Source organism: Rhinopithecus roxellana, chromosome 11 (genome assembly GCF_007565055.1).
Source record: "Rhinopithecus roxellana isolate Shanxi Qingling chromosome 11, ASM756505v1, whole genome shotgun sequence".
Classification (NCBI taxonomy): domain Eukaryota; kingdom Metazoa; phylum Chordata; class Mammalia; order Primates; family Cercopithecidae; genus Rhinopithecus; species Rhinopithecus roxellana.
The window spans coordinates 138,355,341-138,480,244 of NC_044559.1; the positions used below are offsets into that span (position 1 = coordinate 138,355,341).

At 51.8% G+C, this 124,904-nt stretch overlaps 1 protein-coding gene across 2 annotated transcripts; it reads left to right on the top strand.

Moving 5' to 3' along the window:
• The first annotated feature begins 68,474 nt into the window (after positions 1–68,474).
• Positions 68,475–121,390, top strand: RET (ret proto-oncogene). Of its 2 annotated transcripts, XM_030940798.1 has the most exons (20): positions 68,517–68,763; positions 91,604–91,867; positions 93,503–93,790; positions 96,118–96,359; positions 97,591–97,786; positions 100,231–100,430; positions 102,338–102,596; positions 103,240–103,365; positions 103,993–104,103; positions 104,695–104,814; positions 105,626–105,882; positions 107,733–107,880; positions 109,545–109,652; positions 110,696–110,910; positions 111,210–111,332; positions 113,067–113,137; positions 114,715–114,852; positions 115,967–116,066; positions 117,642–117,789; positions 119,179–121,390. In XM_030940798.1, exons 1-20 carry the CDS (start codon positions 68,688–68,690, stop codon positions 119,334–119,336), a joined length of 3,348 nt encoding a protein of 1,115 aa, XP_030796658.1. In that variant the 5' UTR covers positions 68,517–68,687; the 3' UTR covers positions 119,337–121,390. The 2 variants fall into 2 exon arrangements, with proteins under 2 accessions (XP_030796659.1, XP_030796658.1); XM_030940799.1 differs by lacking the exon at positions 119,179–121,390 and having other exon boundaries at positions 68,475–68,763; positions 117,642–118,572.
• Positions 121,391–124,904: the final 3,514 nt, after the last annotated feature.

Sequence of the window (124,904 nt, forward strand, 5' to 3'; positions counted from 1 at the left end):
GCTGCTCACCTCCTGATGTGCAGCCTAGTTCCTGACAGGCCTTGGACCAGTCCACAGCCCAGTTCCTGTCAGGCTGTGGACTGGTTCACAGCCCAGGGGATGGGGACCACTGGTTTAGACCATTTACATTTAAAATGATTATTGATGTATTTGGATTATTATTATTCATAGCTGTAACTATTTTCTGTTCATTACCAGTGGCTTCTTTTTCTGCCTGGTCTGGCTTTCATTGATCATTTTTTTGTGATTCTATCTTATCTCCTTAGGGTATCAATTAAACTTCTTTTCAAAATTTACTTAGTGATTTCCCTAGAATTGACAGTGATCATTTTTAACTAATCTAAGTCCATCTTCAAATAACACTATCCTGTTTCACATGTAGTGTGTGTATTTTATGATACAATATTTCCATTCCTCCCCTCTGTCCCTATGATATTGTTGTCTTTCATTTCACTTATCTGTAAGCTGTAATCACCAATACAGTGTTACCACTATTACTTTAAAAGTTATCTTTTAGATCTACTAAGAATTTTAAAAAGATCTTACATTGCTTTTTCTTTATTTTTGTGGATCCAAGTTTATGACCTATTTCAATGTTTTCCTGCTTAAATAAAATTTTTGAACATATCTTGCAGGGAAGATATTATAATATGAATGTTTATGTCCCCTCAAAATTCATATGTTGAAATTCTAACCTCAAAGGTGATGATATTAGGAGGTGAGGCCTTTGGGAGGTGTTTAGGTCACGAAGGTACGACTTAGTACTCAGAAGTGGAGGGGGCTGCCATAATAAATATGTAAAATGTGGATGTAGCTTTGGAGCTGAGTAATGGGGAGAGGATGGTAGAATTTTAAGGCACGTGCTAGAAAAAGCCTACACTGCTGTGAATGGTTCATAAAGGGAAATTCTGGGGAGGAATCTCAGAAGGAGAAGAGGAGTGCTATAGAGGAAGACTCAGTCTTCTGAGAATATCTAAGTTGTTGTGAGCTGAATGTTGGTAGAAATACGGACAATAAAAGCCATTCTGATGAGTCTCAGACAGAAATGAGGAACATGTTATTGTTGGTAATGGAGGAAAGGCCATTTTATCATAAAGCAGCAAAGAATCTAGTTGAATTGTGCTCATGTCCTAGTGTTTTGTGGAAAGTTGAACTTGCAAGCAATGAAACTGAATATTTGGCTGAGGAAATTGCTAAGCAAATAGTGAAAAGGTAGGCTGGTTCCTCTCAGTTGCTTAAAGTAAACTTCAACAAGAAGAAATAACTTAAAAGATAAAATTGTTTGTCAAAAGGGGAAGCAGAACTTAAAGATTTGGAAAATTCTCAGCCAATCCACATTGGAAATAATGAAAAAGCCTGTTCAGGACACCTTATGATAAAGAGATTACTATGGATCAGCCATCTCACCAGAAGCCTCATGCTATACATCAAAATAACGGGGAGATTCGTCAGTCATCTAAACAGAAGACAGGACCTAAAATCTAAGACAATGGATGAATACCCGCAAAGGCATTTCAGAGATCATCAGGGCTGCCCCTCCCATCACAGGACTTCAGAGGAGGGGCCATCACTATCCAGTAGCCTCACATTGCAGGCTGTGCTCTCTACTCTCCATCACCACACTCTCCAGTAATCCCACATAAGCACTGCACCAAGCAAAGCTACAGGGGGCAGAGCTGGATTTCAAAGGATGCCCTAGAGAGCATTGGGGCCCAGGCAGTGAACCACCACAGGGGCAGGGCCACTGCAGAGAGCTCCCAACTAGGAAAATATCCAGAGAGCAATGAAGGCTTGACCTCAGACTGGTAGAGCCACTACCATGCAATTCCAGGCCCAGGAGAGCCACAGGTCCACAATTCCAACCCATGAGAACTGTGGCATGGGCTATACACAGCAAAGTCATGGAGGTGGGGCTCTCCAAAGCCATGAGGGCAGGCAAAGCTGAGGAGGAGAGATCACCATCCCAGTAGGTCCAGAAGGCTGTCTTCCACCCCAGTGGGTGGTGTCAGGTCAAGGAATATTGCTCTTGAGGCTTAAGGGTTTGGACTTATTGAGACCTGTCACACCTTTCTTTATTCCTATTTCTCCCTTTTGGGATGGGACTGTCTGTCCTATAACTGTCCCACCATTGTATTTTAGAAGCAAGTAGCATGTTTGATTTTAAATATTCAATTTGGAGAGCTGGAGAGCAATGCCTTAAAATGAATCATACCCTGAATCTCATCCATATCTTATTTAGATGACATTTAGATAAAACTTTGGTCTTGAGACTTTCGAGTTGATGCTGGAATGAGTTAAGACTTCCAGTCTGTAAACCAGGAAGAAGTTGAATCCCTGAATAGAACATTAACAGGCTCTGAAATTGAGGCAATAATTAACAGCCTACCAACCAAAAAAAAGTCCAGGACCAGATGGATTCACAGCCGAATTCTACCAGAGGCACAAGGAGGAGCTGGTACCATTCCTTCTGAAACTATTCCAATCAATAGAAAAAGAGGGAATCCTTCCTAACTCATTTTATGAAGCCAACATCATCCTGATACCAAAGCCTGGCAGAGAAACACACACACACAAAAAGAATTTTAGACCAATATCCCTGGTGAACATCAGTGCAAAAATCCTCAGTAAAATACTAGCAAACCAAATCCAGCAGCACATCAAAAAGCTTATCCACCATGATCAAGTGGGTTTCATCCCTGGGATGCAAGGCTGGTTCAATATAAGCAAATCAATAAATGTAATCCAGCATATAAACAGAACCAAAGACAAAAACCACATGATTATCTCAATAGATGCAGGAAAGGCCTTTGACAAAATTCAACAGCCCTTCATGCTAAAAACTCTCAATAAATTCAGTATTGATGGAACGTATCTCAAAATAATAAGAGCTATTTATGACAAATCCACAGCCAATACCATACTGAATAGGCAAAAACTGGAAGCATTCCCCTTGAAAACTGGCACAAGACAGGGATGCCCTCTCTCACCACTCCTATTCAACATAGTGTTGGAAGTTCTGGCCAGGGCAATCAGGCAAGAGAAGGAAATTAAGGGTATTCAATTAGGAAAAGAAGAAGTCAAATTGTCCCTGTTTGCAGATGACATGACTGTATATTTAGAAAATCCCATCGTCTCAGCCCAAAATCTCCTTAAGCTGATAAGCAACTTCAGCAAAGTCTCAGGATACAAAATTAATGTGCAAAAATCACAAGCATTCTTATACACCAATAACAGACAGAGAACCAAATCATAAATGAACTCCCATTCACAACTGCTTCAAAGAGAATAAAATACCTAGGAATCCAACTTATAAGGGATGTAAAGGACCTCTTCAAGGAGAGCTACAAACTACTGCTCAACGAAATAAAAAAGGACACAAACAAATGGAAGAACATTCCATGCTCATGGATAGGAAGAATCAATATCGTGAAAATGGCCATACTGCCCAAAGTAATTTATAGATTCAATGTCATCCCCATCAAGCTACCAATGACTTTCTTCACAGAATTGGAAAAAACTACTTTAAAGTTCATATGGAACCAAAAAAGAGCTCGCATTGCCAAGACAATCCTAAGCCAAAAGAACAAAGCTGGAGGCATCATGCTACCTGACTTCAAACTATGCTACAAGGCTACAGTAACCAAAACAGCGTGGTACTGGTACCAAAACAGAGATATAGAGCAATGGAACAGAACAGAGCTCTCAGAAATAATACCACACATCTACAACCATCTGATCTTTGACAAACCTGACAAAAACAAGAAATGGGGAAAGGATTCCCTATTTAATAAATGGAGCTGGGAAAACTGGCTAGCCATATGTAGAAAGCTGAAACTGGATGCCTTCCTTACACCTTATATGAAAATTAATTCAAGACGGATTAGAGACTTAAATGTTAGACCTAAAACCATAAAAACCCTAGAAGAAAACCTAGGTAATACCATTCAGGACATAGGCATGGGCAAGGACTTCATGTCTAAAACACCAAAAGCAATGGCAACAAAAGCCAAAATTGACAAATGGGATCTAATTACACTAAAGAGCTTCTGCACAGCCAAAGAAACTACCATCAGAGTGAACAGGAAACCTACAGAATGGGAGAAAATTTTTGCAATCTACTCATCTGACAAAGGGCTAATATCCAGAATCTACAAAGAACTCAAACAAATTTACAAGATAAAAACAAACAACCCTATCAAAAAGTGGGCAAAGGATACGAACAGACGCTTCTCAAAAGAAGACATTTATGCAGCCAACAGACACATGAAAAAAAATGCTTATCATCACTAGCCATCAGAGAAATGCAAATCGAAACCACAATGAGATACCATCTCATACCAGTTAGAATGGCAATCATTAAAAAGTCAGGAAACAACAGGTGCTGGAGAGGATGTGGAGAAATAGGAACACTTTTACACTGTTGGTGGGACTGTAAACTAGTTCAACCATTGTGGAAGACAGTGTGGTGATTCCTCAAGGATCTAGAACTAGAAATATCATTTGATCCAGCCATCCCATTACTGGGGATATACCCAAAGGATTATAAGTCATGCTGCTATAAAGACACATGCACATGTATGTTTATTGCGGCACTATTCACAATAGCAAAGACTTGGAATCAACCCAAATGTCCATCAGTGACAGACTGGATTAAGAAAAGTGGGACATATACACCATGGAATACTATGCAGCAATAAAAAAGGATGAGTTCGTGTCCTTTGTAGGGACATGGATGCAGCTGGAAACCATCATTCTCAGCAAACTATTGCAAGAACAGAAAACCAAATACTGCATGTTCTCACTCATAGGTGGGAATTGAACAATGAGATGACTTGGACACAGGAAGGGGAACATCACACACCAGGTCCTATTGTGGGGAGGGGGTAGGGGGGAGGGTTAGCATTAGGAGATATATCTAATGTAAATGACGAGTTAATGGGTGCAGCACACCAACATGGCACATGTATACATATGTAACAAGCCTGCACGTTGTGCACATGTACCCTAGAACTTAAAGTATAAAAAAAAAAAAAATGTGGCACGTATACACTATGGAATACTATGCAGCCATAAAAAAGGATGAGTTCGTGTCCTTTGTAGGGACATGGATGTGGCTGGAAACCTTCATTCTCAGCAAACTATCACAAGAACAGAAAACTAAACAGCACATGTTCTCACTTATAGGTGGGAACTGAACAATGAGAACACTTGGACACAGGAAGGGGAACACCACACACTGGGACCTGTTGTGCGGTGGGGGGAGGGGGGAGGGATAGCATTAGGAGATATACCTAATATAAATGACAAGTTAATGGGTGCAGCACACCAACATGGCACATGTATACATATGTAACAAACCTGCATGTTGTGCACATGTACCCTGGAACATAAAGTATAATAATAATAAATAAAAAGACTTCAAGTCTGTTGGGATGAGATTAATATACTTTATACCTAAGAAGGATATAAATTTTGGAAGACCAGGGTGGAATGTTGTGGTCTGCATACATATTTTGTATACAGGCAATTTATCAGATAAACATTTTGAAAATATTTTCTTCCAGTCTGTCTCTCCCTCAAATTCATATGTTGAAATCCTAACTCCTGAAATGATGGTATTTGGGGGTGGGGTCTTTCAGGGGTGATTAGGTCATGAAAGTGGAGCCCTCATACATGGGATTAATGCCCCTATAAAAGAGGCCTGAGAGAGACCCCCTGCCCCTTCCACCTTGTGAGGACATCACAAGAAGGAACCATCTATGAACCAGAAAAGGGTTCTTCACCTGGCACCAACTCTGCTGGCAACTTGATTTTGGACTTCACAGCCTCCAGAACTGGGAGAAAGAAGTTTATGTTGTTTATAAACTACATAATCTATGGTATTTTGTCAGCAGCTGAAATGAACTAAGACAGCAAGTCTGCTGGTGATCAGGCCCCCCCAGTTTTTATTTTTCTGAGAAAGTCTTTATTTGCCTTTCACTTGAACAATGAGTTCACTGGATATAGAAATCTAGGTTGCTGGACTTTTTTTTCTGTCAATACCTTAAATATTTCACTCTACTACTGACTGGGTGGGTAGAGTGGGTTTTAATCTCCACAAAATGCCCCATCCCAGAGGAATTATCACTATTTGTGTTGTCTGGTAGTTCCCTAAAAAGCTGCATGCTCAAGGCTTGCCTTTATTTGACCTGACTCAGAGCTCACTGTGTATAAACAACTCTATGCCTAAGGTGTTTATTGAAAAAATGAGCAATTTTTCTACACTGTAACTGCCTGAGATAATAATAACAGCTGTGGCTAACAAAGGCTAACCAAAACCTTTTAAAGTGTAAACCAAAGATAAAATCCTAAGCCCCCAACTGACTGAATGAACCCCCTCTCAGCCAAAGGGAACCCAGAGAAACCTGAAAAACTAAATTCCAGGCCATGATGGGAAAGGAGATTGGACTTGCCTCGTTATACTCCTGCCTTTTTGAAGTTTAGGCACAGGTGACCAGCATTAACATTAAAACTGAGATCATAACACTGACTAAACCGACTCTTTGTGACAATAAGATACCAAATGGCAACTCGATTCTGATACAGTATCACATGACAGATAGCAGACCCTGAAGGAAATAAAAATATTTTATCTCAAAATATATTTCTTTGACATATTTTGAAATGGCTGCCACGAACCAGCAGATTGATGTGGAGGAAATTTGCATCCGAGGAGAATCTCCATTAATGCAGCCAGGCCTTCCCTTTCTAGGCCGTTCCTGGATTTAGAAGAGAATGAGAGTCTGACACCTTTAAGTTTAAAAAGAAACCTTTACTATCTAATCTCTCTGAGGGCTGCCACCTAAGAGGCTTCATTTACACAATAAGAACCTTATTGTTCACAACCTCCTTATCTTAACTCAGGCATTCCTTTCTGATTTCAAGCCTTTAGACAATAGCTTAACTCTCTCAACCAACCATCAACTAAAGAATCCTTAAAACCACCTAGGACTCACTTTGAAATGTCCCACCTTTCCAAGCTGAACCAATGGGTACCTTACATGTATTTATTTATGTCTTTACTGTAACTTCTGCATCCCTAAAATGCATAAAACCAAAATGAAACCTGACTGCCTCAGGCACACTTCCCAGAACCTCTTGAGACTGTTCCCTGGGCCATGGTCACTCATATTAGCCCAGAATAAACATCTTTAAATATTTTACAGAGGTTGGTTTATGTTCATCAACAAAAGGAAAAACTGAAAAATGAGATATCCATAATGGGCTTAGGAAAGTGATGACATATTTCTATAAATCTAAACACCATATGCAAGTGCAGGGCTGTGTGCATGCTCAGGAAAAAACCTGAGAAAGATCTAGTCTCTCACTTATAGCTTAATTTGAGGTTCTGCACATGCAGGAAGTGAAAGTTAAGGCAGATGTATAAACTGCAGGCCTGAGCATTGACAGTGTGCTCCAACATATACGCAGAGTTCCCAGCAAAGACTGGGAGACTCATTGGTCCAAGACATTTGAGGAAATGTCTGTCCAATCATTAGCTGACCACTATACCAACTAAGAAGAGACATCAGTGGCTGCACATAACCAAGAATACAGACTTTACAGAATTAACCCAGGAAATTCACCAAACAAGCAGAAGCAACAATAACAACAACAATAAATAAACAAAAAAGCTTGGTTGGAAAGGGGAATCTTATTTTCCATGTTGCCACATTATATCATTTAATATATTCCGTTTTCAACAAGAAAACATAGGAGATAGGCAAAGAAACAGGAAAGTATGGCCCATATACAGGAAAAAAGTCAGTCAATAGAACTGTTCCTAAGGAAGAGCAGATGTTGGACTTACTAGACAAAGACTTTACATCAGCTATTGTAAATATGTGTAAAGAACTAATGAAAATCATGTATAAATAATTCAAAGAAAGCATGACAATGACATCTCACCAAGTAGATATATAACTAAAAACATAGAAACTACAATAAAAACAAATAGAAATTATAGAATTGAAAAGTACGTAATTGAAGTTAAAAATCACTGGAGGGGCTCAACACAAGATTTTCTCTTACAGAAAATAGAATCTGTCAACCAGAAAATAGATAAATTGAAATGATACATTTGTAGAGTAGGTTGAAAAATTAGTGAAATAAATGAACAGAAGCCTCAGAAATCTGTGGAAAAACATCAAGAGTGACAACATACAGGCGATGTGAGTTAAGAAGGATAGGAGAGAGAAAGGGTCAGACAGAATATTTGGAGAAATAATGGCTGAAAATGTGCCAAATTGTATAAAAACATTAATCTATGTATCTAAGAAGCTTAATGAACTCCTAGTAGGATAAACTGAAAGTGATCTACACCTAGACCCATCATAATCAAATTGTCAAAGTGACAAAGGCAAGAAGAATCTTGAAAGTAGCAAGAGAGGCTAGACACAGTGGCTCATGCCTGTAATCTCAGCACTTTGGGAGGCTGAGGCAGGAGGATTACTTGAGCCCAGGAGTTGGAGACCAGCCTAGGCAACATAGTGAGTCTCCATCTCTACAAAAATACAAAAATTAGCCAGGCATGGTGGTACATGCCTGTGAGCCCAGCTATCAGGAGGTTGATGTGGAATAATTGCTTAAGCCCAGGCGATGGAGGCTGCAGTGAGCCATTATCATGCCACCGCACTCCAGCCTGGGCAACAGAGAAAGACCCTGTCTCACAGAAAAGAAGAAAGTAGCAAGAGACAAGCAATTCATCACATGCAAGGAATTCTCAACAGAATTAACAGCTGAGTTCTCATCAAATATCATGGGAGCCAGAAAGCAGTGGAATGACATATTCAAAGTGCTAAAAAAAAAAAAATTACTTTTAACTAAGAATTCTATATTTGGCCAAACTGTTTTTCAAAAAAGAGCCAGAAATTAAGACATTCCTGGATAAACAAAAACTGGCAGAATTCATTATTAGTAGACTTTCACATAATGACTCAAACAAATACTAATGGGAGTGCTTTAGTTGAAATGAAAGGACACTGGACAATAACTAGATTCACATAAGGAAATAAAAGTCACAAGGTATCTACAATGTAAATATGAATGACAATTTGTTTTGTGACACTTTTCTTCTATCTGATTTAAAAGACAACTACACAAAGTAATAATTTAAATGTATAAAGATGTAACTGTATGACAATGGCAGAAAGAAGAGATACGGAATAGATTTATATTGAAGCAAAGTTCTTTGTATAGTATTGAAATAAAATTCATATTAATACCAACTATACTGTTTTAATTAATATGCTATTGTAGTCCTCAGAGGCCCACTAAGAAAATAACCATATAGATGTATATATACATATATGACAGACATAAATCCATTCTTCTCAGGAATTACATTAAATGAATTAAACACTCCAACCAAAAGTCAGAGATTGGTGGAATGGATTTAAAAAGTGTGATTCTACTATACTTCAGCAAGACACATACTTTAGATTCAAATACACAAATAGGTTGAAATGAAAGGACGAGAAAAGATATGCCATGCATATAGCAAACAAAACAGAGCTGGTATGGCTACACCAATATACAAGATAGGCCTTAAGGCAAAAATTGTTACTAGAGACAAAGAAATACTTGTATAATGATAAAAGAGTCTACCTATTAGAAAGACATAACCAAAGTGGTTATGTCTTGCCATCTAACAACAGAGCTACAAGATATATGAAGTTAAAAGTGAAAGAAAGGAGGAAGAAATAGACAGTTCAACATAATAGCAGGAGACTTAAATACTCAACTTTCAATAATGGATAGAACAACTAGACAGAAGACCAATAGGGGACCCGAAGACTTGAACAACACTCTAAACCATTAGACCTAACAAACATCTATAGCACACTCCACCGTACCACAGCAGAATACATATTCTTCTCAAGTGTACATAGGACATTCTCCAGGATAGACTATATGTTAGATAACGAAACAAATTTCAATAAAATTTTAAAGATTAAACTCTATAAAGTATCCTCTCTGACCACAATAGAATTAAACTAGAAATTAATAACAGAAGGAAAACTGGAAAATTCACAAATATGTGGAAAATAAACAATGCGCTTCTAAAAACAACCAACGGGTCAAAGAACAAATCAAGAGAAAAATTAGCAAATACTTTGCAATGAATGAAAATGAAAAAGTACATGATATGGTTTGGCTGTGTCTCCATTCAAATCTCAACTTCTATTTTATCTCCCAGAACTCCCACAGGTTGTGGGAGGGACCCAGGGGGCGGTAATTGAATAACGGGGGCTGGTCTTTCCTGTGTTACTCTTGTGATAGTGAATAAGTCTCATGAGATCTGATGGGTTTGTCAGGGTTTTCCCTTTTGCTTCCTCCCCATTCTCTCTCTTGCTGTCACCATGTAAGAAGAGACTTTTGCCCTCTGCCATGATTACGAGACCTCCCCAGCCATATGGTACTGTAAGTCAAATTAACCTTCCTTATTTTCTCAGTCTTGGATATGTCTTTATCGGTGGCATGAAAACAGACTAATACAGTACAAAAACAAAAAATTGTTTCATTTAAAAGATAATCAGAATTGCAAACCTTTAGCTAGACTGACCAAGAAAAAAGAAGATTCAAATTACTAAAATCAGAAATGAAAGAAGAGACATACACATTCTTTATATTATTATAAAGAATTATTTATATATTATTATAAATAATTATTTATATTCCTTTGGGTATATACCCAGTAATAGGATTGCTGAGTCAAATGGTATTTCTGGTTCTAGGTCGTTGAGGAATCTTCCACAATGGTTGAACTAATTTACATTCCCACCAACAGTGTAAAAAGCATTCCTATTTCTCCACAGCCTTGCCAGCATCTGTTGTTTCTTGACTTTTTAAAAATCACCATTCTGACTGGTGTGAGATGATATCCCATTGTGGTTTTGATTTGCATTTCTGTAATGATCAGTGATGTTGAGCTTTTTTCATATGTTTGTTGGCTGAATAAATGTCTTCTTTTGAGAAGTGTCTGTTCATGTCCTTCACCCACTTTTTAATGAGATTGTTGGTTTTTTCTTGTAAATTTGTTTAAGTTTCTTGTAGATTCTGGATATTAGACCTTTGTCAGATAGATTACAAAAATTTTCTCCCATTCTGTAGAGTGTCTGTTCATTCTGATGACAGTTTCTTTTGCTGTTAGTTCCTTTTTCTTTTAGATCCCATTTGTCAATTTTTGCTTTTGTTGAGATTGCTTTTGACATTTTCTTCATGAAATCTTTGCTCGTACCTATGTCTTGAATGGGACTAGATTTTCTTCTAGAGTTTTTATAGTTTTGAGTTTTACATTTAAGTCTTTAAGCCATCTTGAATTAATTTTCATATGAGGTTTAAAGAAGGTGACCAGTCTCAATTTTCTGCATATGGCCAGCCAGTTTTCCCAGAACCACTTATTAGAGGAAATCCTTTTCCCATTGCTTGTTTTTGTCAGGTTTATCAAAGATCAGATGGTTGTAGATGTGCAGTCTTATTTCTGAGATCTCTATTCTGTTCCATTGGCCTAATGTGTCTGTTTTTGTACCAGTACCATGCTGTTTCAGTTATTGTAGCCTTGTAGTATAGTTTCAAGTTGGGCAGCGTAATGCCTTCATGTTTGTTCTTTATCTTAGGATTGTCTTGGTTATACGGGCTCTTTTTCGGTCCCATATGAATTTTAAAGTAGTTTTTATCTAATTCTGTGAAGAATGTCAATGGTTGTTTAATGGGAATACCATAGAACCTATAAATTACTTTGGGCAGTATGGCCATTTTAACAATATTGATTCTTCCTATCCATAAGCATGGAATGCTTTTCCATTTGTGTCCTCTCTGATTTCCTTAAGCAGTGGTTTGTAGTTCTCCTTGAAGAGGTCCTTCGCTTCCCTTGTTAACTGTATTCCTAGATATTTTATTCTCTTTGTAGCAATTTGTGAATGGGAGTTCATTCATTATTTGACTCTCTGCTTGTCTATCGTTGGTGTACAGGAATGCTTGTTATTTTTGTATGTTTATTTCATATCCTGAGACTTTGCTGAAGCTACTTATCAGCTTAAGAAGCTTTGGGCTGAGACAATGGGATTTTCTAGATATGGGATCATATCAACTGCAAACAGACACAGTTTGACTTCCTCTTTTCCTACTTGAATACCTTTATTTCTTTATCTTGCCTGATTACCCCTAGCCAGAACTTCCAATACTATGTTGAATGGAAATGGTGAGAGAGAGCATCCTTGTCTTGTGCCAGTTTTCAAGGGAATGCTTCCAGCTTTTGCCCATTCAGTATGATATTGGCTGTGGGTTTGTCATAAATGGCTCTTATTATTTTGAGGTATGTCCCATCAATATCTAGTGTGTTGAAGGTTTTTAACATGAAGCGATGTTGAATTTTATCAAAGGCCTACATCTATTTCCTGCATCTATTGAGATAATCATGTGGTTTTTATCTTTAGCTCTGTTTATGTGATGAATTATGTTTATTGATTTGCATATATTGAAATAGCCTTGAATCCCGGGGATGAAGCTGACTTGATTGTTGTTGATAAGCTTTTTGATGTGCTGCTGGATTCAGTTTGCCAGTATTTTATTGATTGAGGATTTTTGCATTGATGTTCATTGGAGACAATATCTTTCATTAAATAGACATAAAAATACTAGCAAACCAAATCAAGCAATGTATCAAAGGGATTATATATTACAAGCAAGTGGATTTATCTAGGAATACAAGGTTGGCATAACATCCAAATATAAATCACTGTGAAATAATATTTTTTTGTAATAGACAAAAAAAGCATCTGACAAAATACAACACCTTTTTCTGTTTAAAAAAAAATCAACAAACTTAAAATAGAAGAGAATTTCCTTAACCTTCTACAGGGCATCCATGAAAAACACAATAATGTAGTAAGAGACTGAATACTTTCCCACTAAGATAAGGAACAAGACAAAGATGTCTGCTTTCACTACTTCTATTTAACACTATACTGGAGGTTCTAGCCGGGGAACTATTAAAAGGCATGCAGACTGGAAAGGCAGAAGTAAAACTATCTCTACAGATGACATAATCTTGTATAAAGAAGATCCTAAGGAATCCACAGGAAAATTATTAGAGTTAATACATGCATTCAACAAGGTTGTGGGATACAAAATCATTAGAGAAAAATTCATAGTATTTCAATGCTTTGAATGAACAATTTGAAAATGAAATTAAAGGCCAACCACAGTGGCTTGTACCTGCAATCCTAGCACTTTGAGAGGCCAAAACAGGGGGATCGCTTGAGCCCATGAGTTCAAGATCAGCCTGGGTAACATAGGGAGACTCAGTCTTCTCTACGAAAAAAAAAAAAAAAAAAAAAGCCGGGCATGATGGTGAACGTCTGTGGTCCCAGCTATTTGGGAGGCTGACGTGGGAGGATCACTTAAGTCCAGGAGATCAAGACTACAGTGAGCTGTGATCACACCACTGCATTGCAGCCTGGGCAACAGAGTGAGACTCTGTCAAAAGAAAGGAAAGGAAAGAGAAAGGGAAAGGGGAAAAAAAGGAAAAGGAAGGAAGGAGGGAAGGAAGGTAGGAAGGAAGAAAGGAAGGAAGGGAGGGAGGGAGGGAGGGAGGGAGGGAGGGAGGGAGGGAGGGAAAAGAAAAGAAAAAGAAAAAATTCCATTTATAATAGCATTAAAAATGTAACGAATGATTTGCAAGACTTGTTCACTGAAACTAAAGCATTTCTGGAAGGAATTAGAGAGCATCTAAATAAATGGGAAGGCATCCCATATTTATAACTTGGAAGATTTAATGTTTCTAAGATGACAATACTCTCTAAATTAATCTACAGATTTGATGTCCTAAAAAATAAAATCAGATTTTTGTCTTTCATTTTTATAATTTGTTTGTTTTTACTTTTTTGCTGATCTGATGGTAAAATTCATATGAAAATACAAGAGACTCGGAATAGCTAAAACAATCTTGAACAAAAAGAACAAAGAGAACTCGTATTTCTTGATTTCAAAACTTACCACATTTGGTTATATTTGGTACAATAATCAAAACATTGTGGTACTGACATGCGGATAAGTCAATATTTCAATAGAATAGAATTGACAGCACAGAAATAAGTGCTTACATTTATAGTCAATAAGTTTTCTACAAGGGTGCCAAGATAATTCAATTAGGAAAAAAAGTAATATTTTAGATCTCTCCCTCACATCAACCATATACAAAATTAACTCAAAACGGATCACGAACTTAAATGTAAGTGCTACAACTATAAAACTCTTTTTTTTTTTTTTTTTTTTTTTCTGAGATGGAGTTTCATTCTTGTTGCCTAACTGGAGTGCAATGGCATGATCTCGGCTCACCGCAACCTCCACCTCCCAGGTTCAAGTGATTCTCCTGCCTCAGCCTCCCGAGTAGCTGGGATTACAGACATGTGCCACTATGCCCTGCTAATCTTTTTTGTATTTTTAGTAGAGACGGGGTTTCTCCATGTTGGTCAGGCTGGTCTTGAACTCCCGACCTTAAGTGATCAGCCCACCTCGGCTTCCCAAAGTGCTGAGATTATAGACGTGAGCCACCGCACACGGCCTATAAAACTCTTTTTTTAAAAACATGGGAGTAAATCTTCATAATCTTGAATTAGGCAAGGTTTTTGTTGTTGTTGTTGTCGTTGTTGTTGTTGCTGTTGTTGAGATAAAGTCTTTCTCTGTTGCCCAGGCTGGAGTGCAGTGGTGCACTCTCGGCTCACTGCAACCTTCACCTACCGTCTCGAGTAGCTAGGATTACAGGCCCATGCCACCACGCTCAGCTAATTTTTGTATTTTTAGTAGAGACGGGGTTTCACCATGTTGACCAGGCTGGTCTCAAACTCCTGACTTCAAGCCATCCACCCGACCCAGCCTCCCAAAGTGCTGGGATTACAGGCATGAGTCATTGCACCCAGCCTTGAATTAGGCAATGGTTTCTTAAATATGACGTCTAAGGCAAAAGTGACAAAAAAAAAAATTGATAATTAGATTTTCTCATTTCCTCAAAATTAGATTTTCAGGGTGTTCAACGGACACCATCAAAAAAGTGAAAAGACAACCCTGCAGGATGGGGACAATATTTGCAAATCATATATCTGATAAAGAACTCTTAAAACTCAATAGTAAAAAGATAATCCAATTTAAAAATGGGCAAAGGACCCATTTTTTTCAAAGAAAATTTTCCAAAGAAGATACACACAATAAGCATGTGAAAAGTCGCTCGCCATCGTTTGTCATCAGGGAAATGCAAAACTAAAGCATAGGAGATACTGCTGCCCATTTATGAAGATGGCTAGAATCAAAAGCAGCCAACAACAAGGCTTGGCAAAGGTGTGGGGGAATCTGAACCCTCTTACTGCCGATGGGAATGGATGATGGGGCCACTGCTTTGGAGAAGAGCATGGCAGTTCCTCAGAAGGTTAGCCTCGGTGCCACGTGATCCAACAATTCCACTCCTAGGTATCTTTTTTTTTTTTTTTGATGGTGGGGGACGGAGTCTCACTCTGTCACCCAGGCTGAAGTGCTGGAGTGCTAGAGTACAGTGGAATGATCTCAGCTCACTGCAATTGCAACCTCCGCCTCCCAGGTTCAAGCAATTCTCCTGCCTCAGCCTCCCAAGTAGCTGGGACTAGAGGCATGCGCCACCACGCCCGGCTACTTTTTGTATTTTTGGTGAAGATGGGGTTTCACCATGTTGGCCAGGCCGGTCTCAAACCCCTGACCTCAAATAATCCGCCCGCCTCAGCCTCTCTAAGTGCTGGGATTACAGGCGTGAGCCACGAAGCCCCACCCTAGGTTTCTATTAATACCTAAGAGAGCTGAAATATATTTTTACAAAAAAACTTGTCCATGAATGTTCATCAGCAACACTGCTCACAATCACCCAAAAGTGGAAACTGCCCAGTGTCCATCCGTTGAGGGCATTTATCTGAGAGGAGTTTTCAGGAGGCGGGAGGTAAGACAGGATAGGAAGAAAGCTCAAGGCCCGGGATGCATTCAGCAGTGGCTGGAAAGCCTGCCGCAGAGCCTGTGTGCTCCCTACTGCACTTCCACCCCTTGCTCCATGGAGAACTGAGACCATGGAGAACTGAGATGAAACCTTGAAGATCCCAAATGCAGTTGATGGAAATGGCAGTTGCTGTGGTTATTATCTACGGAGTGCCTGTGAGAATCTAACAAGATAATGCACTTAGAGAGCCCCATTAGCCATGCTGAACAGGAAGCTTGGGTTCTCTGTTTCCAGTTCCCTCACTGCCCTGTCCTGCCCTGCCCTCCTTCCCACTCACTGGCTACACAGAGTCACCATTGGTATCACAGGAGGTCTTGGAGCTGTGTGTGTGTGAGAGAGACAGACAGACATAGACAGACAGACAGAGTCAGTGGGAGCCAGAGAGAGAGCATGGGAGCTAATTTCTCCCTGGGTCCCAATCAGGAATGAGGACAGGCAAAGTCATGCAGCATCCAGGCTCCTTGGCACAACTGGATCCCAGTTCCCATCCTCCTGCCATCAGCCTTGGTCTGTGCCCACCTTGCCACTGCCCCCAAATTAAACGCTTCCAAGCATTTTCCGAAACTGTTTTTCTCACATCACCCACCCATTCTTATTCCCTTAGTCAAGGCTCTGCCCACCCTTAGCCCACCGGACAGTCAGTTTTCCCAGCTGCTGGTGAGTTTCTGGTTTGCCAAGACCCAGAGGCTGGGGGAAGCCAGAGAGCAGGTGGCGGCTCTCCCGGCTGAGGAGAGGAGAGGGACAAGGCTGGCTCCTCTACATGAAGAGGTGAAGGAGCTGTGCCAGGATCAGGCAGACAGTGTTGCTGGCAGGGGCTGCTGCAAGGGCACAGGCCCTGAGGTGGGGCTGAGCTGAGCTATCCCAACAGTGAATGGCAACCCTTCGGGGGCCTTAGAGGGTAAGAAGGGGTGGAGAGAAGTGGGGTAGGGTCACCAGGGGCCAGGTCACACCAGGCCTCATGGGGTCTGGTGGCAGCTTCAGGTTCTATTTTTGTTGCAGGTTTTAATCCCAAGAGTGGTATACCCTGGTCACACTTGAGAAACGTGGGCAGCTGCTATATTGAATGCAGGTTGAAGAGAAGGGGCATTAGGGGGTTTGCTGTGGTCAAAGTGGGCATGATGACCACATGGGCTAGGCATTGGGGCGACAGGCTGGAGAGACACGGGAAGACTGGATGTGTGAAATGATGTCACCTGCCCAGGACTTGCTGAAGCCACAGCAAGTGCATGAGGAAGTACAGAGTCCAGGGACTCCTGGCCTCCAGCCTGAGCAGCGGGTAGACAGGGTGTGAATCCCGGTGTGGGGACGTATGGGGCTCAGTGGAACCCTTGCTAGGTGGGCCCCTAAGCTCAGGGCCCTCCCAGGCATCATTTTATGTACATCACGGTGCAGGCTGGGTAGTGAGTGCTGTCTTGGGGCAATGTGAATCCATTATTTATTGTGGCACAGCAGTATTGTCATTTGTTTAGTTGCTCAGTTATTGTTTATCCTTTGAATAGAATTAATAGCTTGCTGAAGTATCCTTTGTGCCTAGAACAATGCTGGCACAGGGCAGGGGCTCAACTGATATTTGTTGCATGGGTGGATAAATTGATGAATGGATGGATAATGGATTATTGGTGGATAGATGGTGTATTAGGGTTCTCTAGAGGGACAGAACTAATACATATAAAGGGGAGTTTATTAACTATTAATTCACATGATCACAAGGTCCCACAATAGGCTGTCTGCAAGTTAAGGAGTAAGGAAAGCCAATCTGAGTCCCAAAACTGAAAAAAATTGGAGTCCAATGTTCGAGGGCAGGAAGCATCCAGCACGGGAGAAAGATGTAGGTTGGGAGGCTAGACCTGTTTCCTCTTTTCACAATTTTCTGGCAGCTTTTCATATTCTAGCCATGCTGGCAACTGATCAGATGGTGCCCAACCAGATTAAGGGTGGGCTGCCTTTCCCAGCCCACTGACTCAAATGTTAATCCCCTTTGGCAACACCCTCACAGACACACCTGGGATCAATACTTTGGATCCTTCAATCCAACCAAGCTGGCACTCAGTATTAACCATCACAGATGAATTGATGGATGAATGGATGAATGGATAAATGGATGGGTGATGGATGGGTGGATGGATGGATATAGATGGATGGACGGACAGACAGATGGATGGATGGATAGATGAATGAATAGATACATGGAAGAAAATGCAAATAGATACACAGATGGGCAGATGGATAAATAGAAAAACAGATGGACAGATGGATGATGGTTGGATGAATCATGGATGGATAGATGGTTGGTGTTAAGGACTTAATTGTGTCCCCCCAAATTCATACTGAAGCACTAATACGTAATGTGGCTATATTTGGAGACAAGGCCTTTAGGAAGGCAATTAAGGTTAAAAGAGGTCCTAAGGATAGGGCCCTGATTCAATGGGACTGGTGTCCTTATAAGAAGAGGAAGAGACACAAGAGAGCTCTCTCTCCATGTGTGCACAGAGGAAAGACTCTGTGAGGACACAAGGAGAGGAGCATCCTACAAGCTGGCAAGAGAGGCCTCACCAGAAACCCGCCCTGTTGGCACCTTGATCTCGGATTTCCAGTCTCCAGAAGCGTGAGAAATTCAATGTATATTGTTTAAGCCACCCAGTCTGTGGTATTTTGTGATGATGGCCTGACACGGATGACATAGATGGATGGAGGGACGGATGACTCCCCCAGCCCCTCTGAGTCTTCCCTCTCGGTGCAGGCAACCCTCTGCAGGGACAATATGAGTGCATGGGTGCTGCTGGAAAGACCAGTCTTGGGAACTGTGGTTATGTTTGACTTCCTGGCTCTTCAGTTTGATGCTCTCTAGTCCCAACCTGGGACAGGGCTCCTTTCCTACAAGGTTCAAATTTGCAGAGGGACCCTGGAAACCCTGAAGGCAATGCCTCGGGGCCTTCACACCTGGACCCACTCACACATTTCCAGGTATTGGTGCCTTCCCCAGGAGCTTGCCTGGAGCCCTTGTGGAGGACCTGGGGCAAGGGAACAGGACGGGAAGCTGAGAGCCATTTTCCTCGGAGCTAATGGAACCTCTTCCATCACCACTGGCTTAGCCTTTAATCATCCTCACTTTCAAGTGGAAGGCAGCACTCCCCAGACACCAGACGGGTCAAGGCCATCATCTTCCAACTAGGGGTGCACAGCAGGACTAATGAGTGAAAGGAGGCCACCTCAGGGCTTGGGGAGGGGATTGGGCCAACAGCTGGAAATCAAATCATCTCCCAGAACCACAGCTCAGCAGACCCTGGGGGAGGGGCACCTCCACTCTCTGCATAGCTCTTGGGTGCAGGCTGGCAAGGCTGGGGACAGTCCTGAACTGCTCCACCCAGGCATTGCCCCCTGCACACTTCTTGGCCTCAAAACTTTCATTATATGGAAGCTTGATGAGTAAAAGCTGATCTGGTTGACGGCAGGTAAGGTCTTTCTCCCTTCCTGCCAGGCTGACCCTGGGAGGACACCGAAAGGAACATTGGAATGGTCCACTTCCACCCTCCTCAACCTGCCTACAGTGGCCACAGCTGTGGGCGGCCACCATCCTGCCCAGACCACACCCACGACCCTTCTCACAGCCTCCCCTCTGACCCCTCCTCCTCCACCTGCCCCTGGCACCTGCCGTGGCCCTGCCACCACTCCCACCGCAGTCCCAGCAGAAAGAAGAGCCTCCTTCAGTGTGTGGTTACAAGGAGTGAGGTGCAAAGTTTCCCCTTTCCTTTGCAGTCTCTCTTAAGTGTTGTGGTGGTTATGTTTGCTACTTAATGGCATTCTAGTCAAGAAAAGTTGAAATTTTAAATTATAGAAAAAATTAAAATTCTAATTTTAATGGTAAAATAAAATTTACCATTCATCTTTGTATCATTCAATGCCAATTTTAAACGTAAATGCTGTGTACGAGCATTTAACTCATGCAGAAACACCAAAATTTCTGTAACTCATACATGCATGTGTGTGTTGCCTTTTTCAGAAAAGCACAAACACTTCACTGAACTAACTCACCTGATTGAATTTCACTTCCTAATACAGGCGCATTGTACCAACCTTCTCTACTTCAGCTTACCTGGAGGGAGGAAGGCCACCGTCTTTCCTTCTTCCATGTCATCCTCAGCGTCGGTGCTTGTGCAGTACAGGTAGGTGACAGAGCCAGCAAGGATGCCCAGGGCTGATCCTTTGTGTTTCTTAGGAGCCGCTGCCCCACCGTGCTCAGGCAGGGCAGCACGTGTTGGCCACGCTCACCAGCTGGCTGAGCTCCACCCGGAACCCTGTGCTGGGGCCTTGGGAGGCCTGATGGGGATGGGCTCACACTCATCCACAGGTCCCCTCTGCTCAGAGGGCCCAGGGCTTCACTTAGCACAAGTTCAGACATGAAATCTTTAAAAATTCCAGCGTAGCCGCAACCCAGCATTGAACCCAATGCCTGCTCCTCTGCCTGTCTGCCTTGGCTGATTCCTGTGTCACTGGAACCTCAGGAGGAAGGAACCCCTCCCCCGTCACCATGGTTGTTCAGTTTTGGGGCCTGGCACCATCACCCAACAACTATTTGCTGAATAAACGCATCGATCACCCTCTGAGTATTTGCTAAGCACCTACTGGCAGGGCGCCCTGAGGGCACACAGATACAGCGGAGGACAGTGCAACTTCTAACCTTGCCATCCGTGAGGTGCGTGGAGCCCTCAGGGTGACCCAGCTTGCTGACAAGCAAGGGGAGGCGGAGCAGGTGAGATTGACCTGAGGCAGACCTGTTGCCAGGGCAGACACAGGACAAGGCTGCGTTTTTGCCCCCAGACCTCAGGATCCAGGCCTGGGACACCGAGGGCAGGGGCTCCGGACCCCGCTGGCTCGGCCCCTCCCCCACCGCCTGGGGCTGTCCTGGCAGTAGGGAGCCGCTGCAGCCAACCTGCTCCTCCCGTACCATCGATTTTCAATTGACCTCCGCTTCCCACTTTGCACTTCAGAGCGCTCAGCGGCCTCCACACCTCCGGAGCAAGCGGGAAGGCCAGCGGGCCGCGGGGCTCCTCCTCCCTCCCCAAGGGAGTCCTCGGCCAGGCCACCACCACCAATCTAGCTCCTCTCCCTTTCCTCTCTGTAAATCACACGAATGGTATTGTAAGGACTATAACAGGCACTTGGCCTTTCTAACTTTTTATTTGAAAATAACATCACACCTACAGAAGAGTTGCAAGAACAAGACAATGGATTCCTGTGGGCCCTGTACTTAGATTCGCTCATTGTTAGCAAGACAAGGACTTTCTCTTTCCGGACACAGCAACATAATCAAAATCAGGAAATTTAACCATGATGCAATACTCTTTTCTAATATTCAGTCCATATTCAAATCTCATCATTGTCCCAACCCCGTGTGTCCTTCAGAGCTCTTTTTTTTCCCCTCATGCAGGATCTGACTTCACATCACACATCTCATTTCCTTATCATGTCTCTTCATTAAGAACGGTTCAGAAAGTCACAGCATATGATTGTAACAGGCACGGTGCCCTGCTCTCATGCTTCCCACACGGGTGTGTGTTCATGTATGTACACACACATGCGCGTGCATGTGCACACATATGCACCTATATGTGCACACACGTCCATACACATACCAGCCTACAGTGGTCACTCAAGGTCCCCCGCCATCCTGCAGTCCCTCCCAGCCCTGTGGCCATCACCTTCTCCGCACACAGCACCCCACCAAGCTGCCATGACACCTAACATCCCCTCTGGTGGCTGCATGACGATGCCCATGGTAAACATACTGTGCTTTATTTGTGGATTTTTGCCAGAGAATGGGGTGTATGCCTGCCTCTTGTGATTCCTTGAAATCATAAGGCCTGCTGGTCTGTGTCGGGCTTTCTCTGAGTGGCCTCCCTCTGGGTCAGGGCCCAGTCCTCCAGGCCAAAGGATGCCCATCCAGACTGGCCTTTTGCCCAGTTGGCTTGTCCTGGTCAAACCTGCTCCAGGGGCACCTCTAGAGCTGAGGCCCAGGCCTGGGGGCAGTCCCCCAGACCTATCGGGAGGCACATGAAGCTGCCAGCACAACAGGAAAGTGGCTGAGCTCAGTGACTCCGGGATTCTCAGCTACCTGTGACCTCAGGCAGGTTCGCTGCTCTGTTAGCCACAACTCCATCTGGAGAATGGGAAGAACATTATCTATTACATGAACACTAAATGCTCAGAAAGCCTTTCCTTCCTGGAATAGGTTAGTGATGCAGCACTGCCCTATCCCTTCTTGCCTTTTGAGGAGAAGCACAGAACCCTATGGGTGCTGTCCCCAGGGCACTCAGGCACCCACTGCTCCTTGGTGCCATCTGAGGCCAGGAATCAGCTCAGGCTCTGGCAAAAGGATTCTTGTTTCTCGTTCAAGCACCACCTCTTCCTCTGCAGATGCTCCTCTGTAGTTCTGCATGTACTGCACGCATGCACACATGCATGTGCAGTGGTCCCAGAAGGTAGCCACAAATCTACAGGCTCCACAACCCCAGGGCTCAAAGCCTGGCCTAGCACAGAGCGACTCACAGGCCATCCGGGGCCGTGGAAGGCCAGGACCTGGTGCCCTCCTTGGCAGCAGAAAGGACAGAGAAGTTGCCTGTTGGAGGCATGGCCCAACACAGTGACACTGCCTAGTTCAAGTCACAGGACCTGCAGGAAGAGTGCGGGGCTTGGGTCCACTCACAGTGATGTTCCAATGACCTGTGGGGTCTGAGTGCCCCAGAGGTCTCAGACACCAATGCTTGGGTCTATACATTGAGACAAGCCAGACTCCGTGGGTCTGACCCCCAGGCAGCCTCCCGTGCCACTTTCCCCTGGATCAGGCACACCATCCACACCTTGTCTGGCTTCACTCAGGCCTTTTTCAGTGCTAACCCACATGGCTGTTGGCTTGCTGCTTAGGTGTGTGAGACAGTAGCATGCATCTTCTCCCAGAGCTCACAACCTACTGGCTTTATCTGGTAGCACACCTGCTAGTGCTCCACTGACCTGTCTGTTTTTCCTAACTCATTAGGGCAACATTGTTTTTCTGAAGGTGATTATGACTACTTATAAAATATTATCTGAACTTGAACATACTAACAGATACCTCTCAGGTATATGTCTGAAGATGCTGCTCTGAGATGCGCAGGAGTGTAGACAAGACGCCATCTGAGATCAGAGTTTACTTCTTGCAAGGCCATCAGAGGAGACGATGTCACGGAGGATGTGGTCATGGGTAGTGCCTCTGGCTCCGGACAGGCACAGTGTGCAGAGGACTTTGCAGGAGCATGGGCGTGAAGGGAACAATGAGCAAGGGTGAGCCAAGAAATTTTCTCGGGGACAGAGCCAGGCAGGGCCAAGCTGGGACAGTTGGATACAGCCAGACCGAGCAGGGCCTCCACCCGGGTTGGACTCTGGTAGCATCCGCTGCAGTCTCCATCCAACCACGTGCTGGGGTCACAAGGCATGAACATGATCTCACGGTGAAAGCTGTCTGTCTATGGCTGTGGGAGTGATTGCATTCCCATCCTCTCAAGCTTTCCCCAGCAGGAGCGGCAATGCTGAGCCTTGCTCCCTGGGGCCTACTGTGACAGGCGCCGTGGCCAGCTTCTCAGGGTGGTGGTGAGGGTGAGGGATGCAGACCCCACAAAGTTCAGCCCAGCCTACTCTTCACTGCAGCTCTGACTTGCAGATGTCAATGGGCTCCTTGGAATTCTTCAAATTCAGAGTCACAGCCCATTGAGGGGGCAGCCTGAAGCTGGTTCCCTGGAACCTTTTTCTGCCCACGTTGAGTGCTTGCTAGAAGCTATGAGAGCAGCTCCTTCCTACTGTTGTGGTGGCATAAACTGCAGCCTTAACCCCTGAGCCTGCCTGGGCTGGAGTTGGGTCCTTGACCCCTCCCTCTCCTTCACACTCCATACAATGAGGCCCTATTCACCTTACTCCCATAATCCCTCTAATGTGCAGCCTCTTCACCCACCTCCTGCCCCGACACTGTGCTGCCCAGTTTAAGCCCTCATGAGCCCTCACATTGATTCCCTGCCTCTAGTCTCACCCTCTGCAATTTCCTCCCAACCTAAGTGCAAAACACAAGTGGCATCATGGCAATCTTCAGTCTGAAATATCTAGTGGGCATTCAGGTAAGAGAATACTTGAGCATGGGCATCCAACTGCCCCTCCCAAATGCTGGCCCAAATGATTCCAGAAATAGAAAAGGAAGGAGAAACCTGTATCCATTTTAGAAATTCATCAGGACACCATTTACATGCCACATGCAGAGTCACTTCCATAAGTTACAGTGCAGGCAAAAAACAGCCTGAAGGAAACTTGAACCCTCCTTGCTGAGCAAGTACAGGCATGGCAGTAGAAACTGCAGGGGCCTGAGAAAGGCCCAGGAATAACCCAGCTATAGAGGATGGTGCAGATGATGAAGGCCTGACACACGGAACCTCTTAGCACTGAGGGTCAGCATGTCTCGAAAGCAAACCAGGGCAGGGGGGCCAGGGCAATACTCTTCCTGAGGGTTGGGCAGTAGTCCAGGAAACAGGCTAGACAGACAAGGGATGGACCAGTCCAAGCAGAAAATTATTAAGAAAAATAGGTTCAAGGAAGAAATTCCCCTAGACAGAGACAAAACACCCTGTTGGAACTGACCAGAACCATCTCTTCCATCTTGGGCTTGTGAGACCCTTAGGCCAGTTGATTGTGAGACCTTTAGGCCATGTAACACTCTAAGCAGAGGATTCTGTTGTTATTTGGGTGGACAGCAAGGAGAAGCAATGATGTAAGGAAATACCATACTCGTTTGAGGCAAATGCCAGGCTTTCATAGAGTCCTTACAATTCAATGCTAGGTCAATGGAAACAGCAGATATGAGAAAGAGGCTTTGCAAAGAAAAATAAAAACACACACTTCTCAAAAGATAGATGAAGAGTGATGAAAATGATTTACCAAAGGAAACAGAAATAGTCTTAGTCCATTTGTGCTGCTGTAACAACATCATGGCCTGGGTAATATATAAAGAACAGAATTTTTTCACAGTTCTGGAGGCCGGGAAGTCCAAGCTCAAGGCATCAGCAGGTCTGGCTGTCTGGTAAGGGCTGTTCTCTGCTTCCAAGATGGCTTATTGAGTGCAGTGTCCTCACATGGCAGAAGGCTGAAGAGCAAAAAGGGTGAAATCCTTCCATCAAGCTCTTTTTTTTTAAGTTTTATGGGTACATAATAGGTGTATATACATAGTAGGTATATATATATATATGGGTTCAATGAGATATTTTGATATAGGCATGCAATATATAATAATCATCTCGGGGGTAAATAGGGTATCCACCACCTCAAGCATATATCCTTTGTGTTTTAAACAATCCAATTATACTATTTTAGTTTGTCAAACCCTCTTATAAGACCGCCTAATCCCACTCATGAGGGCAGAGCCCTTATGACTGAATCACCTCCCAATACTATGGCATTGGGGATTAAATTTTAATATGAATTGTGGAGGGGACACAATCATTTAAACCACAGCAAAAATAAATTTCAGAAACCATCCATTTGATATTTCCAGTAAAATATAAATTTTATTGGAAAATAAAATTAAAATAAAAATAGCTCTTAGGAGTAGTGACATTGCCAAAATGGCAGAGTAGGGAGCTCCAAGCCTTCATTCCCCCATAGAAACACCAAAAAAACAGCCAGAAACTAGCTGTCTAAAACTTTATAGGCACTTTGGAGAGCAGTAAAAGGTCCACAGCAGCCATATTCAAAACAGTAGAAAGTTTTCTGGCATTTTTACACACTCTTGCCTCACTCCCTTCTTGGCACAGCACAATCTTGGTCTAGAGGAGGCAGCAGCCCAATTCTCAGTTTCCTCCCTCAAACTGGAGGGACCAGAGCAGATCTTAGTTGTAATGTTCTAACCTGTGTAGGAGCTGTCTGAAGAACTGCTCTCTTCCATGCCTACATCACATCTCAGGCAGGGAAAAGTGGCAAAACTCAGGACTCAAGCAGGGAAAAAACAATGGGCATTTCCCATAAAGGTTTCAGGGGGACTACAGACCCATAGATACCTGGGATAAAAGATTACAGGTGGAGACATACAATAGAACATCTAAGGTCCCAAGGAAAACTAGGGTGAGACTCTTTGGAAAATTAAGACATTCAAAAGCCACTGTGTATATAGAGAAAATTGGGGGTGGGGGTGCAGAAGCACACACACAAGCACAGGCAAGATGCATGCTCAAAAAATACCTGAGAAACTTTCACATCTGGCTGATCTTAAGTCTCAGAGCACACCCAGCCAAGCAGGAAATGATTGCCCCGGTAAAAAGTCAGTCTGAAGAGACAGAAAGAGGTGACTGCGTTCCACGTGCCCAATTTTCAACAACAAAAAATTACAAGGCATACAAAGAAACAAGAAAACATAGCTCATTCAAAGGAACAAAATAAAATGGCAGAAGCTGACTCTGAAGAAACATGGGCATTGGACATACTAGACAAATAACTCAAAACAATTCTATAAATATCCTCAAAGAGTTAAAGAAAACACAGAAAAAGAACTGAAAAGAATCCAGAAATTTATATAGAATCAAAATGATAATATTAACAAAAAGATAGAAATGATAAAGAACCAAACAGAAATTCTAGAGCTGAAAAATGCAATAATGAATTGAAAACTTCACTAGAAGGGTTCAACAGCAAACTTAAACAGGTGGGAACTTGAAGACAGGTCACTTAACACTAGTCTGAGGAGCAAAAAGAAAAAAGAATGAAGAAAAGTAAACAGAGCCTAAGAGATTTATGGGGCACCACAAAGCCGACCAATATATGCATAATAGAAGTCTCAGAATGAGGAGAGAGGAAAAAGGGTAAAAGAGTTTATTTGAAAAAGTAACAGTCAAAAACTTGCCAAACTTTTATATCCAAAGAAATGGATATAAAAATACAAGAAGTTCAACAAACTCCATTAGGATAAGCTCAAACAAGCCCACAGAAAGACACACTATAATCAAGCCACTATAATCACACACTATAATCAAATATTTGAAAGACAATACCAAAGGAAGAGTCTTGAAAGCATCAAGAGAAAAGTGACTCACCAAATACAAGGGAGCCACAGTAAGATTAGCAATGAATTTCCTAGTAGAAGCCCTGAGGACTAGAAAGCAATGCAGTGATGTTTTTAAAGCGCTGAAAGAAAGAAAAAGTTGTCAACTGAGCATTCTATACCTAGCACAACTGTCCTTTTAAAATGAGGGAGAAGAGAGTCTCAGATAAACAAAAGCTGAGGGAGCTTGTTACCACTAGACTTATCCTACAAAAAATATTAAAAGAAATTATTTAAGTTGAAATTAAAGGATGCTAAATAGTAACTCAAAGCCATACAAAAATATAAAGTTATGCAATAAAGGTAAATACATAGACAAATATAAAAACCAGTATTATTATAATTTTGGTTTGTAATGCCACATTTTATTATTTTATAGAGTTTGTAAGACAAAGGCACATAAAATAATTATGAATCTATGTTAATGAGAACATATATAAAGATGTAATTTGTAACATACATCAATAACATAAAATGGGAAGAGCCATTAGGTTGTAGAGTTTTTGTACTCAATTGAAGTTAATTTGTTATCAGTTTAAAGTAGATTGTAATAACTTTAGGAGTTTTATGTAATTCACATAGTAATAGTAAAGAAAATATCTATGGAATACATACAAAAAAATGAGAAGGCAGCCCTGATGTATGGCACATACATATTTATAATTGTTATACCTTTTTGTTGAATTGACTCTTTATCATTATGTAATGTCCATCTTTGTCTCTTGTAACAGTTATAAGCTTAACGTGTATCTTATCTGACATTAATATAACCACCCTTGCTCCTTTTAGTTAATATTTGCATGAAATTTTTCCCCATTCTTTTACTGTCAACCTATGCATGTCCTGTGCCCTTAAATCTAGTGTATTGTAGACAGCATACAGTTGGATCATAGTTTTTGTTGTTGTTGTTGTTGTTGTTGTTGTTGTTGTTGTTGTTGTTGTTTGAGATGGAGTCTCACTCTGTCACCCAGGCTGGAGTGCAGTGGTGCGATCTCAGCTTACTGCAAGCTCCACCTCTCAGTTTCACACCATTCTCCTGCCTCAGCCTCCTGAGTAGCTGGGACTACAGGCACCTGCTACCACACCCAGCTAATTTTTTGTATTTTTAGTACAGGCGGAGTTTCACCGTGTTAGCCAGGATGGTCTCAATCTCCTGATCTCATGATCTGCCCGCCTCAGCCTCCCAAAGTGCTGGGATTACAGGTGTGAGCCACCACACCCGGCTGGATCATAGTTTTTCTTTTAATCCATTCTGCCACTCTAGGTCTTTTAATGGGGGAAGTTAATCCATTTACATTTAATTCATGTAATTAATAATAAAAAAGGACTTACTATTGCTGTTTTGTAGTTTGCTTTCTGTATGTCTTATAGCTTTTTTGTCTTTCATTTCCTCCCTTCCTGTCTTCCTTTGTGCTTAGTTGAGTTTTTGTATTGACATCTTTTGAATACCTTCCTATTTCCTTCTGTATGTATTCTATAGATATTTTATTTGTGGTTACTATGCCCAACACTAATCATTAGGGAAATGCAAATCAAAAACCACAGTGAGATACTATCTCATACCCATTAGGTTGGCTACTATTTATAAAGCAAAAATGAAAATAACAAATGTTTTCAAGAATTTGGAGAAATTAAAACCCATATGAACTGTTAGTTGGGATGCAAAATGGTACAGCTGCTGTGGAAAACAGTACAGCAATTCCCCCCACCTTCTCCAAGAATTACCATATGATCCTGCAATTCCACTTCTGGGTATATACTCAAAAGAATTAAAAACAAGGACTTGATCAGGTTTTTGTACACCTATACTCATGTCAGTGTTATTCCCAATAATCAAAAGGTGAAAGCAACCCAAAGGTTCACTAATAGATGAATTGATACATGAAATGTGGTATATCTGTACGATGGAATATTATTCAGCCTTAAAAAAGAAGTAAATTATGATACATGCCACTACATCGATAAACCTTGAAGACATTATGCTAAGTGAAATAAGCAAGACACAAAAAGACAAATATTGCACAATTCCACTTACATGAGGTGCCTACAGCAGACAAATTCACAGAGAGAAAATAGAATGGTGGTTGCTAGGGACTGGCAGAGGGGAGAATGAGGAGTTGTTGTTTAATGAGTGTAGAGTATCAGTATAGAGTATAGAGTATCACCTTCCTTTCGTCAGAAAGATGAAAAAGTTCAGAGCTGAATGATGGTGATGGTTGTGCAACAATGTAAATAAAGTACTTAATGTGAACTGTACACTTACATATAGTCAAAATGGTTATTTTATATTATGTGTATTTACCACAATTTTTTAAACAGCTTTTGAAGTAAAAGATAAAAATGAATTAGATGACTGACTCCAACGAGGAAACCAGCTGAGCTAAGGAAAAGATGAAATGACTACAGTGAAACAAAAAGAAGACTTTTCTCTACTGAATACCGGGGGCTTAGGGCAGGCACAGCTCCTTCTTAGGCGGGGATCTGCACCCAAGGAGGGAGGTCACACAGTTGAGGTTCACACTTTGGAAAGGATGCAACCCCTGAGGTTACATGGAGAGAAAGAAGAGACAAAAGGCTGAAATTAAACCTGGAACAAAACCAGCAAAATGAAGCTCAAAATAATGAGTTATTGGAGGAAATGGAAACTAAAACCATAAGGAGATGCCGCTACTAGCCACTGTTAGTCATTTAGCCATACAACAGCTAAAACTAAAAACGTTGACAATGCCAAGTGTTAACGGGGACGTGGAGCAGGTGGGACTCTGAGATAGTGCCAGTGGAAGTATAAGTTGGTACAACGATAATGGAAACCCAGTTGACAGGATCTACTAAAGCTGAATATATGCACCCCTATAATCCAGCAATTTCACTTCTAAGTATTTACACAAGAAAAGAGAAAATTTATGATCAAACAGACTTGTACGTGAATATTCATAGTAGTTTTAGTCATAATAGCAAAAAAACTGAAATGAATCCAAAAGTATCACAACAGGAGAATGGGGAAACAAACTGTGATATGCCCACCCAACAGAATACTGCTTAGCAATAGAAAGAACCAAGGTGCTAACACGCACAAGAAGGACGAAGCTCAGAAACATCATGTTGGGCAAGCGAAGCCAGCCAATTATTTGACATTCTAGAAGAATCAAAACTACAGTAACAGGAAGCAAATCAGTGGTTGCCTAGGGATGGGGTGGGAGGCTTGACTGCAAAGGGGTACAAAGCAACTTTCTCGGGTGCTGGAAATATTCCAGATCTTGATGGCAGTGGTTACACAGGTATAGACATTTGTCAAAATGCATCAAACTGTCCACTTAAAATGGGTACATTTTATTATACAAATTATATAATACAGTCGTTGTTTTAAGTGAAGGATTTGAACTTTATATCCAGGACAGATGAGAGTGGGACTGAGACATGGATTGGGGACAGAGAGATGTATAAGAAAGCAAGGAACTCACAGGAACTATAGAGGGCTCTGGGTTGGGATCTGGATCCAGCTTATCAGCTCTCTAGAAGCAAGGAGGTCCAGTCAACACATGGGATATGTCAGGAAGGCTACATCAGAGTTCAATACTAAGCTGCAAGCAGTAATGTGCAGAATCAGTACTTAAGAAAAAGAATGTGGGACATGGAACATTTGCACAGGAAAGAGTTTCAAGACATAAAAGTCATGCAAGAGAAAAGGAGAGTTGTGCAAGAGCAAGAAGAGAGGCCCTTGTGTGGGCCACTGATGTCCCTGGGGTTGAGGCCAGAGGTGGAGCAGTGTGATCTGGAAGGAAAGCAGAGGCGTCAGGTTGCAGGAGAAGCTCTCACTCGAGGCAGCAAGCTGAGCTGTAGGGACCAGGGAGACCATGGCTGTTGGTCGCTGTCTGGAAGCTGAGGACAGAGTTGTTTAGGATGAGCATCCTTCTAGAACATCCACCAGCATTTGCAGCCCGCTCTGGGATAGCTGGAGAAAAGGGCCTGGAGGCTGGTCCAGGGTGAGCAGAGGTCCCTGGCACACGTGGGCTCCTACCAGGAGGGCTGTCTCCTATGGACCCCTGGCCTGAGTCGCTGGAATGGCTCCTGAGCCCCCTACCCCCGGCCCTGTGCTCCTGCCTGATGTCACTCATGCCTGCATGAGCCTGGCTGGGGCCAAGAGCCAAAGTGCTCAGGTGATTGAGTGCTCATGGAGGACCACTGGGCCCTTGGCCAGGAGCAGGGGGCCCTCAAAGACACCTCCAACTTTTACCGCCCCTCACTGACCCACTCCTAGCTCTGCACATATGTGCTGATAGCCTGAAGTCATGCACCTCCTGGTACCTGTCTCCAGGTACCCATGGAAACTGGAGGTGTGGCCCCCTAGAAGGTATGGCCTTGAGAGGGGGGCTTCATGGAGGCTGCAGTTGCCTGGGGTCTGGACGCAAATTACTTTTTGGAGTGGGATGAGCTGGGGTCTGGGCTTCACGCCCTGCCTGGTCTGTGCACCTGCTGCACTCTCACAGCAGTGGGAAGGGGAGCCAGGTGGGAGCTGTGACTGTCCCCGGCCCCTCTGCAGGTCTCCTGCAGTCCGCTCTCACAGAGGGTGGTGGGAACAGTAAATAGAAGATGATGGAGAATGGCCAGCTGAATTCTAAGCATGTGATATCTGTGTGCTGTTATTTTATACCTCTGATGTAAATCTGTCTTCTCATCCAACCCAGACATGGGGTGTGGAGGGTGGCATAGAACTCAGAGCTGGCCTGGGTGCTGGAGTGGGGCATGGGTGGGAGTGGACCAGGCTGACCTCTGGCTGGGCCCAGAGCTGCAAGGTCCCCAGTTTCCTGGACCAGGATGAGCTGGAGACCAGGGTGGGGTTCCCAGAGGCCAGAGGGAAACCCGAGGCAAGGGCCTGAGGGGCCGGAGCAAGTGAGCTCCGGGAAAAGACCAAGGCTAGAATTCAGGACTCCCCACTGGGCTGTCCTCTAGGACAGCGTGGGTTTGTGAATGTGAACCCCAACCTTGGGCCTCATAGGGCCCCACAGCAAGTCCAGGGGCCCACACTGTCCTAATACAGAAAAGACTGCCACGCTCTCCAACTCCACTCATCTTTTTTGTTAAATATTTTTCCCCCCAGCTAATTCCCTTGGTTTTCCTTTGTGAGTTTTTGTTTGTTTGTTTGTTTTTAATGCTTGAAGTTTTAAAACTATAGAAAAGTACAGGGAACAGACACCGGCATATCTACCACCAGCGCCTCATTTCACAGAAAGGGAAACCGAGGCAGCAGTCCACAGCCAAAGGCCTGGGAGTGTCCATGGGCATGGACTGTGGAGCCGCTGCTCACCAGGGAGCAAATTGTTCTGCCTTCTCCTTACTCGGTGACACCGAGCCCAGCCCGAGCCGCAGAACAGGCTGACAGGACGTGGAGGTCAAAATAACCTCCCAAGCTCACTGTGTTTATTGTGTTTAAGGCTTTATCACTTCAGTCCTTTGATACAGCAGTGCCACTGGGACTTCAGTGGCCCCCGGGGCAGGCAGGGCTAAAGCTGCTCCCATGAGCTGCGAGGGTGGAAGGAGGCGGGGTCCTCATCCAAGCATCCACAATCTGAGGAGGCCAGGGACCACTCCCACCCAAGGACCTGCACTCCCCAAGGTGGGAGAGCCTTTCTGGCCACCGATGCTTCCTAAAGGCCCAACCCCACTCTAGGGGCACCTGGAGAGGCTTCAGGTCCTGAGTCCCCTCGGTGTTGCACAGCACAGCCTCCTGGAGAAGGCAGCAAGTGAATTGCAGCCTGTCTGCAGGCACAAGAGGACCATGTATGACCCCAGCTATGCCCCTGGCCAGCCCTCCATGGCCCCACAATGCCCCTCTGCCCTGGATGCAGTGGGATGCAGAGGGCAGGTCCCACGGAGGCTGGTGCGCACTCTCTGCAGCCGTGGGCAAGGCTCTGAAGCCCCTGCTCCTCTCCAGCTTCCAAAGAACCTACAGCATCCCTGGAGGTTGTGCTCTCTGTCACTCAGGGCCAGAAAAGTTTCAGGGTGAAAAGGCAGGTCCCTCAGAGAGGCCCACACCCAGTCGCTCGCTCAGGCCTGAAGAGAGCTCAGACTCAGTCATGGGAGCCACAGTCCCTCTAACTCCTGCCACAGGATAGGCTTCTCAGGCCCAAGTCACATCACAGGAACTGAGGGAGGCGAGAAGGAGTAGGTCAGCTAGGGGAGGTTAGCAGCTTGCCCAAGGTCCCTGGCTGAGTGCACCTCCAGGGCTGGGGGTATTGTGCACTTGGCTGCAGGGAGCTCTCCACCCAGGAGGAAAGCTTTCTCACCACTGTTCTTGCTGGCTTCTCCCTGAACTCCTCTAGGCTCGCTACCCAAGCTGGTGTCCAGCAGCTGGACTCCAGGGTCCCCTGCCACCCATCTAGTGCCCTGTAGTATGTATGCCTCACTCCCACTCTCTCTGGGTGGGGCTGCCCTGAGCATTCACTGTGCATTCTAATTTTCAGAGGCAGCCTGAGAACGTGGAATGATTCCTGTCCCTGTTTTATCGATGAATGTACTGAGACTGCTGAGATCGAGCCACAGGGTAGCGTCATGGAGTTGGACGTCTGAGTTTCCAAAGTGCTTAGGTAGCCCCTGATGCTGTCTTTTTAAAAAGGCAGAGCAAAGCCTGCCTCCTCTCTCTGCACAGACCCCTAGGTCCCAGAGGAGCTGCCACACAGTCACACACAGGCCCACGCACACATACACACACACATGTATACGCACACACACACACACACCTGCAGGAGCCCCCCCACCGCCAGCAGGCCAGCCATTCCCCTGGCTCCGGGGAGCTAATTACATCACAGGAAACTGCGGTGTGAGTCTCATATCATCGTGGTCCCCAGTGGAGCGCCGAGACAGAACACATGTGGTGGAGCTCCGGGCCAGGCCCAGCTGCCTCAGGTGTCCCCGCAGCTGGAGTGCAGCCAGGCTTCCCGTGTAGCTCAGCCAGGGAAGGGCCTCCTTGCTAGGCCAAGAGTGGTTACAGGGTTCTGAGAGAGGCCTCAGGCCCAAGCAGCCTCCTCTGCTTCTCCTCTTGGGTGTCCCGGCCTGGGGCATGTTGTCCTTACAACAGTCCTGTCACCCTCAGGGAGGGTAAGTGAGACCCTGCATAGAAAGGCGGCACACAACATCTGGTGCAGAGGCACAAGGACAGTGTCTGTGACAACAGGAATACTGTCTCTGCCCACAAGGGGCACATTCAGGGACATGAGACCCACGTGCCTGAGGCTCCATCCTCACTCAGGGCCTGGGACACACGGGTGCCTCTCTCTTAGGTGATACACCCAGTGAGCCCATGGCCCATGGGACCAGAATTCTGCTGGGGACTCTGAAATTCCTACAGAGGGTTGGTTGGAGGGCTCAGGCAGGGCACTCCAAAGAGACATGTGAGCTGAGGCTGAGGGGAGAGGGCAAGTCAGATTGGAGGGAGAAAGGGCATGGGGCCGAGAAAACAATAGCAAAGGCCCCTGGCTGCAAGCTCCAGCCAGAGAGGCGGGCAGTGTGGCCCAGGAGGAAACATAGCAGGAGAAGGAAAGGACAGGTCTCAAAGGGCTGGGCCTTCAGAAAGAACACAGGATATCCTGTGCGGGTATCCCACTCACAGCAGGAAGCTACCAAAAGGTGTGCATGACAGTGACATGCACACAAGTCCTTTTGGAAAGTTCATGCTGGCTAGTGTTGGGGAGGGCACAGGATGGTGGTGACTCCAAGGAGCAGGTGATGGTAAAGATGGAGTTGTGAGGGGTCCCAAGGACACAGGACCTGCCGTGCTTTGGGGGCGGGGTGCTGACAGGACCTGCCATGCTGTGGGGGAGGGGCTGACAGGTCCTGCCATGCTGTTGTTGGGGGGACGCTGACAGGACCTGCCATGCTGTTGGGGGATGCAGCTGATAGGACCTACCATGCTGTTGGGTGGTGGGGTGCTGACACGACCTGCCATGCTGTGGGTGGGGGGGTGCTGACAGGACCTGCCATGCTGTGGGTGGGGGGTGCTGACAGGACCTGCCATGCTGTGGGTGGGGGGTGCTGACAGGACCTGCCATGCTGTGGGGTGGAGCTGACAGGACCTGCCATGCTGGGGAGCTGAGAGGACCTGCTCTGCTCAGGAGGGAGAAGGGGGAGAAGACAGAGAGGGTGGAGGTAGTGGTGGGGGGGGGATGAAGTCCAGGCACGAGTGAGGAGGAGGCTGGGTTAGTGCAGGAAGCTGTAAGTAGACATGGAAGGCAAGAGAGGTTCTGGGGTAGAATCAGAATCAAAGAATCTCAGAAAGTTCAGTGGAGAAGGATCCTGTGGTTTTCTATCTCCCGAAGTAAAATGAGAGGCCAGAATTTGCCTCTAACCGCCATTCACTATAACCCATCCCTCTATAACCCCTGAAGCACTCCCTGGTGACCCCGTGGGCTCACGGAACACACGTTGAAAACCCTGGAGTGGGCCAGTGGGTGGCCTAGAGCCACATCATGGGTTAGTGCCGGAGCAGGGCAGTTCCAGGGCATCAGAGGCCGGCCCTGGGCCGGCTCCCTGTCAGGGGCTGAGTCCAACCAGGGGCATCCCTCACCTGAGAGCTGGCCTGAAGTCCCTTCTTCCTTTCCCCGGTCCCTGTTTTAGTGACCACCTGCTCCTCCCTCCTCCGCTGCATGCTCCACTAAGGCGGGAATGCAAAGGCCGGTGGGGAGGCAGCCCCTGGACTTTCCCAGGCAGACAGCAGTCCTGGAAGAGCGTGCTGAGGGAGGAACAGACTGACTGCTGCATCCTGGGTCACCCCCACCCAACTCAGCCCACCTCCCGGTGCTGAAGCCCCTCACAATGTCTCAGCCATCAGAGCCCAAGAGCTGGGCAGCTTCTTGAAGCTCAAAGCTGGCAGGGGCAATGTCAGGCTTTGCTGGCATCAGAGGGACCCTGTGGGTGTAGCACTGGCTTCCCCTGAAGCCAGCTGCTGTGTCCACGCAGCCTGAGGACCTGAGGAGACCTTCTGGCTGTCCCAGCAGGAATCCCCACATGAGCGCTCTTGAGCCAGGCACCCAGCCAGCCTGGAGCTCACCCAAGATCCTCAAAGGTTACAGAGGGAGTTCTGCCTCCTCACTTCCCGGTCCTGCACCCTCCCTGGAGCACCCCAGGAGACTGCCCCCATACCAGACTTGGGGCCATGGGCAGGTTGGAGACCGGCCAGGAATGAGGTCCTCCTCTCTGGGGGCTGCCTCCCCATGGCAGGTCCTTCCCTGTGAGGGAGAGACAGGGGTCTTCACAGCTTTCTGGCTCTGTGTGACTATCCAAGACCACAGTTCTGGGGGGCCTGGGAAGCCCAGGGTCCTTCAACCTTGGGCCAGGCCATGGAGCCATTCCTCAGGGCAGAGCCAGAGTAAGTGCAGGCAGGAAAGTAGGGGTTACCTTTAGAAATGAGACCAATCTGCAGGTATGGCTCCCTGTCCTGGGAGGAGAGGACAGTTACATTTTTTTCTTCCATCTATGCAATACTTAAAGGCCAAGAGGCCATTTGAAGCAGACCTCCCATGTTCACTCCAAGTCACACAGATGGCCTACACCCCCTCATTCATGTCTCTGCTCCCCACTTAGGAGGGGCTGCAGCCAGGGTAGGGGACCCTCACCCATCTCCCAGTGGGCTCTGGGCACGCACCTTTGAGGTCAGGCCCAGCCACCCCTCCCTCTGGGCTTCAGGGAAGTTTGGGGCGAGTAGGCGTAGGGTGCCTCCTGCTGGTGCTCAGAGCCAAGGCTTGGAGGCCCCTCTTTGGACTGGGGCCACGCTGAGGGGGCTGTCATGCCATGAGTCAGCCAGCTGTCAGGGACCTGGCCCCCAATTCTTCCCTCCTGCCCTCCCCACAGCCTGCTTCACACTGGACGGGTGCCCCGACTGGCTGGTCTGGGTGTCTTCAGGGGCCACAGCAGGTACCATTGGCTGCAGCCCCTGGAGGGATGTCATCAAGGCCAGATCAACCGCAATCCCTGGCTCTCACACTTTCACCTTGAGAAGGAGGCAGCATGGCCTGTGCAGTTGCCCCTCCTAATCCACAAACATGTGGCCTTTCCTGCTGAGTGTGATGGTGATTGTCAGCAGTCAATCTCAGCAAGGAGCCTCATGCCAATTAAGATGGAAATGCCACCCTGTGGGGGCTTCCCCGTCTACCTGGGAGCTTCAGTGGAGGGAGTATGTTTACAGCCAAATGCAAAGATACTGCCCAGTACAGCCTTCTGTCTCAGGGCGCCAGGGAGGGATGTCATTAAGGCCAGATCAGCCACAATCCCTGGCTCTCCCTGCTGGGAATTCCCTCGACAGCAGGACTAAGTGGCCCTTCCTTCCTCCTCTGCAAAAGCCCCAAGGTCGCAGACACCTCTGAAACATGCCCCATGCTCCCCCTGCTTACTAGGCCCCATTTCAGGACCTCCTACCCGGCCTACACTCCAGGCCCAGTGGCAAGACAGAGATACCTGCAGGGCTCCCGGATAGGGGGGCAGTGAAAACCTGCAGGGTGCACATCCCAGCAGACCATAATCCTCATGCCAGCTGGCCAGCAGCTGCACGGAGGCTGGTGGGAGGCAACTCCCTGACACAGTCACCCCTCCCCAGAAGTGCCCTGTGAGGCCAGGGAGGTGAGGACAGGCAACCCCTCCTCAGAAGTGCCCTATGAGGGCTGAGGGAGCAGCACAGTCTCAGCTGGGCCTGGCCATGGAGGCGTATCCCAGTGAACAACATTAATTGTTAGTGCAAAATGTCACCCCAGCCGCTCAGCCTGCTTGCTGCCAGGGCGCCTGGCGGAAACTGACACAGACACAAAGGAGAGGAAGGGGCACAGCATGGCAAAGCTGGAAGCAGAGCAGTGAGGCACAGCCGGGGGCCCCCGGGTCAGCACGGGCATCTGGGGCCCAGCCACAAGAACTGCGGTCCCGCAGAGGAAGGGGTGGGTGTTGTCTCACTCCCAATCTGTGCAGCCCCTCAGAGCCCTGCACAGGGTCAAGCAGAGACCAGGAGGGTCCCTGCGCCTGCGGGGGCTGCTGCCTAGGGCTCTGCAGAACAGAGGGAGGGGAGCAGCTGCAGCCCTGTCCGGACGGCTCCTGCTGAGTGCCAGCTCCTCACCCACCCGCCCTGGGTGCTGTGGGCCCCAAGGCAGAGGGCATAAGCTCTGTGCAAACATCCTGCCTTCTCCCCAGGATATTTCCTTTAATAAAAGACCATGGAAATGTCAGCTAGTCTAAACAAATAGCCAAGGTTTTCAGAGGATGAGCAGCCTGCATAGGAGAGCCTCCAGGGCCCGCTTTTCGGGGTGGCTTTAGGAAATTGTGTGCCAGAAAGGCAACAGGAGCCCTTCCTGGTGGGGTGAGCACTGGGGGTTGTGGTGACTGAGCACAAAGAGGCAGGGCCTGCGAGGTCCCCTGGGAGGAAGGGGCAGACCCTGAACTAGGTGCAGGGTGGCTGTCCAGGGTCCCTGAGGTGCCCGGAGCCTTCAGATGAGGGCTCCCTCCTGAGGACCCTCAGAAAGGGCCTGCCTCAGAGACACACGCAGAGGTGGGAGTGGGAGGCCGACAGCACATGCTTCTCAGGACACCCTCCTTCCCCTCCTGCTACAGGAGCCACTTCTGGAGCCCCATCCTCCTCCTTGTGCATAAGCTCCATGTTAGGGGAGGCCCCTGCTTGGGGAGGCCCAGGTCGGCCAGGGGGAGGTGAGAAGTCCAATAATGGAGTGAAACTTGCAATCCCCTGCCTGACAAAAACGTGGCCCAGGCCCAGCAGTGGCAGGGTTGGAGTAGGGGTGAGATATGTGTCCCAGCTCCCGACAGCATCCAGGGCCTGCATGTGAGGGTCAAGTGTTCCCATGATTCTACTGCCTGAGCAGCAGGCCATGGCATCCCTGCTCTTCCTTGGTAGGGCAGACCCAGCTTCAGCCATGTGCAGGACACTGTGGGCAGGGCCCAGACTGCCTCCTCAGTCAAGAAAGGTTTTCAGGGTGTGGATCTCCATGTGGGTTCAGCCTCTGTGAATGGTATGTCCGGGTAGAGGCCACACGTGCAAGAATTGCTGACCCTGCCTGGGCCAGTACAGGAGAGCGAGGCTGGGCTTCCAGGCGCTGGGCTCGGGCTGTGCCAGGTAGGTTGATGCTCCTCAGGAGGCCAGCAGATGCCTGCAGGGTGGCAGTGAGGGTGTTCCCAGCCCTTAGGACCTCCATGCAGCCACCTGCACCTGTAGCCATGGGTGGAAAAGGTGAGCCCACAGCAGGTGGGATGGCCAAGGCTGAGCAGGTCCACAAGGAGCAGAGATGGAAGCCAGCAGTCAGCTCTGCACCAAGGCAGGGCCTCTGGGCACCGCCGCGGAAGAAGGGCATGGGCTCTGGAGTCCTGTATGCTGTGCTGGAATCCTCGCTCCATTTCCTCTCCTGTGAGCAGAGAATGGTTTCTAACCAATGCGGTGTCAGAAGGAAAGAACAGGATGAGGTGCCTGGGCACGGCTCAGCACTGGGCACTTGGTCCCTCCCCAGTCCCTCTGACCAGGCACCCAGGCAGGCCCTCCCACTAGCAGAGGACGCCATCCTTGGGCCTCTGGGTGGCAGATGGTATTTTCTCAACATGGCCACAAGAGTATCTCCAATCCCACGCATTCTCAGAACCTTGCTACTCTCCAGGAGCACACCTGTCTCCCCTTCTCTGGACCCAGGTGCAGGGCAGAGGTGGTGGGTGGGGCCTGCAGAGGCCACGCAGAGTGAAATCAGAAACTGGGGCAGATAGGGCGACTCATTTCTGCCTGATTTCCTCTCTAGGGAGGTTCCCCTTCGAGTCCGGTCCCATGCTGTGAGGAAGCCCACGGCCCTGGAAAGGCCACACATAGGTGTCCCACCTGAGGGCCCAGCAGCAGCCTCTGCTGCCAGACCCGGGCACCAGGAGCTCTCAGATGCCTCCAGCCAACCCAGCTGACACAAGTGGAGCAGAGACACACTGTCCCCACCGCACCGGGCCCAATGTGCAGTTTAAGGAGCAGAATTAATATTGTCAGTGAAGCCACTGTGCTGCAGGGTGGTTTGTTAAGCAGCAGCGTGATGGATCATTGGTGCACAGGCTGAGTGACAACATGATCACATGATCGCAGTGCCCCCATGTCTGTCAGACTCTAGCCAGGGGGCGGGGCCCACTCAGAAAGGCGTGTTTCAGGAGACAGGGCCTGGTGACCATTCAGTCCCTCCCAGCCGGAGGCCCCAGACAAGGCTAGGCTTGGAATCCAGAATACCTGGGCCCTCGGGACACAGCACCCCGCCTCCCAAGAGCCAAGTGCTGAGATACGCACTGTTTAAACGGCCTCATTCAGATGCGCCCGGGAACCCCATGCAGTCAGGACTGGCGTTTTTCACAGGAGGAATCTGTTTTTCACAAGGGACTCCAGGATGGGCTGAGTCCCTTGTCTAATGTGCCCTGCTTGACCTTGGAAGAGATACGCTGGGGACTGATTTAAAGCCCCCACTCCATACGTTCTCCCTGCAGCTCCCATGCCAGCCACTGCCATCCCTGCTGTAGTAGCACAGCTCTCAGCCACGGACGCCCCCATCAATCAATATTTTTAATTAGTTACATGATTGACTAATAAAATTCTCCACCAACTAATTGATTTTTTGATCAGAGGGAGCCTCTCTTTTTATTAAAAGGCTACTTAGATGAATTTTTTTTTTTTTCACTTAAGTGGGAAGTTGTATTTCTTTTGGTCATTTTGGAAGAAGAAAAATAGGAGGGGGCTGGAACAAGGGAAGACCCCAAGTCCAGGAAGATTACAGGCCCAAACTGAGAGACCCGTGATAATCATCAGAACCCCTTCACCATGTGCCCACCAAACACCCAGTGGCTCAGGCTCTGGCCAGAGGGGCCCTGAGGCATGGGTGGGCAGAATGGTGACACACACCACCCAACCACCAGCAGCTTTCATCATTTTTAAAGGTGAACTGTAAACTTTTCTCTGCATTTTAATAAAAGAATCAGGCTTGAAATTATAAAAGCAACTCATACATTGTGTAGAGTTTGGAAAAGATGGGCAAATTTCACAAAACAATGAAAGTGGCCCATGGTGCGTGGGGCAGGTGACCTGAAGCTATGAGAAGAAGCTGCAGGGTTGACTTCAGTTTCCCAGGGACCCAAGGCCCCAAAGAGCCGTGACCACAAAAACAATCTGGACAGCCACCCACCACCCAGAAAACTGCTCATGGGCTCACAAATCAGTGGACTTTCTATTGTTTTCCTTTTTCTTTTCCTTTTTTTTAATTATTTTTTTTTAGAGATGGGGCCTCATGCTATTGCCCAGGCAGCAGGCAGTGGTGCAATCATGGCTCACTTCAGCCTCGAACTCATTAAGCGATCCTCCCACCTCAGCCTCCTGAGTAGGTGGTACTAAAGGTGTGTGCCCCCACTCCCAACTAACTTTTAAATATTTTTGGAGAGACAAGGTCTCACTATGTGGCCCAGACTGGTCTCCAGCCCCTGACCTCAAATTGATCCTCCTGCCTCAGCCTCCCAAAGTGCTGGCCTCCCATTTTCATTTTTCTTTTATCAGATTGGCATCTTACTGTAGATCAGGTGTGGCCATGTTCCTCCACTTGCAGTGGCCTTTAAGGATGTGTTTGTAAGTGGCTCCAGGGCAGCCCATCCTGGGACCTCTTCATGTGGCACACACTGAGATTGTTTCCTTGGCAGATGCTGGGCATGGGATGATACTGGGCAGCTGGTAGGGCCGGGGGCTTGGGAGTGATGATTAGAGTAAGGGATGGTGGGCATGTTTGGTGAAGGAGGGGCAAGGTACAAGGTCTCCACCACAGCCATGGGAGGCTCCTTCTCTCCTGGCTGGAGGGTCTCAGCCGGGGGGACACAGTGGGTGGGGGGGTGTTGCCTGCAGCTCAGCACTGGGCCTGCCACTGCCTCTGCCTGTTACTTCCACAGTCATGGTCATCCACTGATTTCACTGTGACCTCATCTCTTGTTGGCTGCTCCATGCCCTACAAGCAGAGCAGTACTCAGGACATGGTGGGTGCTCTGAGACCAAGTCACAAATGCTTGCTGAGTAACCCTACAGAAATGAACATTCCTACCGTGGCCTCCACATGGCCCTTCTGAGCGAGGCCCTGGGGCTGTGGGGAGGATAAGTCTGCTCCTTTAGGAGGGTCACTGCAGATGTGCAGAATGACAATGGGGTGCAGAGGTGACAGAGGCAGAGCTGTCCCTGTGGCACAACTCATCCACACAGACTGGGTGAATGCTCTGTGCCTCATGCCAGCCCCATGCACAGAACTGAGTCCTCAAACACAGAGGGGCTGAGTGACTCCCCAGGCCACAAAACCTGTCTGGTTCTCCCTATGGGACACTTCTCAGGCTCACCCAGAGCTTTCAAAATGGATTCCTTTGCTCATGACCTGCTCTCAGCCTCATGTGAGGCCTCAGACCAGACACAGCTAATGACATGGTAGGGAAACATGTGGACGTTTAGCAACGTGAAGGACCTCCCAGCTGGCCCTAGAGTGTCTCGCCTGCCTGGCCAGTAGCTCCAGCCTGTCTGTCACCCTGAGTGGGCACATCCAGAAGCCTGACCCTCCGTCCTTGGTGATCTCATGCTTCATGGCTTGCACCCACTGGGAGCCAACGCCAGCATGCCAATTGCTGCAACCCTCTGAAAGGCACCTCGAGGTGTCCTGATCTGTCCCCAACATGCACTCTGCCCCTAGATGCCCTCTCCACCGCAGCAGGAGGCAGTTTTGTCCTGCTCAATTGGAAACCTTGGGAGCTGAGTGACCCTGCCATTTCCCCCGCCCACTGACAGCAACATCCCTGCTAAGAAGACCAAGTAGGGAGTTGGGGCTTTGATCCTCACTAGCTGATACTGATTTCCCCACCTGCAGCAGTGTCAGAGAAGACCACACAGAAAGCCAGAACTCCCATTCCCACCCAGCTGTAATGAGGAGTCCCCACCTGCACCTCAGGTGTCAGCAGAGGCTGAGTGAGAAACCCGAGCTTCTACTTCTACCCGGCAGTGAGAAGGTGCTGCCTCCCTTTCCCTGACAGAGGCTGACAGAAAGTACCAGCTGAAACAGAGGCTTAAATAAGACCCAGAAGCTGGGCGTGGTGGCTCACACCTGTAATCCCAGCAATTTAGGAGGCCAAGGAGAATGGACCACAAGGTCAGGAGTTTGAGACCAGCCTGGCCAATATGGTGAAATCTCATCTCTACCAAAAATACAAAAATTAGCCGGTCATGGTGGTGCGCACCTGTAGTCCCAGCTACTCAGGAGGCTGAGACAGAAGAATCGCTTGAACCCAGGAGGCAGAGGTTGCAGTAAGCTGAGATCACATCACCGCACTTCAGCCTGGGCAACAGAGTGAGACTCTGTCTCAAAAGAAAAAAAAAAAGACCCAGGGTCTCGTAACAAAATATGAGAATATCTAGGTTTCTAAAGAGAATTTCTAGTCATATCGAAACCCAGGGAATCTCAAACTAAATGAAACAATAAATAAATGCTGACATCTAGATGAAAGAGATGCTAGAATTGCCTGACAAAGATCTTAAAGCAGTCATCAAAAAAGCAATTCAACAGGCAAATTATTATTATTTGGGTTTGTCCACTGTCTCCTCGGGATTAGATTCAGGTTACGTATTTTTGGCAGGAATGCTGCAGACCTACTTCCGTGCCCTCCTTGAAGCACCACACCAGGATGAATATGGAAGTGTATTCCATCACTGATGATATCAGCTTTCACTATTTGGTGATATCAATATTCACTTGCAGTGAAAATTCACTACAAGACACACAAAATAGAAAAGAAATTTAATACAAATTCAAAAAGCATTTCATTTAGTAAAAACAAAAATGATCTAATAGAAAAATGAGCAAAGATTACAGATAATTTAAAAAATAACTGGAAGCCACGAATACATGAAAATAAGCTCAGCATCACTAGTGATGAGACCAATGCAAATTCGAGTACCTGTGAGATGCCTTTTTGCTCCTAACACATTGGCAAAATTATTTTTCTCCTTAAACCTCATGTTTGAAACGATTCCAAACTTAGAGAAAAGTTAAAGAATAGTGCAAAGAACTCCTATACCTCATCTCCCCAGATTCACCACTATTCACATTTTTCTTTCTGTGTTCTCTTTTCTTTCCCTGTCCCTCTCCCACTCTCTCCACATGCATATGCAATTTTCTCTTTTGAACCATTTGGCAATAAGTTACATCCATTCACCATGCCTCCTTGCTCCCAAATATTAAACCTTTATCTTCTGCAAACAAGGACATGTTCCTACTTAGCCATGATACATCTGTCAAGTACTGAACAGGAAAGTTAGCATTGATACAATACTATTGTACCTTGTACATTGATACAATACTAGTATCTAACCCAAAGTCATATTCCAGTTTTGTCAGCTGATCCAATGTTGTCTTTGACAATAATTTTTTTCCATCCAGGATCACACTTTGCATCCGATCATCCTGTCCCGGTGGTCTCTTTTAACCTGGGACATCCTCCACCTTCCTCTCTCTAACATTTGCATTTTGGAAGGGAGCATTCCACTTACGTTGTAGACTATGCCTCCATTTGGGTTTGTCCACTGTCTCCTCAGGATTAGATTTGGATCATGCATTTTTGGGAGGAATGCTGCAGACCTACTTCCATGCCCTCCTTGACACACCACACCAGGATGAATGTGGAAGTTTATTCCATCACTGATGGTGATACCAACTTTCACTATTTGGTGAAGTCAATATTCACTGGGCTTCTCAATTACGAGGTTACTATTCTTCCTTTTGTAATAAACCAGGACTTTTATGGGCAGATACTTGGAGTCTGTGTGATTCTGTATTCTTGCACAAACTTTCACCCTCAAATTTAGTATCTGCTGATGGTTGTTGCCTGAATCATTTGTTCTAATTGTTGCCAAATGATTATTTTTCTAAATTCCACCTGCTTTTACTAGCTGATGCTCTATTATACTATAAAGACAAGCTTTTCCTTATCTTTTTATTTCATATCATTATTGGATGATGAGCTCATGGAGTTTTATTTTATTCAGGGGCCATCATTCATTCCTAGCATTCATTCTGATGCTCAGAATGTCTCAGCGGCGCCAATGGGCGCTTGGTTCCTGTGCCCCGTAATATGCCTTCCTTGTTCTCTGAGTCTTTCCTCACTTTCAGTGAGATGTTCTGACCTCATTTCTTTTCTGCTCCAGCCCTGGAAACCTTTCTCCAGGGAGCCCTGGTTCCTTTTAGTGGAGACAGAATTTACAAACCAAGATGTGAGTGCTGGGTGTGCTCATTGTTGCTCTAGAATTCCTGAGGGCCTGGGGACGGAGCACTCTCATTCTCACTTCGGTGAGAGAGCTGGTACAACAGCTTAAGGGGCATTTGGCCATCCCTGTCAGACGTGGCCACGTGCGCATCTGCACACAGACACGCCATTTGCAGGAATCTGTTTGACAAAGAGTAGCACACAGGTGCCTAACAGTAACCCGTGGAAGCAACTAGAGTGTCCATCAAGGTCAGCTAAAAAAACCACTGAACTCCCCTTCTAAAGGACACTCAGTGTACACTGAAAATAATGAGTCTGATTTGTTCAAGTTTAAGAATTACTAAAGAAGAAGTAACTTATAGAGTGGCACATGTAATCTGGTTTTTAAATACATTTAAAATAAAATGTGTGTGTGTGTGCACATGTGCACATATCTTACATACATTAGTGTGTTCGTATAGGAAATACTCTGGAAGGATGAAGTCCAAGCTCCCAAGTATTGTTATCGCTCAGAGAGGGTAGTGAGCAGAGGTATGGAGGCTGGTAATACAAGCAGAAAATTATAGTTTTTATTTATAAACTTCTGAACTACTTGAAGATTTTATAGCAGCCATATAGTTCCCCTGTCTGTAATTTTTTTAAAAAGTGTTAGAAGATAATAGGTCAAAAATGACAGCCGGCTTTCTAGCGGGCTCTCCAGCCTACAAAACTGGCCAGCACTGTTGAAATACACTGAAGTGGTTTCAAAAATAAAGAGAAAGGTACTCACCAGAAGTGGGATCAATCGGCCTTAGAAGCAGAGGAAGAAGACAAGGAAGAGAAAATCTTGGCAGTGTTTATTATACCTGCTCTGGAGCAGAGGTGGGTCCCTGGCCCATCTTGGCTCTCTGTGAAGTGGCCCTGCAGGCTCTTGGGGACATCCCAGGTGTCAGCTCTCCAGCTCTGATCCTACCCCCTACTGGCTTCCCCTGAGTGGTCCACAGCGGAAGGGGATGTAGTGGCACTAGGCACAGGACCAGAGGTCGCTGACCTGGGCTGTACTGTTCTTCTTCATCTCCTGATCGTATAGATGGATCCGTACGTGGTCAGAAGGATGGATTCTGGAGCCAGACTTTCTGAATTCACACCCTGGTTCACTGCTCACTGACTTGGAACTTGGAACATGGCAAGTTCCCCCCGCCCCAACCTCTCTGTGCCTCTCTGTGCCTCAGTTTCAACATCTGTAAAATGTCCCCTTAGAGTTGCTGGAAAGATCAAATGAGTAAATATGCCAAGTGCCTAGGACAGTAGCTAGCATGTAGTAACACTCCAAAATGGTTGTTTGTGATATTATTCCTAGAAGTCACGGTGGGCACACCCTTCTCTTATTTCAGAATGTAACAAGAATGAGGCCAGGGTTTTACTCTTAGGTGTGATATTCCTGATGCTTTGCCATAGTGGTGTATACTCGCTAGGAATGCTTTCAACTGCAAGAGTTCCAAACATAGCAGCCTAAACAAATAATGTTTTGTTTTGCCTCCATTTACAAGAGGCCTGCCAGTAGGCAGCTGCTAGCCTGGGTTCTGCAGTTCAACCCCATCAAGGCTTTGTCTGTCTTTCATGCATTCTGCCTCAGGGTTGCAATATGGCTGCCCCAGTGCCTGGCATCACATCTATCTTCAATGTAGGAAGAAAGGAAATGAAAAGAAAAGAGCTGCATTTGGATCTTTTGACAAGAAAACAAGCCTTCTCAAAATATCCCAGCTGACTGCAGCTTAGGTCTCATTTACCAGAACTGTGTCATTTGACTACACTTAGTTCAAGAGAGGCTGGGAATATATTTAGACTTTTAGCTTCAATAGCACAGATCTCAAGGGAAAGGCGGTTGGAAACAACCTCATGGAGCCTGCCACTATTTTCTTTATCCCATTAAGAAGATCTGTATGGCCCATGTTTAAGTGACATGTGTTTGAGTGAGGAGTGGTTGGTGGCATTCACCAAATGTTTTCTCAGCAGAGGGACCATCCCAGTGTCTCTACCCCCTCCTACTCTAGGGGTTCAACTAAACGGAGTCCCACCTATTATGCAGCAGCAGCAGGGGAAATTCATCTGTGGGGGCAGCTGGGAGCTCCAGGACTTAGCAAACCTGAGAGCCTGTGCAGACCAGGATGCAGGGCTTCCAACCCCAGCCACCTCCCTGCTGGAAGGCCACCACTGCCAGCTCCAGGTTAGCTCCAGGTTGGAGGAAGCTGCAGGCTGCCAGTCTGCTAGCCCCAGCCTCTCTGGTTAGTGCCTCCTGGATTGTTCAACCTGTTTCCATCTTCCAGGCTCTCAGGAGCACTGAGCAGTGCAGTGGGGTGGGGGCTTGGGACCTCCCATGTGTGACAGACACAGCTCCCAGCTTCCCTTCACATCCGCAATGCAGGCGTGGCTGATGGTATCTAGTTCCTGAGACCCTGCTGTGAACCCAGACCCCAGATACTTTCCCTTGATAACAGCTTCACCTTTTTCATCTCTTTTAACAAATACCAAATCCTGGCTGAAACCCAGACTCCTGGCTGTATACCAAGTCCTGGCTGAAAACCCCTTGCTGCTTCCCAGAAACAGCCTGGTCTGAAATGGTCGGTGGAGAAGAGAGTGGGCCTGGTGCCCACGGCCACTTACTGCCTTCTCTGGGCCCCAGTTCCTCCTGGTGAAATCAAGAGGGTGGGTAGGATGCTTCCTGGCTACCCCCTCTGTGCACAACTGGTGGCTGTGGGTCCTGGTTGCCCCCACTGTGCGTGCCCAGTGGGTGTGGGTCCTGTCACCTCCTCTGTGCACACCCGGTAGCTGTGGGTCCTGGTTGCCCTCTCTGTGCACACCCCCTGATGTGGGTCCTCATTGTCCCTCTGTGCACACCCAGTGACTGTGGGTCCTGGATCCCCTCTCTGTGCACACCTGATGGCCATGGGTCCTGGTTGCCCCACTCTGTACACACCCAGTGGCTGTGGGTCCTGGTTGCCATCTCTGTGTACAACCTGTGGTTGTGGGTCCTGGTTGCCCCTCTGTGCACACCCATCTTGCTCCTCATCTGGATGAAGTCACTGCCCGTGGTGGCCTCGTGCAGCCTATGATGCTGGGCTCTCACCTGCTCCACTTTCCAGATGAGGAAGCTGAGGCTCAGAAAAGCTGCCCCTTGCCTTGATCTGAGCCTGGTCTTGTAGCCCAGGGCTCTTGCCACCTGGCTGCACCCCTGGCAGTGACCAAAACTGTTGGTCCCAACCCAGACCTCAGACTTGGTGAAGAGTGTCCTGGGTTGGCCTCTCCTCCCCTCTTCAAACCCTCTCAGCCCACACTCTTTCAGCTTCTCACAGACTGCATGAAACAATGCAATAGATGCAATATGAGATTAGGAGCTGAACCTCATCCAGGTCAGGAAATTCCAAGTGCAGTCTCCCAGCTCAGCTTGGGCTCCTGTAGGCTGCCCCCAGGTCGCAGAGGGGTGTGCAGGGGACCCTTGCAGACTTCAGGGGCACCTGCATCCTCTAGAACTTCCTGAAGATCAGACGCTCTGATTTTCCAACCAGCACTGGCCCGGTCATTTCCCTCTGCCTCCCTGGGGACTGTCCCAGCCGCCATCCCTTGCTCCTGCCTCGTGCAGGTTTCCTCTCTAACCAGATCCTCCCCGTCTGTATCCAAAAATACTGTTACCTCCCTGCCTTTAAGACAGTCCTCTGTTTGACTTGCTTTGCTTGTTTGTTTGCTCCTCTTGATGGCATAACTGCTCCAGAGATGTGGCCCCACCTGGGGTTGCCCCGCTTAAGCCCTCCACGGAGACTTTGTGACACCTGAACACTAACCTCACCTTGCTAAACTGAGGCAGAGCTTGGCAACAGTGGTGACTCAGTGGCAGTCCTCCTCTTGAAATACTGTCCTCGCCGAGTTCCAGGCCCCCTCTGCCAGGCCCCTCCCTCCTTCTCCATCCCCCACACCTCCTCCCCATCTTCCCATGGGGGGACCCAGTGCTCATCTGTATTCACATTCTACAGACTCCGTGTGCCACCAGACCCCACCCCTGCACCCTCCACCTCAAGGTTGGACAGGCCTTCCAGACTGCACCCGTGAACCCTAGCCTCCAGGTCTCCCCAAAACCTGCTCACCATCACCTTCTCAGGTACAAAAACAGCCGTCTTCCCTCACACCCCCAACCGCCCAATCTGTGGTCTACCTTGGAAACAAACCTCACACCTCTGGTCATCTCTACTGCCACCCCACTCCCCACCCAAACCACTTAATGGCCACCTGGACCTGGGAACATGGCAGCTGCTGGAGGTCTCAAAGGTGCCCTTTCCCTAAGGTGAGCTGAAGCCCAGATGCCAGCACGGCCCCTTCTCCTCTCTGCCTTGGTCCCTACCTCCTCTCACCCCCTCACTCTACTCCAGCACCCTGGTCTCCTGAGCACCCTCAAACACATGTCCCCAAATCCAACTCTGCCCCCAGGTCCGATGATTCCCTCTCTTCTTCTACAACTCATTTCTCAAATAACTCCTGCCCTGCTACCCCATCTTAAACTGCACCCACCTTGGCGTTGGTTAGCCAGTGCTGAGGAACAAATCAGCCCAAACCTTAGGGGCTTCAGAGAACATTGCGATCTTGGCTTCTGCGGGTCAGGAACCCGGGCATGGCTCAGTGCCATTTCCCCCACCCCCAGCCCAGTGTCTCCCATAGGCTGCGCTCAGGCTCAGCTGGATCGGGTCATCTCAGGGCTGGGTCCACCTCAGGCTCCCTTACAAGGCTGTGGGCAGGAATGGGCTCCTCTCAAACTGTAGCAGAGGCTGCCCAAGTCCCTGGCACATGGTTCCCCAGAGCGCTGCTGAGGATATCGAAGCAAGCAAGGCAAGAGAGGGAGCTAGCACCAGTAAGACAACCCACAGGCCTCTGTCAGGCGGGGACCTTGGAGGTGGCAGCCATCCCTTCTGCCTTTTCCGTCCATTAGAAGCAAGTCCTGGCCCAGGCAGCCTCCGGGGAAGGACAGCTCAAGAGTGTAGCCCCAGCAGTGGGTGTGAAGCTCTCCTCCCCACTGCAAGCTCCTCACTCTCCATGTAGGCGGCTGCAGAGCCCAGCTCTTTGTCTGTCTCCCTCAAGGAGAACGCAGGCTCTTGAGGGCAGGGCGTTCCCTGTCATCACAGGCTTCATCCCTACCACCTGCCCTGTCACAGCATCAGCACAGCTCACAGCAGGTGCTGAGTAAACACTTGTGAACTTCAGAAAGCCCCTCACAGTGCAGGAGGAGAAATGGCCTTCCTCCCCCAGAGACTCCGCTGGCATTTTCCTGTGTTACACCCTGATCCTGGGACCCCCTGAAGGCTGGCTTCTGCAGGAGTGAGGAAGCCTGGGTGCGAGCCCCTGAAGCTGGGGCCATACTGGTTATCTCAGTCCAGCGGCCTGGAAATCACACCCTCCCCAGACTTGGCCCCAAGTCTGAGAGGAGAGACATATCACAGAGCCTGGCCTCGAGGTCTCAGGGGTCCTGTAAGGGGTGGGGCTAGGTTCATTATTTTACATATGTTTTCAAATATTATTAAAAGTCATAAATTGGGCCAGGCATAGTGGCTCAGGCTTTTGGTCCCAGCACTCTGGGAGGCTCAGGTGACAAGATGTCGAGTCCAGGAGTTCGAGGCTGCAGTGAGCTGTGATTGCACCACTGTGCTCCAGCCTAGGTGACACAGACTCTATCTCCTTAAAAAATCATAAATTGTTAGACATACATTTGGGGGAGTCATTTGGTACACACTCTTTGACCAGTATGTCCAGATCCTGGAATTGCTGATGTTTTTCTATCGTCACACGTGAATGCAGAGATGTGCAGTACAGCTTTGTCTATAGCATCAAATAGAAAAGCTAGATGTCCTCAAGTAGGAGTGGATGAATTATTACAGCACAGCCCCACAGTGGAACGCCGCATAGCCACCGGAGTCCCAGGCAGAGCCCCATCTGGGTGCATCACCATCTCCTTCTTCATGTAACCAGGAGACAGCTATAGGGCCTGCACCTCCCCAGCACTGGAGGCAGGCAACCACGTCGCTGCCTTCAGGAGCTTTATCTCAGGGTTAATGCCAACATGCAAATAAGAATGCAAACACACAGATGAATGCAGCTATCACAGGAGCATAAGGAAAGCAGAGCAGGACAGGGAGAGTGGGAACACGCTTCACACAGCAGTCTGGGTGGCTGCGCAGATGCCAGGGCACGGCAAGGGAGAGGCCGCAGCAAGCTGGGGCTGGCCCCTCCCAGGCAGAAGGGACCGTCAGGCAGGGCAGGTGGGGGTGAACCACGGTGGGGAGGATCCTATGACACCTGGCAGACACACTGGCATTCCACACTGATCTGTGTTATAACATAGGCACCCACCTATCAGAGCAGCCTGGGCCACCCACTGCCAGGTGCAGACAAGGGTCAGGCTAACTGGTGCTGATAACACACCAGTCCCCATGCACCTGGTGTGATAGGGCCTTGCTGCCTGCCAGTGTCACTCTGGAGCAGATCAGCACGGGTGAGGGGGAGGAGTCTGCATGACTCAGGGTGGGGATGGCCGACCTGGAGAAGCAGAGTAGGGCAGGTCGGGGAGACAGATATTCTGAGGGGCCCAGGACCTCCACGTTCTGAGATGCTCCGCACATAGCTTCCAGAAATGTTATGTGGAATGAACCATCCGGTCTTACCCTTCCTTTTTTTTTTTTTTTTTTTTTTTTTGAGTTGGAGCCTCACTCTGTTGCCCAGGCTGGAGCGTAGTGGCATGATCTTGGCTCACTGGAACCTCCACCTCCCAGGTTCAAGCAATTCTCCTGCCTCAGCCTCCTGAGTAGCTAAGATTACAGGTGTGTGCTACCATGCCTGGCTAATTTTTGTATTTTTAGTAGAGACAGGATTTCACCATGTTGGCCAGGCTGGTCTGGAACTCCCGACCTCAGGTGATACACGTGCCTCGGCCTCCCAGAGTGCTGGGATTACAGGGGTGAGCCACCACGCCTGGCCTTTTTCTTTCGTAGACCTTTGAGATTGCCGAAGTCCCTTCCAAGACTCAAATCTACTGGCTCTGATACAGGACATGGGCATTTGGAGTAGATCTCCACCCAGACACAGGAAAGTAGCCCCCCATCTCCGTCCTCACTGGGGTCCACATGCAACCCAGCTGAGCACTTGGACACAGATGGCCTACTCTGCCCCAGTGCAGACAGCTCCAGGTGCCAGGTGCTCCTGAGTCCTGGCCACAGGTCAGACCCCATTCTGAGAATGGTCAGAAGCCAGACAGAGGCCTCAGGTCCCATGGCCCCGAGGTGCTGACCAAGGACCTCGAATGTGTCTGGCAGCATACTGGGCCTCAGAGGAGGAAAGGGGGCCCTGGGCCCTTCATGCACATTGCTGCAAGGTAGGCGCTGTCATGTGATGGGGAGGGTAGAGGCCTCGGGTGACCCACACTAGGCAGTGGGAGGACAAAGCTAGGGCCCAGGGCCAGCAATTATCCATCACATCCTGTGTGCTGAGCAGCCATCCTTTACCCTCAGGCTCCTCCTCGTGGGGGGGGCAGGGGACCCTGGCTCCGGGAGTCCATCACTTGCATAGGTGTCACAGGTATAGAAGTCCAAGCCCAATGGATGCCCTTGCCTCCAGCTCCCAGCTGAACATCCTGGCTGGCAGGAGCTGACTGCCCTGACTTTCCTGAGGTAGGTGAGCTCTGGGGGCTCCATGGGGGAGGTGGCTCTGTCCAGGCCACACATCCCTCTTCACCAAAGCGTCTGCCCTGATGACATCACTCACACTGCCAAACCGTTACTCACAGAATTACAGCTTGTCTGGAAGTTGGATGAGATGTATACAATGCCCCAGGATGACAAATCCTCCCTTTGAGTGGGTCATTTCCTGAAGGAGATTCCAAGGATTCACAGATCCACATGTCCTGGCATTGCAGGCAGTGGGAGCCGAGGCCCCTGAGATGTGTCTGGGTCTGGTCTCGTTATGCTAATGAGGGCTAGAGTGGACACTGACGTCCCGGTGGGGCAGTGCCACATGATCACATCCATGCAGTGAAGAGGCATTCTGGACTTTGTCCCTAACTCCTGGTGGTGAACCATCTTTGGAACCTGACCCCTGGGCCCAGACTCCCTGGTGGGTCTGACCTCTAGCCCACGGCACAGCAGGTTGCAGATCTCATGGTCCAGAAACAGCCACAGCAGTATTTCTGAGCTCCTCCAGAATCTGGCCACTCATTGAGAGGCAGAGTCTATTTCTCCTCTCCTTGAAACCGGGGGTGCCTTCACAACTGCTGAGACAAAGAGGAGAGAGGGTTTTAGGTGACTTAGGACGATGGGTTACAGATAGGAACATGACTCTGGCCACCACATTGTAAGGAAGCCCAGCAGTCCCGGCCCACAGCTCCAGCAAGGGAGCTGTTAGTCAACCGACAGTCAACAACAGCCACCAGCCACCAGCTGCATGAGGGACCTCAGTGTTGCCAGCCCCAGCCTGCAAGCCGCCTGCCCTAAATGAGTCAGAGCTGAGCAGAGACAAGCTACTGCACCGAGCGCTGCCCGGATCGCAGACTCAAGAGTAAGGCAAACGATGGTGTTGCTTTAGGACACTCAGCTTGGGGGTGGCTTCTCATTCAGCGCCAGACAGGGAGAACACACCCTAGGTGATTCCCAGCCTTCCCTGGGTCTTCTGTCTGCAGATCACTGGTACAGATCCTAGGCGGGCAGAGGGCCAGAGCCCATCTGCAGTGATGGTTCTGCATGCTGGGTGGGCTCCAATGGGTCGAGAGCAGCTCCTCGGGCCTGGGGGCAGGACTCAGAGCCACATTCACGGCTGCAGGAGTCATGGATCCGTGGTCACCAGGGTCTGTGAGAGGGAAAGTGTCGCAGGCTGGAAGCCCTGTCTGGGGTTTTCTACTTAATGGGAGATGTTTTCATAGTACCAAAAAGTATTAGTCTTCAGAATTAGATATTTGGTCATTTTTCCAAAGGCTGTGAGGTCTCCGAATCCCTCCTGTGGATCTGTGGCAAGCTGTGCACTGTCCTGTAGAGACATGGCCCTTTCTAGATCTCCACTCTAAAAGCAGCAGTAATGGGACAGCGTGAGAGCAGAACCTGGCCTCGAGCAGCGTGGGTCCCCAGGCATTAAGCAATATGCTGGGATCCTCTGTGATGGGTTTCATTAGATGAGTCATCTTTGGTTTTATTTAAAATACGTATGCCCTTTTTATTAAGGCAGTATTTACCTGTGACCATGTGGGAGGACAAGCCCGTGCCCCAGTCTCTAGCTAGAGGTTGTTGCGCCCTGGGCCTCCACAGGCTTCCTGATCAACCACCCTGCCATCCATGGGCACAGAAACATCTCCAGGACAGCAACGGGGGAGGGCAGAGTGCAGTTCCTACCATGCCATGGTCCTTGGGGTCCTCAGTTGGAGATGAGGGCTGCAGCTCCCCTCCCAGGTCACAGCCCACGCCCCTCTATCCCAGCAACCTCTGGAGCAGCCTCTACCAAGGCCACTGCCAAGACAGCACCAGGCCACCTTCCCACCAGTCAGCAGCTTCCTCTCAACCTCTGTTCGTTAGTAAATAAATTCTGATTCATGAAGCCATAACAAAACAAACTAAACAACAAAAATACCTAAGACACCAACTTCCCTGAGAAAACAAACAAACAAAAACAAATGGTGCTTTGCATTCCCTATAGTGAATTCCTTTGCAAGGTACACAAGTTGCTGGGGCTGCTGTAAGGAAGGGCCACAGATCAGGTGGCTAAGTTTACTGCCCCCCAGTTCCAGGGCTGGAAGTCTGGAATCAAGGCCTCCAAGGGCCAACCGGCTCCCTGAGGGTGCTAGGGAAGGGTCTATTCCAACCTCTCCTTACTTGTAGACAGTTGTGTCTTCCCACGTCTCTCCTCATGGTCTCCCCTCTGTGTGTCTATTGGTGCCCAAATTTCCCTTTTATGAGGACACCAGTCACACTGGATCAGGGCCCACCCTAATGACCTCATCTGACCTCGATTACCTCTTTAATAAACTTAGCTCCAAATACAGTCACATTCTAAGGTCCTGGGGCTTAGCACTCCAGCAAGGGAAGTGGGGCCTTTCCTGGGTCAGTCCAGAGTGGGCAGTGGGTACGGGAGTCACCCAGGCTGCTCAGAGCAGGGCCCACAAAGGAGACAGCAGCACAGAAGCACTGGGAAGGGCTGATTCTGCCATCATCAGGGACAAAGGACTGAGCCCCCCCCCCATACCAGCTAGCCTTGCGGGGGTTTTGCTGGGAGCTGTATGACCAGGGTCCAGCAGAAGCAGAGGGGACATGGAGGGGACAGGGACTGGGGTTTCCTGTAGGGGCAGAGGTGTGGGCAGCATGGGGAACCTACAGGCCTGGAGAGAGGCTGACCCAGCAGGAGCTCAGTGAATGGTGCTGGACCTCCAAACCTGGCTGAGAAAGAGGGACTTGGGTGTGGGGGTCGGGGGCACTGGGGCCTTGCTAGGAGGGGGTAGGGGATAAACACATAAGCACACTGTCCTCCCCTCACCGGTCTCCCACAGGGCCTCCAGGTGGAGGGACGGGTGGCACAGCTCAACTGCCACACGGCCCCCCCATCCCCCTTCTGCCCCATGTGGTGTGTGCACAGGATGGGGCAGAGCTGAGCAAGCACAGCTCCTAAGGAGGAGGGCAGGAAACTTGCTGCTCTTGCAGCCCTGCAGCTGTGGGGAGACTTGATGCTCCCAGTAGGGGAAAGGAGAGAGGCAGCTCAGGCATGGCCAGCAAGGGCTTGGACTTATAACTCCTTGAAGGCATCCGCAGCACTTAGAATGGGGATTGCAGAGTGAACAGTGGCTCAGGCGAGCTTCACCGAAGTGGGGAGTGTGGGCCCATCATTCTCACGGAGCCACAATGGTGGTGGGTCACACAGAGGGGAGACCATGAGGAGAGACATGGGGAGGGGATAGCTGTCTATAAGCAAAGAGAGGCTGGAACACACTCTTGCTTCCCGCCCACACCTTCAGTGGGTGGGCGGCCCTCAGAGGCCTTGATCCCAGACTATCAATGCCATGAGCATCTCAAAGCCCAGGCCCCGGGAGAGGTCCCCACTGCATGGGCCTCAGGCAGCACCTGACCAGCCAGCCCTACCCTGCCCCACCCTTACCTGCCCTCTCCTTCCCTGGAGAAGCTTGATGAGAGGTGCCCTGGGCCAGGCCTCTGAAAATCCTTCTGCTGCAGGACTGGAGCTCACCAGGGTGGAAGAGGGAGGGGATGGGACAGCCCAGATGGGCCCCTGCTCCCAGCAGCCTCCCCGCTCCCTGAACACTCCCCCCGACCCCACACGGACGGGCAGGCCCAGCTGGCCCCATTTCTCATTCCTATTGATTATGGTGGCAGAGACCTGCAGCACAGAATGTAAATCAGCATCCCCGGGGTATTTAACCCAGGAAGGGTTAGGTGGAGGTGGCATTCCTTGTAAGTCCTGCATCTGATGTTTTTATATTAATTCCTATAGTGGCCAGATTAATTTTTATTCCACTGACTATTATCTCTTCTTCATTGACTAGGAGACATTTCTGAGAAGTGCGTATCTGTTGAGTATCAGTCATTTAGTTGGGGGCTTCCCTGGCTGCAAGGTTTTCATTAAAGAAGGAAAATTCCTTTGCTCCAAAGACTCAGTCTGGAAATAACAACGCACAGGCCAGCTGGAGTCACTGCCAGCGCCGCCGTCACTTGGGAGTGGGGTCTGCAGCTGCCTGGGAGCCTCAACTAAAGAGGCAGGGCCCCCTAGTCGTCCCTCATCCTCCCTCTCCTCCCAGCCTCCCAGGCCCAGCTTTGGCCTCACACAGGCTCTGAGTGAGCCTTCAGCAAGTGACCACCCCCAGCTCATCAGCCCTTGCTCTGTGCTGGGGCCTCCCCTCCCACATCTCACAGAATCCACGCCCCGACTAGGAGTGAGGTGGGACTGTCGCTGCAGCCATTTTGCAGGTGAAGGAAATGCATTTGCTGTAGATTCCCTGACACTCAGTACTGTACAGGGTCATGGATATCTTGGGTGGGATCCAGGCCTAGATCTCAGAAATGACCACCCTTTTTGCTGGGGTGGCAGAGGCACCGGATGGGTGGCTTCCAAGGGCTCTGGGCCTTGCATGAGGAGTCCAGCTGAAAAAATGGGTGTCAGAAGGCTAAGAGCTGTCTGCAAACCCAAGTCTCTGCAGAGTGTGGTGTGGTGTGTTCTAGAAGCGTCCTTCCCCGCTGACCCGTGAGGCCAGGGCCAGGGGCATAAGTCCAGGGCACTGAGGCTGGGAACAGAGAGGAACACGGGGAGGAGGATGGAAGGAGGGGCTTGGCAGCTCTGAGGATGCCTGGCCAAGCTGGACATGCTGCCAGTAGGTGGGGGAGTGCCTCCGCTCTGAGACCCTCACCTGTCCCTCTCCCATCCTACAGGATTGAGAGCAGTGGATCCCAAGTGTCGGCCCAAATGTGGAGCCAGCAGCACCCCAGCCACTGGAAGCTCATGGCAAGTGTACAGCCCGGCCCATACCCCACATCCGCCTGGTGACCAGCCTCCACTGGCACTTGGGAACCATGAGCAGGGTGGCTTGAGGGCCCCAGAGAAGAAACACCTGAGCTGGAGCCTCAGTTAGCTCACCTATAAGACAGGGATGTAGCTGCCACCTGGGGGTGTTGTGATCCTGAGTGAATTAGAGGGGCCAGTCCTGGGCTGCCCACTTGCCCACATGGTAGGGAGGATCTCCACCAGCTGTTCTTACCCCCCCCAAAAAAGAGGGCTGCCTCTTTGTCTAGAAAACATGATTTACCTCCCTGAGGGATCTCATTCAGCCTTTCTTCCAGGGGCCAGATACGCATGACTAAAACCCAAACCTTTATGGTTTGGAGAAAGCTGATAAATTACAAATGCAAATGGGTAACCAGGTAACAGCTACCCTCTATGCCAGGCTGGGCATCAGGGCTGGGAAATAGAGCAGAGGTCACTTCCTCCCACCTGGCACAGGTCACGAGAGCCTCAATGACGCGTCCTTTACGGAGCTGCTTTTATTTAGTTGGAAGTTGCTTCAGAGACACAACTGTGAAGACAGAAAAGGTTGCTGTGTGTGGTGGCTAAGACATCAGCTGCATCTGAGGGGCTGGATTCTGCAAGGAAATAAACTATGAGGCAAGAGAAAGACTTTAGAAGATCTTCCAACTATTCTCATCCTTCCATTAGGTGGTCTCCTGATGAGGTTCTGGGCGTCTCAGGGGCTGAGGAGGTGAGTTTGGGCCCCTAGGAGAAGAAGGAGGGGGGCAACATTTCCCTTCCCAATGTGGGCCTCTCCACACCTACCCCTCATTTACAGCCTAGGATGAATCAACCAAGGAGGCTGTTCACACACAACCCCGTCCTGACCCCGTCCCAACCCCATGTGCACCACCTCTCACCCAGGAGGGTGCCTAGGTCCCCGTGAGTGCAGGGCTGGGTGGGTGAGTGTCTGAGACAGGCCCTGAGGGCCAGGCCCAGGGAGGCAGGATACCCACAGAGGTGGAAACCTGAGGCCAACTGTCTCTTGGCTCCAGCGCTGGAGCTGTTGAAAACGTGGCCCCAAATGTGCACAGAAATCAGCAGGGCGGAGGGTGAGCTGCCTCGCCACCTCTGCCATCAACATGGAGGCCTGGAACCTTTCTGCAGCCTTCAGGGGGGGTCCTGGAAAACAGCGAAGACACCCGTCCCTTCTCTCCCACTCCCCATCCACAGCCCTGCCAGGAGGCGGCCTGCCTGTGCCCTCGGAGCCCCCAGCACCAGGGAATCCACCTGGGCTGGCTCTCAATTCTTGTTTCTGCCTGTGTGTTTTCTGTGAGCCAGGTCCTGGGACCATGATGCAACCCTTCTGCCTAGGCTCCCTGCGACCCCGCCCACACCCGCCCGGCCTGGAAAACAAGCCTGCAGTCAGCCCAGCCTGGCCCTAGGACCTCCCACCCAAAGTGGTCCCAAGCCACAGCACGGACGAACTAGTGTATAGTGCTTAGATGCCAGCCTCACTAGAAGATGAGTTGCAATTGGGACTGCAATTCCAGGAGGGCACCCACACCTTCACAGCTCAGCCCTATCCTGGGGCTGGGAGGCTGAGAGTAGAGCAGCTCAGGTAGGATGGAGTCAGCCTCACCAGCGGCCGCTTGGTATCCAAGCCTGAGCTGGGCAGAGGGCGGCTACAGGACCCTGGGCAGGGCCCAGGATGGATGGGTGGGCAGCAGGGTGGGGGCCCATCTCTAAGCCGGAAGGAGAAGCTTCCAGACAAGATTACATCTGACCTTCTCCTAGTGTCTCCTCTCTCTGGCTCAGAGCCCACAGTGAGCTCAGCTCCGCACTCCTGGGCTTCATCCTGGGGAACTTTGTAGAGTATCCAATCTACAGAAAATTGCCAACCTCTGGAAGCCTCAGCAGGACCAATGTCCTCCACGCAGAGCCCTTCTTATCCTCTAGGACCAGAGGCCCAGGCTCCTCTGGGGATCTGGGCAGGGCAGAGCTGGGAGGGGAGGGGAGTTGCTCTGGGTAAGCAGGATGCTTCTAAGCTTCTAAATCAGGTTCCGGAGAGACCCCCCCCATCCCTGATCCCCCGCCCCCTGCTGGCCTGGAGCACTGAGGTCTTCCAAACCTTCCAGAACATTCTCAGCTGAGCAATCCCAGCCCTGGGCAAATCCCAAGGGAACCTGGAAAAGGAAGCCCCTCCCCTTGCTGGGATCATCATATCCTTATGTTTAAAGGGCCAGAGGGAGAAGAATGTTTCTGTGCTTTTTAGAGAAACTCTCTCCACAAAATACTTCCTGATGCTTGTCTGACATCAAAAACCTATTAAAGTCATAAAGTTCTCCTGCGGAACGCTTCTCAAAAATGTATTTATCTAAAGGGCATCTGTGTTTGGTCTCCAACGCAAACGCTCCAAATGTCGGGCCCCGGGTGATTTATTTGGGCGCTTTGTTCTCTCCCTGCGAGTTGTTTTCAGCTCAAGCCCCTGGTCGCATAGCTCCTTCCCCTGATGTTTATAGATGGCTTCGATCCGTGCGGAGCCAGGCCGGCCAGGAAGAAGGGGCTTGGAGGGGCAGGTGAGCATGCATCAAGGGGCTGCAGAGAGTGGGGCAGCGGACAGATGCTCCCAGCAGACCCCTGCACTCCCCTTCTGCTGGCTGAACACACTCCTGGCTGGACCCAGGCTGTCCTCCCCACCCAGAGGGCATTCTCCTGGTAGACATTTGAACAGCAGCTAGGAATCCTCACCAGGTCCCCAGCTGCCCTAGATGCTGGGAGTTCAGCAGTCAACACACCTGAACCCACTCAGGCAGACTGGACACACGAGACAGACCAAGGAACAGACAACAGTGAAGAGTGATGTAGGGAGCCTGGGGCCACAGACATTGCAAGGCCTCCCTCAGGCGACAGGGAAATGCAGCACAGCTAGGGCGGAGGGCATGCTAGGCTCCACGCAGTGCCAGTGCTGAGCATCTAAGTAGGGTGGGAAGAGGTGACTTCTGAGTGACAAGTAGGAGTTGGACAACAGAGGTGCCGGGAGGAGCCAGGAAGAGCCTCCCAGGCCGGTGGGGGTCCAGGGCAGGGAACACCTGAGTCTGAGGGATGGGGAGTCTGGGGCAGAGGAGAGAGGGCTGGATGCTGAGGTCCCAGCATTCGTGATCATGCCTGGGCCTCAGGCTGCATAGAGAGTCCCCTGACAGCTCTTCATCAGCCTCTTAATACACAGTAGCTCATCAGCCCCTTTCCAAAGAGGCCCCTGAGGGCAGGGCTCTGCCAAGGCTAAGCTGTGTCTGTGCTCCTAGCCCTGCCTGCTGTAGGAAGGAAGTCCTGGGGCTGGGCCTAGAGGAAAGCAGCAGACTCTCCAGACAGGGGGTGCCCAGGGTGTACCCCTGCAGTGCTCCCCATCTCCTCAGGGCTGTGCATTTTCAAGCTGCCTGGAAGCCAGGGCACAGAGGGAACGCTGCAAGAGCAGATAATCCAGGCATTACCAGGATAATCCAGGCACTACCCAGCCGGCTGCTTCTCTGCTCTCCTTCCAGTAGGGAGGTGGGTGGCAGGAGTCCATCTTCCCCAGGTACCCCAAGGAGAGGCTATGGAGATGTTTTTTAGAGCTGTATTGCTCAATAAGTATCCTAGCTACATGTGGCTATTTAATTTTACATTATTTTAAATTCGATAAAATTAAATATTCAGTTCCTCAGTCGCACTAGCCACATTTTAAGTGCTCGGGCAGCACAAAGTTCAACATGGTCATCGTCACAGAACCTTCCCCTGGACAGACAGAGCCAGCAGGGAGGGGCCTCTCTGGTCTGTATGAGGGGTCCAGGCATGGCGGGAAGCCCTGGGCAGGCCTCAGCTCAGGTAGCAGCACAGGGTTTGCAGGGGCTGGAGGGGAAGTCCTGGGGGCTCTGCCTGCAGCCAGCCCCAGGGCTTGCAAAGCAACAAAGGCCTGCAGGAGAGCCGGAAGGGGTACCAAGCACCTGGGCCCTCTGCAGTACCTGAGCAAGTATCAAGGGCCTGCACCCTCTGCAGACACAGGGGCTGGAAATCACGCACAACCTGCACTCTGCGCCCCACACCCAAGGGCAAGCAGGATACAGGAAACAAGGGTGGCCTGCAGGCAGCTTACAGTTCCCTCCTGTCCCTGCAGCTCACAGCAGCTCCTGAGTGTGGAGCAAGGCAGGCTCCCCGGGCACCCACAGGCCTGGAGGGCCCTGGCAGATACACACCTCGCCAGGGCCGCAGCCACCTCCATCCTGAGCCCATGGCAGCCTGCAGACACCACTGGGGCATTCAGTCACTGGCTTCCTGTTTGTCAGCATCCCAAAACAACACAAGGTTTTTTGGCTCCAAAAGACCTCCTGGGCCAAAGTGAGCCTCTGCAGGTCCTGTGGGCAGGACCCCTCTCAGAGGACGGAGGGCACACTGCAACTTCCAGGGAAGCCAGCCAGAGGCTGCTGCGAGGATACTCTCCTGGGAGGGTGAACGCCTGCTGTCTCTGCTGGGGCACTGTGGGGAAGCCAAGGCTGGCTGGCCTCCCACCACCTCCCGGTGTCTCCAGGGCCGCACTGCACCCCAACACCATCCTCTTTGCCCAAGGTCAGCTCCCAGGGCCGCCCAGGCCTGACAACCACCACCTACATCTCTTCTGCCTTGGACCCCTGCACACGTGTCTTGAGTTTGGGGGATTGTTCCCTAGATGCACGGGGAATTGAGGAACTTGGTTTTCTTCACTGTTACGTCTCTGTTTCCAAAAATGGTGCCGGGAATACAGCAAGGGCCCAGGAGATGTCTGTCAAATAAATAAGTGGGCTTTTCAAGAAGAACGAAGGGCAATTGTGCAGACTGAGGGAAAGACAGATTCTCCTACCAGTGTTGGAGCAAAAAACAAATCCCAACTTCATCCTCAGTGGTCATTTTGGGTTTGGCGACTGAAGAGGAGAAATGCTGAGGATACTGGGAGCTGGCGGGGGCACACTTCCTCCCTGGAACCCCACTGAATGGCAGCTCATGGTAGCCTTGGATGCCACGGTTCCTCCTTCGTAGTGGCTCCTTTGAGGCCCCTTTGTGGCCCCTCCAGCTCAGATCTCGTTGTAGTTTAGAAGCCCAAGGAGAAGTCGTAAATAGGTTTTGCAATGGCAAAAGTGAGCTTAATTTTTCATTGAGCTTACCTCCAGCTAATAACGAATCGGGAGGCACTCTTTCACTCACAGAAGCAAAGAGGAAAAGAAAGGGCTTCCTAGTGACAAGATAATTTGTCAGAAAGTTATGAGTGGGCACGGCAGGGCTGTATAGGAAGTGTGTATTGAACAATACGACACACTGGCTTCTAATTGCTGCTGCCTTTCTGATCAATAATACATGTTTTCAAAAAGCCTTCTGCTTGCATTTACACAATGGACTGTAACTACTGCAAAGATCCATTAAGGCCTATTTTAAAAAGTGCATTCGTAAAAAGTTGTCTAAATCTGCATTACAAGGCAGATTATGAAACTGCCTTGGGAGATGTTTTGTCTAAAAAGCATTCAGCCCGTATCTGCTGGACGGCTGACTCGAGCTCCCCACTCTCCATGTTGCTTGGAGCCAGGATGCCTTCTCCAGAGGATGCACCAAGCAAGGCACCGACAGGCCTGAGGTCCTGTCCACAAACCAGCCGGCCTCTGAGCCCCTCGGGCTGGGGCTGTCTTATGTAAGCCAATCCCCCAGGAGCCTGGGTGGGTGCAGACATTAATCAACCCACCACTCCTGAATGTGTAATTCAAGGTCAGATAAGTGGTCCTCTGTGGCAAATATGCTCTGGGGTCTTGGGTCCCTCCAGCACTGAGAAGGCTTCGGGTTGCATGGGGAAGGCTCAAAGCCTGTGGCCAAGCCAGGATGCAGAAGACAGGTGTGTACTCTGGCAAGCTAGTCTTGTTGACCACCAGCCCCACACAGCATGCACGTGCACCTGTGCAGGTGGGAAGTCTGGACTGTTTGGGTGCAGGGTCCCCTGGCTTTCTGTGCCACCCTAGCACCGTCCAGTGGCTGCTTGGGCCTCATGGCCTCAGCTCCTACAGCTGACAAGATAGAGGCTGATGACAGCAGCAGCTCATGTTGATGGCAAGGGTCCCTGGGCTGAGGGCTCTGTGCAGACTGACTGGCTGCATCCCCAGGGAACTTGGGGAGAAGGAGCTCTGCCTTCCTACTGAGGCACGGAGACTCTCGGTAACCTGCCAAGGACACGGGGACAAGAGACAGAGCAAAGACACACTCAGAGCCCCCTGTAGCCTTCCCACCATGCTACTGCCCCAGGCCACACCTAGACAGCCTCCTGTAGGAGAGAAAACCCTGGCAGAAGGGCAGGAAACACCGCCAATATCTGCTGAGCCCACTGATGCATCATTGGGCTTTACCCTCAAGGCAGTGCCCATGTTATTGCTCTCATGTCACAGAGGATGACACCAAGGCCCAGAGAGCACCACAGAAGCTGCTGAGTGGTATGGCTAGCCTGGCTCTGGTGCTGGGCAAAAAGGATGGAGATTCCTCCAAGGGAAGGGGAGGGGAAGAGGGGTAGAGGGGGAAGAAGAAAGGAGGACGAGGGAAAGAAATTCAGAAGAGAATGAAGTGTGGGGGCATGGAAAAGTGAGGTGGGCAAAGTGATAACGATGGGTCAGCGGGAGTAGGTGGGCAGGCTGGTGGGAGGAGGTGGGCTTTCCCTGAACCCCCCAGGGTTTCTGATGGATATGTAGGCCCCTGTTGCTTTTGTTCAGGGACCCGGCTCCTAATCAGGCCCCAGGGAGGATGCAAAAGGGGTCTTCTCCCAGGCCAGGCTGAGGGCTCTTCTACAAACACCCCTGAGGGCACCTGAGGTCCACAGGCAGGCAGGACTTGCACGGTTAGGTAAAGTCTGTCCTGCACAGCCACACCCTTCGAGCCCAGGCCAGGTGTTCTGTAAGCATGCTCACGGAAACAGCATATCTGGCATGCGGTGGGCTGGCTGAGCAGCCCTTCTGGGTGCCCTGAGAGCCAGCTGGTGGTCACTGGCTTCCTCCTCGCAGCTGCCCTAGAGGGCACCAACAGCAAGGCCAGGGAGGCAAACCATGGGGAGCAGTAGACCTGCCCCTCACCTCAATAGCCCGATGGGGTAGCAGAGGGCAGTGGCAGGCAGATGTGGAAATTGAGGCACCAACCACTTTGCTAACAGTGCACATAGCCAGTCTCAGAGTCTGTGTTTCCAACCACCATGTCACACTGCCCATGGGAGGGACCTGGACCCCTGCCCACATCCACTCTGAGAGGCCTCGGTCAGCAGTTCCAGGAATGCCACCCAGCCTTCCAGTGTCACCAGGACCGAGCTGCACTCTTGAATGCATTTCCCCCTACCTGCAAGTCACTAGACACCCCCAGAGCCAGAGTTTCCTGTCACTGCACCAGCCTCACTCAGACCATGCTTCTCAGTGCAGGCAGAGACCCCCACGTCACCTGGGTCAGAAGACACAGAGCATCCAGCCCGCCTCCTGCCAGGCAAACCTGCACAGGCATGGCCCATGATGGGCTTGCCCTCCTCCCTCCCTTCCCTGTGCTGCGTTTTGGTGCTTTGGACTTAGACCTGAGGAGCTCCAGGTAATCTTCACCTGCTCAGAAGCAATGAATGACCTCCAAGTTCTCACATGCTGCAGGGAGATGGTGTGAGCTGCCCACCCACTAAGCATCTTACCCTGCACTGGGGCAGAGTCTTGAAAATACCATCTCCTCACAGTCACCAGGGAGGGACACTATTTCAGTCTCCATTTGAGAGATGGCAAAACTGAGGCTGAGGAGTAAAGTATGCAATGTCACACAACTATGAATGGCAAAATTCAAATTCAGGTCTAATCACTCCAAGCAGATGCCTGCAGCAGAACCTCTTGGGGATTTTTTTTTTTTTTTTTTTAGAGACAGAGTCTCACTCTGCTGCCCAGGCTGGTCTTGAACTCCTGGCCTCAAGTGATCTTCCTGCCTTAGCCTCCCAAAGTACTTGGATCACAGGTGTGAGCCCTTAGCCTGGCCCCTGAACTTTTCTTTTAACATGGATTTTTAGGGAGCGCGGGACCCAGGATGTGTGTCTTCATAAAAGCTGCCCTAAAGATTCTCCAACGGGACCTACGGGCAGGGACAGGGAGCACTGACCACATTTTGATGTGCCCTCTTCCAGCTCCCAGAGAGCCCGTGACCCTCAGCAGGACGGTGTGGCCAGGGTGCCCAAGCCCAGGCCCAGGGAGGTCCAATGGCTGCAACTTACTAACGGCTTCCTGTTTGTTGGGCACTGGGCTCTACCCTCACATGCACCCCTCTTTCTATCTTCACCCCTTCTTCTGAGAGGGAGATGTTTATAGCTGGGGAAACTGAGGCTCAGAGAGATGACTAAGGGGCAGAGCCCCCTGCAGGCCCTCCCCACCCCATGGACTGAAATAAGTCAGGGCCAGGCCTCCTGGGCACCCAAAGATCGGCACATCTGCCTTGTACTTCACCTGGCCTCCGCCTCCCCTTGTGAAACCTCAGGGGTGGCCTCACTTCCCCTCTGCTGGGCGAGGAGCTCTTTCCTGCTGCCTGATGTTCTGGATACTGAGCCTACACTCAGGCAGGGCTGAATCTCCTCTCCCCACAGTCCCTGAGACCAGCCGGCTCTGGGCCTCACCTCTGTCCTTTGCTGAGCGACCCTTTGGTCAGATCCCTGGGCGTGCACGTGTCAGGGAGCCATGCATCTGTGTGTGTGTGTGTGTCCATGTATGGGAACACAGGTGTATCCTGCGAGGGCCCCCAGACCTTTTTCTAAGGAGTAAATGACACCCTTTCATGGTGTCAGGTGTTCACTCAGGACCCCCAAGGGTGAGGGTGGAGCGAGAGGGTGGAAAGGTCTAAGGTAGGGTAGGCAGGAGCATAAGCCCAGATGGCTCCTTAAGATGGCCACACAGAGCCCAGCCAGACATCAATGTCAGCCACAGGCTGGCCAGGGTGGTCCCCGGGAGGTGTGGGGGTGGGGCTATTTAAGCCACTTCCCTCTTCATTCACCTAGGAGGCAATCACAGGAGCTTGTTTGTAGCCAAAAGATGCCCCCAGCCCCTCCCTACCTATCAGGTCCCTTCTCTGGGCACAGGCCTGAGTGTGCAGCCTGGGTAGCCACTGGCACCAGAGATGGAACCTGTCTGCACCCAAGGGAGCCCCTTGTGGCCAACTCCAGCTCCATAAACTGGAAGGGTGTGGCAGGCAGCCGGAGTCCAGTGGCCCAGAGTGGCTCTCCTGGGCTGCCAGGCCTGTGCCCGGGCCACCTACCCCTCAGTAAGCCAGGTCTGGACATCATGGTTGGCTGAGTGCAAGCCAGCCTCTGTCTTGGCAGTTCCCCCTCCTGCCTGTGAGGGTGACTTCACTTTGACTTCATATCTGCAGTGATGTGCAGATCACTTACTCAGCCCTGAGCTCAGCCAGGCAAGAGGGCGGGGTTCTGCACACAGCAGGCAAAGGAGCGGCTGGCTCAGGGGCGCCCGGTGCCCAGGTTCCCAGGCTCTTCATCCTCAAGGGCCGATGGGCTTCCCTTCCTCCATCTCTCTGCGCCTAGGTGCAGGCCAGACCTCAAAAGGCAGCGAGGGATGGGGCGAGAACAGAGAACTTCCCCACTGAGCCCATATCCAGCCTCACCCAGAACCCCTTCTCAGGTCTAGTTGCTGCTCCCTACTAGGGGTAAATGTGTTTATGCGCATCATTTCCATCATTTCTTTGGGGGAAAATTGGATTCTTTGGGGCTCTAGTTCTTCCCCGCTACTCGCTCTCTGACTCTGTCAGCCCCACCTCTTAGGAGTTCTGCTGTGTAAGGGATGCAAGGGCCACCAGCACCAGGCCTCTGAAAGGCGGCCGGAGCCAGTTTCCGGTTTCCAAGGGTTGGAACAGTACTGGTGGGGGGAATCACAAACTGTCCTTCCTCGACCCTACCCTCCCTACTACCCCAGGATGTTGAAAAAGGCTATTCTGCCACTCTTCCCCTGCTCAGTTCTTCCCCGCCTCCCGCCTCCCACCTCCAGCCCCAGCAGAGGCCGCGCTCCCACTGCGCCTCCCGCCTCTGAGAAATGGCGCAGCATGCGCTCCGCGGAGAGCCTGGAGGCGGGGCGCCCTTCTCTGAGTCCGCGGGGTCGCACCCCGAGCCAGTCGGCCAAACCTGCATCCCACGTAGCATCCCTGCCCTTTCTGTGCAGCGGAAAGGGCAAAACGCAGGACTGCAAGTGGGCGCGCACAGGGCAGGAAAAGCGGTACTGCGTGCAGAGGTGCGTGGACCCGGGTCCCGGGGTTCCATCCACACCGCGCCCCTCAGGGCCCGCACCCGACTCCTGCCGCGCGCTTTTCGGCCGCATCCCGCTCCTCCCCAAGCCCCACCCGGCCCGCGCCCCACGTCCCGCACTGAGCTCCTACGCGCGTCGCGCCCCGGCCGCACCCCGCGCAGCCGGAGCAAGCACCGGAGCCCCGCCCCTGCCCGCACCCCGCCAGCCTCCGGCCCCGCCTGGCCCACCCCTGGACCGCCCCCGCACCGCCCCGTCCCGCCCCTACCCGCTCCTCCGGCGCAGCCGGCGTTTGCCTGGCTTCAGTCCCGCGACCGAAGCAGGGCGCGCAGCAGCGCTGAGTGCCCCGGAGCCCCTGCCGCGCGCCCAGTGTCCGTCGTGTCCGCCGCGCCCCGGGCGGGGATGGGGCGACCGGACTGAGCGCCGCACCGGCCACCCAGACCCGCCGGCCCTCCAGCCGCGGCCCCAGCGCGCACGGGCGATGGCGAAGGCGACGTCCGGTGCCGCGGGGCTGCGGTTGCTGTTGCTGCTGCTGCTGCTGCCGCTGCTGGGCAAAGGTGAGTCCTGCCGGCTGCCGGCGCCCGCAGCGGCCAGGGCGAAGTTGGCGCCGAGCAGCGGAGAGGATGCATTCAGAAGCGCCTTTCTGTTTGCTGTGGGCAGCGGGCTGTGCGGTCGCCGGCCGCCCGGCCGCGGCTGGGAGCGCAGTGGCTGCGGCGGGCGGTGGGCAGGGCGCCTCAGGCTGGGCGGGTCTCAGGCGGGAGCGGAGCGCGGGCCGGGCGAAGGGGGCCGGTGCTCAGAGCCCTAGCCATAGCCGCAGGTCTCAATCTGGCCGCGCCCTACGCCAAAGCCGCGTCCTGGAGCAAACTGGACAGCAGTTTCGGGGCCGGCGTGGCGGATGGGTCAGGGAACCCCGAAAGCCCGCGATTCGTGCGGGGAGTTCTGTTTCGGACAGGAGACGGCTCTGTCCTGGTTTCCTTTTCCCGCTCAGCGTCCGTGCGTTACTCCCCCAGCTCTGCCGTCCTGGCCAGCCGAGGGTTTCGGAGGCTCTTTTGAAAAGATTGCTTTTCCCTTGTGCGCTTTTGCCGCCCTGGTCTTTAAACACCTAAAAGCCGTGGATTCTGGGGTGGCTCCCCCCGAGGGGCCGCCGTGATCGGAGTCCCACCCGGCAGCCCTGGAGTCGTGTGGCGCTGCTTGGCAGAGATGCTGAAGATGCGGCCATAGGAGGCCCAGGGCTTGGGGTGGGGTAGGGGTTTGCGCCGCCAGCCAGCGTGGGTGCTGGGCCTGGTGAAACCGCAGATGCCTTAGGATCCCAGCATTAGGTTTGGCCTTGCAAAGATGGTCATCGACCCCACCCAAACTCTGGCAGAATGAGCCGCAAGGCTGTGGAATCTTTGACCCCCTTGGTGCGCGTTTTAGTGTCCCTCAAACAGGCCCTGACTTAATTCCCTCCAAGTGTTTGTGTATGAACCAAGTTTCCCTCTAAGAGGGTAGGAGCCCTGGCCATCCTCCCTCACTCCTTACGAAGGGCTTTCTCTCCCCACAGCCTTTGGGAACAGAAGAAGCCCTGGGCAGTCAACCTGTCTCTGGCCCCAGGCCCTGCACAGACTGAGTTTCCAGGCCTGCCTGAGACTTCATGTGTGTGACCTGCGCCTCAGCTCAGCATATGCTGAGGCCAGAGTGGGTCCCCAGTCCACCTAGTGAGGGACAGGGGAGAAGCCCTTGCCCTCCTGTCTGTTCTGAGTGTTAGGACTTTGGGGTCCCAGTGCTGCAGGGGGAAGACACGGGGCAGAAGCAAACAAGGCGCCCTGAGGCTGTCTTGGGATTCTGGGCTGTGGCTTTGGCTTTGAGGTTGTGGGCAGGAGGTCAGGTGTGAGCAGCTGCTGGTGTGCTGGGCAGGGGACTTCCCCACACCCTTCCACAGCGTTGCTTTCAGTCGGGGTGGCCAGTGAGGCTGTGGGGGCCAGGCTCTGGGGGGTCGGCTTGTGGCACTCAGCAGGCATTCAGGTAGCTTTCCATCCCCAGAACCCTGGCGGACAGACAGCTTCCGCAATCCAGAGATCGTGAGCCCCTAGCCCCTGGGATAACCCAGACACCACAGTTGGTAGCACTGGAAGTGGAGAGGCAGCCCCACTCCCTGTTGTAGACAGCTGGGGCCTTTGGAGAGGCCTGCGGGGCTCTTTCCCAAGAGCCACAGCTCGGGAGGTTCAAGCCGCACTCTTGGAGCTACCAAAGATCGCCCCAGTGAGCCCCGCGGTTCTACCCAACCACCCCCGGGGACAGCTGGGCCTCGAGCGCCCTCTTGCGGACGCTGCCCTTTAGTAGCTGGGCCTGATGACAGGCACAGACTGGGTCTCTAGAGGATAAGGGTCCTTCCCCAGCTCACACACACACACTCACACTGGATCACCATCAAGACACACTCCTGCCCCTTCTCGTGGCACTTGCTCCCAAGGCTGTGGACACGCATAGCGTGGTTCCTTCACACCCTGCCTCACCCAGGTCCACACAGGGACCCCAGCCCCTCTCATCACTCGCACACACAGGGACCCCACGTGAGGGACACACACTCCTCATACCTGCAGGGCATAGCCTGTCAGCCCCAGGTATGCTGGAACCAGAGTGAGAGAACCTCCATCTAAAAGTTACATTCATTTAAAAGTTCCTCTTAAAGGTTTCTGACATTTCACTGCTCAACACAGATATGCCTGTCCCCATTGCTTGGATGAGGAAACTGAGTCTCAGCTTCTGGGGTTCCCCGCAGATCCCAGGCTGACCCTGCACCTCAACCTCCCACAGCCCCTCAGCAAGCCTCTTGTCCCTCGTCTTCCTGGCCTGGCTTCTTGGGTCCTGTTTTGCAGCAAGGAAGGACCTTCCCTCTCTGCCCCCGGGCCCCAGGGCCTTCTGCTCCCAGCATAGAAGAACTGGGCAATGTGACTTGGCAGAGCCCCAATCCAAGCTGCCAGACCACCCTTTGCAGAGGGCCTAGGCGGTCCACCTCTGCCTGAACCGCCAGGTGTCAGCATGGGCAGCTCAAGCCAGGGGTCCAGCTCCACCTGCTTCATCCTTTTCCTCCTCCCCTTTCTCTGGCCAGAGGCTTCACCAGGTTCACCTGAGCCTGGCCTGCTTTCTTCTCCACCCCAGCTCACTGACCCTGTCTGGCGTCCAGGAGCTGCCTGCAGCCCACAGTGGTGGGCTGGGCCTGCTGGGGACCTGCAAGCAGAGAGAAAATGGGGAAGTGCACTGAGCTGATTCACTAAATTGCCTTTATTCTGCAGAATCACTTTAAGGACAGGTTGAGGAAATCGCTCTTTCCTTGGTGGTGTGAAGAAAATGGGATGCATTCACCTGGTGGGGAGCTAATAGCCTTTCAGCCAGGGGAGGAGAAAATCAATGAAAAATTATGATATCCATTAAAATGGAACCTGGGGCCAAGGGGAACGGAAGGCCCCAAAGTTGCCATCTCCCCTGAGACCTTCCCCCTCTGCAGCCTGGCGAGGACCCTCTAGGTCCCCTCATCCTAACTGGATAAGGCTAATACCAACAGTAGCACCCCATGGGGGCTCACAGTGCACTGCCCCTGTGCTGCACCCACTCACCTCATCTTTTCCAACAAGTCTGCAAGGGTCGTGGCCTTGGCCCATTTCACAGGTGAGGAAATTGAGGTTCTCATAGCCTATGGACTCGAACCGGTGGAGAGGATGCAGGAGCTCCCCAACCCTGGCCCTCTGGCTTGCTCCAGCCTGTTCTCTGGGCCAGTGGTGTGGGTCCAGGGTGGGGCTAAGGAGGGCTTCCAGGGAGGTTGCCCTGAGCCTGCCCACCCACTGGGGAGTCCCCCTGCCTTGGGCTCCAGGTGCCCTCAGGACATCCCAACCCAGATCCCGGGGTGACGTTGACGTGTGGCACCATGCGCAGACACTGAGACACTCTCTGGGTCTCATCAGCTTTAATTGATGTCTGGGAGTCCTATGGGTCTGGGGACGAGCACCAGGCATGGCTGTGCCAGCAGAAGGGCCGGCCACGTGTGCTCCGTGGATGGCAGGAGGGCATCTTGCTGCCAGTGGCGATGCAGATGTTCAGCTGGGACACCAGGCTGTGGCCCTTGCAACCAACATATGCCTGAGGTGCTGGCGTCGGATGGAAGCTACTGTGCTGAGGACAAGGGTATAGGGATGGGGGTTGGGCATCAGGGTCAGGGTACAGCTGTGTTTCCTCATGCAGGACAGGGCCTTCCCCCTCGTCTTCCCCATCCTCTAGGACAGCCTGGGAGAAGAGAGCCAGGGAATAGGGGCAAAGCGGGGCGCAGCCCCCAGGGTCCCTGCTCCCTCCTCCCCACCTGCAGAGGCACTTCCTTTCTACTTCGGGAGCCCCTCCCCCAGAATTGGGCCCCACCGTCCCCCCTCCCTGCCTCAGAGGATGCTCCCTGGTGCTGAGTTATGCTCCCTCCCCATTCTCTGCTGTGTCCTCTATCTCCCCTCTCCTCTGCAATTATTTTTCAGCAGTGTGACTTAATAGTAACAATAATAGTACCAATAACAGTAGCAATATAGTAACAGCAGCTGGGAGCACTCCTGAGGGAGCCTTGGCTCCTGCCTTGCTGCTCTAGGGCTAGGGACTCTCCAGAGCTGTCTCGTGGCAGGAAGAGACCATAGTCAAGGAGACCCTGTGTAGTGACTTCCACATGTATGTGTGGCGAGGGGCGGGGACTGGGTGGTGACCACCAGGCAGGGAGCGCACCTCGGTCATGGTCACAGAGAAGCTGATGGCACCGGGGCCGTCTCTCCCTGCCCATCTGCACCTGGGCCTGCCCGAGCCTTCTTCCATGCTCCATGGGGTAGGGGAGCACCCCATGGCCCCTGGGAGGCTGCCAGTCAGTGGGACTATGAGGTCAAGCTGGGAGGTCCCTTGGGGTCCATAACCCAGACACTGCACCCCTCGGGGCTGGGAGGGGAGAAGGCCCCAGGCCCACCAGAACCCACCTGGTTCCCCCACTAGAACAGCAGCTGGGGCCGGCTCAGGGATTGAGGCGGAGCCTTGGGAATTGATTCTTTGCTCCCTGAGGCAGGCTCTACCTCTCATAGGAGAACTTTGGAGGACAGGCCCTTTCCTGACCAAGGCTCTGGGACACTTGACAGCCGCTGAGGTCCTGCCTTACCTCTCTGCTCCGTCCCGAGTTCCCTGAGCTCTGGGGCCAGGCCTGGGCTTGGTTGAAGGTGTTGAGACAATGAGGCCTGGACCTCCATGGAGCTCTGGTCCCGCAGCTGGGTGATCATGGGGGCCTCAGGGACCCTGCTTCCCTCCATTTCCCAAGCCTAGAGGCCATGAAGCCCGTGGGTCCCTGAACTGTCCAGCCTGAGACCCCAGACAGAGCAGGGCTGGGCAAGAGCAGGCAGCGAGGTGTTCTTGTTCCCGCAGCTCCTCCTGGCTGGACTCCTGGCCTCTGGAAAGCCTGGGGCAGGGAGATGGTGCCAGCAGGACCTTAAGGACAGCAGTTCAGGTAGCACCTAGCCCTGGAGGGAGCAGGTGGCCAGCTCCGAGCAAACACCTCTGTTTGCTTTTGCCTCAAGGGTGGCTCCACAAAGTACAGCAGCCCAGGCACCACCACACAAAGGTCACCGCTGCACCTGGACAGGTGTGTACCCACCTGGTGGACCAGCAGGCATAGGCTTTCTTCCCTGATACCAGGGATACCTGGAGGGCCTGGTGCTGGGGCTCTATGCTCAAGGGAGAGCCTGTGGCCCTACAACCCCAGGTCCTGGACCCCCTCCCAGATTCGGGTGCTGCAGCTGTGCTTCCACTTCTGGTTCTTGCTCCTCTGTGCTGCTGCAGTCTGTGCCCTGCAGGAGCTAGGGTTCCAGGGAAGCACCTGGGGGGCAGTGTGGCCCCAGGGCAGGAGGAGGGCAGTGGCCACCAAGCTGTTTCCAGTTCCCTTGTGTGCCTGACTCCAGAGGATTCTCGCCCTTGTATTCCTGAGAGGGCAAAAGGAAACATGTTATTTCTTAGAATTTAAGTAATGAGCGGGGAGATGCTGGGGTAGATGTGTGCTCTGGGTGCCGGGATGAGGGTGGGTGAGCTGGGGGTGCAGCATGAGCTGGTGCAGCTCCAGAGGGAGGGAGAGGGCTCACTGGGTTTCTTCCTCATACTACTTGCCAGTGCAACTGGCACAGACCCGGCAGCTGTTGCTGGGCTAGGGGCCAGGGGCTTCCTCCTGCTCTGCTCCCATTCCTGCTCCACCACCATTGCCTGTAGGGCATCTGCCACCCCCGGGAAGCCTAACACTTAGCCCAAGTGGGGCTCCAGGCCTGGCCCTCCTTACCCAGGAAAACAATGGGGCTCATAGGCACTTGGTGACATGGGCACATTGCTCTGCCATCGTGAGGGGCCAGCCTGGCTGTGGGACCCAGCACTGGTGGGCAGCCCGCAGGTTGTCTCTGCAGGAGACTCCTCTGGCAGGTCACATACAGGACGCCCTACAGCACCTTGAAAACTCATGACCCAGGAAAGTCTCAAATTGCCTTTACTTCCCTAGCCTCCCCACCACCTGTATCTGTTGGGGCAGGTGAGACTGTACTTGGTGACAGGAACGCCCCCAGTCTCAGGAGCTTAACGCCATCTACTGTGTCCTCTTTGTGGCACAACCTGGCATGGCTCTTACCTGCTGGGTGGCCACACCTCCCAGCCCGTGTGCCTGGCTGTGTGCATAGGCGGGCACAGAGTTTCGAGGAGCCTGAGGCTTGAGGAGCTTTGAGGCCTGGGAGGGGGCCACCGTCACTTTCCCTGTCTTCCCTGGGATCCTGTCACATGGCCCTTCTGAACACCCCAGGAGGCTTCAAGTTCAGAGGACACAGGGATGCGGGCATGCAGGGGTGTGGCTGCACACACTTCTGCCTCCCAGCTCTCCAGCCCTTGTCCTGGTCCACATAGCAGGGGCTGGTGGCAGGCCCAGCAGCTGAGGGGGAGGGAGGGGAAAACAGGGTAGCAAATAATTATGGGTTACACTTTTTTAATTGTGAAATTTATATAGCATAAATTTAACCATTTATAAGTGAACCATTTGGTGGCATTTAGCACATTCACATCATTGCACAGGCGTTGCCTTAGTTCCAAAACATTTGCATCACCCCAAAAGAAAACCCCGTACCCATTAAATGCTGCTTCCTGTCCCCGGGCAACCCCCAGCCTGTGTCCTGTCTCTGTGACTTGGCCTGTCCAGAAACATTTCATCTGCATGGACTGTTGTCTGGCTTCACTCAGCATAAGGTCTTCAGGGTTCCTCTAGGCTGTGGCATGCGTCAACCCCTTCCTGTCAGGGGTAAATAGTGTGCCATCACCCATTCATCTGGGGATGGACACATGGGTGCTTTCCATCTTTTGGCAGTTATGAAAAATGCTGCCAGGGACATTCCTGTTACAAATATCTGAGTTCCTGCCTTCAGTTCTTTTGGGTACATAACTGGACATGAAATCGCTAGGTAATCCTGTTTTATTTTTTGAGGAGCCGCCAAACTGTTTTCCGCAGTGGTTGAATTGTGTTACATTCCCAAGGGTTACAATCTATCCACATCCTCACCACCATGTATAATTCTCTGTTGTTTTCTGGTTCATGTCTCACTCTGGCCGCGCAGCCAGTGCACAGTGCTAGCTCATTGTGGCTTTGGTTTGCCTTTCCCCGGTGATGGCGTGCGGGACATCTTTTCCTGTGCATGCTGGCCAGTTGCATGTCTCTTTGGAGAAGCATCTCTTCAAGCCCTCTGCCTGTTGTCTAACTGGGTGGCCGTCTTGCCGTACAGCTGACTTTGCTGTCAGATCTGCATCAAGAGCTGCAGAAAAGCAGCTTCATGCAGGGCTGTCACCGTCAGTGATTGAGCCCCAGGTCCCTTGTGAGGAGGATGTGGATTCGTCTGATTCCTCACATGGGCATTGAATCACCACTGCCCTTGGGGACCTTGGGGACATTCTCGGAAGATCCGGACTCTGAGGCCACATTGAGCACAAACATCTGGAAGCCATGATGTCACTGTTTGTGCATAAGAAGGGGCCTCCCAGGAACCACCCTGTGAAGGATGGAGGAGGGGGAAGGTGCAAGGAGCCAGCAGACCCCCACCCCACTAATGAGACAAGACTTAGAAGCATGGGAACCCAAGGCCACCCTCTCTCGCTCACCCTGACTCCTGACTCTAAAAATAACCAGGCTGATCATCGGATCTGCCGTAAGTTGATTATCGTCATTGCTGTGGTGTTATGTCATGCTGCCAGGGCCTGGGGCAGTTTTCTCGGGACAGTGGTGGATGCACCTAGGTAGCTCGCGAGGTCAGCATGGAGCCAGGGTCCCTGGCCCAAGGCAGCCTCTTTGGGCTCCTGCGAATCTGCTTGGTGGGGGTGAAACACTGATATCCGTAGGCAGGCACTCTATGCTCCCAAGGAGGAGTTCCTGTCCCCATTCGCAGCTAGGGACAGAGCTAGGGAGGTCAAGCGCCCAGCCCTGGCACACAGTGGGGAGGCACAGGGGGATGGACTGGGCCACTCTGCCCTGCCTTTCTGCTCCCTCCTGCTGCTGAACTCTCTTCTTTGGACTAGGCCTTTGTCTTCTTGCCTCATTGTCAGTGGCCTGGGAGGACACTTGCAGTCTTAATCCTGTTTTGGCCCCATGTCCCTCACCCCTCAGGGGCTACCTTGGCCAGAGCCTGTCCCGATTTCTGTCTCAGCCACCGTCAGCCCCTCGGCCCCTGGTCAGGAGCTCATTCTGTGAATACTGCACAGACATCACGTGGACTCAAAGGGCATGAGGACCTCGGCTGAGAGGAGCTTACACATCAGTGCAAACCTCTCATTTTACACATGGAGAAACCGAGGCCCCGAGGCAGTGTGAGTTGTCACACATGGGGGCAGTGTCAGGTGAAGACTTGGCACCACTCCCCTGGGCATCCCCTTCCCTGCATGGCACCCCCAGCCTTGGGTTTGGATTCCTCTTCACCCTTGATGTTGAGGTCTTTGCTCCCAGGACCTGGATAACAGCATCCAGATGCCGGTGGTGCCCCCTCATTGGGCTGCCTGGCCGTGACCTGGGGCATCAGGATTGGCAGCTTGTTTGGCCCCAGGTCTGTGCTGGGCTGAAACCTACTGTCTCAGAGGCTCGCAACTCTCTCCCCCGACTCTCCACCAGAGCAGACCCTCAAGCCTTTTTTGTGTCCTCTCCCCAGGGAGAGCCCAGCTTCTGCTCTGCAGCCCAATGCAGAAGGGGAGGTAGCTCACAGTGCCCCGGCTTCTCTGCATGCCTGTCACTGAACAGACAAGCCCAGGCCAGACTGCAGCTTAATTCCTAGCCTCTGTGTGGCCTCCAGCAGGGTACCTAAGCTAGCTCTGCCTCATTTTCCTCCTGTGTGAGATGGAAATCCTCATGGTTCCTACCTCTGACGTTGTTTTGATGCAGTGGGTGACGCAGGTGAAGCGCCTGGAGCAGGCTTGCTTACAAGGAGCACACCGTGGATTCCCACTGGTTAATGTTGAGCAGGGATGAGAAGGGGCTGGGGTAGGGCGAAAATGGGCAAGACCATCTCAGCTTGAGGAACATGAGCTGACAGAATGACTTAAATTAGCACATGGACATGCTCTGAGTCACTGCCTTGCTGAGTGCATGGGGACAGTTGCCCAGGCCAGAGGCACCAGGGTCAAAGCCAGTGGTGATGCCCTGGCCCCGTTGCCCCAGGCCAGGGCCAGTGAACAATGTAATCAGCTGGGGCAGACTCTAGAGCCCTGCAGCCAAGGGGGCCAGTGACCCTTACACGGTCATCCATAGGCCACTTGGGTGGCCAGTCTTGTTACAGCCAGGCCTTGCCCTAGGAAAGAAATTAATTATAACCTAATTGGCAGTTTCCTTTGCATAGAAGCCGGAAGCAACTGCCAGTGAGGCTGGTGATTAACTCCGCAGCAGCTGGGAAATCGCATTTGGGCAGGAGCGCCCATCATCTTGGCCAGGCCGCTGCAGCTGGTCTGGGTGTGGAAGTGTGGGTGGTGGCCATTGTGCGGCTTAGGGCCTGGACCCCTCAGAGCAGAAGGCTGGGTCTGTGCGCAGAAGGTAGCCCTGGGGTGCCAGGTCCCCCAGTGCCCAGTTGCAGACCTCCTTCTCCCAAACCTCAGCCATGCCTGGACCCCTTCCCCACTCACGGCAGAAGGCTGCATGGCTTTTAGGGGTGTCAGGAGGCTCATGCCCTGGTTGCAGTTCTACCATGAGTGTGCGGCAGGAATTCTGGGCCTCTGTTTTCTAGCATGGGATGAGGTGAGTGATATCTCTGTTCTACAGCAGGGGCTCAGACCGGGTGTGTGAGAAGAGCCTCAGTGAAGGTGGGCCATGCTCGTGCGTGCAGGGATTGTGGTGCCTCCCAGGCCAGGGCCAGGCCCCATCTCTCCTCCTCCTCAGCTGCTCTTCCAGCTACTGGCCACCCTGCCTGGCTGGAGGTCCAAGAGGAGAGGTATCTGAGGAGATCCTGCACTCCGCACCGGGTCTCCTGCCCAGCATTTTGGAAGAATAAATTTTTAAGTCTGGTACTGAGGCTGCACTGCCATGATGATAACTGGTGTCACCAGGACACCTGGAAAGTAGCTGCCCTTGGTGTTTATTGAGTGCCCCAGTATATGCATTGAGCTGCAGAGGCCAGTGTTTTCTTGATGGTTTTACAGAGAGATGCTTAAACTTAGCGTACGAAGAATGGGACAGGCTGTCAGATTTTTCTTGAAGGAGGTGTTGCCTTGTTCGTGGGTACAATTGGGCCAAGGAACCAGGGGCTGATGCACTGTGCTCCTGAAGAGGGGCTTCTATGGACTCCAGTTACCAGAGCCTGTCCCAGGCTTTTCCTTCACACCTGCTCTGTGCTGGGGATCAAGCAGGGTTATAAATACAATAGTGGGCAGGATGAGCCAGTGGTGGCCCTGTGGGTCTTCACAGCCCAGATTTCCTTCCATGGTTAGTGTAGGTTAAACCTGGCAAAGCTGCTTTCATTTGGAAGTCTCAGGATGCCAGCAAAGTGATGAAAGTGGTGGGGATAGAGGTGAGATGGGGGTGGTGCTGGTGATAGTGATGGTCATGGTGTTGGTAGTGGTGGTATTGGTATTGGTGATGGTGGAGGTAGTGATGATAGTGGTTGTGGAGGTGATGATAATGTTGATGGTGGAAGTCATGATGGTGAGTGGTGGTGGTGGTGGTGGTGGTGGTGATGGTGAAGATGGTGGTGGTGGACATGATGGGGATATTGATGGTGGAGGTCATGATGGTGAAGGTGGTGATGGTGGTGGAGGCGATTGGTGGCGATGGTGCTGGTGGAGGCAATGGTGATGGTGGTGGTGGAGGTCATGATAGTGAAGGCGGGAATGGTGGTGGTGGAGGCAATGGTGGTGGTGATGGTGGTGGTAGAGGCAATGGTATTAGTGAAGGTGATGGTGAAGGTGGTAGTGGTAGAGACAGTGGTGGGGAAGGTGGAGGTAATGGTGGTGGTAGAGGTAATGGTGATGTTGATGGTCATGATGCAGCCATCTTCTGTGAGCATTTGCTTGGTGCCAGCCACTGTTCTATGAACTTCACGTGCATTAATTCCTTCTAGCTCCCAACACCCCTGTGTGATGGGAGCTCTGAGTCTCAGTGGGTACAGAGGGGAAACTGAAACACAAATATATGTCCCTTGCCCCAGGCTCGTTAGCACTGCAACACACACTTTCTCTCCATCACCCAGATGGAGTCCACAGCCTTGCCTGGAATCCACAAGCTTGCCCAACCCTCCTCTTCTTCCTAAGTTCATGCCCTCATGGCCCAGGGAGCTGGCCTTCTGTCTCCAACCAGCATTCGCCTCCAGCTCTGTGCTGTTGCTGCTTATCTGAACTGCCTCCACCTCCTACTGCTTTTCCCCTCCTCTCACTCTGGCTCTGCCCCCAGCCCTCCCGTCCTGCTGGGCACTACTGGCTCCTGCTTGTGGCTGCAGCCCCAGGCAGTCCCTTCCCTTTAGCCTCCACTTGCCTGTCTGTGGCTGTCTCTTGGTCAGGCATTTTTTCAGAACAGGCAGCATGGGGTAGCCCCCTTGGCCCCTCAACTGGGCTGGGCACTCTTCTCCACCCAGGGCTGGGCACTTTAGACAGGTTGGGCAGTGTCAGCTCAGCAGAAGGGTGTGATGACTTCGCCAGCCCGCTGACCTCAGGGAGTGTGCACATGGGTGCCCCAGTCAGGTGTCCCAGGGTCTCCAGCCTTAGGGTCTAACATATTCATCTCTCCAAAAGTAAGGATTCCTTGCCAGGGAAAGGGCTGACAAGCTGCCTATTTTCTTGGCCAGCAAGCATCCTCCCCATGAGCCCAGGACTGTGTTTGACCAGCAAGCCATTAGCATGTGCGTGTCCATCTGTCTTGCCTGGTTTGTGGGCTGCCAGGATAGCCACTCCTTTTGCTGCTCAAGGAAGTACTCAGGACCCAGTTGCTGTCACCTCTCCCAAGGCATGCAGGCAGCGTGGGGAGTGCATGTCTGTTCTTTCTGTAGGACACACCTCAGGACCCCAGGGTTCACCGTCAAGAGGCATAACCGGGTGCTCCTGCTGTGTACCAGGGCCAACAGCATTGTGTTGGGGGGCCCGCCCCCACATGCAAGGACACACCACACACTGAGAGGCGTGGAGCATGTGTGGCCTGTCCCACCTGCTTGGCACCACCATAGGCCGGCCAGTGGGGCCCTCCTCTGGCTCATAGGCAGGGCATCTGGAGGAAGCCATCCCAGCAAAGAGCAGGTTGAGTGTGTGGGCACCGTCTGTCAGCCTCATACTCTTGTTATCATCAGACAAGAACCCTGAGAGTTAAGGGAGGCAAAGGTCAGCAGGGTCGGGACTTGGGGCAGAGATTGGGGCTGGGACGAGAGCTTGTTCAGGACAGTGGGCAGGACTCCCACAGGTGGAGAGGACAGGGACGGTCATGCACCTGGGAGCCCTGGGCCAGGCTGAGCGAGCGAGCGAGCACCAGGGCCCAGAGTGAAGGGCTGATGGTGGGGGCATGCAGCCAGCTGCACATCCCAGGCTCTGTGTATGAAGGGGAAACTGGACATGTGTGAGCAGGCCCAGGCCTGGCAAATGGCTCAGAGAGACACCTGTGAACAGCTGTGTGTGGTGGCTGCCCTGGGCAGGGTGAGGCTCAGAGGCCACTGAACCTCCTGAGTTAGAGGTGATGAGAGCCACCCCCAGATGCAGGGAAGACACAGGGAATTGAGGAAGAGAGCAGGACGCCAGGCAGGGTGCACTTAGTCGTCACTTGGAAACCAGTGTCTGGTAGTGGCTGCCTGGAAAGCTCTTGGGTTGGCACCTGGGCTTGTGGGAGGAGGAGGCGTGGCAAAGGGAAGGGCTCTGCAACAGAAAGCAGCTGAGATTGGGCCACCTCTGGGTGCTGCCTCCTCTGCTAAGGCCTCGGATGGGTCCCTGCCTTGCCCAGGACTGTGTGCTCCAGGACTGTGGTGCCTTGTCCTCCTGGGAGCTCAGGCACCACCAGGTGACTCAAGCCAGGGCCACATGCGTGCACCATGGACCCCTCCCACATTCAAAGGCAAAATTGTGTTCTGCAACTGTGTTGGTATAAGACAAACATAATCCAGGCCACTTTATTATTATTTATTCCTTATTGTTTTATTTATTTCATCCTTTTGATTTTAAAATTAATTAAAACAAAAACATTTTTTGCGCACCCAGGCGCATGCAGCAGCGGTGCTGGTCAGGAGCAGAGGTTCATCCTCTGCAGGCTCCTGGCCCCCTGGGACCCTGGCACCGAGGGCTGGCGCTAGTGGCCCAGCCCTTGTGAGCCCTCACAACTGCCTAGAGATGGGGCACTCCCTAGCCAGTCAGGGCGCTCCCGTGCCTGGATGCCGTGCTCTTCTGAGTGGACAGCAGCTGAAGTGGGAACTGCAGCAGAAACTGGCCGTGCCCAGGTGTGTATCTGCCCCAGGCAGGTGGCCAGGGCAGCAGGGCGATGCCAGATGGGGCCAAAAACTTCATGCTTCTGTTTGACCTTGGTTCTAGCTGAAGATTTAGCTGGGTACACATCTTTAAAACTGTAAAAACCAAATGCACAAGCAGCTGAAGAAAGGATGGATGAATTGGGCTACATCAAATGTAGAACTTCTGTGAACCAAGGCCACAATCAAAAGAGTGAAAATGCAGCCCATGGAATGGGAGAAAAACTTGTAATTCATAGATCTGATCAGTGTTAATCCAGAATCTGTAGAGAACTCCTCACACTCAACAATAGCAACAAAAAAACCTGATTCCAAAATGAGCACAGGGGGCCAGGCATGGTGGCTCACTCCTGTAATCCTGGAACTTTGGGAGGCTGAGGCAGGTAGATCACTTGAGGTCAGGAGTTCAAAAGCAGCCTGGCAAACATGGTGAAACCTTGTATCTACTAAAAATACAAAAAAATTAGCCAGGTGTGGTGGCAGGTGCCTGTAATCCCAGCTACTCAGGAGGCTGAGGCAGGAGAATCGCTTGAACTCAGGAGACGGAGACGGAGACGGAGGTAGCAGTTAGCCGAGATCGTGCCACTGCACTCCAGCCTGGGTGACAGAGTGAGACTCTATCCAAAACAACAACAACAACAACAAAAATGAGCACAGGGCTTGGATGGACATTTCTCCGAATAAGATTTGCAGATGACAAAGAAGCACATGAAAAGATTCTCAGCATTGCCACTCATTAGAGAAATACAAATCAAAATCACAGTGTGATACCACCTCACACCCATTTGGATGTCTACTATCAAAAAAAGAAAAGAACCAGTGTTTGCGAGGATGTGGAGAAATTTAACTCTTGCGCACTGCCGGAAGGTAAATAGTGCAGCTGCTGTGGAGAACACAAGAAGGCTCCTCAAAGGTTAAACCTAGAGCCAACTTCGGCTCCAGCACCTCCACTCTGGATACATACAGGAAAGGAAGCAGGAAGTGGTCAGGATACATTTGTATGTCCCCGTTTTCAGCAGCATTATTCATAGTAACCACAAAGTGGAAGTTACCCAAGTGTCCATTGACCAATGAATGGATAAGCAAAATATAATACAGACATGCAATGGAATATTACTTGGCTCTAAAAAGGAAAAAAACCTTGCCACATCCTACAGCGTGGATGAACCTTGAGGGCATTATGTCACAAAAAGACAAGCACTGTATGATTCCACTTATATAAGGTCCCTACAGTTGTCAAATTCATAGAGACAGTAGAATGGAGGGTTCCAGGAACTGGGAGAGGAGAGGAGGGGGAGTAATTGTCTCATGGGTACAGAATTTCAGTTTCACAGGATAAAAAGAGTGCTGTGGAAGGATGGTTTGCACAGTAGTGTGACCACACTTAATGCCATTGAATTGTACACTTAAAAATTGTAAGATGATAAAGTTCATGTGTATTTTACCACAATTTAAAATAACTTTTTAAAACTAGAATATCTCTTTATATACACCTCCAAATTTGTTATTTATGGTACAGCCTCCCTTGATCTGTGTTTTTTTCCTAAAAGCAAAGTTAGATTATAGTCCCAGGCAAAAGCAGCCTCCAGCTGGGACAGAGCCCGTCACCCAGGTCTGTGCAGCATGCTGCAGGTGGTCCTACCTGAGTCAGTCTGGAGAGCCGCTCCGGTGCCCAGGGCTCCTCAGGCACCTATAGATCATTTCCTGAGCTGAAAAGGAGTGGTTTTGTTCTCAGCCTCAGGCTTGTTTGCTCAGCACAGTGGCTGGCCCCCCAAGGCTGCTGGTGCACTAGTGGGCACTGCACATGTGCACAGGGCTCATCCACACAGCTGTGTCCTGCCACTGACAGCCTGCCCGTGGCTCCAGTGCCCATGAGACCATGTCACAGTATCTCCCCATCCCCTTACCCTCTTCCTGTCCCCGAATTCTGACCATTTCCCAAATGTGCCCAGTCCTTTCACACTCCTGTTTATGAAACCATTGTACTGGCTCATTGATTCATTGATTCATTCATTGGTTCATCAATTTATTGATTCAGCTCACAGAAAGTGAGTTGGCAGATGTGGCAGGAAGGTGGGCACCCTGTAAGAGTGAGGAGGAAGTGAGTTGGAGGGTAGAGGGGGCCCTGGGGGCCCTGATGAGGAGCTATGTTTTATTCTGCAAGCAGCGGACAGTTAACACAGGACTCCACAGAGGGTGCCATGATTCGATGGACCCTGGCTCCTCTGTGCGAAGTTGCCTGTGATGCCCAATGTGTGGTCCAAGGTTGGATGGGGGTGGCAGAAGGGATTCGGGAGGTGGGGTGAGGGGTTAAAGAGAAAGGACTCCGGGGACTAAGGTGTGTGACCTGAGCAGTGAGGTGGGGCCATGCCGTGATGAGATGGGGAAGAGTTGGGGACAATTTGGGGTGAGGAGGGGCCAAACTGAGGCAAAGGAGTGGAGGGAGCAAGGCATGGAGATGCCCAGGCTGCTGATCAGCACATCGCACACCAGCATAAAGACAGGATTAACAGCCCAGGGCCTGGATATGGCTGGCGAGTGAGCCACTGCCACCATCTGGAGGACAGGGTGCAGAGGAGGAAACCAGCCAAGGGGGTGAGCAGCCTCGTTAGCATCCCAGCGATGCTGGACAACACCAAAGACAGAGGAGGTCCTGGGAGCAGCTGGGAGAAAGTGGGTTACCCAGGAGGGGCCGACTTGAGCATGGCCCCTCAGCAGCAGTAGTGAGGCTCAAAGAAGGGAACCAGACCTTATGTAGAGTGGAGGAAAATAGCTGTCCACATGGAATTCTCCACCCAGCAAAAATGGGCCTTCCATGAGTGACGTCAAAAAATGAGGCAAGAGAAAGGACGGGTGTGGGCTCCTGCTGGTGGGGGTGGACTCAGTGGCAGATGGGGAGGCAGGAGGGCAGCATGTGGCCAGGCATCCAGTTCAGCAGGGCCACGGGCTCCTGAGTGTTTGTTCAGCATAAATGTTCTGTGAAATGTATTCGTTGTACATGTCAAATATTTGACTATAGTAAGAGAAAACATGAGTGGGAAGTGGGAGAGAAGCAGTGGGGGAGGTGGGGGGAGGTAACAGGTCACATCCTGAGAGGATAACAGTGCTCAGAATGGGGCTGGAGGGACCCCCATAGGGACAGCTGGCCTGGGGAGACAGGGACCGCCTCTTTCTACTCCCAGCCCCCAGGGAGGAGCCCTGGGGCCTGTTTCCCATTCCCAGGAAGATGATTGCATTAGGAAATCATCTCTTAAGGAGATTCTGCTGGGCCATAATAAAGCTGTCATCTGCATCGTCTGCCACCCATCAAGGGCAGGCGTGGGGCTGGTGTCGCATGAGGGGTTCTGCAGGAAGGGCCTGCTGTACACACACGCCCTGTGCTGCTTCTAATTCATGCAGTTTTTGGATCCTATCGTTGTTGTTATTGTTTTCTTTTTCGGAAGTCCCAAATTTCGGCCCTTGTGCTGCCATCCTAGGGAAGTTTTTCATCGTCTGGAGCTCCATTTGTGTTTCTGTGGCAGGGTCACCATGCCATGGTGAGGGTGACCTCACAGTGCCCCATCAGAGCTGCTGGTCGGCAGTGGGGGAGTGGGAGACCAAGGGCCACAGCCAGGAGCCTGGGGACAGCTGGTGAGCCCCCGCCTCCACAGACAGGGCCAGGCCACGCTTAGTATGTGTGCACCTAGGGTGCAGGAAAATGTGTGTGCTTGTGTGTGAAAGTGGGTGTGCACCAGTATGAGCGAATGCATGTGCTTGTTAGAGCCAGATTGGCAGTGTGATAATGTGTGAGCATATGGAAGAACAAGTGTGTAACTGTGTGCCCCCGTGGTGTGTAATGGTATGCATCCGAGAGAATGAGTATGTGAGAGAAGGAATGTATGTGTGCAGTGTGTCTGCCCGAGTCTGACCAGGAGACAGCCCCATGTGGTCCCTGAGACAGGAGCAGTAACATGAGAGGCACTAAACTGTGATGAAAGAGGGTCGGGTAGGGATGGGGAGAGCTCTGTGGGGCACCCTCGGCTGCAGGTGGGCACCAGGGAAGGAACCCCCTTCCCAGCTGGGGTCAGAGCCTGAGGGAGGAGCTGGATGCCCAACTGGGGGTGCTGTGCAGGCTCAGGTCTGGCAGGAACTCTCCTCAGGGCATGGGAACTGAGGCTGAGGGCTGCAGGAAGCTGATGGCTAGGCTCAGGTGTGGGCTGCATCAGTGCCGAGGGATTGCATGCGCTGGGGTGGAGCACACCCTGTCTCGTGGGCTGCTGGGCAACAGGACTCAGAAAAGGCAGGTATAACAACTGGAGACAGGAGCAAGCCCTGGCCTGTCCCCAGCATCCCTCCAAAGCCCTCCACCAATGAAGCTTTGCCTTGTGCTGCCTGCAAAGTAGCCTGCTTCAGGCCCGCCTGGAGAACATGCACACCTGGACAGAGTGTATGGACTGACAAGGTGTGTGTGTGCACACGTGTGGGACGAGGGGGCTTGGGACTGGTCCCCTCTGCATCCAAAGATGAATAAATTAAACAGCCCAGCCAAGTGTGGATCATTGGAAACAGTCTAGCACTTCACTCTGTCAAACACTAGGGCCAAGTCTTTTCAGCTGAGGTGAGCAGGGTGGGAGCAGATGGGGTCTTGGGTGGGCGTGCCTCCATCTCTTTTTCTGTCTCCTGCATGCCGTGTGCATGCACACATATACACACACTCATGACACACACTACACAGGCCTTGAAGGTTCCTGAGGTCTCTCTGAATGTGAGCAGCAACTTGGGTCTTTGGCAGGTGTGCTGTGAGCAAGCAGGACCTTTCCCCACCCCATCCTGCATGGTGCCAGGGTACAGCTGGCCTGAGGAACCAGAATCACGGTGGGGGAGTCATTGAGGGTTGATGTGGGAATCCTCTTGGTTTCTCAGACAAGCAACACTGCCATTTGCACCGTCGGTGGGTGTGGTGTGTGCCAGGCCACTGCCGTGCTGCAGAAGCACAGGGTGGGCCCAGCCCTGGCAACCAAAGCTGTCCAGGCAGACACCTGTGTGCTAGGTGTGAGGGAAGATTCTGTCTCCACGTGGCATTTGGGCCCTGAAGGCAATGGGGTGGGAAAAGCTTTGCAAGTCCTGCTGGTGACCTTCCCATGGTGCCAGGAGTGGCTCTCACCAGAGGTAGGTCTCAACCCACAGGCCCGACTTTGGTCCACAGGCCAGTCAGCCAGCCCTTCTAGGCAGAAAGGTGGCAGCAGGATGGGAAGCCAGCCAGCAGGGCCCTGGGTGTCCTGGCAGGCTCAGCACCTGCTGGAGCCTGACTTCCACCATCCCTTTCTCAGCTGTTATTCTAACTCCCAAGACACAAAGCCTCACAGTGTGTCCAGCTGTTTAACTTGGTCAGGCTTCTCGCCACCCAGCCTCACTGTTCTTATCTGTGAAATGGGCAGTGAAGGGATCTGTACCCAGTGGCTGAGTCTGCAATGAGAGGCTCATGATGATACAACCCTGGGCAGAGGTGCACACCTGCCTACACCTGCACGGGCTGTTCCTCCTCTCCTTAGCATGCCTTCCCCACTTCGAAGCTGGGGAAACTGAGGCCCAGAGGAGGCCAGTGTTCTGCAGAGTCTGCACAGCCCGATGGTGCCTGATGCCAGCAGCTCTTCCCCGGCTCTCCCCCGTGGTTGACTCACCACGATTGGCTGCATCATTTGTGGGCCCCTTGTTCTAGAATTATGAAGAATTTCAAGACTGTAGCAAAGAGCATTAAACCAAGCATGAGACGTCTGAGCAGGGCCCACTGGGACTGCCCAGGCTGCACTCGCTGAGGCCGGCCCTGCACCCACCTCCTTCATTCTCCCACCTTGGATCATGTGTTTTTCCATCTAGAAGTGTTTGTGACAAGCGGGAACATTAAGACAGCTGTGCCCAGCTGCAGAGACCACCTGGGAGGCGAGGCATTTTAAGTGCATTTAAGTCTGTTTCTGCTCGCAATCATTGCCTGACCCACAAATCCCTTTTGGCAGCAGGGAGACCAATTGGGATTGGGCCCCCCATGATCCTGTAGGGGTGGGCTCTGCCAGATGGGAGCAGAAAGGCCCGTTCTCCCCTGCACATGTGGTCTTGTGGTGGGGGCTTTGGGAAGCCCAGACCTATCTTATGTCTAGTCCCTGGACCACTGAAGGTGCTTGCACATCATGGAGGCCCCAGAGGAGCACCTGCAGGATTCCCAGACTGGATCTGCTCCTGCGGCAGATGGGGTGTCAGGGCCCCGCCCACTCTTCTGCAGCCTGGGCATCACCAGAGCCACCCCACGACCGCACAAGTGCAAATGTTCTTATTGGGAAGACCAGGACCAGAGGTGTGTGTCCCAGAGAAAACTAGACCCAGCTGTGCTGCATTGCCTCTCCCCACCTGAGCTCAGTCAGGTCCCTAGCATCCCCTCTGGGAAAAGAACACGGACCCTGTCGCCTGCATGGATAGCCCAGACATACGACACCACATGGAATTGGGAGGGGGCTTATCAGGGGCCAGGGCATCTGGACCCTCCTCACCCTGTGAGGCCACTGTGAGTTACAATCTCTCACCCTCTTTGTCACCAGAAATGCAGCACCCCCTCCCACCCTGAGGGCATCGTCATGGGAGCAGTGTTCCTGATGTGCAGTGAGCACTTCAAGAGAACCCTTCTCCTGTTCTGTTTTCCCACTATGGGACTCCAGATGTCTCACCTGTTCTCTTCCAGGGTCCACTTGGCATTTGATTGTTTCCCAAACCCAGATGTGTCCCGGAGGAGCCAGTGGCCCCGGGGGGCATTCTCAACTGCTGCTGCAGGCCCCGCCCTCCAGACCCCTCAGCGACCTCAAGCAGCAACTGTCTGGGTGGGAGCAAACTGACAGAAAAGAGAGATCGATTGCATATAAGTGCAGTATTCCTAATGTCTGCTTTGGATGTTGGTATTGTTTGGGCATTCTAGAGTCTATTTGCAGGTTCTTAATGCATTTTAAGCATTTTTGCGGATTTATCCATCTTTTAAAAAATTCATACTATAAATTATTGTGGAAAAATATACACAAAAATAAGATTTACAATGTAGCTAATTTTAAACATACATTTCAGGGACATCACCACCATCCCTGAACTTTTCATCTTCCCAAACTTAATCTCTGCCCCTATCAAACACTAAGTCCCCATCCTGTCTCCCTCAAGCCCTAGCAATCACCATCCTATGTTCTGTGTCTGTGAATTTGACTACTCTAGGGATCTTACGTAAGTGGAATCATGCAGTGTTCATCCTTTTGCAATGGGCTTATTTCACTTAGCATAATGTGCTCAAGGGTTATCAATGTTAATAGCCTGTGTCAGGATTTCCCTCCTTTTTTTTTTTTTTTCTCTGAGACGGGTCTTGCTCTGTTGTCCAGGCTGGAGTGCAATGGTACAATCTTGGCTCACTGCAACCTCCGCCTTGCGGGTTCAAGCCATTCTCCTGGCTTAGCCTTTCAAGTAGCTGAGATTATAGATGCCCGCCATCACGCCTAGCTAATTTTTGTATTTTTAGTAGAGACGGGGGTTTCACCATGTTGACCAGGCTGGTCTTGAACTCCCAACCTCAACTGATCCACCCACCTCAGCCTCCCAAAGTATTAGGACTACAGGCGTGAGCCACTGCGCCCGGCCAGATTTGCCTACTTTCTAAGATTGAATATTCCATTGTATGTGTAGACCATGTTTTGTTCATCCATTCATCCATCGATGGCCACTGGGGTTGCTTCCACCTTTTGTCTATCTTGAATAGTGCTGTTGTGAACATGGGAGTGTAAATATCTCTTTGAGACCTGGCTTTCAATTCTTTTGCATATGTACCCAGAAGTGGGATTTCTGGATCATATGGTAATTCAATTTTTAAGTTTCTGGGAACTACCTTCTTGCTTTTCATGACATAACTGTATATTATTTTCCATTCTCTCCAACAATGTACATGAGTTCCAAAAACTATTTTAAAAGCTTTCTACTGTGGGAAATGTTGGCCACACACAGTCAGCAGTGTAGTGCACTGCACTCCTGCTTGGGCTCACCCGGCCACAGCCGAGCCCAACATCCTGCCTTCTCCGAGGAAGCTACGCCTCTGTCCGCAGCACCCTCAGTGATTCGTTTTTCAGTTATTTAGGTAAAAATTATATAGATAGGCCGGGCGCGGTGGCTCACACCTGTAATCCCAGCACTTTGGGAGGCCAAAGTGGGTGGATCACCTGAGGTCGAGAGTTCGAGACCAGCCTGACCAACATGGAGAAACCCCATCTCTACTAAGAAAATACAAAATTAGCCAGACATGGTGGTGCATGCCTGTAATCCCAGCTACTCGGGAGGCTGAGGCAGGAGAATCACTTGAACCTGGGAGGTGGAGGTTGTGATGAGCCGAGATCGCGCCATTGCATTCCAGCCTGGGCAACAAGAGCAAAACTCCATATCAAAAATAAATAAATAAATAAATATTAAAAATTACATAGATAAGATGCCAGCCTGGGCAATAAGAGCAAAACTCCATATCAAAAATAAATAAATAAATAAATACTACATAGATAAGATGCACGGACCTTAGCTGTACAACGCAGACAAACGAATATACCTGCATGATCTGCACCCCTCTCAGGATATGGGACCTTCCCCAGAAAGTGCCCTGTGTCCCTTCCCAATCTGTCCACCTCCCCCACACCCCTGCCTGCCACAGGCAGCCAGTCTGATCCATTGCCTAATATCCATCCAGAATCGTGCCATGTGTGCTCTCCTCTGCCTGGCTTCCTCACCTTGGCATAGTATGTGTGTGTGTGACCCATCCAGGTGTTCGTGTGTATCCATAGTTCATCCTTTTTCATTGCTGGGCAGGATTCTGTGGTGTGGCTGGATCATGGTCTGCCTGTCCATCCACCTGCTGAAGGGCCTCTAGGCTCTTGGCTTCTATGAATCATCCTTCCAGTTCCAACTATGGCATTTGATAGACGTATGTTTTCACTTTTCTTGGATGAATGGAGTGGAATTGCAGGGTCATATGGTAGGCGTATGTTTAGATAAAGACTTACGACTTTCCTATAAAGTGCTTTCTTCATTTGTTGGCAACTGTTGCCTGCCCTGTGTGGCTGGCAGTGTCACCTGCCCTTGAACACTCTGGCTCTGGGTGATCTGTTGAGAACTCTGTATGGTTCGGGCACCCTTCCGGCTTGGATGATTGAGAATAGGCTTGTCATTGAGGATACTGCCTCCCCTGTTTCCTTCTCTTTTTCTATTTTAAAGCAGTTTTTTTCTAGCCCGTGTGTAACTATACAAATAATTGAGTGTTCATGTTATCAGGAACAGAGATGAAAAACTCCTGCTAAGATCAGAATTTTAAGTTAATGATTTTTTGTGTGTGTGTGTGTGTCCTTGAAGAAGCCTTATCCTCACCATCCCTCACTCACTTCCCTACTTCCCACAGTGGCATTGGGCCTCTACTTCTCAAGGGATGCTTACTGGGAGAAGCTGTATGTGGACCAGCCGGCTGGCACACCCTTGCTGTACGTTCACGCCCTGCGGGACGCCCCTGAGGAGGTGCCCAGCTTCCGCCTGGGCCAGCACCTCTACGGCACGTACCGCACACGGCTGCATGAGAACAACTGGATCGGCATCCAGGAGCACACCGGCCTCCTCTACCTTAATCAGAGCCTGGACCGCAGCTCCTGGGAGAAGCTCAGTGGCCGCAGTAAGGGAGCCGCCCCAACACCCACCCCTGTGCCCCGCCCCACCCCTTCCTCAAGCCGCCCTCATCACAGCCACTGGCACTGAGGCTCAGGGTGGCTCCCCCACCACCTCTGCTGTGGAAGGTGTCAGGGGTTAGGTGAGGCTGGCCTGCCTCTGTGTCCAGCCTGGAGAGAAGCCAGGACAAGCTTCAGGGCTGCCTGAGGCTGTAGGAGTTTGGAGACACACAGGAATCATCTGGGTACACTCTTCTGCCAGACCCGAATCCCTCTTCCAGTGGCGCTAAAAAGGATTAGGAGGTTTCAAGAGAGGGAGTAAATGGGACTAGAAAAATCCCAAGGTTTTGATTTAGCAAATGACCTGCAACTCTCTGGAGAAGCGGCAGTTCCCAAGGAAAGCCTGACTTCTTATCGGCAGCTGGCTGCCCTTGTACCTGGCAGGGACTTGAGCCTGTCCCAGGTGTCCAGGGAGGAAAGAGGAGCAGTCAGAGCCAGAGTCATGGCCACATGTGACATTGGTAATGGGAGGGGTGTGGAGGGGAAGCAGAGCCCCTGTGACAGGAAACGGTCACCTGGTAGTTCCCATCCCCAGCACCCCTCCAGGGCCACGACTCTCACAGCCCTCACAACTACCCTGAGCCCTGCTGCTGGGGAGAGGCAAACCTCGGGCTGTGAATGCAGAGCAGGCATCCCTGCCCTACCCAGGCAGAGTGACTGATCTGTCTGCCAGGGACAGCCAGGGTGCAGGGGAGGGAGGGGGCTTGGGTGGGCAGCTCCCTCTAGCACAGCCCAGGCAGTTCCTGGAGGAGGCGGCATCTGAGACAGGTCGTGGTTCCATGCGCTTAGTTGCTGCCCTCTTCATCCTGCTCCCCTAGGGTGGAGCTTGAGGAACAGGAGTCCCTGGGAGGGAGCCAGCATGGAATTTGCCCTGGGCCTGGGTTTCCTAGGAGGCCTAAGCCCTCCAAGGTGGGGAGAGGCTTCATGCACAGCCAGTTCCTGTTGAGGAAGAAACCACAGCGTAATTTAACAGGGAAAGTTTATGTAAAGAATTAATTACAACAGGGGATTGGAGCAATGAGGCACAGGCTACAGGCTAGCAAAAAGTAAAGAGAATGCCAGAGAATATGGGAAGAGCAGCTGTGAGGAGCAGCTGCCCACCTAGGGCTGAGATGGAGGCTGGGAAAGCCCTCGCAGCCCAGCTGAAATGGTTGTGACACAGTGGGTGATAGAACTTGCCGGAAATGCCCCCCTCTAGGCGTTGTGGAAGTATGCCTATGGCCAGTCCAAACCTCCTGGGGAGGGTGTGGGGGGGGGCACTGGTCACTCCTTACTGGAGAAGTTGCCAGCGTCAGAGTTGGGGAGCCTTAGACCCAGTGCTCAGCACACCTCCCTGAGGAAGGGGCCTCTAAGCTGAAAACTGAATGATGAGAGCTAGGCCTGTGGGGCACTGGTACTCTGGGCTGCAGGGCCGTGCAGCAGAGGTAAGGAGGTAGCAGGCAGAGCTGGAACACCAGGCTGAGCTTTGTGGACCTTGGTGGGGACCAGGGTTTACACCAGCCCTGGAGCTCCTGCCTCCTCCCCATTCCCGACTGCCTGGCAGGTGTGGCCGACGCCCCCACAGACCTGACTTCTCTCTGCAGACCGCGGCTTCCCCCTGCTCACCGTCTACCTCAAGGTATTCCTGTCACCCACGTCCCTTCGTGAGGGCGAGTGCCAGTGGCCAGGCTGTGCCCGCGTGTACTTCTCCTTCTTCAACACCTCCTTTCCAGCTTGCACCTCTCTCAAGCCCCGGGAGCTCTGCTTCCCAGAGACAAGGCCCTCCTTCCGCATTCGGGAGAACCGACCCCCAGGCACCTTCCACCAGTTCCGCCTGCTGCCTGTGCAGTTCTTGTGCCCCAACATCAGCGTGGCCTACAGGCTCCTGGAGGGTGAGTGCCGACCTTGTGGGGCCACCCCACAGTGCCTGCTACTGCTGGGCTTGCTCTGTGAGCCCTTGACACAGGCCATCTGGTTTATTCTTCACCTCCATGCCATCAGTTCATTCAATATTCCAGAAGTACCTCTTGCATGCCTGCCAGGGGCCAGGTACTGTTCTAGGAGCTAATGATATAACAATGAACACAACAGGTTGGAATCTTGCCTGCCTGCAGCTTTCATTCTTGTGGGGCAGACAGAGCGTCTGAGCATGCCAAGGAAACCGGGTGGCTTCTGGAAGGAGCTAGCTTCCAGAAACTAGGAAACTGGGAAGAGGGAAACGCTGAGGAAGAGGGGAACAGAGGAGGAGACCTCCATTCCTCCATCGTAAATTGGGTGGTCAGGGTGGGGGCTAGCAGAGCAAAGGTGGGAGGGTGCTGGGTACGCAGGCCTAGCCCCTTGGAGGGCACCACAGTGTGACCCTCGTGTGCCTGGAGTGCACTGAGCTACAGGGAAGAGCTGAGGCCGATAGGGCAGAATAGTTCTGGGACAGGGGGCAGGTCTGGGAGCAGCTTTCAGGGCCTTCTCCAGAGGAACATGGGGAGCTATGGAAGACTTTGGAGGGACGGAGTGCTGGCAGGACCTGTCTTAGTTTTAAAAGGATTAGTCAGACTGCTATGTTAGGAATGGTTTGGGGTGGGAAGATTCAGGGGTGAAGCTGGGTGACAATCAGAAGGCTACAGGAGAAACCTCTGAACAGGAGTATGTGGGTTGTGATGCCGAGATGCGGGTGTAAGCCCAGGCATGGCAAGAAGCAGGCAGCTGCCGCCAGTCAGGGGGTGGGATGAGCTGGATCCCAGCGGAGAGGGGAGAAGGCAGCTGACCCAGTGTAGGGAGGCCCCATTTGACCATCTGAAAGTCAGGAAGTGGGGCTCAACCAGGTCACAGGCTGCACCCCTGGTAAGTGTGTCCTCCATTCACACTAACTTTATCACACAAACATCACAAGAATATTAAAATCTCAGTAAAGGAAGAAAAGCCATCACTCATGCTTCCCCAGATTCCTTTCATTCTCTGGGGCAGGAATAGATGTCTTTGAACTAGATTGTTGATGAAGCATTTGGTTTTTTGCATGCCGCCCTTTTCCACTAAAAATTATGTCATTAAATTTAGTTTAGTGGGGTTCTTTTCGTAATCACACTTGACAGAGGAAAGCATTATATGATAAGCATTTCCCACATGTGTAGTTCATGCGCAAGGCATGGTTCTGCCTGGGAGGCTTGTGGAGTTGCCCCCTCCTCCTTGGGGTTGGCTGTGGAGTCTTCAGCAGTGACCTTCCGCCTTCAGCATGCCCCCTTTTCTGGATTATTTCTGGATTATTTCTGGAGGACGGATCGAGGGCAGGCTCACTGAAGAGTGTGTTGTGGTTCCTGGCCCTGCTTCAGGGGCGATGTAGAGCGCGAGCTGCAGTGCAGGGCACGGAGCATGCGCTTTTGCCTCAACATCCGGCCTTCAAAGGATGACCAGCCTGGCGACGCACTGGACAAGGAGTTGTAGAGTGGAGATGCACACTAGGCGGTCAGAAATCATTATGCGTTAATGTCACATCATACCCCAGATGTCTACCGTGTTTGTTTTCAAGTGGTAGAATCGTGGCTTTATTTTTCACGTTCTCTAAAATGAACACATACATAATTGAAAAAAAACCTAACATTTTTTAAAAAGCAGCCAAAGTCACCACTATGGTGAAACCCCGTCTCTACTAAAAATACAAAAATTAGCCGGGCGTGGTGGCGGGCGCCTGTAGTCCCAGCTACCCGGGAGGCTGAGGCAGGAGAATCGCCTGAACCCGGGAGGCAGAGGTTGCAGTGAGCCGAGATGGCGCCCCTGCACTCCCGCCTGGGCAACAGAACGAGACTCAGTCAAAAAAAAAAAAAAAAAAAAAAAAAAACCCCCGGCAGCCAGGGCCAGTAGCTGGCTCTCTAGGGCTGCCGTGCAGCTTGGTCTGAGCCGGAGTCACCCTTCCCCACACAAGGCCACTTCTGATCGAGGCCAGGTGGACAGAGGAGTGTCCCAGTCCCTACCGGTTGCTCAGGGTGCTGATCCCCGCTCTTCGCTCTTCCCCACCAGCACGAGTGAGGACGCAGCTGCAGCAGGACGTAAGCGCAAACTCGTGTTCGGAGCCCTGCGCTCACCTGTGGAGCGGAGGAGGGGAGGCCTGGGTCCTCGGCTGGCGTGCGGTGTGCGCCCCGCTCTGACCGCAGAGCCCCCTTCCCGTGAAAGGCGGCTGGCCCGGTCCCGGCTGGCGATCACGCGGGGCCCCTGTCTGCTTGGTGCGCAGGTGAGGGTCTGCCCTTCCGCTGCGCCCCGGACAGCCTGGAGGTGAGCACGCGCTGGGCCCTGGACCGCGAGCAGCGGGAGAAGTACGAGCTGGTGGCCGTGTGCACCGTGCACGCCGGCGCGCGCGAGGAGGTGGTAATGGTGCCCTTCCCGGTGACCGTGTACGACGAGGACGACTCGGCGCCCACATTCCCCGCGGGCGTCGACACCGCCAGCGCCGTGGTGGAGTTCAAGCGGAAGGAGGTGCTTGTCCGCGCGTGCTGTGGTCTACCCAGTGTCTGTCTCCCGCTGCTGTTCGTTTCTCTGTCGGTTTAGTGTCCGTGTAGCCACCCAATCGTGGCCGACCATTCACGCGTTCATTTGTCCTTCGTCTCCGTCGGCCCCCTCTGTCCTAGGGGGAGAAGAAGGGGGAGTCCTGTCAGCACCCAGCGGGGCCTTGCTTCGGGAGACTGTGAACCCTGGGTGCCCAATCTGGGACTGACCAGGATGAGGCCCGAGGGCTCGCGTCTGGGGCACACTTGTGCCGCTGCAGGCGGGTGCGGCGCGCTGCCCGGGCGGGGAGCATCTGCCGGGAGGGCACTCCCTCCCACCAGCAGTCAGCCCCCAACGGGAGGGCCCTTGAGTCCCCAGGAGCGGTGCCGGGGATTGGAAAGGGACAGGAAGGCGGATCACCTCCGGCGCCGCCGGGCCGACCCCGCCCCGCCCCGCCCCTCTCCGGTTCGCGCTGGTGGAGCGCCACCGCCACCTGCTGAGCCTCAGGCCTTCCTGCAACCGGCCCACTCCGCCGGGGCCGTGGGAGAGGGCGTGGGGACTGAGGTAGTGCGTTGCCTTGTCCCGCTTCTCTGGGCACACCACGTGCAGGTTTGGCAGGGAAAGGAGGTCTGACCGAAAGTACCCCTTATGAGTAAAGGCTGTGTGGGCCTCCCTGGGCCGCCTAGGGGTGACAGCAGAGGCCTGGTGGGCAGAGCCATCCCAGGTGCCCAGCGGCTTTCCTCACAACCCCCTCCAGCCTGGGGGAGGAGGATGCTTCGAGCAGAGCGCTTTGATGTAGACCTGGCCTCGGATCTCGGCTCTGCCATCTGTTCCTGTGTGACCTTGACCTGACCTTCACCCTGTAGGGCCCAGCTTCCTCAGGGGAGAGTGGAGGTGCTCATTCTGCTCTCTAGGGACCTTGATGGGACCTGCCAGCAGGGTGCCTGGGCATCAGCTGTAATTCTCCTTATAAGAGGTCTACATTGCACTTGTTACACAGGCGAGGGTCAGTGGCTCAAGGAAGGTGACTGGGCCAGGCTGGCCAGTGAACCCAGAGGAACTTGAATCTAGGTCAGACAGTCCCCAGACCGGGCTCTGACAACACACGCCTGGTCCGTCTGTGGGCTGTGTGGGACGTGCAGCATCCTGAGGTCTCTGGTTTTGGGGGGTCTGAGGGGCTACTCTCAAACCTGCACCGACCAACGCCCTCTGCATCCTGCAGGACACCATAGTGGCCACTCTGCGTGTCTTCGATGCAGACGTGGTACCTGCGTCAGGGGAGCTGGTGAGGCGGTACACAAGCACGCTGCTCCCCAGGGACACCTGGACCCAGCAGACCTTCCGGGTGGAGCACTGGCCCAACGAGACCTCGGTCCAGGCCAACGGCAGCTTCGTGCGGGCGACCGTACATGACTATAGTAAGAGGGGCTGGTGGCATGGCCTGGCTGGGCCCCCAGGAAATGAGGTGCTCGCTCTTCGTGGGCAAGCAGCACCCCACACACATGCACACCTGGCATGTCCCTCTGTGGCCCAAGCCACTTCCCCTCCACCCTCTGCGAAGCACTTCCTGTGTCTCTGCCAGGCCTGCCCTCCAGCCACCAGCAGGGCTTTCACCATGGGTCCTCTCTCCCTGAGCTGCCCCATGGCCAACCCTGGCAGGGCCCTACCACACCCCCATGCTGACCTCGACAGGGCTCACCACTGATTGCAAACACACATGTCACCTGAGGCTTTCCTCCCACCCCTGGCACTCCATCATTGCCCCTAAGGTGTCTCAAATGCTTAGGGATTATTGCTCCAGCCTTATCAGCTCTCTGCTAAACAGTCTGGTGTACAGAAGCAGCCCCGAGCCAGGTCAGGGCTTCTGAGCCCATTGTCCTGCCTGACTCCTGACATGTACCACCATGCTCACCTGCTTGCAGGGCACCTTTCAGCTGAGGCCTTGCTTCCTGCCTCCCTCCCCCACCTCCTGCTGATTTCTCCTGGGATCGCCTTCCAAATAAACCACCTGCATTTGGGGTCTGTGTCTGGGGGAACCCCGGGCCGTGGGTCCTTCGTCCCTTTCTGCCTGGCCTGGTCCTGTTCATTCCTCAGTCCTCCCCACCTCACCAAGCCTATGGAGGCCCCACTTGTCAGAAGGGAGACAGCCTCCTTACCCTGGCACTGAACACCCTGTCTGCCGGAGTGCCCCTCCCATCTTTGTTTCCACCACATGAGAACCAGAGCGGCAGCACACGGCAGGTACACGGGCGATGACTTCCAAGGCTTGGCCTGCAGGGTCATTGGGTCTGCTGGAGGCTCCTGCAGTGGAGGGGAGTTCTGCCATGCTCTGGGGGAGCTGTCTGGAGGGCTCTAGCATGTTCTTCCCAGGGCCTTGGTAATGCAGACCTTTAAGCCCCCATGTCACACACACACACACACACACACATGCACACACACACCCTGTTACCCCCAAAAAACGAAACTCTGTAAAACATTTTAAAGAGGTTTATTCTGAGCCAGGATGAGTGACCACAGCCTGGAGAAAACACAAACCCAAGAAACTTTGAGTAAGTGGTCCCCAGGTCCAAGGTGGTGGGGTTACAGTTTGCTTTTATACATTTTAGGGAGACAGGAGTTACAAGCAAGGACATAAATCAACATTTGGAAGGTATGCATTGGTTGGACCCCAAAATGCAGGGTATCTTAAAGCAGTGGCTTACAGGTTAGAGGTACATGCAGAGATTCTTTAATTTACAGTTGGTTGAAAGAGTTAAGCTTTGCCTAAAGACTTCAGGTCAGTACAAAGGAATGTTAACGAGGCCTGCTATGTGTTGCGTGATGCTATACAGGGTCAGGATGGAAAGTAAACTGCGTTATACCTGGGTAATAAAAAAAAAAATGGTTTTTAACAAGATTTTATGGGCCAGGCATAGTGGCTCACACCTATAATCCCAGCACTTCAGGGAGACTGAAGCAGATGGATTGTTTGAGTCCAGGAGTTCAAGACCAGCCTGGGCAACATGGTGAAACCCTGTCTCTACAAAAAAATATGAAAAATTAGCCAGGCGTGGTGGCACATGCCTGGATTCCAGGAACCTGGGAGGCTGAGGTGGGAGGATGGCTGGAGCCTGGGCGGTTCAGGCTGCAATGAGATGCAACAGAGCAAGACTCTGTCTCAAAAAAGAAAACCAATGTTATGGTTTGTAGGGTGTCACTTAACCCTTGCCTGGCATGGCCTTAGGTCCTGTTTATAATTTGGTATCTTACTGCCACAAAGAGTCTGTTCTGTCAGTCTTATGATCTCTGTTTTAATGTTAATGACGGTCAGTCGTGTCCAAACTCCAGAAGGAAGAGGGCCTAATAAGGCAAGTCCACCCTGCCTTCCTGTCATGGCCCGGAATTCTGTTTTTAAGGTTTTTCTGGTGTCCTCTTGGCCAAGAGAGGATCTATTCAGTTGGTCTGGGGACTTAAGATTTTAGTTTTAGTTTACAACTCTATACACAAACACCCCATACATACAGGCACAAATACCCTATGCACAGACACCACACACATGCATACTACACACTTACACATACCACATACACGCCTACCACACAAGCATATCATACACACAGACACCTCATACAGTGCATGCACATGCACACACACACAGGCTGCCTCAAACTGAGAAGGGTTCCCTGGACTTTCAGTTCAGCAAATCCCAACATTTGAACATTGGTGCTAACTTAGGACCAGCCCCAGGCTGGTCGCATGGCACTGTACATGTGAAAGTGCATGTTTGCACCAGTGTGTATGCAGGGCTGTGTCTGGGAAGAGGTGTGCTACATATGAGGAAGCAGCCAGAGCAGCTCGGTGGTCATTGTGCCCCCACCTGCAGGGCTGGTTCTCAATCGGAACCTCTCCATCTCGGAGAACCGCACCATGCAGCTGGCTGTGCTGGTCAATGACTCGGACTTCCAGGGCCCAGGAACGGGCGTCCTCTTGCTCCACTTCAACGTGTCGGTGCTGCCGGTCAGCCTGCACCTGCCCAGTAGCTACTCCCTCTCTGTGAGTAGGAGGGCTCGTCGATTTGCCCAGGTGAGCCCACACCCACTGCCCGTCTGGGAAAGATTGAAGGGCCAAGGGACACAGGGAGGCAGGTGACACTGCCTCTTGGCCCAACCAGCACAGAGTAGACTGGGTGGAGTCCTGAACCCAGGGTTACAGCTGGGTGCGCAGAAGAGGTCTGGGAGAGCTCACAGTGGGCAGGGCTAGGGGCTCCTTGGGCCTCTCTTTTTTCCCCCTTTCCATTCTTGGTATCTTTAAAATGTTTTTTCAAAAATGCAAGAGCAGTACTGGGTAAATCTACATATATGGTGACTTGGAAAAATCTTCCTGGTAAATTGGTAAGTGAGAGTGGCTTGCAGAGATGTTGGTCCCATGTGACTCCCTGTGTGCAAAAGTAGATCTTCCCTGACGCGGATCTGCAAGTGTGCAGAGATCATACTGCTGTCCACAGTCATGCCCCCAGGGGGAGGCAGAAAACGCTTCCACTTTCTACCTTTTGTAACTAGGTTTGCTAAAAAGCGTACATTTATATTTCTCTTTGGAAAATAATGATTAGAAAGAGAAAACATAAAAGTAATAAATACTCATTAAAGAAGATGAGGCATGAGGCGTGATCCCTTCTGCCCGTAGATACCAGTGTTGCACGTCATGGCGTTCTTTCTGGGATGTTTCTCGTAAGCACTTATTAAGTTGACCTGAAACTGCAGCATGCATGGTCTCACATGCCGCTCTCCCTCGCAGAGCAGCCCGCAGCGCCTCCTCTTCAGAGGGCCATTGGCCAGTTCTTTCAGGTGGTTCTGTGCCCACATCAGCTCCTGTCAGCCACCTGTGTCCAGCCCACAAGGGAGCCCACCCTTGGACATATCCAAGCTCCCCGACCATCCCCTTGGTCTTTAATAGGAGAGGGATCAGAGACGGAGGGGCGACAAGGCAGAGGGACCTGGGGGTCTCACGGGGGCGGGGCAGGAGCAGGTTTTGCTGGAGGTGAGTCACCTGCCCTCTGTGAGGCTCAGGAACAATGAGGGCCTGAATCCCAGTCCAGCCTCAGCCTCACTGTGGTCTCACCCCTCTCCCCAGTTTGTAAAGCTGTGAATTAAGGACAGGAACCCTGGACAATTTGGAGAGTCACAAGAGAATTTGGAAGTGGGCTTTGTAGGGGAAAGTGAGGAGGCCCAGGAGGCTGGTTTTTGCTGTGGTCACATGGGCCTGGGAGAGCCCGGCCCTACTCTGGCTGGCCCCTGTCTCACCATCTGTGGAACTCTTGGTTTCAAGCAACCGCAAGAGTTGCCATGAGGCTGAAAGAATTCAGCTGCCTGGCTCCAGGACCTGGCATCCCCAGGAGAAGAGGCCCCCCTTTCCCAGGGGCTCTAGTCAAAGTCACAGGGAGGCCCCTTGGTCCTGCATGGGCTGGGGCAACCATGCTCCCGAGTGTTGTGGCTGGGGTTCAGTGTTCTGACCAGGGGACACCAGGGCAGGGTGGACCTCTAAACCCTGTGCACTGAGGGAGGAGCAAGGGGTGCCCAGAGCACTGCTGGGGCAGCTGGGAGCATCTGGGGAGGAGCGTGGGAGACATTCTGGTGGCCTTGGTGTCTGAGTGAGGGAGAAAAGGAGAATAAAGGGTTAAGTCAGGGCCTGCCTGGGGCTTTTCCTGCCACCAAACTGAACCTGGAGGCCCTGGGTTGCTTTGACCTCCAGCTCCCAGGAACAGAGGCAGCTGGTGACATGTGGCCTGAGTGAAACTGGGCAGGGCAGGGCCGCGGCAGGTGGGTGGGTCTGCAGGCGCTGAGGGGATGGAGGACAGGGTGCTCAGGGGGGCTGCTGTCTCCAGGTTCAGTTGGGGGCTATTCCAGAACTCAGGCTGTGTGGGAACCTCTACCCTCAGGCCACTGCAGGCCGGTCCAGCGGCCTGGTTAAAGTGTTCCCCTGTGCCCCCCTAGATCGGGAAAGTCTGTGTGGAAAACTGCCAGGCGTTCAGTGGCATCAATGTCCAGTATGAGCTGCATTCCTCCGGCGCCAACTGCAGCACGCTAGGGGTGGTCACCTCGCCTGAGGACACCTCGGGGATCCTGTTTGTGAACGACACCAAGGCCCTGCGACGGCCCAAGTGTGCTGAGCTTCACTACATGGTGGTGGCCACCGACCATCAGACCTCCAGGCAGGCCCAGGCCCAGCTGCTTGTCACGGTGGAGGGGTCGTGTGAGTGCCTGCTCCAGGAAGGAATGGGTTGGAGACCTGGGGGCTTCCGGAGCCTGGGCCTGCTGCCCTTTGAGAAAAACAGTACAGGTGCAAGGCTTAGCTGGGGAGTGGGGAAGGCATGGACCAGCTTTACCCTGAGTGACCCAGCAATAAATGGTTGTCCCTTCCAGATACCATACAGGACCTTGGTTAAATTTGAATTTTGGGTAAACAACAAGCAGTTTTTTGGTATAGGTGTGTTCCATGCAACCTTTGCAGCTTCTCGAAAGACACACCTCCAGGCCCATCCATGCCCTCTTAGGAACATGCTGAGCAGCTGCCATTCATGCCATTCATTGTGTATCTGAAATGCAGGTCCCACAGGGCGTCCTCAGCGTCGTTGGCCGAATCTGGCTGCTCTCACATCCTTCCTCCTGTACTTACCCCAGCCCAGGTGACCCCCGCTTTGTGACCATGATGTCCTATACCCTGCCCTGTGCCCTGTGCTCCTGGCACTGGCTTTGCTGCCCTGGGTCTGCCACTCCAGTTCACTTGGGCTCCATCTGTGGGGCAGCTCAGCTGGTACTGTTCCCTGTCCTTGGGCACTGGCTGGGCGCTGGACCCAGGCCAACCCCCTGTGACCCTGCTTGTCTGCCACCTGCAGATGTGGCCGAGGAGGCGGGCTGCCCCCTGTCCTGTGCAGTCAGCAAGAGACGGCCAGAGTGTGAGGAGTGTGGCGGCCTGGGATCCCCAACGGGCAGGTGTGAGTGGAGGCAAGGAGATGGCAAAGGTGGGTCCTGGAAACGCCCGAGGTAGGCCTGCAGGGGCAACGGCACCGGTAGAAACGGGGTCCTGTGGCCCTGCCAGCCTGGGGTGGCTCTCCCTGCTCCAGGTCTGCTTCTGGCACCTCATCCCCCACGTGGCTCATGATGCCAGCATAGTGGGCAGCAGTGCAGGGCTGGGGAGAGGGTTTGTGAATACAGCAAATGGTCCCCAGGCTGGAGTCACTCTGGACTTGGGAAGGTCTGAACCAAAGTTGGGATGTGCTGGGGACAGAATGGCCTTTTCTGGGAGGTCCTTGGCCAGGGGATGTAGTGTGGGCAGGGGACTCATTGTCTGCATCAGCCAGAGGCCAGCCTGGGTGTGCCCACCACCACGAGGGGCCCTCACTGTGCAGCCCTGAGAGGGTCCTGGCCTCTTTGCTGTAAGGGCCACCTGTGTGAGGAACCCCTCATACCACCTCTCCCATAAGCTGTGGCACCCCAGGATGCTTCCGCTGGCAAGGCTCTATGTGTGGTGTTTCCCTGCTCAGGGCTCCATTTGCTCCTCCCTGGAGGGGCAGGATCGGCCTAGGAGGTGGTGGGGGCGTGTAGTGGGGCTCCCACGTGGGTGACAGACTGCTGTGTGTCCTGTGCAGGGATCACCAGGAACTTCTCCACCTGCTCTCCCAGCACCAAGACTTGCCCCGATGGCCACTGCGATGTCGTGGAGACCCAAGACATCAACATTTGCCCCCAGGACTGCCTCCGTAAGCAGGGTTTAATGAGGGCATGGGAACAGGTAGGAGATAGTAGGGGAAACCTGGATCCCACATGCACTTCAGCCAGAGTTGCCAGGGCTGTCAGTTTTATGCATCAAGCTGTGCCTCCTGTGCATTTCAGCGTCACCCTGGCCATGGGGAGGGAGCAGGGAGGGTCAGGGGCGGGGGGAGGCAGGGACACACAGACTGTCCAGGTCCCTGCTGAGGCCCCAGAAATTGGCACACACAGATTTCAGAAGCAGAGAATGGTTAGTAGGGACACTGACAGGGAAAGTGTGGCCCTGAGCTAGACAAGGGACCCTGCAATGTGCTGGTCAGGCCACCAGGCTCCAGTTTTGAAGGCAGAGTCGTTTGTTCAGATGAAATGTTAGGAGGGGGCCTGGCTTCACCCATGGCTTCAGAAAGGCACTGTGACCGAACCCTGCCCGACTGAGCCAAGCTGCTGGGCGCCTGGCCTCCCTGGGCCTATGCTTGCGACACCAGTTGGGGAGGGGGCTCCTTGGGACACTGTCCTCGAAATATGGGGGCCTGCAGTGGTCAGACACCCCAGGGGGCTGAGTGGGCTACATCTGCCCTCAGGGGGCAGCATTGTCGGCGGGCATGAGCCCGGGGAGCCCCGGGGGATTAAAGCTGGCTATGGCACCTGCAACTGCTTCCCTGAGGAGGAGAAGTGCTTCTGCGAGCCCGAAGACATCCAGGGTGAGTGGGTGGCAGCCAGGACCACCACCACCTCCTGGGCCCATGGAGGTCTCAACAGCACATCTAAGGTCCCAACAAGGGAGGAAATTGCTGGGAGGCGAGTGGGCCCCATGAGACTTCCCTCCCTCCCTCTGGGCCTCTGTTACTCCATTGGTGCAACCCAGGAGAGGGGCCAGGGCCCCTATAAAGTGTCCTCTGGCCCTAAGTTCTATGATAAACAGGCCAGAAAAGCAGTTCTTCCACCAAACAGCTTGTCAGGCTGACAAGTCACTGTCCCTGTGACCATGCATCTGGGACCCACCCAGGAACACATTTCAAGGTCAACAAGTATGGTGGGTGGCACAGCCACACTGACTACACTCAGGGATGCGGTTCTGCCTGAGCACAGGGACACGTTTCTGGTATTGAGTTTTCCGGTATGATATAGCTCTATGTCATGAGCCACTTAGCATTTTCATAAAGAAAATGCCAAAGACATTTGGAACAGAGGAAAATTTTGACCTCCCCTGCCAGCCCTCCAGTGCCAGCTGGTGTAGTGAGCATAGCCTCTGCTGTGTGACCTTGGCAGGCTGCTCAGCCTCTCTGAGCCTCTGTCACCATCTGTAAGAGGGCAATAGTAGTCTAGGAGGGGGCAGTAAATGGCAGTACCCATGCCCGATGGGGTGTTCTCAGGCCTTCCCACACCTTCACGGCCCCTTCCCCACTGGTGTGAACACGGTTGCCTGGAGAGCCATGCGGTGGAGCATGCGCAGCCTGTACCCAGTGGTGCCGAGCCTCTGGGCCTGGAGCCTCACACCGTCCCCACCCACAGATCCACTGTGCGACGAGCTGTGCCGCACGGTGATTGCAGCCGCCGTCCTCTTCTCCTTCATCGTTTCGGTGCTGCTGTCTGCCTTCTGCATCCACCGCTACCACAAGTTTGCCCACAAGCCACCCATCCCCTCAGCTGAGATGACCTTTCGGAGGCCCGCCCAGGCCTTCCCGGTCAGCTACTCCTCTTCCGGCGCCCGCCGGCCCTCGCTCGACTCCATGGAGAACCAGGTCTCTGTGGATGCCTTCAAGATCCCGGTGAGGGTCCCCATGGGGCAGGGAAGACTGCCTGCCCTCCCCAGATGCCTTGCAGGGAGGGAGGCCAGCTGGGGAGAGGAGGCCATCCCGTGAGGGACTGCCAACGCTGGGCAGATGAGGCCCGTGCTCTGCCCCTATTTCCGTAGGGTGCTGTGTGGGGACAGTCTGTGGGGTGGGACTATGATGAGGTGCTGTTCCCATCCAGGTGAGAGGCAGTGGTCAGGGTCGCAGCATTGGGCAGGGGAGCAGCAGTGTGGACGGAGGGACACTGAAATCAGAGGGGGGTGCCTCTCTGGGGTGCCTGGCCTGCAGGTCTGCGTGTGCTGCTCAGAGCCCCCAGGCTGTGCTGAGCAGCCTGGAGCCCCCCTGTCCCGGCCAGGCCTGCTGTGTGGTGCTTCTGCCCTCTTCTGGTGGTGGCCTGCCCCTTCAGTGTCCCCACTAGCACTGTCCAGGGCGCTGGAAGCCAAGCCTCGTTCTGGGAGGAAAAGAGGCTCAGAGCCAAGGGTGTGAGTGAACGGTGAGCCATGCAGCTTATGGTGGCATGAATACCTCCTCAGCAGGAGCCTCCAGGGAGGAAGCTGAATACCCAGTGGCCACAGGGCCCTGGCAGTTCCCATCTCAGGCTGGGAGGTGACCTGGGATTCCTGGGAGGGGCCACATCCCATAGCACAGCTCAGCCTGAGGCCTTGGCCCTGGAGCCTCCGTTCAGGCAACACCCAGCCCTCGGTAAGGGTGTGGGCCAAGAAGGCCTTCCCAGATGTGGCCACTGCCGCTTCCCCACCAGCTTTCCTAGTTGGTGGTCCCCGTCCTGGCCTGGCCGCAGCTTACTCTCACGGCAGGGCTCTAGGATGAGCCTCCAGAGTCCTTCATAAACCCAGCGGGTTTGTGCGAGGCTGCCCAGGAAGGCCGCCCTGGTCTGGGCTGCTGCTGGCAGAGACCACCACCCTAACCGCAATCAGCTCCAGAGTCACACTCATCAGCACCAGGTCTTGGACCCGTGACTCAACCTCAGTTTTTGAGAGGATCAGGTTGATGTCGCCCTCATGTGCTTACTGCAGTCTCTGGAGTGTGGTAAACGGGTTTCCAGTGCCAGCTGTGGAGGTGACAGCCGCAGGGAAGTCATGGCGATGTTGACATTGACCTTGACTGTGGCTTCCCAGGGAATATGGGGACCAGACCAGGACAGCCCAGGTGCAGGAGACCTCGGGTGACAGATGCCCATAGCTGGCACATCAGGGGAGGGTTCCTGGATCCTGGCAGGCTTTGGCCTCCCTGGTCAGAGTTCAAGCACTGGGGGTGGGGGTCTGGGAAGGCATCCAAAGCAGTCCCAAGTGGGCCCGATGTGTGGATAGAACTTTGATGGGAGGGCAGGGTGGTGGTGCCAGCAGGCAGAGTAAATGGGTGCGTGAGGGCAGGTGGCAGCCCTGGAGGAGCAGTGGTTCCACACTTGGAGGCAGAACATGGTGGCGCCTTTCTTTGCAGGGATGGCTATGTAGAGAAGTTGCCCTGAACACTTCCACTGTAGCCGGAGGTCCTGGGCTGGGCCAGTGCTCATTTAGTCCTGGGGCAGGGGTCAGGGGAGACAGTAGACCAAGAGCCAGAGACGGTCAGAGTACTGAGTCCAAGCCATGCTGTGACCATACCTGTCATGTAGCAGCTCTCAGGGACCTGGCTGTGGGGTCCTGCCCTGGACAGAGACAGGCAGCATTGCCTCTGGCTCAGATGACAGCTGGTTCTCTGCACATTGGAACTTGTCCATGGGGGCTCCTTTAAGGGTCTTGCCTTCTTCCTCCCCTGTCATCCTTACACTTTTCTCCCCTCTTCTCCCACTTCCCTCATTTCCAACATAGGAGGATCCAAAGTGGGAATTCCCTCGGAAGAACTTGGTTCTTGGAAAAACTCTAGGAGAAGGTGAATTTGGAAAAGTGGTCAAGGCAACGGCCTTCCGTCTGAAAGGCAGAGCAGGGTACACCACAGTGGCCGTGAAGATGCTGAAAGGTACCTGCCAGGCACAGGCACAGTGCACCTGGGGGAGTTTCTGGGGCGAGGGGGCGGAGTGAGGCCCCTCCTGCCCAGCATGGGACCCCAAAGAGCCCCCATTGCTGTTTTAGAGCGGCTGCAGTTGGGGGACCCCTCCCATGGGCCACTTGGGCCTAGAGAAGCAGAGCGAGGACTTTGTTCTCCCTGGAAGGCTCTAGAGGTGCTGCTGTGCCAGTGCCACTGAAGATCTAAGCTTTAAACATTTAAAAAGCCCTTTGGTTTTGAGCTGATAGCTGTCTTCACTCCAGTCTACCCCATTCATTCCTCTCAGCCCAGTGTCTCTTGGGGTCCTGGTGAAGAGACCACCAGTAAGGACTGGCCCTCAATCTCAAGAGACCCCCATGGGCCTATCTCGCTTGCATGCCCAGTCATGCCACAAGTTTGGCTCTTGATGGACACATGCACTTACCCACACAGGCATGCATGTCTGAGGCTGGTGACTGCACTGAGTGGCCCCCTCTTCTGTGGCCAGGCCCCAGCCCTGTGGACAGCCAGGCTGAATGGCAGTGAGAGAGAGTAGTTGGTGTACACAAGAATTATTTGCAGTAGTTGGGGGCTGCACAGCACAGGGTGCTTCCAGATGCCTACCCAGCCCCTCAGACTGGGTTCACCTCCAAGCCAGTAAAACCCTGGACTCTCCAGGGGTACGGGGAGACCCTTGGATTTCCTTCAGCCATGCACAGCCCCAGGCCACCCACATCTGATCCAAGGGGTCCTGGGGCCCCGACTCCCAACTGTCCTCTCCCTTCCAGACAATCCTTCAGGACAGAGGAGGTGGCACGGCACAGCTGGGCAGTGGGACAGCTGACCTGGGAGGGATGGCTTAACCATGTGCTCTGACTCTTGGAATACCTTCAGGCCCAGGCACCTGCTGGGCATTCCAGGACAGCACTGGCCACCCTCGGGACGCATGTGCTGGGCAGGCCACCCCTGTGGTGCCTCGTCCTCTTTCCATCATGCCTCTACAGTTAGACTCTCTGGGGGAATCATGCTGTTCATTAAGAATAAGCCAGAATGTCAGGTGTTCAGTGCACTGGTAACACTGCTTTATCTCAGGTGCTAATGTGGGTCTTCTTGGTAACTAACGGAGTTTGAGCTGCTGACATGCATGCGTGATGGATACATCAGCAGCACGGGAGATGCCTAGGCTCCAGGCTGGCCATCTCAGACAGGAGTGGGAAACGGGGAGCCTGGTCGCGGTGTGTGGACCTCTTTCATGGCTCTCCAGCTTCTCCAGGGCTTCTTCCCACAAATCGGCGTGGGTACCTGGGGGAGTCCCCTCACCTTTCCAGAAGGATTAAGGAGGGGGATTTCTGTGGACCACTGTCTTCTAAAGACGACTACAGGAACATAATGCCACATACACAGGTGGCCCAGCCCTGGGACACTGGGGAAAGATCTGACATGTGTGGATGCTGGCTCCTCAGGGTGCTTCTTCCTCAGGGCGGATGAAGCCCCTGTCCACTGACCCCAAAGGCTGGGAGAAGCCTCAAGCAGCATCGTCCTTGCAGGCCTCTCTGTCTGAACTTGGGCAAGGCAATGCTGGTCCATCCTGACCGGTATGGTCATGGAAGGGGCTTCCAGGAGGGATCGTTTGCAACCTGCTCTGTGCTGCATTTCAGAGAACGCCTCCCCGAGTGAGCTGCGAGACCTGCTGTCAGAGTTCAACCTCCTGAAGCAGGTCAACCACCCACATGTCATCAAATTGTATGGTGCCTGCAGCCAGGATGGTAAGGCGAGCTGCAGGGTGAGGTGGGCAACCACAGCACCCAGGCTGGGGGCTCCATACAGCCCTCTTCTCCCTCTTTCTCCCTTTCCCGACTGCTCCTGCCCTGTTTCCTATTCTCCCTCTTTCTGAAAGCCTGACTCAGGCCCCAGCCTGGAGCTTGTGTCTAGCTGAGTCCACGGGCTTAGTGGGCACTTCCCATCAGAGGGGCCCCGTGCTAGCGGCACTCCCTGGGCCCAGAGGGCTACTCAGAGGTCTCTGGTGTGACATTGCCATGTGTCCTCACCCAGTTCCGGGCTGAGCCCGCGGTGCAGGGAGCTCTAGGAATGGACAGTGCATCCTGGGTACTAGGGTACCCTGGGTACCACAGGGCACTAGGTGTGCTGTGACCTCAGGTGACCCCAACCCCACCCTGCGTGACAGGAGCTTTGTCACCATTTCTCAGATAAAGATCCAGGAGACCAGCCTGGTTTGTTGGTTTTCCAAACACCGTGCTGCTCAGGGGCTTCCCAGCATGCATGTGCGGGTGTGTGCGAGAGGGATAGGGAAACACCGGGAGCGTGCAGTAGGCACTCTGGTCAGCACCAGTAGAGTTGGAGGCTGGGCCTGGGGCAGGACAGGCAGGAACAGGGAGCAGGCTGCGTGCAGAGCCCAGCGCCAGGCGGGAACCCTTGCATCTGCGCAGGTTTCTGCCTCCATCAGCACCCCCAGCCTGCACTGGGGCAGGTCCCAGGAGGCAAAAAGGCATGGGGTCCTAGTATCAGGGAGGGGTGCCTCCCAGGGCAGTGTCGCCTGCCTCAGGCATCTCTAGAAGGAGGCGCCCACACGAGCAGCAGGAGGCAGAGAGCAAGTGGTTCAAGAGAGAACTGAGACTTCAAGGTCTTCGCTCTCCACGGAGCTGCAGCTATACTGCCCGAGGCAGGGCTGTGTCTGCCCCCTTACTCGTTAGGTGGCTGGGCCTGGGGGTCCTGCAGCCTCCCACCCCGGCTCCCGAAAGACCGGAGCTGCCTGACCCGCACGCCCAGGGCCGCCTTTCTCCACCCCCAGGCCCGCTCCTCCTCATTGTGGAGTACGCCAAGTACGGCTCCCTGCGGGGCTTCCTCCGTGAGAGCCGCAAGGTGGGGCCCGGCTACCTGGGCAGTGGAGGCAGCCGCAACTCCAGCTCCCTGGACCACCCAGACGAGCGGGCCCTCACCATGGGCGACCTCATCTCATTTGCCTGGCAGATCTCACGGGGGATGCAGTACCTGGCCGAGATGAAGGTGCGTGCATATGGCTGTGCACCCAGCTGGCCCCGGTCAGGCCACACCCTGACTCACCATGTCCCTGCCACCCACATCCTGGCCTGCCACGCCCCCACCATGCCACGCTCTAACTCGCCACGCCCCTGCCATGCCACACCCTGACCCCACCACGCCCCTGCCATGCCACACCCCCGGCCCAGGTCTCACCAGGCCACTACCCGGGCCACACCCTACCCCTCTGCTGGTCAAACCAGGCTGAGCCAGTGACTGCTGCCGCCGGGCCATGGCCTGAGGATTTGTGCTGTTTTTCCTCGCAGCTCGTTCATCGGGACTTGGCAGCCAGAAACATCCTGGTAGCTGAGGGGCGGAAGATGAAGATTTCGGATTTCGGCCTGTCCCGAGATGTTTATGAAGAGGATTCCTACGTGAAGAGGAGCAAGGTGCCCAGTCCTGGGGGTGAGGCGGGGCTCCCGGAGATCCCAGCTGCACCACAGGGCGGGCAGTGCCCTTGGGACACCTAGGAAAGATACCGAAGATTTGTGGAACCCTAAGTTTTTTATAGCCCTCACCCCAAATCTTTCTGACCCTGGGTCCCCAAGGACCCAGTTAGAACTCCGCTCAGCCTCTGGCATGTCCTTCTCCTCCAGGGCCTCGAGGGCACCCCTCCCCTGCAGCACTGACTGAGGCCCTTGCCACACTTTTCAGAGGCCACCTCATGCTGCGGAACTAACAGTCCTCTTCTGCAGAATAAAGGTCACCGTTCTGATGTGACCTTAGCTCTTTCCTCAAAGAAGGGTGGGATGAAATTAGCAGGATTGTCATTCTTTGCAGAAAGAAATGTATTGCTTTACAAGTGAGGCTTCTCCTGCACAAGGGCCTTGGATGCTGGGCTAGGTGAGTTTAGAGGCATAGGAACCCCCTGGACAGGTTCCAGAAACGCAGCCCAGCTTTGTCCAAGGCTATGAAACAGGCAGTGGGCACCCTTGAGGACACCTGGTTCCCTACCGTGGTCCTAGTCCCAGGACAACTGCCTTGGCCTTCTTAGTTTTTCTGCCCACGTCAGCCCCTCTCCTGCAGCCTCCCAGTGGCAGCCCAGGCAGGTGAAGTTCAGGGGGCTACTCAAAGGCCATGCTACCCAGACGTTCAGAGCAGACCCTGCTCAAAAAAGAAGAAGAAAACACACACACAACACACAAAAGGCAACTTCCTGTGATTCAGCTTTGCTCTGAGGGGTCTGGAAAAGTCATTTGTGTTGCCAGGGGTTGTGAGCTGTTCAGTTTCTTCTGGGGTTTCCCTTGTGACAGCAGATCTCAGAACTGCTGCAGGGGAAGGGGTAGGGGTTGGCCCGGGCCCTGTGGTATGTGTGGACACAGCCTTCCTGTTGATGTACTGGTCCTCCAGGGAGAGAAGCTGAAGGCATTCCTGCACAAGGTGTGCAGGCTGCACTGTCACACACTGCTACCAAGACAGCCACAGTGCACTAAGGACATAAATCCCTAATGTGTTTAAGTAAAAGAAGTGACAGTAATGTTGTGATACAACCTAAGGCACACATTTTAAAAATGGACTTGCACCTTCAGGCTTGTCTGTGGAGAAGCTGTTTCTCAAGTTACCCTGGAAAGGATTTGTTAGGTCAGACCCCAGCATGATGAGGGATGTAGGAGGCTGGGGGCACTCATTCAGAGATACTAAAAGCACCCTGCAATACAGTAAGAGAGAAAAAACAGCCTCCCTGAAGGCACATAGACAAATCCCTTCCCTCAAGGCTCCTTCAGTGTGGTAGCTACTGGCAAAGTGCCCAACATGGAAATGCTAGATGTTGGTTTCCCAAATACATTGGCCCTCAGAACCCTAGGAGAGATCTTGCTGGAGGAGTTCCAGGCCCATGCATAGGGAAGCACTGCTCTACACCACCAGCAGGCCTGTGTCATGTGACAAACTGGCCCTGTGTGGCTGTGGGCGGGCAGCTGACTCCCGCCAGCATCTCAGCAATCCCCAGGAGGTTCAGGCTGGAGCTCTGGCCCCTTCAAAGCTGTGTGTGGCCAGCTCTGTGCCCAGGAGTGTCTACAGCACTCTGGCTGCTGAAAGCTCAGGGATAGGGCCTGGCCTTTTCCTTCACCCCTCCTTCCTAGGCGTCAGAGTAACTTAAATGTCTTTCTTCCATCCCCTCTTAGGGTCGGATTCCAGTTAAATGGATGGCAATTGAGTCCCTTTTTGATCATATCTACACCACCCAAAGTGATGTGTAAGTGTGGGTGTTGCTCTCTTGGGGTGGGGGTTACAGAAACACCCTTATACGTGTAGTCGGGCCATGACGCCCATCCATGCAGTTTGGCCAGGGAATTGCACTGGCCCTGAGCACCTGTCTGCAGTGTCAGCCCTCCACAATGACCCCCTCACTGAGGGCACTTCATGATGTATTCATGAGGCGAATGGCTGGGCCAGGCCGGGCTGCAGTTCTGAAAGCTCCAGTGGAGCATGAGAGCAGAGCAGGTGGCCGGTAACCCAGCCTCCCCCGCCCTTGCCAGCCCCATGCCTCCCTCTGGGCCCCTTGGTGACTCATAGGCCCAGCCCAGCAGTTACCCTCCTGTGGTCCTGAGTAGGGCTTTGGGCTCAGGCAGAGCGCCCAGTGACTTGCCCTCACCCACAAGTGGAGCTTGGGGACTCCACCTGAAGATGGCCTTGTGTGAGTTTATAGATTGGTGTGCCCCAAACTGCTCAAACGTGAAAGCCAAAAATTCATTATTCAGGTCCAATGACAAGAGCTGATGGCTTTCAAAACACAGGATTCTTGCCTCTAAAGTGTTCTACAGTCAGCAGAGGTGTGATGTGCATCTCTTTTTTTTTTTGGTGGGAGGATAGGGTCTCACTCTGTCACCCAGGTTGGAGTGCAGTGGCACAATACTGGCTCACTGCAACCTCCACCTCCTGAGTTCAAGCGATTCCTGTGCCTCAGCCTCCTGAGTAGCTGGGATTACAGGCATGTGCCACCTCTCCTGGCTCATTTTTTTGTATTTTTTAGTAGGGACGGGGTTTCACCATGTTGGTCATGCTGGTCTCGAATCCTGACCTCAAATGATCCACCCACCTCAGCCTCCCAAAGTGTTGGGATTACAGGCGTGAGCCACCACACCCGGCCAACACGTACATCTTAAATACTGTGGGCTGTGAGCAACCATTTGGACAACAGCTTCCCAATTACATAAGCTGAGTGTAGGCTAGTTGGAAAAGGCAGAGAAAAGCATAAAGCAGAGACTGAATGTCACTGAACCACACCACACAGTGACCTCTGGCTGCCCTCTGGTGTGCTCTGTGGTGTGCACATGTATGCTTTTTATTGCCCTAAATGGGCTCATGCGATGCTGTTTTGTGATATGATATGGTTCCCATTGCACAGCAAGTTTTCCTTCACAGTTAAAATGTTTTTCTATAGCTTTTTTCCTTCTAAGATTTTATGAAATTTTCCAAACACATAGAAACGGTGAAAGAACTATACAAGGCACTCTGAGTCTGGTGGTCTGCATTCTCACCCCTTTAAGTGCCAGACCTCATGTGCCCCTTGTGGGTGTGGCTGCTCCGATGGGAGTGGCTTGGGCAGGGACTTCAGCTTCATGGAGTAGGGGCCAGGCAGGCAGGCAGCCCTTCCGCACCTTCATACTACATCCATCTGAGCAACCAGACCCAGGCTGACATCTGTGAGCATCTGTGCTTGGGGCCGACAGGGTCAGCAGGTGCTTGGCGGTGGGGATGGACATCTGGGCCCCCCGGAGGGTACCGTGAGGGCCAGGTGGAGCCACTCACTGGTCCCCTCACTCTCTGCAGATGGTCTTTCGGTGTCCTGCTGTGGGAGATCGTGACCCTAGGGGGCAACCCCTATCCTGGGATTCCTCCTGAGCGGCTCTTCAACCTTCTGAAGACCGGCCACCGGATGGAGAGGCCAGACAACTGCAGCGAGGAGATGTGAGTGGGGACTGGCTTTGGCGCAGCCTCACTTGGGAAGGGAGGGGACACCTGTGTGCATTCCCTCCCCATCCAGAGCAGCCCCAGGAGAAACCAGGAGAAGTTGGGGGTGGGGAATGGGCAGGGCAGAGGTTAGAGAGCCATCCTTGGGTGTTGCCGTAGATGCTGGGAGTCCTACCCTGCTGAGGGCTGGTGGGCTTGCTAGGGGGTCTTATAAAAATGAGCGAGAGCAGGGACTGGTGCAATACAAGCTCGAGGGCTGAGAGCTGTCCCAGCACGACACTTGGGGAGGAGCTGGTAATTCCAAATGGCCCAGGGGGCACGTGTTAAGGAGTGCCTGAGTGGAGGTGCAGAACCAGGCAGGGGCAGCCTGGGCTGCAACCTGAGAGGTTGAAGCCTTTACACTCTCGGGAGAGATGGTCTTAGAAACCAGGCCAAAAACAGATGAGAAAGGGCTGGGAGAGATGGTCTTAGAAACCAGGCCAAAAACAGATGAGAAAGGGCTGCCCAGAGGCAGAGATGCTTGGTCCATGCATTCCATAGAGTGGGGCGTGGAGGAGGCATCCTGGGCCAAGAAGCCAGGCACCGCCTCCCTGGGCCCCCAGCTGGTGGCCAGTTGGAGCACTGCGGTCTGCCTGGGCACCCAGGCAAGCAAGGATGGTGCAGGACAGATGTGTGATTGCCAAAGGTTCTTGTTTGTCTGTCTCCACAATTAAAAGCCCTCAGTCAATTCATCCTTCTTGAGAGTTTTAAGGACTGGCACTTATCACTTAGCTGCCAGAGCAGGCATAATATCCAGTGAGCTGTTTACCAGTGTCTTTGCAAGGGAAGTAAAAATGAATCTCCCTTGGAGGGAAGGGAAGCCTATAGGATTCTGGACCACAGCTCTGGGAGACTGAGCACAGTGGCCCACAGGCTGAGATCCTGCAGATAGGCCCTGCCCCAGTCCCAGCAAGGCTCAGAGGAGATGTCAGCGATGCAGAAATAGCTTTGGGGTTGGAGACAGAGCACACTGGGCCCAGGGTGCAGGGCAGGGTGCAGTGACTGTGGTGGGCTGTCCTTCCGAGACCTGGCCTTGCTTGGGTCACATTGGCCTGTCTGCTCTTCCCACCAGGTACCGCCTGATGCTGCAGTGCTGGAAGCAGGAGCCAGACAAAAGGCCGGTGTTTGCGGACATCAGCAAAGACCTGGAGAAGATGATGGTTAAAAGCAGAGTGAGTGCCTGGGGCCATTTCCCACAAGCTGAAAGTGGCATGGGAGACTCCAGCCTCACCCCAGGCAGTGGTTTTAGCCCTCAGAGTTCCCAGTGTGAGGCCACAGTGGGATTGTGCAGAGAGAGACAGTCATGCTCTCCCCTGCGTGCAGACAGCAGACTGAACCCTTCTCAGGCCAGGCTGCTTGGGCTTCTTTTCAAGTCATGAAGAAACCAAGATTCTTGACATTTAGGAAGAGCTCTCTACAGACAGGCATGGGAGGAAAATATTCCAAAGCCAAAAAAAATTGTTTTCCATAATGGAAAATGAGAAACTCGAGTTGAAGCAAGTGCCCAAAATTCAGATGCCCAGAGGGGAGCCCGGCTGGGGGAGGGCAGTGAGTAAGGAACAGTGGAGACTGTGGCAAACAGCCAGGCCCCTCCAAAAGGTTCCTTGCTGGAGTACTTGTGGCCTGCAGAGAAAGGAGCCAGGAATGGACCGGGTCTTCTGAATTTTACGAGGTTTATGTTGTCTCCCAGTTTTTATTGTTAACAATTCATTTAAATTTCCCAGAGCCAAATGTAGGCAAAACAAAGCTTATTGGGGGGTGACCAGAGTTAGCCCGCATGCCTGGAAGTACAGTTTGTGAGTTCTACACATTTTCAACCAGTTTCATCAGGCAGCTGCTAGGACCCGTACTGTGTCTCAGAGGCTGGGAATCCAAATAAACAAGACCAGCACAGCCCTGTCCTCACGGGGTTTACACACAGACCTTGTCTTAACATTGGCACATTTACTGAATTGTCACTTCTTCAGACTTGGATAGCAGGATGCAGGACCTAGGACCCCGTAGGAACGCTTCACATCACTGTCTCGCTTGGATGAAAACGCCAAGTCCTGAAAATGCAGGGTGGTTCTAAACAGAAGTGATCACTGGTGCTGGCCTTCCTAGAACAGTGCTGAGAAACAGCCAGGAAAACACTGGGCCCCTCTGTGCACATTCAAGCTGGGCATTGAAAGGAGTAGATGCAAGTGGCCCCTCGTGCTGGGGAGCCTGTGCCTGTAGCAGGGTCATGTGCACCCTGACAGCACTGTCAGATTTCAGAAGTCTTAGCCCTGATGTGATGTTCTAGATGACAGGGATCCTTGGGGAAAGCTGGAAAACATCCTGCAGGCTGGGGCTGCATCCTGGCATGTGGCTGCAGTGGGCTCCCCCAGAGCCCAAGGGTTTGTCAGCGGGCCGGTTCCCTGCCACCCGTCTCCGAGTTGGGCCGGGGCGGCTGAATGAGGCATCCCCCAGGGCTGCCCTCCAGGCCCTGGAGATAGGACCCTGAGGGAGCACATTTCTGTCCCCAGGGAGGTGACTTTCCAGGGGAAGAGACAGAATAGACAACACCCAGGGGGACCTCAGAGCAGGACCAGGCTAGCCAGGAGTCCTGGGAGCTTAGCGCAGCCTGGCCCTGGTCTCGGAGAGGCCAGGAGATTGGTGTGAGGTGGAGACACAGCCAGAGCCTCTGCCCTGAGGGCGGCGGGGGACCTGAGTTGTGTCTAGTCGTGGCGCATGGCGTGGAGTGACCGGCCATCTCTCTCTTCCAGGACTACTTGGACCTTGCGGCGTCCACTCCGTCCGACTCCCTGCTTTATGACGACGGCCTCTCAGAGGAGGAGACACCCCTGGTGGACTGTAATAATGCCCCCCTCCCTCGAGCCCTCCCTTCCACATGGATTGAAAACAAACTCTATGGTAGAATTTCCCATGCATTTACTAGATTCTAGCACCGCTGTCCCCTCTGCACTATCCTTCCTCTCTGTGATGCTTTTTAAAAATATTTCTGGTCTGAACAAAACCAAAGTCTTGCTCTGAACCTTTTTATTTGTAAATGTCTGACTTTGCATCCAGTTTACATTTAGGCATTTTTGCAACTATGTTTTTCTAAAAGGATGTGAAAATAAGTGTAATTACCACATCGCCCAGCAACTTAGGATGGTAGAGGAAAAAACAGATCAGGGCAGAACTCTCAGGGGAGACCAAGAACAGGCTGAATAAGGCATTTCTAGGGTGGGAATCAAGTCATAGTACTTCTACTTTAACTACGTGGATAAATTTACAAATCTGGGGAGGTATTCAGTTGAGAAAGGAGCTGCCAGCAGCACCCACCCTGCACTGGGAACACAGCCAGGTTCCCCCAGACCCCTCCTGGGCAGACGGGTGCCTCTCAGAGGCCACCTGGGACTGGCAAGCGGCCACTGGCCAAGCCTCAGCCCCAGTCCCAGTTGCATGTCCTCAATCCGGGGCAGTGAGATTGCAGGAGCTGGCTGGCCCTGGGAGGACACACCCCCACTGCTGTTTTCACATCCTTTGCCTTACCCACCTTCAGGACAGTTGTCACTTATGAAGTCAGTGCTAAAGCCGGAGCAGTTGCTTTTTGAAAGAACATAGTCTGTGGTGCTGTGGTCTTGCAATGGACAGTAAATATGGTTCTTGCCAAAACTCCTTCTTTTGTCTTCAATTAAATACTTGAAATTTTTTTCTGTTTCCTAACTTCATCATTGGTTGTTTGAAATCTTGGAGTTTCAAGCATTTTTTCAAGCTGAGACGGTTCCTTTTGCATGCCTCCTGACTCACTGACTCCTCACTGGCTTTGTGTCTAGTGCCACACTCCATTTGTGCTGACGATGCTATGAGGCTGGCCCGCGTGCGCCCTCGATTTGGAAGGTCCTCTTCTCCGTTGTAGGCTCAAGACAACAGACGAGTGCCTCCTTTATGTTAGAGAACGTTTTATAGAACGTTCCCGCTGCAGTAAGCCATTGAGTGTAGCAGTGTGCTGTTGCCCTACACTGCCTTAGAAAAAGTTAAGCAGTTTGACAAATATACATCAGATTTGAGAGTCTCAAGCTCATAAAAGTCAAAATTGGTAGTGTCTATTAAGTTACATTTACCAAGAGAGCACGTGATATTTCCCTTAACGATAACAGTGTTTTTGGAAACCTGAAGCACAAAACCATTAATATAATTGGCACAGAAACCGTGAGTTTGGTTTGAACATCAAAGGGAGTTTTGCCAAGGCCTTACTGTCTGCACTTGAAGTTTTGGTTCTTCAGTGCAGAACAAATGATCTGTTTTCATTTTTAGGCATGTCAGACCCGAACTGGCCTGGAGAGAGTCCTGTACCACTCACGAGAGCTGATGGCACTAACACTGGGTTTCCAAGATATGCAAATGATAGTGTATATGCTAACTGGATGCTTTCACCCTCAGCGGCAAAATTAATGGACACGTTTGATAGTTAACATTTCTTTGTGAAAGGTAATGAACTCACAAGGGGAAGAAACATGCTGAGAATGGAAAGTCTACCGGCCCTTTCTTTGTGAACGTCACATTGGCCAAGCCATGTTCAGTTCCCAGGCGGCAGACTCGTTTTTGGTAGTTTGTTTTAACTTCCAAGGTGGTTTTACTTCCGATAGCCGGTGATTTTCCCTCCTAGCAGACATGCCACACCGGATAAGAGCTCTGAGTCTTAGTGGTTAAGCATTCCTTTCTCTTCAGTGCCCAGCAGCGCCTGGTATTGGTCTGTGTCCATCAGTGACCGCCAACGTTCTGTGTTCACATGTGTGGGTCCACTGCTTACTACCTGGTGTATGAAATTGGACCTGAACTGTTGGATTTTTCTGGTTGCCGCCAAACAAGGCAAAAAAGTTTAAACATGAAGCACACACACACAAAAGGCAATAGGAAAAATGCTGGCCCAGATGACTTGTCCTTGTTCAGAATGAGAGCCTGGGAGGACCTGGGGGTAGTGTCAATGCCCCTCCAGGGCTGGAGGGGCAGAGGGGACCCGAGGATGGGCCTGGGCTCAGCATTCGAGATCTTGAGAATGATTTTTTTTAATCATGCAACCTTTTCTTCGGAAGACATTTGGTTTTCATTATGATTAAGATGATTCCTAGATTTAGCACAATGGAGAGATTTGATGCCATCTTTGCTGTGTGGATGGTGGTATCAGGGAAGAGGGCTCACAAGACACATTTGTCCCCCGGGCCCACCACATCATCCTCATATGTTCGGCACCAAGCAACCACTACCCCTGATGAGAACAGTGTGAAGAAAGGGGGCTGTTGGAGTCCCAGGACTGCTGACAGCAAAGGCTTTGCTGCTGTGAATCCCACCTGCCACCAGCCTGCAGCACACCCCATAGCCAAGTAGAGGCAAAAGCAGTGGCTCCTCTGACCTGTTAGGAGCAGATAGGGCTTGTACTCACTTTAATTTGAATCTTATCAACTTACTCATAAAGGGGCAGGCTAACTATCTGTGTTAGAAGTAGCAATGACAATGACAAAGGATTACTACACCTCTGATTACAATTCTGATGTGAAAAAGATGGTATTTGGCTCTTATAGAGCCTGTGTGAAAGGCCCATGGATCAGTTCTTCCTGTGTTTGTAATTTAATGCTGCTACAAGACATGTCTGTTTATTAGATTCTGACCATGACTCATAAGCTTCTTTCTTCATTGCTTGTTTGTGGTCATAGACGCACAACGCTCCTCCAGTCTTGTGGGGGCAGCTTCTGGGAAGTCCCAGCAGCTCTCCTGGCTGTGTCGTCAGCACTGTAACTTTGCAGAAAGAGTCGGATTACCAAAACACTGCCTGCTCTTCAGACTAAAAGCACTGATGGGACTTAAAATAGTCTCATTCAAATACTGTATTTTATATATGCATTTCACAAAAACAGCAAAATTATGGCATTTTGTGAGGCCAAGGCTTGGATGCATGTGTAATAGAGCGTTATGGTGTGTGTGCACACACCCAGAGGGAGAGTTTGAAAAATGCTTGTTGGACACCTAACCTGGCTCTAATTTGGGCTGTTCTTCAGATACACTGTGATAAGTTCTTTTACAAATATCTATAGACATGGTAAACTTGGTTTTCAGATATGCTTAATGATAGCCTACTAAATGCAGAAATAAGAATAAACTCTCTCAAATTATTAAAAATGCCTACACAGTAAGTGTGAATTGCTGCAACAGGTTTGTTCTCAGGAGGGTAACAACTCCAGGTCTAAACAGCTGACCCAGTGATGGGGAATTTATCCTTGACCAATAACCTAATTGTCTATTCCTGAGTTATAAAAGTCCCCATCCTTATTAGCTCTATTGGAATTTTCATACACATATATGCAGAAGTTACTAAGTATTAAGTATTACTGAGTATTAAGTAGCAATCTGTCAGTTATTAAAATTTGTAAAATCTATTTATGAAAGGTCATTAAACCAGACCGTGTTCCTTTTTTTGTAATCAAGGTGACTAAGAAAATCAGTTGTGTAAATAAAATCATGTATCGTAAAATGTGTAACCTTTTTTTTTCTTTTTAACATTCTAGTTGAAAACAGATTTCTGATTTTGTAGTTTCTGGTGTTTTAAATATTGTACGGAAACTACAAAATCAGAAATCTATCGTTTTAAATATTTAAAATGTCACAAAGAATTCTATCATGATAACCACTGAGGCATCAGTAGTGGTCGAGGACTAGGGGCTCCCGTGATATCGCTGGTATATCTGGTACATTTGCATGTGAATAGGCACATTGATAGAAACTGAAAAACTCAGCTAATTCCACTGTTCAAGGAATCCCTTCCTTAAGGTGTTGATCCCTAGAACAAAGCAGCAGCCAGCATTGAGTTTAGGTCTTCACAGTTCTCTAGCAATTTGCTTGTTGCTGATCTTTTGAAGTTGGCCTTAGAGTGTGTGAGAGAATATAAAATGCCGAGTCCTGAGGAAGGCCATTAGAAGTGTGAGGGAAAATGCTATCCTGACCACCATGAAGCCTGACACACTCACTGCTTCTGTTTATGTCTTCCCCAAGGAATTCTCTGAGCTTCTCATGCTGGGCATGGAGCTGGTGGGTCAGTGGGCAAATGGGAGTTGTTGTCAACATCAGTCTCATCTGTGATTACATTGTATCAGATGGCAAGGGCCTGTGTCACACGCATACATGTGTGTACACGTGGGCCTTTGCATGCCTTGCCAGGTGGTGTACACACAGGCCTTTGCACACCTGGCCCAGTGCCTGCCCCAGGCCCATGAGGCCCCGCCTCCCAGCCATGGGTGCCTGTGTCTGCTCACGGCTTCCTCCTTCAACCTGGACCACAGGAGCTGGAAGTGAACGTAATCTCCAGAGCCAGCTGTTTGCTATGGCCTTTACCTCTGAAAGTAGAAATCTATGCCAAGAAAAGTTAATACTAAAAGCCACCCCAATGTAGACTCTACATTAGGACTATCTGAGTGTGTATGTTTACTGTTTTATTTTCCCCTAGAAACACATTTTCTGCCAACCTTCACGAAGGATTTCTTCCCACCACAAGGCCAGCTTATGTGGTCAGAAATCTAGCCGAAATGTGCCTGAGAACAGGGCTTGAACAAATACTTCACATGCAAAAGAAATTTTGAAGGGAAAGCACAATTTCTAACTTTAAGAAAGCCTCTCCCGCAGGCAGGTGGAGCAGTTAGTAGTGCCTCTCCCTGCCTCCGGTGCATTTACACATAGCGTCTGGCACACCTTGTTTTATCGCTCTTTGCTTTATTGCGTTTTTCACAAATTGAAATTTTTTGGCAACACTGAATCATCAGGAGTCTATCAGGGCCATTCTTCCAACAACCCACACTCATTTCATGTCTCTCTATCAGTACTGTTGAGCAATAAAAGTATCTTCAAACCAAGGTATGTACATTGTTTTTTAGACATAGTGCTGTCACATACTTAACAGACTCCAGTACAGTGTAAGTGTAACTTTTATATGCACTGGGAAACCAAGAAACTTGTGTGGCTCACTTATTTAGGATCTTCAATCTTCTTTGCTTTACCGGGGTGGTCTGAAACAGTATCTCTGAGGTTCGCCTGTGTTTAGTGGTCCTCACAACTGGGGGGTGGTTCTAGGAAGTCCTAGGGAATCCTAACCTTTGTGGCCCTGAAAAAGGTGGAAAGGTGGGTCTGCAGGGTGCATGCCGCAGTGTGTGTGGGCCCTGGCATCTTCCACATGAAGATGCTCCAGGTGCGTGTCCTAGGCTTGCGCGCCTGCAGAGAAAGCACCCTCTCTGCCAGGGCTGCCTGCTGTGGCCCTGTCCCTTCTCCACGGCAGCAGCCTTGACCGAAACTGTGTAGCGTCTCCCACCTCTTCAGGGAACTGGGACTCAGGAAGGATCATCTTAGCTGAGGTCTTAAGAACCTATGTGTAGAGAACTTTTCAGCGTGGGGCCACTACTGTGTCCTGCTGCTGAGGTCAGGTAGTGGCCGTCTGAGGGCTGTTAGGGCAGGCTGCTCCCAGGAGTTAAGGAGGCAAACACTCTAAACACCCTGGAGAAATCACATTTTATCTTTGCAACTACAAATTTGAGTGCTGTGTCAAGTGACCAGGTATTTTTGCAGATGTCTCTGAGGTGTTAAATCACAGGACCTGGCCAAGTGAGATCTCTCAGTTAGACCCCGGGCAGGGGATCCTTTATGGGGGCACATCTCACTGTGGGGGCTGCAGAAATGTGAAGTTCAGCATGGAGGGAGCTTGTGGTCTAAGACTACCCCAGCCACTGTGACTACCACACTAAGAGAGATCATAAACCTGCATCCTCTCAGATGACACTGAGCAGTTCAAGCTAAAAATGTGCTGGCTGGCAAGCAAGGTAAGTGAATTCTAAACTTAAAAAAATCATTTTTCATTGTTTAAGAAGGAAACAAGTTTGATATTTCATACACAGACAATATTTACCATGCAGACTGTCGATTTCTTGAATAAAAATACGAAATTCTTTTAAAACATTCAAGTTTTTGTGTATTTTTGTCAATGTAAACAGAATCAGAGCAACCTGTTTCTTGGCTGCTCGATTTTCTCACCTGCACATCAATCCTTTTCTGTACTCTCCCATGGAAGAAGGGGTCTCTGGGGGCAAGAGACTTTGGTCAGAGGACTGCAGGGAGCCAGGCAGCACCCACTCTCCCTAGGGCGTGTGCCTTGCTCCGTATTTTGTGCCTTTCTTCTGGGAGTTTTCAAGAGCTTGAGAATTTTCCTAAAGACTCTGGCCACAGGGCCTGAAGCTCTTAGATTGCTTAGAACCCCATGGTAAAGGAGCATACTGAGGGTTTGAGGGACTTCAGTGTCTGGGAAGAAAAGTAAGATCATAGCAAATGATTTCTAAAAATAGGAATGACACCAAGGATGGAAGAGCTCTAGTGTCTCACAAGATAGTCACTGGAAAAAGTAGAGGAAGTGTGGTTGGACACTATTTTTAAAGGGATATTCACACAATTACCTATAATCTTTAACTTTGTAGAAACAAGCAAAGGCTACCCATATGAGAACCCACAGGAGCCATTGGTTCTGAACTTGCTATAGCAAGAGAGTGGGCCAGCATCACTTAAGACAGACACTCAAGGCAGGCAGAGGAGTGGGAAAGCCTTACAGTAAAAAAGGTGGGGAGAGTGAGGAGAAGGCTTCGGGGATGCTGTGATTGGGGCTTGTTGGCCTGGGGAAGCTGGAGGCAGCTAACCAGGAGGGCCTCTTATGTGACTGGTTTGGGGGACACAGGTGGCTTTCTCTGTTTAGTTCAGAGGGCAAAAAATAGGGAAGCTTGTAGATCCTGACCAAGTTCTAACCATTCTGGGATAATTGTTGCAGAGGCTATGGTTTAACTTCCTGGCTAGTTCTGCAGAGAATCTGATCCAAATCCTCTGGCCATATGTGGTCTGGCCATTGTCTGTTTGCATGTTCAGTCTCTCAGTACCCCTTCTTGGTCATTTTCTTGTTTGTAAAAGGTTGGCCGACTCAAGGAAGTCTAGAGATCCAGCTCTTCACTGCTCAGAGATTATTC

Excerpts from the sequence above, each read along its gene's own strand:
- RET (XM_030940798.1), top strand. The coding sequence starts at position 68,688 with ATGGCGAAGGCGACGTCCGGTGCCGCGGGGCTGCGGTTGCTGTTGCTG. Across the intron at positions 102,597-103,239 it reads TGTCACGGTGGAGGGGTCGT|ATGTGGCCGAGGAGGCGGGC; the intron begins GTGAGTGCCTGC and ends TGCCACCTGCAG. Across the intron at positions 103,366-103,992 it reads GAGGCAAGGAGATGGCAAAG|GGATCACCAGGAACTTCTCC; the intron begins GTGGGTCCTGGA and ends TGTCCTGTGCAG.